The sequence below is a fragment of the Silurus meridionalis genome, chromosome 12 (genome assembly GCF_014805685.1).
Source record: "Silurus meridionalis isolate SWU-2019-XX chromosome 12, ASM1480568v1, whole genome shotgun sequence".
NCBI lineage: Eukaryota > Metazoa > Chordata > Actinopteri > Siluriformes > Siluridae > Silurus > Silurus meridionalis.
The window spans coordinates 6,141,569-6,285,747 of record NC_060895.1 but is presented as its reverse complement, the minus strand read 5'-3'; the positions used below and the strand labels follow the sequence as shown (position 1 = coordinate 6,285,747).

General features: G+C 37.5%; 3 protein-coding genes across 7 annotated transcripts in view; 2 read left to right on the top strand and 1 right to left on the bottom strand.

Annotated features, from left to right (window-relative positions):
- The window catches only part of tyw1 (tRNA-yW synthesizing protein 1 homolog (S. cerevisiae)), a 79,319-nt gene extending 38,453 nt beyond the window's left edge, over nucleotides 1-40,866 (top strand). The window contains exons 13-16 of the mRNA XM_046863107.1: nucleotides 6,306-6,441; nucleotides 23,483-23,593; nucleotides 30,749-30,916; nucleotides 39,803-40,866. Coding sequence (XP_046719063.1) covers nucleotides 6,306-6,441; nucleotides 23,483-23,593; nucleotides 30,749-30,916; nucleotides 39,803-40,024 — 637 coding nt within the window. The 3' untranslated portion in view covers nucleotides 40,025-40,866. The remainder of the gene's footprint in view (nucleotides 1-6,305; nucleotides 6,442-23,482; nucleotides 23,594-30,748; nucleotides 30,917-39,802) is intronic.
- Nucleotides 40,867-56,831: 15,965 nt separating this feature from the next.
- caln1 (calneuron 1) lies at nucleotides 56,832-118,562 on the top strand. Of its 5 annotated transcripts, none has more exons than XM_046863111.1 (8): nucleotides 56,832-56,934; nucleotides 57,053-57,184; nucleotides 59,134-59,444; nucleotides 63,765-63,889; nucleotides 74,211-74,354; nucleotides 81,152-81,264; nucleotides 112,735-112,891; nucleotides 117,317-118,562. In XM_046863111.1, the coding sequence occupies exons 4-8, from the start codon at nucleotides 63,772-63,774 to the stop codon at nucleotides 117,442-117,444; spliced, it is 660 nt and encodes a 219-aa protein (XP_046719067.1). In that variant the 5' UTR covers nucleotides 56,832-56,934; nucleotides 57,053-57,184; nucleotides 59,134-59,444; nucleotides 63,765-63,771; the 3' UTR covers nucleotides 117,445-118,562. The 5 variants fall into 5 exon arrangements, with proteins under 5 accessions (XP_046719067.1, XP_046719066.1, XP_046719068.1 ...); XM_046863110.1 differs by having other exon boundaries at nucleotides 59,131-59,444; XM_046863112.1 differs by having other exon boundaries at nucleotides 57,050-57,184; nucleotides 59,131-59,444.
- Nucleotides 118,563-123,504: 4,942 nt separating this feature from the next.
- Nucleotides 123,505-137,721, bottom strand: galnt17 (polypeptide N-acetylgalactosaminyltransferase 17). Its single transcript, XM_046862160.1, has 12 exons — nucleotides 137,171-137,721; nucleotides 136,817-137,063; nucleotides 136,544-136,724; nucleotides 135,544-135,710; nucleotides 133,141-133,315; nucleotides 132,562-132,759; nucleotides 129,768-129,885; nucleotides 129,460-129,645; nucleotides 129,211-129,348; nucleotides 128,883-128,978; nucleotides 127,403-127,564; nucleotides 123,505-124,541 (listed from the first exon to the last, which is right to left on the bottom strand). Exons 1-12 carry the CDS (start codon nucleotides 137,171-137,173, stop codon nucleotides 124,395-124,397), a joined length of 1,818 nt encoding a protein of 605 aa, XP_046718116.1. The 5' UTR covers nucleotides 137,174-137,721; the 3' UTR covers nucleotides 123,505-124,394.
- Nucleotides 137,722-144,179: the final 6,458 nt, after the last annotated feature.

The following is a 144,179-nucleotide window of genomic DNA, read 5'->3' as shown; positions in this document are numbered from 1 at the left end:
TGCCACACCGAAGGGGGCGTGGCCGGTGGATTCCTGACAGTTAACAAACATGTACTGTATGTATTTTTATAGCATGCTTTCATACATAAACGAAAATCAAAATGGCGGCAATATATTAACGTGCTTGAAATTTCTTTATCTCGATCATCGGTTATCTCGATGCTTTTTGGCAACCCCCTAGGACATCGACATAACCGGGTTCCACTGTGTGTATATACAGTGAGGAATATAAGTATTTGAACACCCTGCTATTTTGCAAGTTCTCCCACTTAGAAATCATGGAGGGGGTCTGAAATTGTCATCGTAGGTGCATGTCCACTGTGAGAGACATAATCTAAAAAAAAAAATCCAGAAATCACAATATATGATTTTTTTAACTATTTATTTGTATGATACAGCTGCAAATAAGTATTTGAACACCTGTCTATCAGCTAGAATTCTGACCCTCAAAGACCTGTTAGTCTGCCTTTAAAATGTCCACCTCCACTACATTTATTATCCTAAATTAGATGCACCTCTTTAAGGTCGTTAGCTGCATAAAGACACCTGTCCACCCCATACAATCAGTAAGAATCCAACTACTAACATGGCCAAGACCAAAGACAAAATTGTACACCTCCACAAGGCTGGAAAGGGCTACGGGGAAAAGTTTTTACGTCTTAAGTTTGCCAATGACCATTTGGATGATCCAGAGGAGTCATGGGAGAAAGTCATATGGTCAGATGAGACTAAAATAGAACTTTTGGGCCATAATTCCACTAAACGTGTTTGGAGGAAGAAGAATGATGAGAACCATCCCAAGAACACCATCCCTACTGTGAAGCATGGGGGTGGTAGCATCATGCTTTGGGGGTGTTTTTCTGCACATGGGACAGGGTGACGGCACTGTATTAAGGAGAGGATGACCGGGGCCATGTATTGCGAGATTTTGGGGAACAACCTCCTTCCCTCAGTTAGAGCATTGAAGATGGGTCGAGGCTGGGTCTTCCAACATGACAATGACACGAAGCACACAGCCAGGATAACCAAGGAGTGGCTCTGTAAGAAGCATATCAAGGTTCTGGCATGGCCTAGCCAGTCTCCAGACCTAAACCCAATAGAGAATCTTTGGAGGGAGCTCAAACTCCGTGTTTCTCAGTGACAGGCCAGAAACCTGACTGATCTAGAGAAGATCTGTGTGGAGGAGTGGGCCAAAATCCCTCCTGCAGTGTGTGAAAACCTGGTGAAAAACCACAGGAAACGTTTGACCTCTGTAATTGCAAACAAAGGCTACTGTACCAAATATTAACATTGACTTTCTCAGGTGTTCAAATACTTATTTGCAGCTGTATTACACATATAAATAGTTAAAAAATCATACATTGTGATTTCTGGATTTTTTTTTAGATTATGTCTCTCATAGTGGACATGCACCTACGATGACAATTTCAGACCCCTCCATGATTTCTAAGTGGGAGAACTTGCAAAATAGCAGGGTGTTCAAATACTTATTTTCCTCACTGTATATATAATATATATACACACACACACAAATACAACTTCTTTTGTTTCCTATCTATTTTCCTATCTGTTGAGATAAAACCAGTAAAAAGGTAAATTAAAAAACATAGGGCAATACAGTATAAATCTGATAAGAGTGAGATAGTTTACAAAGTTTCTCTTTGCTGTTTTGAAATTGAATTTCAGCCAGGCTCATCATGACCTTCTTTAAAATTTTAGCATTTTTTTAAACTAGTAATAAATCTTTTGTTTAACTATACTTTAAGTACAAATTCAAAAGTACTTAAACTTTTCACACACTTATATTTTATAAACATAAAATTATAAACATAAAAATGTGTATTAATATGAATAAAAAGGTGATACGGAATATTAACATGGAGAAAATACACAGACAGGATAATAATAAAATGCTAAACAAGTTAAGGGGAAAAAAAATCCAGTAGTCCCTTGAGTAGACTTGTAGTATGCCCTGAAACCAGCAGGAACAATTGTTGAATAGAAAACAGTAAGCAAATAACTACACCAGAACAACTGGCTTCAGTTGTGTAGGACCACATGCAAAAATCCCTCTGTTAAAATAAGTCTGAATTTATGTCTAAAATATGTGCACCAGCATTTAGATAAATCAGACCTCTTTTAAAATATGAGAAGACAGAAATAAAAGTCTTGGCAATAGTTTAACTCATTGTGTTTGAAGAAAGAAGGTAAATATGTTTACTAGATTCACATTAAAGCATGGTGGTGGAAGCATCCTGGTATGTTGCTGCTTTTCATATTATTGAAGGAGACTTAAAAATACACTTTATGGGCAAAAGTTTGTGGTCATACCTGACCATACAATCACCTCCACTCTTCTGGGAAGATGTTCAGTTAGATTATTGACACCTGACCATAAGGTTCATATGTGCTTTTTCAACATCCTGTTCCACATTTAGTCCCCATTTGCTGATATATTGTCCTCTTCTCTTCTGGAAAGATGTTCCACTGATATGTGCTCATTAATCCCCAGGGGTGTTGGTGAAGACAGCTAGTGATTTAGTGTGATGAGGAGGCTTGGGGTGGAGTCAGCATTTTAAGATGCAGTTTATGCATTTGAGAAAAGCCCTTAACCTTTAACTGCTCAGTTCAATGTATGAGATAATAGTTCTAGATTAGTCTGCAATCAAAAAACTATAAAACATGCTACAGTAGGGTTGTGGTCCAAGCGTCAAATCAGAACTTCCACTTTTTAACTCTAACCGATATAAACCATTTCTTCATTAAGTTATGTAGGGCATTGCCATGCTACATCAGGTATTGGTGAAGTGAAGGTCAAATTTAATGCTTTCACATTCTAAGACATCGTATACAACTATGTACCTCGAACAGTGCGTTAAGAGTTTGGGGAAGAACCATATTTGTATATTTGTCTCGATACGTTTGTTTATTTGTTTCCATATAGTGTATAATGAATACATATTTTCAAGTTTGTAAGTTAAGATATAGTAATAATTAAAAGTGTCACATTTTTTATTTTCCTTTAATATGTTGGTATATATTTGTATTGATTATGATTGTTGGATTGTACTCAGTAAGAACTGAAGTGCATACATAATGGAGTACTGCTTCATCACATGACTGCCTGGGCAGTGTCATGTGATCCAGTGCAAACTGTAGTTACTGTTATTATTGTGATACTGATTTATTTTGGCAGATATATATATATATATATATATATATATATATATATATATATATATATATTTTTTTTTTTTATACTTATAATACAGAAGTCTCACAGAAATACTGTACCTTTCCGAAGGAAAGTTGTTACTATTATAAGTGCATTAATATAAACCTTTAGATTTTTCTGCAACATTATTGTCTGTGCTGCTGTTGTAGACAATTCATTGTATTGTATAATATTATTATACAATTATACACATAAAGCACATGCACTTCTGTTTCCACTCTGTTGGTGCAGGAGCTGAATCATGTCTTCCAACTTAGGATGTGCTTTTTTTTTTTAAGCTTTACGCAGCCTGGGGCCGTGCTGATAAGTAACATTCAGGCGTGGAATTGCAAATCACTGCCCTCCCTCCAGTCTGCTTCTTTTTTCGTTAGCTCTGTGTGCATCACTCTCCTTCCACTTATTTACCTCATGGCCTCTTTTCACACAGCCTAATAAAAAATACATGCTCACTCCAGATTCCGCGTCCCTGTACTGTGCTCTGCCGTGGCGTGATGCGAATTGTGGTGCCGTACGCTTTATAGGGACTGATTCACAGAGATTTTGGAATACACGCTGGGGCACGCAGTTCTCCTACTGTACGTTGCAATCATCATTCAGCACGGCAGGGATACACGTGACAACACCCGTCATAGGAACAAAGTACTTGTGTTTTTTTTTACGCTGCCAAACAAAATCCCTGGAGTGCTCAGGATAAAAAAAAAAGAGATAAAGAATGAGTCGTCATACACCATCGCTTTTACGTTTTAACGATACATCACCAGCATATGAATTCCATTTATCTTACAGAAACCATTACGTTCTTTGTATCCATTGCTTCAGCAAGTTATATAAATGGTGTATCGAATGTTTTGAAATGCTTATCTACGTCTAATACCATCGTCTATCTGAATACTCGATTTCGACTGGATAGAAGGTGTTTGATCACGTTTCTAATTTAAATGCATATGAACAACTGTAATTGTAATGACATACAGATACAGTTGCAAGCAGAGTAAGATGGCTATTGTAAACATTTCTTACTGATTTTGCCAAGCATGTTTTTTGCATTTCGTTTAACCTACATGGCGCATATGGTGATTTAAATAAATGGGACAGCAAAAGCTGAATTTGACGAACTTGAGAAAACAAAGTTAAAATGAGAAACATAGGGGAAAACAGCACAAGGAATTAACACCAACAGCTTCATTGTTAGTAGAGATGTGGCACAGACTCACAGGATATTCCAAATGGATCCAGGCAGAGGTATCTGCTATGAGGCCTTCAGAAATCAGCATTGTGGGAAAATTTTACACATTAACACACAAAAATGTGTCTGTTGCTTTAACCAATATGTAGTGTAGCAAACTACACAAGCTTAAATATATCCGTTTGGATTCCATTCCACAAAGGCTGACAGAGGTGAGATCATTGATTTTGTCACAAGATATACAAGATGTTTTTTTGCAAGATGCACTTTTAAAGTAAAGTGGGACATTGTAAGAAATGGTCAGCACCATGGTCAGTGTAAAACAGTTAAGCTTTTTCATGAACTATTTATACATTGGCGTTTTTCTTTCCTGCACAAAAACATACAATTTGCCTTCATTTTAAATCTCCAGGACGAAACCATAATACAAAGAAAATATGCACAAAAAATGCGCAAAAACTCTGGGTCATTTTATGAGTTTAACATCGATGCTTCTGCTAGAGATGTATTCAGGTGGCGCAGCTGCGGCTGAGAGGAGACTCGTTGAATTGTGTTAATTGGGCTTCTTGCTTTAGTAGTGCCATTAATTCTTGGTGCAAGAGATACCTGTGTGTGATTCAGCACCCTGGTATACTGAGTTTCTTTATAATATTGATGGTTTCTACAGCCTTGGCTTTGTAAATGATCGTCTTATGAGGTGAATTGATTCAGGTTGGACACCACTTAAGGTCTTGGCATGAAATGTACAGGCTGCCACTTTATAACTTAAAGGGAAGTGTTTTGAACTGCATTTTGGTGAAGATGGTAAGAGAACGTCCATTTATAGCCATATATACCAACGCAAAAGTCGCAGCGGGAACATAAGTTTGTTTCTTGGTTATTTCACTATATTTACTGTAAATAAATGAATAAAAATTACACTTCTGCTATTAAAAACTGATAAATGTGGGTGAGGTTTTAACATAAGATATACCTTTATTCATTCTACAGTGGGGAAATTTGTGTTACAGCAAAGAAAAAGAAATGTCCAAATATGTAAAAAAAAAAAAAAGTAGAAACATAAAACAGTAATAATGTCTCCTCTTCTGCTTTTCCTCTATATACTTTATATACTCTAGTATATGATTAGAGTGTTTTATTTGTTACTTTAACAAATTAATGTAAAGGACTACAAAAAGAATGCCAGTACTTAGCATTTTTAAGGTCTGTAACGTTTTTTTTAAGTACTGGTTGTTTTTTTATTTTTTGTTGTTGTTTTCACTCATTTCAGAGATGCTGATGTTCCTCGTTGCCTCTGGTGATGTGAGAACAAGCATTTAAATCTTTAGTTTCTTGCTACTGAAATTCTGTGCTCACATCCATACATACACTGGACACAAAGTCCCATTCAAGATTTGCTCTTATTATAACCTCTACTCTTCTGAGATGTTGTTCCACTAGCTTATGGACTGTGCTTGTGGAGATTTGTGCTTATTCATCCACAAGGGTGTTGGTAAAGTCTGAGGGATACAGTCAGCGATTCAAATCATCCCAAAAGTGTTCAGTAGGTTGAGATCAGAGCTTTGAGGCAGGCCACTCAAAATGTTATACTCCAACTCATGTAAACCATATCTTAATAGAGGAATGATTTACTTATTGTAAGACAATGCCTTTATTTTCCCCCCTTAGTGAGGCAAAAAATAAATCTGCCTCACAACTTATGACTTCACACCTCATTTGGCAGCAGAAAAGCAAACAGCAAAAAAAAAGCCATTACAAGCTCAGCATACTGAACTGCATATATTTGAAGAATTGATGGACCATGTTTTTTTGTACATATACAATTTCCACCGTATTGACGTTTCTCTCATTTTATTTATTTTCTTCTCTCATCTCTCTCTACAGGAACCTGGTGCCAGTCACCCAGTTGTACGTGAGTGTGGACGCCAGCACCAAGGACAGCCTGAAGCGGATAGATCGTCCTCTATTCAAAGACTTCTGGCAGCGCTTCCTAGACAGTCTTAAAGCCCTTGGGGAGAAGGTGAGCACAGTGTACACTGCTAAAGTAAAGATTCGCTGATACACAATAAAGTCAGAATGCGTTCAGACCCCTTTGTGGTAGCAGCCTTATGATAAAATTCCTATTAGTCTTAAATTAAATTCATAATACATTTTCATATTTTATTTATTATAATGAATAATAATTAAAACTAATCTTTTTTTTTTTTTTATAATTTCTGCTCTTCATGCTTCATATTGACTTATCTGATAAAGGCTTCATTACTGAAGGGCAAGACAAAAGCCTCTCTTCAGTGCAATTAAAGTAATAAGTCTTGTGGTCATTCTGCCAAAAAAAAGCCCGGGTCAGTGGAGTGTTACAGTGATGGTTGACCTCCTGCAAGTTTCTCTCATCTCCACACATAATCTCTTGAGCTCATCAGACCTTTGGTCACGCCTCTTACCAAGTCCTTTCTCTCATGATTGCTCAGTTTGGCCAAGCAGCCGACTTTAGAAAGAGTTGTTCCAGTCTTCTATTTAAGAATTATGGAATTTGCTGTACTTTCGGAAATCTTCAATGCCTGAAGATTTTGCGTGAAATTTGTTTTTTTGCTTTGAATCTGTGCTTGGACTCAATTCAGTCTCTGAGCTTTCCAGTTTCTTTAACCTCACAGCTTGGTTTTTTCTTTAAGGTGCCTTTTCAGCTTTTAGTGTGGAATATATTCACTGATTTTAGAATTAAGGCCATTCATAATAGTAAATTATTCTATTCTTATGTATTTGGTTGTATTTGTTAAACCTTCTTGTTGGGAAAAGGACCTTGTCACTTTCCTTGTATAGGAGCAAGTTATTGATCATCTTTCAGGCGTTCATATACAGTGGAACCCGGTTATGTCGATGTCCTAGGGGGTCGCCAAAAAGCATCGAGATATGTGCATGCACGTGTTTTTGAAGGGGTTTTTACACAACAGCGTTGCTGCGATTTGTTTGATGAAGGCATGCTATAAAAATGTACATACGTTTGTTAACAACAAAAGGCATAAGTTCACCTTCTAACAGCAGAGATTCACCAGTATACAATACAAACCACCGTCCATTCTCCATACAAACCTTTATTATTTTCTCCAACATTATAAACACACAGATCGCTCAAAAAAAAAAAAAAAACAGCGGCTGCACAGTGCCGTCTCACATTTAGTCCACATGTGGAAAAAAAAGAAAAATAAACAGTAATTACGTTTCTGAAAACTTATGACCATCAGGCTGAAGTAATCCGCACAAACACACAAAGCAAAGTGTCCGAAAAAACTTACGTCCGCGATGCCGAGGGGGAGATAAGCCGAGAGAGAGAGAGAGAGAGAGAGAGAGAGAGATTGTGAATGGAAAAATAGGAAATTAAAAGTACGCGACCGGCGGCATGGCACGGCCGGAAAAACCCAAGATCCAAAACCGAACCGAAACCAAAAGCGAGGGATAGAAAAGTCGAAGGGCGAAGGCGTGGCAGGTGCTTTCGGCCGCTTTCTCTGAAGCTCGGCTTCAACTCCTTACCGAGAGCCGTGCTCCTTACCGGCGCGTCGCTCCTTACCGAGAGCCGTGCTCCTTACCCTGCTCGCGCCGGTAAGGAGTTGAAGCCGAGCGCCGCGCTCCGTTCATCGAATAACATTTAACAAAAAAATGCATATGTGCACTTACTAACAGCAGAGATTCACCAGTATACAATACAAACACCTGTAGTATCTGTAAGGTTTGATTTTTCCGCCACTTTCGCGAGTTCTTCTGCGGCTGCACAGTGCCGATCGACATAACTGACGTTAAAATTTCAAATTTTTCCCCTCTTGTGCTCGACATATTAGTGTTCGGCGACATAAAAAAAGTCGACATAACCGATAAAAAATGCTTAGAAAAAGCGAGAATTTGGCGGTTCCACTTCAAAAACGTCGACCTAATAGGGTTGTCGAGTTAACCGAGGGCGAGATAACCGGGTTCCACTGTATTATATATGGTAAAAATTCTCTCTGGAATCTGGTGAACAGCTGCAGTGCAAAACTGCATTCTGGAGTGGTGTTTGCAAAAGTTAATTGGCTTAATAAGGTCTGTCTGGATTTAAAACCTATAAGACTTCAGGGCATGTTATTCTTAATCAAGAAAAAAATCCGCAACATTTAACCCAACATAAACAGATGTCTCTCTTTCTAAATGATTCTTTCTGAATTTGCCAAAGCTAGACTCCAATCCAAGTGTAGAAACACTGATGAAGCAGGGAAATAGAATGCACCTGGACTAAATTGCAAGCGTCATCGCAAAGAGTCTGTGAATACTTAGGTCAGTGTTTTTTAAATTGGTTATCACATTGCACATTGAAGTGTTCAGTCTAAATTAGTATAGTATTCAGTTTTTTTCTAGAAAAAATAAAGGGATGTCGATACTTTCTGAATTTATTAGAAGGACAGCGCGTGTAGAACATTTTGGAGACAAAGTGAGGCAGGCACGATTGAGATGGTTTGGACATGTGCAGAGGAGGGATACATTGGTAGGAGAATGCTGAAAGGAAAAAGGAAAAGAGAAAGGCCAAGGAGGAAGTTTATGGATGTGGTGAAGGAAGACATGCAGGTAGTTGGTTTGAAAGAGGCAGATGTAAAGGAAATGGGGTTATGGAGACGGATGATCTGCTGTGGCGACCCCTAATGGGAGTAGAATGGGAGAAGAAGAATACTTTCTGAATCATAAGAAGCATAAATACAGCTCCTACTGTATATAACTACAGGTGTGATGAGTTAAAATGAAATATTGACATAGCCACAGCAGAAAGCAGGACCCCAACATCCAGGATATCCTGTACCTTAACCCTCTTATGTTTCTTCCTATGCCATTGCTGAGTTTGTTGGCAGTTTTAAATATATATTCCAGCTAGATTTATTACACATGGCAGGGAACTGTTTAGAAAGTGTGTGTGTGTGCCATGTACAATTCGACATCTGAACATTAGTGTGTGCATTAGGAAAGATGACAGAAGAAAGTTGTAAGTTTGAAAGCTAAGTGAAAGCAAGATTGCATGAATTTTATCTTACATGAATGTCAAACTAAAATAGTCCTGAGTGTTTCCAACCCCCTGAAGCCGCCTCGATCTTTTTTGTGTGTTGTACCCTATTTGTTTATGCGATGAGCTTTTAGAAAGTTGGAAACATGACCACATGTGATTACACTGCGAGTTTTGCGCTCCAACTTCAAACGATTTCCAGTTGCTCTTTTGCAAAACAAAGCCGAATGGTAGACCTTTTATTTGTTTGAACTTGAAACACAAGATTCCTCTAGATTATGGAGTGTTTGTGTGGAGATTTGTGCTTGCGCAGCCACAAGGACGTTATTCAAGTCACATATTGATGTAGGGTGAGGAGGTCTGGCATTCCAGTTCATCTCAGAGCTGTTCAATAGGGTTGAGTTCGGAACGCTATAGTAGGCCACTCAAGATCTTGCACTCCAACCCATGTAAACCATACCTTCAGGGTGTTCTCTTTGTGCACATTGCCATTGTCGTGCTGGGACAGGTTTGGGTCTCCTAGTTGAAGTGAAGGGGAAGTTAATGCTATCGCATCTGAAGGCATCCCATACGACTGTGTGCACCTTCATTGTTACAGGTCAAGGAAGAACCACGTATGGCTGGAAAATCTGGTGTCACCATACAGTATAGTGTACAGTGAGAGGGAATACACATTAAAGCATACTGCATTTTTTTAAAATTATTTTATATACTTATAGTTTCAATAAAAAATCTTCTGTATCCATGTCACATAATGTACAGTGCAACCTCGATATTCGCGGGGGTTCCGTTTTATGACCCCTCGCGAGTAAAAGAAAATCGCAAGGTTTTGACTCTCTCCTTTTGATGGTTGCTTTTTTTTACTCTTAGTCCGATTCCAAATAAGAAGTCGCGAACTATCTAGGTCGCGAGTATCGAGGTTCCACAGTACTTCAGTGCGAGTACGGTTTCTCCAAGCGTGACCAGCTGGAATATTGCCAATAACCAAGAATGTTGTTCTAATCCGACAGCATTTGCTCTGGACACCTGTAGACGTGATTCTTGAAGAGGTTGTTGAAGTGGAGATGATTGTTGTGCAGATCATTGCTTATTATACTCTGTTGTATATAATTACTGTGCCTGTTGCTTTCAGGTTGTTCTGCAACTCTATTTCTGGTACTACTGACCTCTCTATTTACTTCATCCTCATTCAGTGTGAGAATGTGCTATGGAATTAAGGATGGTTAGTTATGGCTCTGTGAGCTTTATATCCATATTTAATTGAATGGCATTGACCCAATGAAGTTTACAGTATGGTCTTAGAAATGGCTCCAGAACTTTGGCTGGTGAGAACTTTTTGTTTACACTGTTCTGCTCAGGGACGAGCTTGCGTTCCACTGAGAGAATGAGGGAATAGGGAGCTTCTTCCTGCAGGCTATTCAGGCCCTCAATCTGCCAACACCTAGGACTGGTTATACATAGACTATACAGTACAAATTGGATTTTTCTGCACAACACCCACACACCTAGTATTCCTGTGGATACATGGCATATCCTGTATTATAAATAATTATTTTCCACTTCAACTCCATGTAATGCACATAATATTGCACATATTTTAAATGCCACATACAGTTTTTGCCATCTGCCTTCACGGGTTAAAGAAGTAAGTCTGAAAATCTGTTGTATAATTAGACGTTTTATAGTAATGATAATAATGAAACTTTAAGGGGTTTAATGTGCACCCCACCAGCTTTCAGTATAAACTCCACCAGGGGCAGTGACAAAAAGGAATAAAAAGGTAAAGAAATGACTAATGTTTAAACTGACAGACTCAAGTGTCTCATGCCATAGAATGTATCCACCGTTTTAAATGTCTTAAACGTAAGAACGTATAACGTGTCAGCTAACAAACATGAGTTTATATCTCTGCAACACTTGGGTCCAATTGGCAAACACCTAAGTCAAGTTTATTTCTATAGAAAATGGACATTGTCTCAAAGCAGCTTGGCAGGATTTAAGAATTAATGTGAACAATGTGTGTTTATCCCTGATGAGCAGCCATGGCAACTGTGGCAAGGAAAAACTTCCTCAGATGGTATGAGGAAGAAACCTTGAGAGGAACCAGACTCAAAATGGGAACCCTTCTCATTTGGGTGACATCAAAAGTGTGATTATAAATCTTTAAAACAATACAAACACCGGAGAGTGAGAACTAACATGAGCACTGGAGTATAAGATTATAAGTAATGATCTTTCTACAGTCTTATACAGTCTATATGGTTATAAAACTAGGAGCTACTGAGCTCAACATTTGCGATCATCACAGATCCAACACCAGCTTCTCCATGCCGGAGTCTTTAAACACTCAAAGAGATCCAATATCCAAACTCCACACGAAGTGGAATCCAAATGGCGCTGGTACGTCTCTAGATGGTTCAGGATGTTTGCGAGTTCGGCATCTACTTCTTTAAAGGTTCATAATCTTCATGAGGTGGGACGTGACTGGAGCTGGTGCAACCTCAGGATGCCTTGGGATCCGTAGAGAAGCAGCGGAGAGGAATTAGCGTAGCTTCTGTTCATGATATTAACAAGCACAAGTTGATAATGTGCATGTGCTCAGAAGTTCTGGAACACAAGGTTATGGTGTGATGTGTGTTATGTGTAGCTTTACTAAAAAAGATACGCCTTTAATCTGCACTTAAAGTTTAGGAGCTAAATGTGAGAAACTCTACCGCCTTTAGTGGACTTTGCTATTCTAGGAACTACTAGAAGTCTGGAGTTTTGAGATCTCAAAGAGTGTGACGGATTGTAGCGTGTTAGAAGACTGGGTAGATACATGGACGCTAAACCATTTAGTGTTTTGTAAGTAAGTATCAATAGTTTGTATTTGCTTCGAAACTTAACAGGTAGCCATTGTAGGGATGGTAAGATTGGGGTTATATGGTCATATTTTCTTGACCTCGTGAGAACTCGTGAGTGACTGCTGCATCCTGAACTATCTGTAGCTTGTTTATTAATGATGCAGGACATCCACCTAGTAGTGCATTACAATAGTCTATTCTGGAGGTCATGGACAAGCTTCTCTGCATCAGATATAGACAACATGTTTCTTAGCTTAGCAATATTTCCAAGGTGAAAGAAGCCTGTTTTTGTAATATGGGTGATATGATTTTCAAAAGACAAGTTGCTGTCTAAAATAACTCCTTAGTGTGAAATATTAACGTGATCTGAGGATACATGAGCAGTTTCAGAACAGCACCACCTGCTAGTCAAGAGTTATTAATTATTTTATGTTTATGTATTCTGTTAATTTGTAGTGTCATGCATGAGGCATAGCAAGTTAAATCATAAAAAATGTTATTATTTCAGTAATATTAACTGTTGGCCATTTTGAATTGTGTGTTAAGACTATGTATTTTATAAACTCATTGCAGTAAAGTGATTGGACAATAGCACTTCAACATTAAAGAATTGCTAATAGTTGTAAATAATTTTTTTTTCATAAAAGTGCTATATAGCTACAACTAATTACGTGACTTGATTATTGCTAAAGTAAAAAGTTTGAAAGTTTTTTACTCATAAATTCAAAGCCGCACTGTAAATATCCCTCCCCCCTTTTTTCTAACCTGAAATGCCTCTGCTATCATGAAAGTTTCATTTCCCTGTTCAGCTCTATTTATTTTTTCTTTACTCATCTGTCAGCATCCTTAAGCCTCTTTGTCATTTGAGCTCTATATCATACAGTGGTGGGCGGTCAGGGCCAGCAAAGCCTTCTCTGCTGGCCTAAACACTATCAGAAGCACTGACCTACATTTACAACCTAAATTCTAATATTTGTTCTATGAAATTGTATTAATTTATTCCAACAGTTTCTTCTTTTCATTTCGTAGCGCTTCTCCTGGCTGCACTGCTTCCAGTAGGTGTATGTGGACATTAGATTTTTTTTGTCCAATCAGATTTCAGCCTCAATGTGCTGCCATGTCAATCTAATCTGCCCAGGGTCTTCAAACTCAGTACTGCTGGTGTTTTTACCATAGTCTCCTTAAGAAATAGCTGTTTCTTTAACCAATCAGATTTTATTCGCCTCACAGCTAGCTGGCCCAGAATAGCCTCAGCATTTTTCCGCCCTCCGATTGGTTGGTCCAAGGGGAAAATGTTACAGCTAAGTTCGACTGGCAAAACACGTATGTAGTTAATAGTGTATTACAACATTTGAGTTAGACTTTTTTATGCCTACGGAGGAAGAGAAATTGATTCGAACATACTTAAAAATACATTTTCAAGAAAAGCTAGACATTGTGAGGAGAAGTCGGCCAACCCCGAAGCTAGCTAGCTTGTCTCAGCCCAGGAAAGGGTTTGTTCACCACTTCCACTTTTACAGCCTCTGACGAGCGGTGCAAATTGAGTCTGCATCTCTGGTGAGTAAGTTGTATTTTATTTTATTTTTTTACGTTTTTGTTATGTTATTAGACAAATATTAATTCTGAACTGCTCCAGATGATGTACCTGGCACAGTTGCGGTTGTAGTGGAGAGGTTTGGAGCTTGCTTTAGTAAAATGGTTTTCACCCTCCATATGTGAAAATCCCTCTCTCTGTGTTCTCCAATCTTGTGAAATGTTATAGGAGGAGATTAAGTGCTGTCTTGTTGGCAAAAGGAGGTTGTACAAAGTATTAACATCAGGGGTGCCAATAATTGTGGCACACATGATTTCAAGTTTTTTTTTTTTCTAAATGTGTGATTTTTTTTTACCACCAAAGTAATGTACTTAAATAAAAGGTTGGATTTTTCTCTTTTTTTGCATTTGGGTTCTATGTTGTTTTAAAAAAAAAGGAGAATTTTTAGAAGTCCACGACCACATCTTAAACAGGGGTGCCAATAATTGTGGAGGGCACTGTATATATATAAATATAAAAGCTGTTTTTTGTTTTGAGATACTGACAAGGGAACAAATGTTTATAGCTTCTATACAGCAATTTGTTTTGCTGACGTTCCACAACATTAAGCATGATTATAAGCAGATAGAAAGAATGCGCGGCTTACACCTGTGACACAGTAGATCAGTCTGAGAGCTTTTGTTGTCGTCTTTCTTCACTTTCATGAACTTGGCTGCAGTTATTTTGAGCGAATTTAGCAGATATGTGGAAACTTGTGGAGCCAAAAATTAAAGTAATTTAAAAATTAAAGAAACTTAAAAGTTAAAGAAACTTGTGGAGCCAAAATTTTTCTTTAAGTAATACTATAGGATTGATTTGGAATGACACTTACATACAGAATAAAAACACAGAGAAGCTACTTTACCTGATGGTATACTGTATCTGACAAAAGTGAGTACACCTCTCAGATTTCAGCAACTATTTTAGTATCTATTTTAAGAATCAATATTATATAAATTAAACTTGGATATATTTTAGTCAGTGTGCAGCTTCTATAGCAGTACAGATTTATTGCCAACTAAAAATAACCCAACATATAGCCATTATTGTCTTAAAAAAAACTGTCGACAAAAGTAAATACACCGTGAGTTAACATGCCAAAGCTGTGTTCAGAGGTATTAATATTTTGTGAGCACCACTGTTGTCTAGCAGTGCCTTAATCCTCCTGGGCATGGAATTTAGGGGTCCTAGGGTCCTCTTCCACTCCTCCGTAATGACATCACGGAGCTGCCGGATGTTAGACACATTGTGCTTTTCCACCTTCCGCTTGTTGATGCCCCACAGGTTTTCAGTAGGTTTCATGTGATTAAAAGGATACTCTTGGACATGATTAAGAAAGGTAAAAGTTATTCTGCTGTAGGATGCCATTAAGGAATCAATGAATCTTCTGATTGCCACATAAAGAAGGACGAAAAGAATATAAGGAAGACTGCATTATTGGTTTTTACCAAGACTACAAAGGGGGTTGTAACTTCTCACAATAAGGCCATTGTAAGGATGGAGTCTGCATTAGCCCTGTGGATCAATGACTGCAGGAAGAAGAATATCTTGCTGGATACCAACACCATCCGCATTAAAGCAATGAATCTTTACAACAGTTTTGCTGAAAGCGGTAATATTCGCAGTAGTCATGATGACAACGGCGATGACGCAGAAGCAGGACCATCAAGTGCTTCTCCCAGCAGATCAACCGCATTCAAGGCCAGCAAGGGCTGATAAGTTTGATAAGTTTCAGAGACGCTTTGGGCTCAAGAGCATTTTTCTGCAGAGAGAAGCTGCCTCTGCGGATAAAGCAGGAACCGAGGAGTACGTGAACAACACATTCAAAACTACCATCGAGGAAGGGGGTTACAAGCCTGAACAAGTTTTTAATATGGATGAGACGGGCTTATTTTGGAAGCGGATGCCGTCTTTTACTCGTATTATGAAGGATGAAGCCAAAGCCCCTGGATTTAAGGCCCAAAAATATTGTGTAACTTTGATTATGTGTGGGAGGGCTGCAGGGCTTATTTATGAGTCAAAAATCCCAAGGGCCTTAAAAAACAAGAATAAGAATATGTTGCCTGTGTACTGGATGTCCAACCCTAAGGCCTGGATCATGTCCGATTGGTTCCACCAGTGCTTGATACCGGAGATCAAGCTTTATTTGACAGAGAAAAACCTTGAATTCAAAGTGCTTCTTATCATGGACAATACTGGAGGCCACGCTGCCGATCTGTCGTATGATGTTCAGCTAGATAGAGTGCAGATAGAGTTCTTGCCTCCGAACACCACATCGCTGATTCAGCTCATGGATCAAAGTGTTATTTGTGCTTTTAAGGCTCTCTATACATGAAACACCCTGCAAAATCTTGTTGAAGCTAGGTATTCGGATGAAAAGTTCTCACTAAAGTCGTACTGTCGTGACTACACAATTTGATCATGTCTCCTAAATATTTAGAGGGCTTTAAAGAAGATGAAGAGTAAAACATTGTGGCCAGAAGTGGTCCACGATTACAAGGGATCCATCACTTTGCGGTAGATAATGCAGTGAAGCTGGTGAAATGCAGATAATGCAGTGAAGATGGCTTCAATTATATGACTTCTGACAACGTTAATGATCTCATCAATGCCCAATTAAAACCGTTGGTAGACAAAGATAACGGAGATGACTAAGTCTTTAAGCGAAGAAAGGAACAAGAGGGAGTAGGGGTTGTTGAAGAGGAGGTTGGCCTAACACCCGAGCTCCTCGCAACACTTGTCAGACTGTCTAAAGAACTTTAACATCTTGCTCAAGTATGGGACCCCCATATTCTTCATTTGTTGTCGTTTTCAAATGCAATCGAGGGTAGCATGTCTTCTTATAAAAACCTTCTCACCCAGAAGAAAAGGCTGCGCCAGCAACTCCCTATAACTCTGTTCAGCACTCGGAAGAAGACACCAGTTACGCCTACACCTTTAGCGACAACAAAAGGTATGGACAAGGGAAGATACTGCACCACTGGATGAAGTGGTGCTTTCAGAAGAGCTGTAATGCTTTTTTTGGGTATGCAGTACATTCATTTCATCGCCATCATCATTAGTACAGCAACCTTAATTCATAATCATCTTCATTATTCAAGATGTATCTTCACTGGCGAGTATTCATATAGAATTTTTTTTTGTTAAAATTACGTAGATTTAAGAATATTGAAAAGTTTATAAGAGTTTCGGGACGGTTTATAAACCCTTCAGATATACGTGGGGTGGGGGGTCCGGAACATAACCCCCGCGAAAGGCGGGGGATTACTGTAGTTGCAATGTGTGGCATATTGTCTGAGCACTGACAAACAAACCTTCCGCTTCTGCAACCTCTAAAGCAATGCTGGCAGCACTCATGCATCTGTTCCTTGAAGCAGCTTCTGCACTTATCGAAAAGGCATGAGGATTAAACTTCTTTAAAGAACCCTTGTGAGGCCTGTTCCGATTGAAATTCGTCTTGGAAAATTTGCCTTAGACCCTGGCCACTGTACTGTAACTCAGTTTCATGGTGTTACCGATCTTCTTTTAACCTGGGCCATCTTTGTGTAGAGCAATAATTCTCATTCTTAAATCCTCTGAGAGTCTTTGCCATGAGGTGCCATGTTAAACATACAGTGGTCAGTATGAGGGAATTGTACTCAAAGCATCTAATTTTAACTGCTCTAATACAAGATACACAAATTAGTATGGTCCTGTTAAGCTAAAAAAGAACATGATGAATAGGACATTGTGGCTTTGCATTGTTAAAGTAAACAAAGTCTCAACAGCTGCGCTTTTGTTGCCTGCTATTTTGACAGTATGTTGAATTATTTTTAGAAGACAGTAAATCTGTACTGCTATATAAGTTGCACATTGACTACTCCTAAAATACAGTGGAACCCAGTTATCTCGCCCTCAGTTATCTCGACAACCCTATTAAGTCGACGTTTTTGAAGTGGAACCGCCAAATTCTCGCTTTTTCTAAGCATTTTTATCTGTTATGTCGACTTTTTTTATGTCGCCGAACCCTAATATCTCGAGCACAAGGGGGGAAAAATTTACCATTTAACATCGGTTATCTCGGTGCAGCCGCAGAAGAACTCACGGAAGTGGCGGAAAAATCAAGCCTTACAGATGCTACAGGTGTTGTATTGTATACTGGTGAATCTCTGCTGTTAGTTAGTGCTAGTGTTCGTAGTGTTAGTAGGGGCGCGGCGCGGCTTTGGGAAGAAAAGCGCAGCCGTTGAGAGAGTGCCGGTGGGAAGGCACGTACCGGGAAACGCATGAGTGATAACGACCGCCGTGAACCAACATATACCAACAATAACGGACGGTGAGTGTGTGGAAGTTTAAATAGGAGCTGGTGATGATGATAAACGAGCACCATATGTGCTCGATTGAAGCCGGGAGCTTCAGAGAAAGCGGCAGAGAAAGCACCTGACACGGTGAAGGGGGCCAAAAGGGGGCGTGGCAGGTGGATTCCTGACAGATAAACATGTACTGTATGTTTTTTTTATAGCATGCCTTCATCAAACAAATCGCGGCAACGCTGTTGTGTAAAAAACCCCTTCAAAAACACGTGCATGCACATTCTCATTTATTAACGCACATCATGTACATAAAGAAATTTCAAGCACGTTAATATATTGCCGCCAATTTGATTTTCGTTTATCTCGATCATCGGTTATCTCGATGCTTTTTGGCGACCCCCTAGGACATCGACATAACTGGGTTCCACTGTATATACAAGTTTCATTTCTATAGTTTTGTTCTTTGAGAAGATACTAAAATGGTTGCCAAAATGTGCTCGGTGTACTCACTTTTGTGAGATACTGTATAGTAGATAGTAAATAGCAGACCTGGGCATTTTACAGCCTGCGGGCCACATATGGCCCTTTGGGCATCCCTGTCCGGCCCGCTGTATGTCAGTCATAAACACAGATGAACCAGTATTTATGCTGTGCATGCAATACAACTGTGTTGCTTTTATTTTGAAAAACCATGACATATTATTTACGTTTGGCCGCGCGTATCTTCGTCCATCTGCGACAGGTGTTGCTAGCCAGCTACCCCTGCCCCCCCCAAACAATGTCGGCTCACATAAAAAAAAAAAACGTTGATTCCGAATGCCGCGTTTTCAACAAGACATGGACTGCTAAATATTTCTTTACAGAAGTCAAAGGTAAAGCCATGTGCTTAATTTGTGGTACACAAGTCGCTGTGTTTAAGGATTACAATTAGAATCGCCACTACATGACCAAACACGAGGAGAAATATAAATGCTTATCTGGCACGCGAAGGAGTCAGAGGCTTTGCTAGCCAATCTGCAAACTCAACAAACGCTTCTTACAAAACTTTGCAAATCCAGATACAGATCCTCTATAACTGATGATCACCTCTCAGCTGTCCTTCGCATAGCCACCTCAGACATTCAGCCAGATTTCAGTGCACTTGTTCAAGTCCAAGACAGACTGGATTTTTCTCACTGAGCAAGTAAATTAAACTGAAAACGTCAAAAGCATTTATTGCTTTTTGTATAAAGTTGTTCAGTTGCTTATCTTTAACATACTGCAAAACACCTTTTTAGTATTTGTGATGATTAACAAGTTAAAAATAAAATTAAAGTGATTTTTTTTTTGTTTTAAACTGTTTATTACTTGCTTCACTCACTGTATTACTTTACTTACTAGCAGCTTATCAAAATGTATAATTTACTGCTTTTTACAATGGGAGAAAATTAATATCGAGCAGAATTAATTTCAAGTTATCATTGGTTTGGCCCTCCAACACAGTTCAGATTTTTAATGTGGCCCCCTATAGAAATTAATTGCCCAGCCCTGGTATATAGTATACTCTATATACTCAGATTCCACTCCACCTGTGATTTAGACCTTATCTCTCAAACAAAAATCATACATTTTTATTTATATAGGCAAATTTGTTTAAGTATTTATACCACATGTTCTTTTTGGCCAGAATCTGATATTTGGAGTGATTTGTACCTAATCTTTGTATTTAATGAAGCATATTGTATAATATGGTGAATTTTTGTGAGAGGAGATCATTTGATTTGCATATATATTTATAGACAGAGATCAATAGTATTTGTATTTTGGAGGGTGGAAGATCTAAAAAAAAAAATGGACTTTTGGTGTCTCATAGCTGAAAATGGGTTTTCTTTTGAGTCTGGTTCCTCTCAATGTTTCTTCCTCATACCATTTCAGGAAGTCATTTTGAGCTCATTAGGGATAAACATATAGGGACTAACATTTGATGCTGGAATTTATATTTAAAATCTGTTATTTTTGTAAAGATGCTTTGGGACAAGGTCTATTGTTACAAGTGCTGTACAAATAACATTGAATTGAATTTCCCTGTAAAATGCTATTGACAAAGGGGAGGTTTTGGCAGTGATGACTGCATAAATAAATAACTACATATAAATAATGCATTTTTGAATAAGGTGTACTGTATCAACAATGTAAAACATTTTGCTAAATGATTATAGTAGTAATCATTAATATTAAACACTTCTAGGAAGTGAATTCATAGGACTGTTTTTCTGCAAATACTCTTTAGTGAAAGAGGCTTTTGGTTTATGTGCTGGGAGGGAAAACAGCATGGATAATTTGTTCTGCGTGATCCTCCTCAGCTTCGAACTCGTTGACTTTCAATCTGCAGCGTAAAAATGTGCAGTGTTGTTTATTAGCAAAGCTGTAGTTTATTCTAGTAAAAGTAAAAGAGCTCACCTTTCATTTGAGTAAAAGTGCAAAAATATTTGCCTTCAAATGTACTTAAGTATCCACAGTACTATGATTTTTTTTTTATTGCTAGGGGTTTAAATGTACATGTATTTGTACCGAAAGCAATCCTTTTTATGTGCGGAACATAGTTAAAATCTGAGTTCCCTCAGGAACATATCAAGTGGTGGACTGCAAGCATTTGAGTGCATTTTTATTATTATTAAACTTAAAAACATACACAATGCCGGAAGTATAAAAAAGAAACTAGAGTTAGCGCAGTGTCAATGTGGTTACTCGCTCTAAATAAGATTTGTTTTGCGCACGCATGAAAACTTAAAAGCATCCCCAGCCCCAATGTTAACTGCTAACCAGGAAGCGGCTAGTGGCTCAACCTAGCGCTATTAGTTCTTTAGGGATTCTAATTTTAGCACACTAATCTATTAATAGAATGACAGAGTCTAACACACATTAATATTTATTAAAATTATCGCTATCCCAAAACCTTAGTTTTTAACTACTTCAAAAAAATCGGCACGTATGTTGTGGCAAGTTAGAGCCAGGAGGGTTTTTTTTCATCGTTATTACTCTAAAAATGTTCTGCTTGTTGTTGAATTGACACTGAACTGCTAAGTAGACACCACCAAGCGGCAATCAAAACAGAGTGCGTGCTCCACCATGATTGGTGGCTTGTTTTGTGCTTGACCTCTTTTTAATTTATTTAAATTTTTTTTTTTTAATCTATCCACTCCAACAAGAAGAAACGACTGATTTCACAAAACGTAGTTGGTAAAAAGTACGATATTTGCCTTTAAAATGTGGTAAAGTTAAGTAAAGGTTTCCCCAAAAGTAAGTACTTCAGTAAAGTACAAATAAATTAAAAACCTTCATAAGTATAATAACGAATTACATTTTCTTTGTTGCTGTCCACCACTGGTACATGGTACATGTCTAGTTACATGATGTAAATGAAATTGTGATTTATCAGACAAGGCCTTCTTCCATTGTTCCTTGGTCTATTTTTGAAGTGACCATGTTGTGCTCATGTTCCCATTGTTGGTTCTACCAGACGTTCTACCCTTCTTGTATCTGTGCCAGAGCTGATACATGGACACTCCACAAAACCTGCTGCAACACAATTGTGAAAGTCCCTTAGATCCTTATTCTTGCCCATTTTTCCTGCTTTCAATACATCAGCTTTGAGAACTGACTACATACTTGCTGTGTAATGTCCCACTCCTCAACAAGTGCCACTGTAATATGTTATTTATTTCACCCATCATCTGTTTTAAAAGCACTTGCTGATCAGTTATATTCTAAGAAACCATGACAGAGAACTCTACTTTGAGTCAAGGTGCATCTAAAACTGTTTTTTTCACATTGACAGAACCCAAATTTATCGGATTTTGTTATGAAATCACCCTTCAGACTCTAAACGTTACATCCCCACACAGTATGTCCCTGGCTCGTTTGGTCTTCTGCATAAATGACCCATGTTCTTCCAGCTCGGAGAATCTTTACATGGCTTCTAATTTAGCTCACATTCCTTGACATCTTGGAAAGAGACCTTCAGGGCTATAATTTAGTTTTTGCTTTCAAACAGAACGCCAAGGTTTACGTTCAATTTAGGATGTAGTGTATCGTATCGGTAGAAATGTGGTAGCTCAGTGGTTAAGATCAGAAGGTCATGAGATCAAATCCCAGCATCACCAAGCTGCTACTGCTGTGGGTCCTTCAGCAAGGCCCTTCACCCTTAACTTTTGTGTGTATATACAAAATAACTTTAAGTTACAAATGGTGTAAATGATTTACAATGAAAAACCTTTTAGTAAATGTACGCTTAGAGCACTATTACTGGTATTCTCTTCTCTTTTCTTATACTTTTGTGTTCTGTGACAGTTGTGGATAATCGTTTCCTATATTTCTTACAGACAGTGAGAAGTAATTAATCTTGGACCATTGCTTTGTGTATTGAAACTGTATTTTAATGTTAGAAGGTTTGCACTTCACTGACTAAAGCTGGGTTGATGAATTAGCATTTTTGGCATTAGTATGCGCTATATATTATTCCCAGAATCTCTTTTTTAGCACAGTGGTGTAGCAGGTAGCGTCTCTGTCTTGCAACCCAAGAATCTGTATATACTGATATTACAGTCGATGTGGAGTTTGGTGGAAAAACATGCTAGTAGGTTGATTGGCTGTGATAAATTGTCTAGGGTTTGTGCAAAGGTGTGTGTGTTTGTGTGTGCATGGTACCTGGAGATGCAAATAGACACCCTATTCATAATGAGTCCTCGGATTAAACTCAGTTTTGTTGTTATACGCTCCTGATCCACTAGTGGGAAAAAGAAAACGTAAAAAAGTTTCATACTTCATCAAGGTTCTGTTCATTACACACTCAAGCAAAACTCTTTTTCTCCCCTGACATTTTCCTATAAATAAATTGGATTTTTTCCCTCTTTCTCTCCCCCTCTCTCATTCTTCCTCTCGATTTGTCCAGGGCATCATTGTTCAGCTAAGTTAATCTGACTGCTGATATGTAAATTTGCCACTTCTTTAACAGACCATTGCCATTTATTCTTAGAAATACTCAAGAGCATTATATATTCTTCACAATGATTGACAGGTGGAAATGAACAACTTTAGAAATGAAGAGTAGCCATTGTCATATCAACATATTGGCCTTCCTTTAGCGCTTCTGTCCTGGTGCATTCTGGTTAATGATAAGTGTAGGACTGTTTTTAGAGATAAGGTGAGATAAAAAGACTACGGTTATCTCTTTTCACTTAATTGAGTGAGGCATTATTAAAACCAGGCAGCCAGTAAGATTACAATGGTGCAGCTATTGTGCTGCATTTGTGGGATATAAGTTTTGCTGAAGGTTTCATTTGTTGTTGTTTTGGTCTTTTTAGCAACAGCGCACAGTATACCGTCTGACCCTGGTGAAGGCCTGGAACGTCGACGAGATGAAAGCCTACGCCGAGCTCATCGCCCTGGGCCAGCCAGACTTCATCGAGGTCAAGGTAAACTTCTTTCTGTTTTCTCAAGTTAATTTCCAAGTTCTCACGCTCAGATCAGTCACAGATGTTACCTTCTTAAGAAATGGTTCTTACAAATTTCTGTCAGACAGGACAAATCTGTGTTTTGCTCTTACAACTTATCAGATCATTCGAGACTACAGATTACTTGTCTTGAGTTTGAAGCTGGAATGGAGTAATAAGTGTGATTATTCCAGATCTACCAGTGCAGGTCCCTGGGGCTAAACTGAGAATCTGTTTTCTAGTTCATTAGTGAGGAAACCAGATAATGACTTGACTAATAAGTTTATTCCATGATTCGAGTTTAACAGCCAATTAATTTAATCTTTTGTAAGATGAATTACTTTGGATTATTCATGAATTACTTTGGCAGGAAAGAAAATTAATGTGCTGAGAAATTACTGGAAGTGCTCTAAACATCAAGTTGAGCTTGAATAATTCTAGTAAAATATTTGTTCAAAAGTCACAATACAAAGCGAGCATTGAACTAAAGTGCATATGGTGACTTATGAAACTTAGATGAAAAAAACAACAAATTATAAATGAATGGTTTTCTACAATCACTACTCCGCAGTGGAAAAAAAATAATAATACATTTGACATTTTATATCCACCTTTGTTCTGAGTGACTTACTGTACTACAAGTTCTCAACATCCTCATCTGGGTGGGAGGGTACAGTGATGGTGATCAGAAGCAAACTGTAGCTCCCGTTCTTACTCCGTAATTTCATGGAACCCCAGGGCATTGACGTGAAACCGTCCCCAGCTGCACAGAGTGGCCTCCAATCGAAGAGAACACCATCCAGAGGCAGGCCAGGATGAAGTGGGAAAATCCCAGGAGGGAAGAGGGGCAGGAACAGTGGTCACTGTAACCTTAGGAGCATGTTTAACTCGACTGAGAAAGAGAAAGAGAGAGAGAGAGAAGGATATGGATTATTATGTGTCCTTATTGTTGTATGAAATTTAAGGACACTGTGCAATTGTGGACTCCGGTGAGACTCGCTATGGCAGCATAACGAAAAAGGAAATTCAGAAGATAACACACAGGGATCTCTGGGATAAGAGACGACCCACCACACCACCGTCAACAAACCTGAGTGTAAAAGTGAGGGGACAACACCATACGAATATCCCAGTTAAATCTTCTGATCAAAGACTCGACTAAATAAATGTTTTCAGCCTGTTGAACTTGAACACTGAGACTGTGTCTGAGTCCCGAACACTGATTGGAAGGCTGTTCCATAACTGTGGGGCTTTATAAGAGAAAGATCTGCCCCCTGCTGCAGTCTTCATTATTTGAGATAACAACAAATAGCCTGCACCTTTTGATCTAAGTAGGTGTGGAGGATCATATTGGTACAGAAGTTCACTCAGATACTGCGGTGCGAGACCGTTAAGTGCTTTATACTTCAGTAATAGTACTTTTTAATCAATGCGAGACACGGTATCTTATTTCTAATTTTAGCAATATTTCTAAGGTGAAAGAAGGCGATCCTGGGAATATTATTTACGTGAACCACAAAGGAAAGACTAGGGTCAATAATCAAACCAAGGTATTTGACTGCTTTACACACAGATAGAAACACTATCCAGAGATGCTATGTAATCAGAAAGTTTACTTCTAGCTGCATGTGGTCCTAGTAAAAGTACTTCTGTCTTATCCGAGTTGAGCAGAAGGAAGTTATTAAGCATCCACTGTCTGACGTTTTTGCACACTCCTCAACATTGTTAAGCTGATCTCTCTCATCTGGCTTGCTGAAATATACAGCTGTGTATCATCAGCATAGCAATGGAAGCGAATACCGTGTTTATGTATAATTTCACCCAGAGGCAGCATATATAAAGAGAAAAGCAGTGGGCCTAAGACAGAGCCTTGCGGAACTCTAAACTTTACCTCAGAGAGTGTACTGAACTCACCATTTACATCAACAAACTGATAGCAATCAGTCAAATAAGATCTAAGCCAGTTCACAGATTTATGTGGGTGTTTCTGGTTTTCTGACCAGTATGGAACTTTTTCCTTAGATTGATGCACATATTTATAAATCTTGTAGTGCCGTCTGCCATTATATCCATTGCAGGAAACTTGCAGGACAGCAGTGATGGTCCTATTCCCATTTAGCTGCCATTTAAGTCCTCATGATCTGCTGCAACCAGGCTGAACACATTTCAATTCCAAAGTGAAACAGCCTTTAACTTTGACATGCTGTTTCCTAGCAACAATAATTAAGCAGTTTTGACGGACAGTGGGATGCGAGGATTTGTGTGACCGCTTCTCAATAAAACCCACAAAAGAATGTGAGCAATCATGTTGAATTCAGAGGTTTAACACTACCAGACTGCTTTTAATAAAGTGTTAACAGTATTTATGGGAGATTTTTTTAAATTAGTCAATAGTTTTCGAAACTGGAGGTTTAATTAAATCTTCAGGAACTCATTAGCTTTAATAACATCTTTGCTTTGATGACATTAATGGCAGTATACAAATTATGTACCTGCCTTCACAAGATGTCACCGGTCTTTGGAAGGAAAGAGTAATTATTTCTAATTATAATTTTTTGGGGGTCTAATATGCTAACTGAATGTTTAATTTGCTGATTTTCTGAAAGCAGACTTCTGTGTGTGTTTTAACTATTATATTTTAGCATATTTTAAAGCATGCTAGTTTCTCTCTAATGAAGAAAATTCTGCAGAAAGCAAGTCCAAAGCTGTAGAAAGAATTAGTAATTTGTAAAACTCAATCCAATGCATTTCTTTTTATATATAAAATTGATTTTTTTTTTTTCCCCCAATTTGATACAGGGCCTGTTAAAAGTTTTTTTTTTTTTTTTTTTTTTTGTTTTGTTTTTGAGGCACATAAATCTTTTGTTTATATGCAACAAACAATGTATTTTAATGGTATGAAGTTTACGTTGGCCAAAAATATATAAATGTACAGATGTGCCACTTTATTTTCATTGAAAAAATCCTCCCTTAGCTTGAATAACATATTTTCACACTTTTGGCATCCAGACAGTTTATGTCTCCAAAGATTCATCTGAAATACTTTGCAATGCCTCTTGTAAAACTTGCCAAAGACATTTTTCACTAGTTGGAGATTTCTTTCTGACCTTATGATCCAGTTCATCCCAGAGCAGTTAAATAGAATTTAGGTGCAGTAACTGGGCAGGTCGTTCCATATTAGATAACACACCAGCTGACTGTTTATTGTTTATTTATTTATTCTCTAAATAATACTTACAGAGCTTGGACGTTGGTTTCATTTAGCTGCAGTCCAGATGGAATGCATTGCATTGAAGTATGGAATGGTAGCCATGCTGGTTCAGGATTCCTTTCACCCGGAAACAAATCGGCAACCTTCTCTGCTCCAAAACAACCCCAAACCGTTAAACCTCCACCGCCATGTTTAACTGTGGATGTGAGGCAGTCTGTTAACATCTCTTCAGTTGTCCTTCTTACACAAGTTAGAGCCAATGTCAAATTTGGAACTCATCTGTCCATAGAACTTTTCATCCAGCCTTTCACTTCCATTCAGTTCAGTTTGTTGCAAATTAACAGTAGATAGATAGATAGATGGATAGATGGATAGATGGATGGATGGATGGATGGATAGATAGATTTGATTAGTTGATTATTTGCGACAAACTCTGTAAAAGGCACAAGAATTGAACAGTGAATGACTGGAAGAAAAGTTGTATCGACAGATGAGCTCTTAAATTGACATTTGTGACCTTTCTCACCTATTATAATCTTAAACTAGCCACATTTATCATCGCATATTATACACCATCATTGATAGCACTGCCATTTGATTAACTTTTTGAACATTGTAATCTACTGTAAATTAACATTAAATAAATGCCAAACTTTTCTTTTATAATGTCCAGCCATAGTCATTCTGTAATTTCTGACATCTAAATATGATTATAGTAAAGACCAAAAATATGCAGTATTAAATACAACACAGTCCACAATTTCCAGCATTGACTTTTTGAGCAGCAATGGCACTTGAAGAGCTTTCACTCACAATCTGGTTGATTTATCCGAGCTGTATGTCATTATTATCTGTCATAAGTTTTTAGTGTAAAATGATTGCTGGGGCTTTTGTTGGTTTTGACTGCATTGTTGTAAAAAGGTTTTAGGAAAAGGTACACCGATCAGTCATAAAAATCATGACAGGTAAAGTGAATAACATGTATTGCTTTGTAACATCATTACACTGGCACTTGTCAAAAAGTTAGTCATGAAGTGAACAGTCAGTTCTTAAAGTTAATGTGCTGGAAGCAGGATAAACAGGATAAACAAAGTGTTAGTATCTGAACGACTTTGACATGGCCAGATGTTTGGTTTCTAGATCATCAGGTCTTGTGGTTTGTTCTCAAGGCCCATTGTTGCTACTGGCTGGCCCCTGGTCACCCTTGTCCACCACCAAAACCTCCTCCAACAGGTTTATGATCATCAGAACTGGACCATGAATGAAGTTGGCCTGGTCTGATGAATCACTTTTTTTCATGTGGATTTATTAAAAGAGCTAAACAAACAATTCTGTTTTCACTTGCACTTTGTAGGACATAAAGGATCCTGGTGCTACATTTTTGTTGCACCTGGAGAACCTACATGATAATATACAGGCGAGTGTTATGGCAGATCAGATTATATCAGAATGTTCCACGTCTTTTAAAGGACCAGAAGTAGCCACGGTCAGTGGCAGCAATTTTTTTTGATGTGATTGCGAAGATAACCACACTAAAAGAACAAAAATAATATTCATAAGTAGATTCACAAGCAGCAATCTACTGGGTTCAAGGCTTCACAAATTTTCTCAAAGATAACACTTTATTGACCCAAAGGTTAATTAGAGTGTTCCAGCAGCATACATAAAAGATTAGGTAGAAAATACACATACATAATTAAATATTCTTTTATTCTGAATTAATTACTTATATATTTTTGCCTTGGCTTTTATCTATGAAGAGACTATGGATTTACATAATTTAATTCAATTCAATTCATTTTTCTTTGTATTGAGCTTTTAACAATGAACATTGTCTTAAAGCAGCTTTGCACAGATAATGTGGTGATAAAAAATGAATATTTTCTTTATAAGTGTAAGTTTGTCCCTGATGAGTGAGCCGGTGGCGACTATGGCAAAGAAAAACTCCCCGAGATGGCATAAGGAAGAAACCTTGAGAGAAACCAGACTCAAGAGGGAAACCCAATCCTCATCTGGGTTGCACCGAATGTCCATTTATAGCAGATCTATGATTTGGGGTGAATTTAGGGTTCTATGATGATCCTTGCTAATCCTTTCACATGTTTGCTGTTAAAGACAATTAATACCCTTTTTCAGATCATCAAAACCATGCAGTCTACCAAATTTCAGCTTGATCTGAGTAACAGTTCATTTCAAAAGTGTTCTGTTACACAATTTTTGTGATTAGTGTAAGTAGTTATACAGACAATTATCTACATATACACATCTCCGGTAAAAAAAAAAAAACTGCTGCACTGGCAGATTCTTTTGCCAATTTTGTCATTACCATAACTGTAGAGGGGAAATACAATTATTAGATCAATTTTCTCGTTGAGTATTTTGTAATCTCAGAGATTCTGTTTGGGTTCTTTATGTTTGAGAAACGGTGTGAGTGGTGTTCTGCAGTACGTTAGAGAAACATTTACGCTTGTAAAACTTATCCTTAACTTTGAGCTGAAATGTAGATGTTCCTCAGCAAGACTGTGGAAGTCTGTTTTTCCTCAACTGATTGATTGGAGAAGGATTTGGCCCTGATTTCATAAACTTTAATGAAACCTTTTTTGTAATTAGTTTGGCAGTTCACCATCAGTGGCAGTTCGATAAATTCGCTGCTGCCAAGAAGTGTTATTGACGTTACAGACTAATCCCGACAAAAGGGCTGTAGGTGAAGGGCCTGGAATACATTGTGTATTTTTTTATAGTGTAGAGTGAACTACGTGGCCGATTTATGGACTAATACTTTGACTTTGAATTTGAATACTTTGAATTTTTTCGAACTTAGTGTACGGACTTGTGGTACACCGCATGCATACAAATAGATTCAAATAACTGAATTAATCAGGCATTGTTGATATATAACACTCATGAGGCTCCTTTTGAATAAACTGAACAATATGCTCTCGCAATGTTTGGTCTGGTCTCTTGACGGCTGCTTCCACAGCTCATTTTTCCTAATCATTGCAGAATCTGTGAACGGAATATCGCCTAGGCTTATGCGATTGTTCACGTTGGATGAAATGATCCGGTTCTCTAGTGCTCAATTATCCATATAAGCAAATCAGCCTTTTCTGCACAGCTGCATGTGTTCGGCCTGCATATGTTTTTTCTTTTAATCAACCAGGCTGTTAACTTAGCAGCAAATCTTTCAGGAGCAATGTAGGAGTCAGTGGTGTGGTTTACTGTGTGGGGAAGAGCTACAGGATTATGGAAATTGACATGATATATCGCTAATACTTTCTCTCACCCTGGGCAAAGCAAAGCAGAAAGCAAATAGGAAGCCTGGTTTATTCACTTATTCAATCATTCATTTCATTAAAATTTGGGTGATTATTAGAGTTTTGTGTGAATGTTTTGAGAAACAATATTTTTACTGTATATATTGCATTATTTAATCGCCTGTTTTACTATTTTATGTCTGTACTTTCTCCTACACTGAAAGCTCCTGATGCCAAGTCAAATTCCTTGTGTGTGTACTTGGTAATATAGCTATTTCTGGTGTAAATAAGGGAGCAGAATAGGTTAAAAACATTAAAGTGTCATTGGAAACAACGTAGAGTAATAACAAGTATAAAAAAAGGGACAAAAGTGCATGTGTAGGTTGTGGAGCAACAACAATTAAATAAGTGAACTTCATTTAATAATATTATTAAACTAATGAATTGCCTGTAGCTTAAAGACTTTTTTTTCAAAGCCTTTGACAATTTCACAGCAGTTTTTAAATTACAAAATTTCCTAATAAAGCATTTATTCAATGGGTTACATGATGAGCTACAGCCTTTAGAAGCTAAATATTATTGTCAGACCTTGTTACGTTTCGCAGAATGTAGAGTGGAACAGTTCATTTTAGTTTTTGCTGCAGTTATACATTGTTCTCTCTTCCATTTTAGGGAGTAACCTACTGTGGTGAGAGCTCAGCCAGCAATCTGACCATGGCAAACGTGCCCTGGCATGAGGAGGTGGTCCACTTTGTGCAGCAGCTCGGCAACCTCCTGCCCGACTACGACATTGCCTGTGAACACGAGCACTCAAACTGCCTGTTACTAGCCCACCATAAGGTGATTTTCACACTCGCTTTCACATGTGCCCCATGTTTTCATGTTCATGTCATACAGTATGTGCAGGAAACAGATTGCTACAACATACATTGAAATTCTCTTTTTGAATTATATATACTGTATATATACTGTGTGTGTGTGTGTATGTATATATATATGACATAAGGAAAAAAAAAACACAAAAAAGACAAATGTATTTTTATGTAGCTGTACATGTAAATAAGATCAGTCATTTTCCGCATTTTTTTAATGTAAAATCCTATGATTTAATATACAGATTTCACAGAGATCACTTTTTAAACAATTTTTCAGTATTCCACAATTCCAAACATTTATGTACATGGTATTTGTTTAGGCACATTTTAGTTTCCTTAACGAGAAACTCCCAGAGAAGTATTTCCTGATACAGAAAATGCACAAATTGAAGCCTTATTATTATGCTACTGTTAGATTTGGGTTTTTCTCCTGTATTTTTCCATTACAATTTAAAAAAAAACTGAAAAAAACCTCTGCGAATGAGTTTGGCTCTGACGGCTGCTTCGTCCAATTCGATTCCTTTCACCTCATCTGCAATCTACACTAAACCATTTAGAGAAATGTAATGATGGATGCATCCAAGCGTCAGCTGTCATCCGTACCCCCCCCCCCACACACACGTTTCGTGCTGCTTTGGATTGATATATCTGTCTTCATGATGATCATCTCAGCTACAATAATATCGTACTCTCATATCCTAGCACCTCTCTAATGGTGTATTTTAAGCCACAAAGATAGTAACTCCAAATTGGATGGTGAGTCAATGAAAGAGAAGAGGAGCAAGCACTATTCACACCCACACAGCCAGGAGGATATGGGGGGAGAGAGAAAGAGGCTGTTATGAGCACCGTATGTACAGAATTAAGTGTGTGTGAGATCTACAAGAGACATTGACAGGACAATGTTATATATTAACACTGTTATCATGTCTAATGTGTGACTTTGGGATCTTTTTTTTTTGAGCAGCCAGAGTTCCTTCTGGTTCATCAGGTATGTTTATACGCAACCAAATAGTCTGTTAGTAATCAAATTCATGTAAAAACCTCAATGGATCGGATTGAAAGGGTTGGTATAGATCTAAAATGGTAACTAGGTGCAATTTAGCCATGTAAATGCTTTTTTTCTTTCAATTTTCAATTGGATTTAAAGACACTCTCCCAGTTAGCAGTTTGTACCTAACTTTTGCTTGGAATATATCTTATGCAGAATGTGTTGTAAGAAAAAATGATGAGGACAACGAAGATCGTAATGAAGAAGTTTATAATAGCGTAGCAGTGACAAAATACACGAAGCACTTTGGGTTCATCGGAGTCAGAAAGAACCCAGAGCAAACTCTGCCCAGATATTTTTTGTTCCTCCCTTTGAAGTATAGACCGGAGTTATCCTTTAAATGTAAATTAGATATAGGACATGCGTGAGGAAACAAAAGGATGGGGGATACCTTTCTCAGGGCGGAGGTCAGCAGGTGGTAATCACCGGTATTCACACCTTTGCTGGCGCCGCCCCCCCAGCAGGTCAGGAAGGGGTATTGTGTGAATGATAATCATGGTCTCAGATACCTTTTGTTTAGAGATAGTCCTTGGTGGCTTGCTGCTTCTCTCAGACTGATTAAATAAAGTCTATGATTCTTATTGATTCAAATGAAATTCTTCATTAGACTACATAACTACTTTTTATTAATTTGGAGCCGTTTTGCGGATGAGCTGAATTTGATATAGCCTGGGGTGGAATCTGGATTGAGGCAGTCTGTAATTCTTACAGTGTTTACAATATATGGAAATTTTGCGGACACCTGATCGTATGCAAGACTGGATTTTGGAGCATGGATGTGGCGCTTTGTGCTTATTCAGCCGAGTGTTAGTGTCAGGTACTGATGTAGAGTGAGGAGGCCTGGGGTTCAGTAAGGTTGAGGTCTTCAGTAAGGTTGAGGTAGGATCTCTATAAAAGGGCCACTCAAGCTCTTCCACTCCAACCCATGCAATCTTCATGCTGGCTTTGTGCACAGGGGCATAGTCATGCAGGTTTGGGTCTTCTATTTGATTGGAAAAATTCAATGCAACTGCTTCCAAAGACATCCAATACAAATGTGTGTTCTCTTGATTAAGTTCATTAGTTCTCTTGATAAAGATTGCTTTCTAGAACGGTCGGTTTGGGTCGAACTTGCTTTTCGAGTGGTGACCATCCTAATACTGTGTGTGAGCTTGAGGATCAGGTTCAGGTTCAAGTTTATTATAGCTTTTTTTACAATGGACATTGTCTCAACGCAGCTTTACAGGATTTAAGAGTTAAGGTGAATGATGTGTATGTATCCCTGATGAGCAGGGGTGACTGTGGCAAGAAACAACTCCCTAGGTTTTATAAGGAAGAAACTTTGAGAGGAACCAAACTCAAAAGGTGAACCCATCCTCATTCGGGTGATATCAAGAGTGTGATTATAAATCTTAAAAACGATACAAAACACCAGAAAATGAGAACTAACATGAGCACTTGAATGTAAGATTATAATTAATGTCCTTTCTACAGTCTTATACAGTCAGTTGACTTTGTGGAACCAGGAGCTACTGGAGCAACTCATAAAATAGCTCAACATTTAAGATCATCATAGATCCAACACAAGCTTCTCCTTTAAAAAATCTTAAAAATTTGAAGAGGTCCAATTCCAAACTCTACATGAAGTGGAATCGTACAGCTCTTCCTGTCCTGTACTTTAATGCATTAATAGTAATTGTAATTCAGGTTCAGGTAAAACTGGATCACGAGAGTCATAGTACCAACCCTAACCTCCACTCTCCTGCACTTCTCCTTTTCCTGCTGTCTCTGTAGACGTCTTCCTCCTCTCCTTCATCTCCTTCGGCCAACAGTAGCCCAATTTCCACCTGTACCCTGTTGGCTAACGATACCTGTGGCAGTTGTTAGTAACTTGGGCCTTGACCAATCCGGTATGAATTTCTGATTCGTGATCCGCATATTTGATTTGGCACATGTTTTAGCTGCATGACCTTCCTAACGCAACCCTCCCCATTTATCCAGGCTTTCGACCTTCACTAAGAGACTTGTGCAACCCTAATGGCTGGATTAGTTTTTCTAAAATATGTAATATTTAATATTTAAAATAGTTTTTCTAAAATATGTAACACAAAAAAAGAGGCAAATTATTAGTCTTTAACAGCACCCAGATGAAAAATAGACGTCGGGTTTCCTTTACCATTTATTTTCCAAATTCTTCTATCTGAGCCAGGGTCATCTTATTTAGGGGCCGTCCTGCCTCATTTAAAGCACCTTAAAATAGTCAGACACTTATAGCTGATTTTAAATGACTGTTGCCTGCATGTGCGGCTTTACATGGCGAAGCACTTGAATAAATTTGTTCGTTGTTTGTTCCCTGTGCAAGCGGCATGGCTTTGAAGTCGTATTATCGAGGGATTTAGGCTGTTCCAAGAACAAAATTAAAGTGAAATGGGGGGTGTGATGCTTTTGTTCCTCAGGCCCCTGAACTGTGGCTACTAAGAGGCTACTCGACGGTGGACTTTCTGATTTTCTGTGTTTTGTTTTTTCATTTTCTTGTAGGTTTTTTTTATTGTTGTTCCGAACTTTTTTTTTTTTGCACTTTTCAGTTTCTAAATGTGTAAACCTCAGCTACCAAGTAGTTTTCAGAGCAGCACTGCAGATTATGTAGCAGAACAGTTAGCTAATTTTATCATAATGCTAGCTGCACTCTGTGGATGAGAATTAGCGTAACGGTATAAAACATGCAGAGTCTTGAATTGTTGTCTAGCGAACTGCAGGTCCAGTGTTTTACCTCATAATGCATCTTCAGGTTTGAAGCTGATGCATTGTACATTAATCAGTGGTGGACAAAATACACAAAGCATTTACTTGTGTAAAAGTAGAGGATACAATAGGTAAAAGATTACACAGCAAATTAACACAGCAAAACCCATGTGATATACAGTTATTAGTGTATTTCATCAAATGCGTTAGCTTTTACTATGCTTATTACGAGATGAGTGAATGAGCTGCATACACACCTTTATCTTTTGTATGTTCCCCCCCCCTACTGCTTTTCTCTTTTTCTGAATTGGGCTCCTGAGGCTTTAGACCTTTTGTGTCATCCATAATTGTCATATGGATTCAGCTCTCTTTACTGACATGACGTCACTCCAGGTCTTGTCAATGCTCTTACTGGAAACCCTGAATGTTGTGGTGGCATCACCCAACCCCCGTCTCTCCTTTCTGAGTGTATGAGCGAGGGTACTTCTTCAAGCAGTGGGTGCGCACTTGGAGTCCCGACCAGGTTTGTTCTCCTTGACATGATATAATAATTGATGCAGGGTTTTTTTTCATGCCCTACCCTGGCAAGATGCCGCCCTGGTCGGCTGCCCATGTCTAAATCTGCCACTGCCAAGCGGCAATCAAAACAAGTTTAAAACAGAGCTTCTTGTGTTATTCTTCAACATCCCATTCCCATTTGCTGTTATAATAACCTCCACTCTTCTGGAAAGATGTTCCACTAGATTTTAGAGTGGTCACAAGGGTTTTAGTAAAGTCATTTAATGCAGTCAATGTTCTAATTCATCCCAAAGGTGTTCAATAGGGTTGTGGTCAAAGCTCTAGAGCAGGACACTCGAGATCTTCCACTCCGACCATATCTTCATGCTGGAACAGGTTTGGTTCTCCTAGTTCAAGTGAAGGGAATATTTGATGCTGCCATATAACAAGACATCCTATACAATTGTGTACCTCCACCTTCGTTTGGAGAAGAACCACATACGGCTGGAAAAGTCAGGTGTCCCAATACATTCTTGATTTTTAGATTTAAATGGTTCCTGTATTTCTATCAAATAAATGCATCACATTTGTGGCTTTTATATCGTCTTCCAAGTTTGTGTGTTGTGAAGTTTGTAAAATTTTGAATTGTGTTAAAGCCCAGGAAAAATTCCTGATCAGTTTGTATGCCATGCCTAGCATGTGCGTAATCCCATATATCCAACAATACCTCACCATGCGCCTTTAATGATTCCTGTTCTCATGAGTTCTCAAGTATTAAAATCAGGGATTCTGTATATGAGCATGTGCATGCACTAGAACTGATTAAAAGTCTGGAATCTCTCAGGAACCTTGGGGAGCTCTGAGCTTGACCAGCAGTGTTTTGTCACCTTTGGTTTGACTTGAATAAAAATGTCCTTCATTAGTTCCTAACTTCAGGCTTTTTAGTCATTCTCTAACTTCCACCTTCTGTCTACGGTTCATTTACATTGAGCAATGTATTTTTAATATTTCTTACTCAAAACAGCGGCATGCGGCAGCGGCATGCGGCCCATGATGCTTTAGTTTGCTGATATATAATACATTTTAGCATACACCTAAATAATTTCTCATACATCTGATTTAAAATTGAATTGAGTGTGCAGTCTTAAACATGCTTTTCTCAAACCTAGCACATTTTATGTGGTTTTTTTTTTGTTTTGTTTTTTTGTAGTGGTACAAAGGGCACTTATTTTTAGTTTGAATCTGGGCAGGTGGATTTGTATTTACCTTTACATTTCTGGCATTTGTCAGATGCCCTCATCCAGAGCAACATACATTTATCTCATTCATACAGCAGCTATGAGCATCCAGGTCCTTGCTTAGGGTCCCAAGAGTGACAGCCTGCCTGGTTGGGATTTGAACTCATGAGCTTCGGATCCCAAGCCCAATGCCTTAACCACTAAACTACAACCTCCTTGTGTTAAGGTTTATATATTGGATTTATAAAAAAAAGATTGATATACAAATGTTTTTATCTCCTCCAAATATCTTTTGATACACCTGGTGAATGTGCATTGGATATAATTTGACAGGTTTAAAGCGGAACGTTGGCTGAAGCCAAACAGGTTTACTCACACACGAGTCTTTAGAGGACACAGCTTATGTTAAGGATGACTCTTATTATGCTACTAATAGTTTGCATAACATAACTGCAAACAGAAATCTGTAGAGGGTTACTGTGAATATATTGGCTTTAAAACGTTATTGAAACAAGTGGGATCAGTATGTCCCTACCTCCTACATCTAGAACACTTATAAACGTTGCTTTCTCCCTCCCCTGCAGGTGTGTAAGTAGCTCCAGGTGCTAGGTATGAGATTACAGGAGAGGTGATAAGGTCACATCACTTGAACACTCATTTACTCGATGCAGGGTTTTTTTTTTTCAGTGACCCAAGGGGCACGAACAGGTACTTCAGTCGAGTAAATTACTCTGTAATGAAAACACAGGGCTTAAGGAGCCTTGCTCCATGAGGAGCTACTTTTAAAGACTTGCTAGACTCACCATGGAGACAGCATTTACAGCTGCCACAGGTGAGCGTGGAGGAAGAGATAACATGGCAGCGTAGCAAACCTCTTGGGGTCAGTATATTACTGAGAAGTAAAAAGAAGCTGTGTCATTTTTCTCTCAATCATGTTGTCGGAGTGAGACAAAAGGCTGTTTTCAGGAACATTGACAGCATGTGGCATTAATAATGCAAATCAAGTTGGGCTCTTGAAGACATCATTCTTTAATGCAGAACACGCGTCTTTGTAATGGAATAGTTCTATGTCGTTGTTGTTATTTAGGCATCCGTTCGTCTTGTTTGTTTAAGATACTTTCCTGTTTGCTGATGCCTGCTCGTTTCTCTCTTTGCTCATGATGACACCAGGTTTCAGACAAACAGCGTTCAGGAGAAAATTCCCTCTGGGAGCTTAGAGCGTTTTTTTTTTTTTTTTTTTTTTTGGAGCATGCAGCCAGAGATGTTTTTGACTCCCCATGATATAAAGAGATCTTTTATCTATAAAGATGACAGCAGTCATATTGTTCTAAGAGATGGTTTGAGGAAGCTAAAAGCAAAGCCTCGTTTACTGCAAAGCATTAGGCACAGCCTCTCAATGCCACCTGAACAACATGTTTTGCACTTAAGCCCACACTGTGCCTCTTGGCCACCTGCCACACAGCTTGTACAAATCCGTTTGAAGTAAGGGGTGTATAAGATATTGTGAAAAAGCCGTAGGAAAACTTGCTTCTGCTGAAGTCCCAGATGTTATGCATGTCTAGATTATTCTTTTTTTTTTTTTTTTTTTTTTGCCTCAATGGCTATATCCACAGCCGCAGTGCTTGATTTAGGAACTAGTAAGAATAAAAATAAGAAAATAAAGCATGTAAAATGCTTCACTAGTGTAAAATGTAAGCTAGCTCATGTAAAATGCATTACTAATAAAGCACTATAAAGATGTTCTCACCTTTTTAGAGACCACTGAATATATTTAAATATGCAATATGGATTATTTAGAATTGTTGATTAAATGCCTAAACTTTTAATATTGTATTGTTTTGATTATAAACTTTAAGTTGTAGAGGTCTTTATAGAGCAGATTGATTACTGTAATTTCCGGACTATAAAGCACACCCACTGAATTTAACAAATATTTTTATTTTGAACATAAATAAGCCACACCTGTCTATAAGTCTACACTGAAACTAATGAACTTTACATGCCACTGCATTTTTTTCCGGTATTACTGCATGTGTGCAAGACCGAGGAATATGTCCTTATTATTTTCTGATGCTCATTTCTAAGTTTCTTTGACTAACCCGTAACGCTGTTGCCAAGAAAAATAAAAAAGCACGAGTTTTGGAAACCTGTCTGTGCTTATATGATTTCTGTTGCAACTGGAGTTAGCGAGCTCTCCCTTCACCCAGACTCAACACGCTACAACGACTTGTATATAAACAGTAGCCGACCAAGAAAGTCATTGTTCACTGTCTTCCTCCTTCCTTTCACAACTATTTCTCTCGAAATTTTATCTTTTGGCATTGTCGTGCGTTTAAAAATCACCCGATGGTTTTTCTTCCAAAGCAGTGCAGCTCAGAACACAGGTGACGTCCGTTTTTTTTTTTTTTTTTTGGTTCCGTTCGGAAATTTCACTGGTCTAATGTTATGGGGCTCAGTTATTTGGCTTGAAGTTTGTGAAACCGGGAAAAGCCCAGGAAAAATTCATAAATTAGCCGCTTCGTTGTTTAAGCCACGGGGTTCAAAGCGTGGGAAAAAAGTAGTGGCTTATAGTCTGAAAAATACGGTATATGTTTTTATAAACACACACACACACACGTGCAACAAACTTGGTCATTTAACTGTATGAAGATTTACTTTGACCAAAGAAATATATAAATGCATGTGTAGAGAGCAGGGATGTGCTTCTCCATAACTGAGTTGAGAACAAATCACATCTCGATGTATTGCCAGAAATACGATACATTAAATATACATATGATAAATATAAAGCAGTTACCGATGCAATGCGATACGATTCACTTCTATTACGAGGCAGTGCGAACTGAATCGATTCAACACAATGCGATTCAATACTGTACAATGCAATTCAGTATGGTACAGATAGTTTGCTCTTATGTCTTTGGTTCAGACAGACAGCAAATTATAAATGTGCTTAAGTGCTTTTGATTACAAACGCATGGCCCTTTCACAAACAGGCCTTTGTAGTGTAGTTCCTGTTCTGTCTCGAGGAAAAAGCAACTCTACCTCTGCCATATTCTGTGTGACTCTCAGGACATGCCTCGGTCTCTGTAGCATTGTGATGCATCATTCATGTAGTAGCAGTGGTGCTGAGAGAACACGCTTCTTTAGCAAGAAGAAACCAATCTCCATATCAAATATTGGTCACAAATTATTGGTCACTTTTTAAATAATGAAAGTATCAGCGCATCTACTAATAATTCTATGCAGGTCTCATTAGTTGAAGATCAATTCTGTCAGATAGGAAAGTTCTCCTGTAGAAATTGTGTTTGTTTTATTTGACCTTTTTTCTATCTCCTCCCAGTTTAAAGTGGATGGTGAGTGGTGGACGTGGATCGACTACGAGCGCTTCCATGAGCTCATCCAGCAGTACAATGAGAGCAGCGGTACCAAGACCTTCACCGCTCTGGACTACATGGCCAAGACGCCCAGCTGGGCCGTGTTCGGAGCTCAGGAGAGAGGCTTCGATCCCTCAGACACGCGCTTCCTGAGAAAAAACAAGACCAAAGACATCTCCGGGTGCTAAAGTCAAACAGCTGCATCTTTTTAAGATCTAAATAAGTCAAATACATTTTACAAAGTCTTTATTTAAAAGGATCTGTGATTTGGAAGGTCTGTAGATATCAGCTTTCCTTACATGAGTTTTTAATTCTTAGATCATTGCTTTGTTTTCCAACACAAGTTCAGTGAGTCGACAGTATCTTTCTTCTGTGCTTGTGTTTTCTAGACCTATTGTGTGTAATGAGGAGTGATTTAACAATGCAGTCTCTCCATTTTTTCCCCCTCACCATTTTTGTATTCGCCTCAGTTTTCACTAACAGAGAGTCAGAGCGAGGTCTACAGCTTCATTCATTAACATACATAAAGTCTTGTTTCACTCTTAGGCAAAAATATTCCTTTATTTTCTTGTTTAATTAAAATGTCAGTCTACAGTCTAGTTCTTCAGTGTAAAGTTAGCATAAGGCCGACTGTGTCATGAGCTTTAGTTCTTGGAGTTCTTTAGAGAAGATGATATTGCTGGAACATTTTGCAGTGCAGGGTTTATTTTTTTCCTCAGTCTGTGTGCTTCCTTCAAAAATTTCGACTCCGAACATATACAGGTGTTACTTGATTTTCTGTTTTGTGTGAATTCACATTGTCATTTGTTCATTACGTTTTCATTATTTGGAGATTTTTATTTAGCTTTCTTTACAGTAGCATCTGGATTTCAGGTGCAGAATGTAAGTATATTGTGTGATTTGTCATCGGGGTAATTATCCATGTCCTGTTTTTTAGATCGTATAAAAGGTGCCTCGTTTGGGGACAGTTTGAAGTGGTATCCGAATTTGTAGTGCCTTATTGAATTCTAAATAAAATATATGATGACTATTGTGTGTTTTTTATTTTTTTTTTTGAGAGCACTAAATATTATGACCTGTGTAAGATTCTGGGGTAAGATTAGACAAGTAGCATGTAAATGTAATTTCAATTAATTCACTTTTATTTGTTTAGCTCTTTTTAAGATTATGGGGTTATAAAGTTGGAATGTAAATGCCTAAATGTAAGTTTCTACCTTATTAGTTTATCCCTAATGAGCTTTCCAGTAATGACTGCAGCAAGAAAAAACTCCCTGAGATAGTTTTTCCACTTCAGAGTAGCTCAATCTTGGATGTTTGCTATACAAGATAAAGAAAGAAACTGCTTTTTTGTTTGTACTTTAAAGCACATTAAATATCCCATCAATGTTAGGAAACTAGGCTCAGAGGGTTAAGGACCCTGCTCAAGGGACCCAAGAGTAGCATTGGCGATTCTAAGGCTTGAACCCCTAACCATCCAATCAGCAATCCAGAGCCATTACCAATGAGCTCTATAATCTCCCTTCTATGTAGATGTTCATTTAAACAACTGCAGATTTTACGTTTTTTTTTTTCTTCTTACCTATGACCCCTATGAAGTGCATTTCTGATTCCATCGTTTGCAAAAGTTCCTCCTTAGATGGAAAAACACAGGGTAGAGAAGACCAAATATACAATTCAGTTTTTTTTGCACAGCACTTTTAACAATGGCTGTTGTCCCAGAACAGCTTTACAGAGATTAAGAGGTTAGGAAGTTGGAATATATAAGTTTAGTGACTATAAGTTTATTCGCAACCTTCGAGGCAGTGGCGACTGTGAGGAGAGAAAAACTCCCGGATGACGAATGATGAGGAAACCTTGAAAGGAACTATACTCAAAAGGCAACTGTTCAGTAATGGACACTTAAATGCAAAAGTTCATGCCATCTGCGGTTCTAAGCAGGCGAGAAAAAGACAGATGTCTGTGCCAATAAAAAAACAATCAGCAGTGTATCAGCACCTGAAAAGGTCCATAACCAATGACTGAAAATCTCATTTAAATGATAAAGCAGAAAAAATATATCTTTACAATGCCCCTGTTATCAGACCCACCGGCAAACTGCTCTTCAGTTTCCTGGACGATGTGCTGGAAGTGTTGCTCAGCAGTAACAAAAGATGCCATGGAGAACAGAACTGATTTATAAGCAAGCTTTCAACCTATAAAAAAAAAGAAAGCATACTGGTCTTTAAACATCCTCAACCAGATCAAATTTATTTCACAGGGCAGCAGTTTTTCTGTCTTCATTTATAAAATACACGTACAACATGCAATGTTTTGTTCTTCGAAATGACAGGAATTTCACGAGTAACACCTTTTTGGTGTCAATGTTCTTACAAATTATTTTTGAATAAATCCCTTTTTATGAAGCTTGAACAATGAGGCACTCTTTTGGACCTTTGAAGCAAAGTCTTGAAGTCATTTTGTGAATATTTTTCTTTTTACACAGTCAAATAAATGGAGGGCTCAAGTGAAGAAGAAACAAAAGTACCAAAAATAATCATTATTCAGTAATAATATAAGGCTTTCCAATAAAACATGGTTTTGGGAGTTTGCTCATGCAGCCCTTAAAGCATTGAAGAGGTCAGACATGGTGTGTTGAAAGGTTGAGGTCTGGGCTATGTGCAGGATGTTTTTCTGCTCCATCTTTTGGGTGAGGAAGCGCTGAAATATTGGGGCAGATTTGAGCCTATTCTTCTACCATTTTCAAACCAGGCTCTTTGCTTTACTTTCAATCTGTTTGATGGCATGATCAATATTTTGTGTTCTCATTGAGCACCATTTTCAGCCCATCAGTAGGTTCCCTGGTGGTCTAGTGGTTAGGATGCGGCGCTCTCACCGCTGCAGCCCGGGTTCGATCCCCGGTCAGGGAACCAACCCCAGCCATTAGGGTTGCACAAGCCTTAGTGCCAGTCCCAAGCCCAGATAAATGGGGAGGGTTGCATTAGGAAGGGCATCCAGCGTAAAAACGTGCCAAATCAAACATGCGGATGATCCGCTGTGGCGACCCCTAATGGGAGAAACCAAAAGAAAGTTTAATCTATTTGTTGTTATTGCCCGGCTTTTTTAACTTACCATTGGTGTTAATTTCCTGGCTATCACGCACCACACCACAGACGTAGGCTAGCCTATGAAGCTAACAATGAGGCAGAAGGCAACAAGAAGTCTGGGGCCAACATGGATGAGATGGAGAAAGTCAATTAATGTGAACATGACTGAGAACAAAGACATTCCTGATCACCTGATCATCATCTTTGCTTTGCTTGTGTTTTATATGGTGGTTGTTCAGCTGGGACACATTCATTAGATACAACATTTAATATATTAACATGGTGTGGTCCAGTTACCAGCGTGACACTAAAACAGGCAGTAGTAATGGCTAATTTTTACTTAAATACATGTCAGAGCCCAAACTTCTTTACTTTAAATTTAGTAAGAAAGTGTAGTCAGATCTTCAATTTTTAAAACATGAGTATCTGTACTTTTCCTTAAATAAAGAATGTGTGCACTTTTTTTTCTTAAAAAAAAAAAAATTACCTGAACTGAACTGGGGGTCTGATAATTAGGTGTCCGCAAAACATTTGAAAATATAGATTTTACAAATCTATTTTCCACAAGAAATTTTAAATCAATCAACTATTTGACAAGCTATTTATTTATTTATTTTTTATTCAAGCTAATTATTTTCTTTTCTTAATATTTTATGATCTTTCCGAACGCTTATTTGTAAGAGGTTAGCATAGAACACATGCAACATAACCGGTTATATACATTATGTACATTATAAACTATTAGTGTTTATAATATACTGGGTGTTTTATGGAAATGTTAACATAATTGGACCAACATGATTGCGCATGGAATGAATAAATACTAATTCTTTCCAGCAGCACTCCTGTCTGCATCTACTCAAAATGCATGAGCACTTCATCTCATCATTATTTCATCAGTCATACCTGCAGTGTGTTTGTTTCACATTGGCACATGCAGATCACGGGCAGTCGCTACTAGACTACAGGAATGCCAAGAATACTAAATCATGAGAAGATGCTGATTAGCGACAATTTTAATATATTTGCACATTTACGTGGGCTGAATGAAAGGAGTCAGTGTGCGATATATATGCACTCATAATCAATATCTTCATTTCTTAGTTTTTTCTGTTGCAAACTAAAAGCTGTACATCATTTATTCTTGTGTATGAGACAAAATTTACATTTAAATGCAAGGGCTGCAAACACATACAAGACATATGGTTGTTTATATGCCCAGGATACATAATGGAAACATGCATAAGCATTTAAAAAAATACCTCTAAGTGCAGTTAAGCACTTAACGGTCTCGCGCCGCAGTATCTGAGTGAACTTCTGTACCATTATGAACCCCACTCCTATTTAGATCAAAAGGGTGCAGGATATTTGTTGGTACCTCAAATAATGAAGACTACACCAGGGGGCAGATCTTTCTTTTATAAAGCCCAACAGTTATGGACAAGCCTTCCATTTAGTGTTCAGAACTCAGACACAGTCTCAGTGTTGAAGTTGAGGCTGAAAAAATATTTTTTTAGTCAAGCCTTTAATCAGTAGATTTTCGGTAGATAAAGGAGCAGATCTGGAGGGATCATGGATATAGAGTGTTCAGTGAACTGGGATATTTGTATGCTGTCGTCCCCTCACTCTCACACGTTCACTCAAGTTTGTTAATGGAGGCTTGGTAGGTTGTCTCTTATCCCAGAGATCTCTTATGTCTGTGTTACCTTCTGGCTCTTCCTTTAAGTTCTGCTGCCATAGCGAGTCTTGCCGGAGTCCCCAACTGCACAGTGACATTAACTTTCATACAACAATAAGGGTACTTAATAATCCATATCCTTCTGTTCCTGTCATCCCTTCCATTCGGTGCAACCCAGATGAGGATGGGTTCCCTCTTGAGTCTGGTTCCTCTCAAAGTTTCTCCCTAATGCAATCTCAGGGAGTTTTTCCTTGCCACAGTCGCTACCCTCCTCGCTCATCAGGGACAAACTTACAGTTATAAAGAACATCTTATTCATTCTTTATCACCGCATTATCTGTGTAAAGCTGTTTTGAGACAATGTCCATTGTTAAAAGCGCTATACAAATAAAAATGAATTGAACTGAATTAAGGCCATTACAAAAAGTTATTTATGTCTGAATCAGTTGAAAATATGCCAGGAAATGGAAACGAACTGACACAGTAAATTTTAAACGTGTGGTTGTCAAACTCGACTGTTATATACCACTTTTATGACAATACGCTATTTGAAAATGTTGCAACTAAGAAGTTTCCTCCTGCAGAACTTTAGCTTTACAAAGCATAATTAGAACATTTTGGTTCACGCTCTTTGTGTGCTTGGTGCAAAAAGAAAAACACCTGATGCCTACAGCAAAATGTGGAGATGGATTTGGGGCTGCTTTGCTGCTAGTGGCTCAGGGACTCTTGTGAAAATTGATGGCTTTATGAATCATGCTGTGTACCAGGGCTGTCATTTATAAAAGTAGGTTTGAAACAAGTCAGAATTCTGTCTATAAACCTGCAGTGCACACCAGAAAATCAACGTTTTTCACACATGCTTATAGACAGTTGCACCCACCCAGTGCTGATCGATCTAACAAGTTCTAACTTGCTCTGTTTGTCCATGACTACACACATTTACATAATGAAAAGCATTAAAATAAATGGTTTTGCAATGACCCTAATTTGTAAATATAACTTATTGAGGCACAGGTGATATAAATGTATGAATATATATTGAACAAACGTTGGTAGACACCTGACCATAAGATTCATAGGTCAGAGCTCTATAGCAGGCCACTCAAGATCTTCCACTCCAACTGATGTAAACCACATGTTCTTTAAGCTCGATTTGTGCGAAGGGGCATTGTCAGGTTGGAATTTATGCGACTGCATCCAAAAACATTCCATACAATTGTGTGCCCCCAAATGTATTAACAGTTTAGAATAAAAACAACATAAGGCAGGTGTTCCAAAACTTTTGTCCATAGTTAAATGTGTTAATACTTGTCTGTAAAGTATAGTTCATATATTTGTTATCTTTAATTATTATTTTATTTTATTTTATAAGTTTTTTCTAGTTTTTTACATTTTTATAGCACCAGCACACCATGACAAATTACTTGTACATGCAACCCATGATGCTTGGCAATAAAGATGATTCTGATTCTGATTGTTATTTTTAGTTGACATGTACCCATGGTTAAAACCCTTAACCCTCTGAGATATAGCATTTTTGTCAGCTTTATCCGAAAGTCCCAAAAGTTGCTGACAGAAAACATTACAAATTACAATTAGCTAATAAAATATGATTTCAGGCCATATTTTACCTGTCACTTGTATGTAACCAGCACAATATTCACCAATCTATCTTTTAGTGATGCTGACAGGATTTACAGTTATTGGGATGGGAGCTCCTTATAATCAGTTTACCACTGATTTATCTTTTCTTCCACAGTGGGTTTCTGCATTTATGATTGAAAATGCAGTGGAATAACTAATAATAAATCTTATTAACTGTGTAGGAAATTTGTGTATACACAGCACAATGAAATGTTTTATCTGCATATTCAGCCAGGAAAAAAATCTAGAATCTACAGTATAAATTAAGTGATGATGAAAATGTAGGAAAAAAGTTGATCTTTTCTGCATGTCTTTTGAAGAAATACTGAACAATATTACAAACGTTTTTTTTACCTTCTGGCAGAACTGTGTCCCTCTTGATTTTTTTATCCTGTACTGAAACAGCAAGAGCTTCCAGCCTCATAAGCTTTTTATCTGCACTGCACTTCTGATGCACATACACTTCATGCCCCTTGAACATTGGAGAATTCCCAATTCATCCCGATCCACTCAAAGAGATTGCTGGATGACAGGTTAATTTGAAACAGGCTTTTTAGCATTTGACATTAGCATTTGACCACCGTCACCATTAGCTTGCTCATGGCAAATAAATGTAAACATTTCAAGTTAATGTCCATTATTTGTAATAAAGAATTATACAGATAATTCTTTATTACAAATAATGGACATAAACTTGTAATGTTTACATGTATTTGCCATGAGCAAGCTAATGGTGACGGTGGTCAAATGCTAATGTCTTTTCTATAGCTGTATCTTATATACTGTAGTCAAAACATGCTAACTATTTTGACAGGAACTTGAGTCATTTCTGAGTTCATTTTTGTTTCAGGTCTAACTTAAAGGTTAGACTTTGAAGGTTCAGAGAACAGTAGAAGTTAGTATGACTATTCCAAAAATCTTTCAAACGGGCTTCCTAAATAGGCTTGTGAGTATCATTACTATGAGGATGGATCAGTCCCTGTTATTATAGTATTCTTGTGGAGAGTACCATGTGTGCTATACCAGGGTTTGTGTGTGTATGTGTGTGTGTATGTGTGTGTGTGTGTGTGTGTGTGTGTGTGTGTGCGCATGTGTTTCTATGAGGATGAGTTTCTGGCATGTTTAGGTGGTGATCCTGCCATCAGAGTATTCACAGTATTTCTCTCCATCTGGTCTGTGCTAAGCTGAATTGTATGTGATGCTACTGTAAAGTTTAGCATACAGGCCAAGATCACAGACTTGTCTCATCTGTCACCTCATGTTTCAGCTGTGTGAACACAGGGGTCTGTTTTAGGTTCAACCACAAATACCAGACTTGTCAAATGCTGAAATACCCTCAGCACTCATATTTGTTGCCTCCTTGCAGTGAATTTTAAATCAGTTTTGGTAAAAACTACACCAAAATTGTAAAGTCCTACTAGCATGCCTGTCCTCTATGCTCACCAGGCAAACTTGTGGTTGATCCAGCTGGTCACAGCTCAACCACAAACAATTAGACATCTCCCCAGTGACCTCAGAGCACAAGACATAGTTAAGCTGAATGAAAGACTTTCACGTTTAGGCCCAAATAATACAAAAGGAAGATCACAAGCAAGTTTTGGTTACACAGCATAATAATGGATCAAGTTGAAGCACATTGTTGAACAGCCTCGTAACATAATGTGGATTAAGGTGCTTTTTTTTACTTGTTCCATAAACATTACAGCACAGAAATTCTTTCTTTGCATATCCCAGCAATGTTAGGAAACCAAGGACAATGGACCAAGAGTGGCAGCTTAGCAATACTCTGGCTTAAACCCCCAACCTTCTAATAAGTAATCCAGAGCCTTTACCGTTGACCAGTGTTGTGCTAGTTACTAAGAAATATTAACTAGTTACAGTTACTTCATTTAAAAAGCAACTCAATTACTTTGTTGATTACTTACACCAAAAAGTAATGCGTTACTGTTAAAAGTAACTTTTTAGTTACTTTTTTAAAGAAGCTTCTTTAATGTTTCCATTAATGCGCTTTTATGCATTATGGTGTATACAAACACAAAACTGACTTAAACACAAAGTCATTTTTAACAGTATTTTATGTCAGACCAACACAAACTGAATATATCACAAGGATATCTGAAATAAATAAAAAAACAAGCTGAATAATATATTCACAATCAAAAACTAAAGTGGCTTCTGCATCATAAAAGCTGTTGTGTTGAGCTCTTAAAAATGTTCCTTTCACAGCTTAAGTATGAAAACTATCAACAATGTAGAACAGAACACCGGGTTAGCTTCTAGCTTCGTCGAGGCATGGAGTTTCTGGAGGAGCTTCAACAGATTGAAGTTGCTGTTTATCGCAGTAGATACGAGCTTCGAACCAGAAAGACACAGCTTACATTTTACTAAATTTTTTGTCTTTATACTCAACTAAAGTGAAATAATGAGCATATTTTCACTTTGAGAAACTCGTCTTGCTCTCGCCTCGACTCGCCATTACTGCCGCACAGACCTGAATAAACGGAGACACGCCCACAGTGCATCTTCTTCTGCGTCTTCATCCACCAATCCTACAATGCGTCGCTGCTGTAAACAGGTTAGACTGTAGGCTAACGGACAACGCACCATACGGTAACGGTAACGGAGTTACTTTATTTAAAAAGTAATGCATTACAGTATTAGTTGCTGTCAAAAGTAACTGCGTTACTGCCCAACACTGCCGTTGAGCTACACCTAAACACCCCCTGGCTGGCATTGGAAATACATTATAGTTAAGGAAACTAAAACCAATTTGAAGCATATATGAAGCACTTATTATAGTATTACCAATTTAATTTATATCAATAAAATGCTGACAGTAGAATTCTTAAACATCAGAACTCCCATCCCAGGCATCCATTTACCAGGTCCCTCAAAAGCTCAAAAACCTTCACTTCTGAATATTTAGTTGTCATCCTTTGAACCTATGACACAATTTCAGTTGACTAATAGAAAGACTGAGTGTATAAGACACCTGAATACCACTTATGCAATCCTGAACCATTAGGTAGGTACCGATTACTTTGAAAAAATTCGTAGGCATAACTGTGGAGCCATCACAACCCAGGTTTCCAAGTATCTGTGGTCATAGTTGATGACAATGTACTTGAAAATGGCAGGACTCTCTGTATGGCTGAAAAACCACTAAAGAAGTGTCAACTACAGTTGCAGTATCCAGCTGTGCTTGCTGTATCCTAATATACTGCCTCAGTGTTGTAAACATTGCTTTCATGCATAGATCCAGTGTGATGCCTGCCTAATGCCTTAGTTAAATATCACCTGTATAAACAGGTGTCCTTGGAGTTCCAGCAAGTTTCTCTTCATCCACTCAGAAAAGCTTCTAAAAAACATTCCACAAAACACATCAGTGCTTTCAAAGCATTGCCCCATAAACTGCCCATAAATTAGGTATAGTACAAGTTAACTATTCTATATTACTTCCATTTGAGATATAAATTCATGTGAATACGCTTCTCCTTTGAAAAACGGTTGCTGTTGCCCAGAATACAACTGTAGCATAAATAAAAGTGAAATGTCATCAACATCGGTTTTGGCCTCCCGTCCAAATATACGGACCGAGAAATAGTTTGCTGTGTGAGACATGTATCTAACCTCCAGTGATCTACAAGCCTCCATTACCCACTCAAGAGTACATTTATCAGAAAACTGTCAACACCTTTGCTGTTTTGGGATATAAACCTTAAGTTCAGGGAAAAAACCTCATATGGTGCAAAGAAGTTCTCATTCTAAAACCAGTAGCCCCTTTTGACAACTGCTAACAATTTTTTATTATTAAGTTACATGTGTTACATGCATTAGTTCCATATCAAACCACTTCTTTGTTTAATTGAGAAGTCACGTGTTGACTTTAAACAAAGAAAACGTGTCACATGTACATGATTCTAACAATTACTTGTCAACCTGGTCTTACATCTTTGCATTTTATAAACTAAATTTCGAGGTTATACTGTTTTATTTAGACAGTGTCAAAAGGAAATCGCTCTGCATCTCAGGATCAAATCAGTTGGTAATGGGCATTAAGTAGCAATCTTTTAAAAACAGAGATACAAACTGTAGATAATGCGGATGGAAAGGGTGAATTATATATATTACATGATAGGGGCATAGATAAGTTCCATAACACTTTTTTTTTTACTGTACAAAGGTATTTCAGAGAAAAAAAAGATGGGAATGTTATTCTTTATTATACACTTTATATCATTAAGTAATATAAAACGGTTCTCAGTTGAAAGCTTATAACTTCAAATCATTTCTAAAACTGATTTATATGTGAGAAAACTCTAATGTCTACCATCCTGTTATCTGCATAATATTGTACAATTATAAAGCTACATATTTGAATATTTAATGGTTTAATTTTAATTTTAATTGTAAGGTGTTGGCAGGGGACAGTGTAGCTAGACAGCATAGGATGGTGGTCTGTAGGATGGTTTTGGAGGCGAGGATGAAGAGGAGGAGAGTGAGGACTGAAAGAAGAATAAGATGGTGGAAACTGAAGGAGGAAGAGTGTAGTGTGAGGTTCAGGGAAGAGGTCAGAGAGAGGCTCAGTGGTGTTAAGGAGGTGTTGGATGATTGGGCAACTACTGCAGGAGTGATGAGGGAGGCAGCTAGAAAAGTACTTGGTGTGACATCTGGAAATAGAAAGGAAGACAAGGAGACGTGGTGGTGGAATGAGGAAGTGCAGGAGAGCATAAGGAGAAAGAGGTTGGCAAAACAGAAGTGGGATAGACAGAGTGATGAGAAAAGTAGGCAGGAGTACAAGGAGATGCGGCAGCAGGTTAAGAGGATGTGGCGAAAGCCAAGGAAAAGGCATATGAGGAGCTGTATGAGAGGTTGGACACTAAGGAAGGAGAAAAGGATTTGTACCGATTGGCCAGGCAGAGGGACCGAGCTGGAAAGGATGTACTGCAAGTTAGAGCAGTAAAGGATGGAGAGGAAATGTGTTGACTAGTGAGGAGAGTGTGTTGAGAAGGTGGAGGGAGTATTTTGAGCAGCTGATGAATGAGGAAAATCAGAGAGAGAGAAGGTTGGATGATGTGGAGATGGTGAAGCAGGATGTAGATAAGATTAGTAAGGAGGAAGTGAGAGCAGCGATTAAGAGGATGAAGAGTGGAAAGTCGGTTGGACCAGATGACATACCGTGGAAGCGTGAGATGTTTAGGAGAGATGGCAGTGGGGTTTTGACCAGATTGTTTAACAGGATTTTGGAAGGTGAGAAGATGCCTGAGGAATGGAGAAAGAGTGTGCTGGTACCGATCTTTAAGCATAAAGGAGATGTGCAGACCTGCAGTAACTACAGGGGTATTAAGTTGATCAGTCACACCATGAAGTTATGGGAAAGAGTAGTGGAAGCCAGGCTGAGAGAAGAGGTGACCATCTGTGAGCAACAGTATGGTTTCATGCCGAGGAAGAGCACCACAGATGCCATATTTGCTTTGAGAATGTTGATGGAGAAGTATAGAGAAGGACAGAAGGAATTGCATTGTGTATTTGTGGATTTAGAGAAGGCGACGACAGGGTGCCAAGAGAGGAGTTGTGGTACTGTATGAGGAAGTCAGGTGTGTCGGAGAAGTATGTAAGGGTGGTGCAGGACATGTATGAGGACAGTGTGACGGCAGTGAAGTGTGCAGCAGGTACGACAGACTGGTTTAGAGTGAAGGTTGGACTGCATCAAGGATCGGCCCTGAGCCCTTTCCTGTTTGCAGTGGTGATGGACAGGTTGACGGACGAGGTCAGACAGGAGTCTCCTGGACTATGATGTTTGCGGATGATATTGTGATTTGTTGTGAGAGTAGGGAGCAGGTTGAGAAGAGCCTGGAGAGGTGGAGATATGCACTGGAGAGAAGGGGAATGAAACTCAGTAGGAGTAAGACAGAGTACATGTGTGTGAATGAGAGGGAGGGCAGTGGAGTGGTGCGGTTGCAGGAGAAGAGCTTCAGAAGGTGGAGGAATTCAGGTACCTGGGTTCAACAGTGCAAAGTAATGGAGAGTGTGTTAGAGAAGTGAAGAAAAGAGTGCAGGCAGGGTGGAGTGGGTGGAGAAGAGTGACAGGAGTGATTTGTGATAGTAGGGTATCTGCAAAATTGAAAGGGAAAGTTTATAGGACTGTGGTGAGACCTGCGATGTTGTATGGTTTAGAGACAGTGGCATTGAGTAAAAGACAGGAGGTGGAGCTGGAGGTAGCAGAGCTAAAGATGTTGAGGTTTTCGTTGGGAGTGACGAGGATGGATAAGATTAGAAATGAGTTTATTAGAGGACAGCGCATGTAGGATGTTTTGGTGACAAGGTGAGGAGGCGAGATTGAGATGGTTTGGACATGTGCAGAGGAGGGACATAAATTATATTGGTAGAAGAATGCTGAGGATGGAGCCACCAGGTAGGAGGAAAAGAGGAAGGCCAAAAAGGAGGTTCATGGATGTGGTGAGGGAAGACATGCAGGTAGTTGGTGTAAAAGAGGCAGATGTAGAGGACAGGGTGGTATGGAGACGGATGATCCGCTGTGGCGACCCCTAATGGGAGCAGCCGAAAGAAGAAGAAGAAGAATGGTTTAATTTTAATGAAACAGCTCTTACTTATGGACTTAAACTGTTTGGAAATAATACTGAAGAACTAAATTTTTCAGGTTTTTTTTACACTCTATCAATCCAGAATGTCAATAAAATAATTTATTTAAATTTTTTGACAGGAAGGATCAGAGCCCAACCTGTTTTTTTTGCACAGGTTGTAATTCTCAGGGAGACAGTATTTTGATTGGCTAAATCAAGAGCTCGACATTGGCAACATATAATGCATGACACTGCACCTGTCAATCATTTGTGTCTTGTCTTTTGTCCAACGAATACGATAAAACCTGTAGGTGCTTCTCCATTTCTTTTCATCATTCTGCATTATCTTGGATCACAATACCTTTGTTTTACAGAATGCCTGTTGAATGGTTCACCAGATTCTCCTAATTCGACAAACAGTGCTGCATGGTGAGCTGTGATAATTATAGTTTAATGGTTTGTTAAGTAGTGTGTAAAAGAAGCGACTCTAATAATAATAATAATAATAATAATAATAATAAAAAATACGAATAAATAAATCCTCCTTTTTCGTCCATTTATTCACTCCAGCAGTCATGCACTATATACCGCTTTAATAATCAGAGTGCAAATCTTGGGTCTCGGATTCACCACATTTACTGAGTTCACATTCTTTTTTTTTTTCAAGACAGAACTAAAATATATTCCATAGGGTTCAATAACTAAATAAATTGGTGAACAATTGGTGTAAAGTAATGCATTAATGCAAATAGATCACCTTTCCATACATATGATAAGACATTTCTAATGGGACTAGTCTCTTCCAGGATCACCCCACACTCATGTAGAGAGCAAAATGGACCTCTAAAAATGTTCTCAAAGATCTCAACGTAACTGCTTCTACTTACTTTTCTTGCTGCTGTTATGGATTCCCTTCGTCCCATAAATAGCATAATATTCACCCTTAGATATGATCTAATGCAAATGGTAGCACATAGAAACCATGAAGATACATGTGGATGTTCTTCCTTGCATAGCCTTTGGACTGCTTTTATTAAGCAAAGGGTTATTTGCACTCAAGTCTTTTTCATTTGACAGTCTTTTTCAATTTCTATTAAATGCAGAAATGACTCTGATGCTCATACTCATATGCCTGCTAGCAAAATTACCACAGTTTGATTAGATTAGACATCTGCTGTGGTGAAGGTGTTCAATGGCAGGTAGTTGGGTGCCAATGATGCATTGGGTGGGTTAGACCACCCTTTGCAACCATGATGGAGTTGGTCAGATGATGCAATGGTAAAAACTCGTTAAATGTCCCTGGGGACATTTGGACTTTTTTAAGACTTTAAGGCAAAAATTATAGATGCTGCTGCACCTTCCTAACCAAAGCTGAAGTGGGCTGGTGCCAGGACAGCTCCTCAGTGATGTGGACTCAAGAAGTTGGAGACCCGCTCTACTTCAGTTTCGTTGATGTAAACAGGGGAGTGTTTCCGGCTGTTTAGTTCCTCCCCAATGAGGATGGGTTTCTTTTGGAGTTTGGTTCCTCTCAAAGCTTCTTTATCATATCTTTTTCTAGCTTCTTTGTTTCTTTGTTGCCACTAGCTTGCTCATTATGGACAAATTGAAATATTTCAAATGAATGTTTACTTTCTGTGCTATTGTCTATAGATAACGGCTCTTTATAATAAAAAGTAATTGAATTGAATTGAGCCAAATGAGATTTTAGAATGAGCTCTTATGATTTCAAAACACCAGCTGAATGAATATGTTTTGGATGAATGATTTTAGAATTGATGCCTCTAAAGCGTTTCCAGTGATTTCACCAATTCACACTGACTCTGGCCCAACACCTTGCAAAGACACATTATGTTGTTTCTTAATTATTTTCCATTTGTCTACATGCAACATACATATTTAAAAACAACGATACTTAACACCATTAAGTCTCCAATAGAGTCATTCTGATTAGATGAAGGCAATACAATAGCAATAACTAGGAAAGACGTACCCTAATGTGCAATGTTACTTAATGAATGAATGAATAATTATCATTATTAATTAGCAGTTCTCACAAGATTTTAATTTCAAGGTCAGCTAATTCTGTTTATTTTTGATTGAAGATCTTTGAAGAGAAAATTGGGTACATCTGAATGCGGGTACCAGTGAGTGAGTGAGCAAGTGAGTCAGCTGGTGGAAGGGTTTAGAAGACACTGTGGCTGAGAAGTGAGGGGGATTCTAATTATCACATCATATCATCGCATTGCTGTTCTGTGCGCTTCTGTGACTATTAGTGATTGAGAGAATTGTTCTTTGCACATTGCTGTGCGTCTACCGAAATGCTCCTAATGTTCACTCCATGTTTTTGCTTTGCTTTCGCTAATTAGTGTAACATCTTCATATTATCTGTTACAAAACGCATTTCGAATGACAGATAGTACAACAAATTTCATTTCGATGATCTAATTAGGCTAAATAAATGAATAATCCATCTTAGGGATGCATAAAAGAGTCTGGTGATTTATACTCCTTTATCCAATGAACAGTGTTTTTTGGAATGAATTAGCACTAAGAAGAGAAATTGTTCTTTAGATGGTGATGCATGGGGCCAGTGTATTTCTCATTTAGCAGTGATTAATGAATACATGCTGACCCACATTCAGCTTTCAATGAGGTCTGAGGAATACTAAAACTGCTGGAATAAAGTGGGTATTAGGTGTTTCTTAATTACTTTCCTTTTCTGGATGAATTTTAATCTTTAGATTACCCCCTCTCTCTCTCTTTCTCTCTCTCTCCCTCTCTTATTCTCTTTATGGCTGAGACACGCTCAATCGAGACTTGCCTAGTCTACAAGCCGCTAATGTGTACTTATAGCATTATGGATAATGATCACAGATTAACATTGTTGTAATTATTTAAAAACAAAAATAAGCATAATTAAATATACTATTACTTTTGCATGTTCACTTCTTGTGAATGCAATTTTTGCTTTTTGAAAAAAAAAAAAAGGCAAAAAAAGTGCTTCATTCACGGATAAAAATAAATCTGAAACAGGAATAATTCCTAGGAGATCACGGAGCATCACGGACTCAAATAAATACATTTACACAAACATTCCCACTTACAGGTAACTTAGAGAAGCCATAGATACTGGCATGTGTAAACTGTGATGCAACACCACTTGCCACCACGATTTCTATATCGTGAGCGATAACCCCAGATTTTATGGCACTCATTTAGTTTACTACTGTTACATTACATTACAAAAACATTTGTTTGCTACTATATTGCCTTACTCTATAGTTTATGCAACAGTGGCTCTCTCTAGACAGTAAATTCTCCTCCATTGTTTCCACCAGTACAGGGCTATTTTACCATGTGGTAGCATGCTATTTCATATCTGTATGCATACTATTTAGTAGGCCGGCACTAAGGGCTAAGTATTTTACAACCTGTGGACACATAGACAACTACCCAAGTAGCAAAGACTTCTGGAGCTGAATTTGGAATGAAGCCGGCACAGTTGGCATTCAGTTGGCACTGGCATGAGGCATGTGAACACAACATGGCCTGTTTATGGTGGAGATGGAACCGTCTTCAAGGCAGCAAAAAAGATATGGGCCAGTCATTATGTGTATTATTTCGCTCAGACGAAAATTATAGAACTGTGGGCCACATACGTGTGGACAGTCGTATCCCACAGTTAAAATGTAATTTTAGATAGTAAAGTAAAGTAATAATATTTTCAAACACACAGCTGTTTCCCCGATTCCTGCATGCAACAAGGTTCCATCAAACAAAAAATGAAAATGATTTAGGAAGAAAAATGTATGGTAATTTAATTATAAAACCCTTTATATTCTATAATAATATTAAACATATTTCAATTTTTCTCTAAACCTTTTTAATGCATAAGGCCAAGTTTTTACATATAATTCTTCTCTCTTAAAATGTCTATTATGGCAAATGAATAAATAAATAAGTCAATAAATAAGTAGATTCTCTACCAATCTAATCTAAATCTACCAATCAGGTCAGATCTAGAACAGCGGACGCTAATGCGCTCTTGAGGCAGCACTTCACCAACCATCGTGGACTTCTCTACTCTGGAGCAAAACACACAAAGTTTGGTAAGTGATAACTGGCCTTTTTTTTTATATAGTTAGTATGTGTTGCTGTTTTTGGATTGTAGAGTTAGTATGAGTTAACATCATCGGAAAGTTAAATGTTACATGTATGTTTTAGCAGCTGTGAGGCGTAACCACCTGACGTCTGTGGCCACATAAAAGAAAATCGATTCCTGGCTATATGTGTCCCCGGATAGGGAAGGGGGCAGGAGAGAGAGGATTAAGAGAAAAGAGCATCAGGAGAGTACAACAGGTTAAGTTGTGTGCACAATGCCACTTGTTCATGAACTTAATCATAGATGTTTAAAGCTTTTTGAAACATCACATTGACATTAAAGGCTTGTATTTTGTTGGTTAAAATATCAAATCTTTTGTTTAAATGCTAAGGACCGAGTTCTGGCAACCAGACCTGGTCCAGTCATGTACCATAATTCATTGCTGTATTTGGGCCAATTAAAAGTTGGTTGTGTGGTCCATCACTGGGTCAAACCAATTTTGCTCTGTGGGTAATTACTGTAAATTAGCTTTGCTATTTATTAGTTTAAATGTAACATAAGATTGTAGTAAATATATAGTATTCTACTGTATAGACATGTTTCTTCACCTGATTATCATACGCATGTGGGTTCATTAAAAAAACAAAAAACAGTAGAATTACAGACCCCCGTGCACAAGGTATGATCTACAAAGGCATGGTTTGCCAAGGTTGGAATGGAAGAACTGGCACAGAGCCATATATATTTTCATAATTAACAGTATTTCCCAGACACCATTACCCAAAGTGACTTACAGAAGTGAAAAGGCACCACATTTTATATTTATCTCATTCATACAGCTGAGCAGTTTCAAGTTAAGGACCTTGCTTAAGGGCCCAGTGTGATGATGCTAAGATTTGAACTCACAATATTCTGTCTTAATGCCACTCCTCCTCACCAAACAAATCATCACAACCATTCTCAAAAATCTAGAAGAAAGCGAGAAGACTGGAGGTTATGAAATTAGATGTTTAATGAGCAGTTTTTTGCCTATAACTTATATGTAGTGTGGTATCAGTATGTGGGAGTGTATTTTTAACACATTTTTGGGCAGTACTGACTGAGGGGTGTAGCTTTGATTATAGGTGAATGCCACAATGGTACACTGCCACAAGATGCTAGACCAGGGGTCACCAACATGGTGCCCAGGTCACCCGCAAGGACCACATGAGTCAGGGCCTTTTCTAAAAATAGCTCACCATAGCGCCATTTATGTGAGCTGCATCTAATATTTTGTTGCTTTTTTAATTTTTTTTATTCACACTTTCATTGTTGTGAATTTGATGACAATATTAAAATATAGATAACTAGATATAGATAAATATCATGAATTATTAATAATAAAATATAATTAAAGGGAAATTGAGCAAATTTGTTATTTGTTATTGAAGGGTCAAAAGGTTGGTGACCCCTGTGCTAGACACTATTTAGTACACTAATGGGGTCTTGCACCTTTGGCATGAGAACATCTCCATCTAAATACTTTTCTCCTTTGCTTCACGTTTCTTTTGCATATTTTGGTTTCCTCTCTCAGTCCAAAAACCTACATTGTAGTCTGATTGGAATTTTTGATTAGTTTGTATTGTATAAATCAGTGTATATGTGCACAATCGTGCCCTATAATGGGTTGGCGACCCCACCCAGGGTGTCTGTTGCCTTGTGCCCCAAGTTCTCCACAACTCCAGGCTTCCTCATGACCCTGTGTGGTATTTAGAAAACGAATTTAATGGATAATACAAGTGTGTATACAGTAAGCATATGGTATAAATAATGTATCTTGATCTTTGAATTGATATCTTTACATTTATTTATCTTTGAGGGCAAAGTGTAGTCATTAGTATTCATTAGTAGACAACTCGTGTGGTCTTCTTCTCTGGTTCCTGGTTGTATAGTGTTGTGTAAGAGCCTGTGGTGGCGTAGTGCTTCCACATCATCATGTAGCAGGCAGTGTGGAAGGCATGCACGGGTTAATGCTGTGAAGGTAACCGTGGGAAAGCGGCAGAGCAGCTCGCACATCACTACACAAACAATTCGAGCTGGACCCCTGCTCTTTCCGAGATGGTCCTTGATCGCTTCTGTGCCAGTTGTTTCCCCTCCACACACTGTTATCGGTCACCTCTTTGGTGAGCAGTACTTTCCTCATTACTCATTTGGATGTCCACAGCAGAGAGCTGTCACTTAAGGAGGAGGGGTACCGAAGCCCACCCGAGCCGCGTGTGTTTCCGAGGCGGATGTGGAGATGATGGAAAGCTGTCGCTTTTGACTGGATTTCGATCTTCTGGATCTGGGACGCGATCTGGACTCATGCCACGCATTCTACTTCCGCGGAACAGACATTAAACCCACGACCAGTTTCCTATTTATTTATTTATTTATTTATTTATTTATTTATCCCTCTATCCCTGATCCAATGGATCGGATGTCGGATCGGATCTGACTGCGCGCGTGACTTCCAAACACTGGATCTTACTTTTCAAGGTGAGCCTTCCAAAAAGTTTGACATTAAAAAATATGCGGAATAAAAGTAATTACATGGTAAAAAAAAATGGCGAAATCTTTCGACGGATCGCTTCTGAGCTGTTTTGCACCTGTTGTCTGATTCATTCTAATCTGAAATCAGACTGAAATCAAAATCATAGCGCTCTCTCTCTCTCTCTCTCTCTCTCTCTCTCACACACACACACACACACACACACACACACACACACACACACACACACACACACACACACACACACACACACACACTTGTTCATACCGCAGGTTTTGCATGCCATCTGATTTGGTTTCATTCCAAAGAGAAACTGCAAAATATATATATATATATATATATATATATATATATATATATATATATATATATATATATATATAAATAAATAAAATAAAATAAATAAAATAAAATAAAATAAATACAAATCAAACACATAAGAATGTATTTAAATGATTAAATAATAGAGCAATAATATATCTACTAATACTACTACTACTGATAATAATAATAATAATAATAATAATAATAATAATAATATTGAAATGATCATATCATCATCATCATCATCATCTATTTATTGAATGTCCTCGACAAGACTTTGCTGGTGGATGGATGTGTTTGAATTTAATGATCTGATGGGAATACAATTAATGAATAAATCAGTAGAGCATTGCTAATAGAATACACACCAGTATCGATTTCAGCACAGCTCACAAATCAGATTGCTGATGAGTGCTGCCATTTATACACTTCTGCAATCCAGAGTAAATAAAATCACCAAATTACAAAATCACAAAGCACAGGCTTGTTTTGACATTACGCTTGTAGGACTGTTTTCAGCAAATGTTACTGAAAGTGTGTGTTTTCTACTTAAAGATCAATCATCACCCATCTCTAAAAGACACCGTTTCAGGTTCAGTTTCCAGACCTAACATTCAAACCAGTAAAAAACCCATCACTTAAATCCTTCATCCAGTTGACAATGTGTCTTCAGCCTCACTGGTGATTACAGTTGATGCTGATTCCCTTGAGAGCCGGTAAGTGCGTCTGTCTGAAATAGTAATAGTGACTCAAGAGGCACTGTGTGCTGCGTAAGTGCTTTAAGGGAGCGCCTTCGCTCACAAATCACTATGGAGCAGCCAGTCTTGAGACACTGCTGCAACTACACTCTGAACCGCAGAGTATGATCTGCTACTCTAATCATCCAGCTCCTGTAATGAACTTGCAGCAAGTGCGTTTTCATTTGACGGACTGTGGATGCGAACAAGTGACTACCTGCTGAAGAGATCGCCCTGGGATTTAACTCTTGCTCCATGCTCCTTCGGGAGAGGAGCCGAGACAGGAGGTGGTCGGGCTGAGCTGCCCGGTGCCTGCTTCTTTTCTTTCTGATGGAGGATACCGATCCGAAGAGGGGGACAAAGGAGGGAATTTGGGACGGTGATGAAGAGGATGGGACACTGCAGTACCCCGAGGAATGCCGCCAGAATGGGTAAGATGAAGCAGAATGCCAGGGCTGAGCCTGAAGGATACTTTTTCTACCAAGGTGTTTAGAGGAGGTGGTAGAAGGTTACTTGACTTTGTGCTTATGTTGTGCTGCTTTTATTGTACGATGTATTGATTTTCTTTTCTTTTTAGAGCTATTATATATATATATATATATATATTTAATAAATAAATATAATATAAATATTAGTTTTTCTTCATTTTAATAGGGTTTTCAGTTTTATTTTAGCAAATATACTAGCAAATATTGACATTTGATTCTTCTAAGTGTTTATTATTAAGTTTTGCCATTTACAAGTAGCTTATACTTGATATTGTTTATATTTTTATTTTACCATACTGAATAAGTTCCTTTCTTCTTGTCACTCTTCAAAATATATATATATATATATATATATATATATAAAAGGGCAGTTTCTTCGGTCTGTTATTTGTAAGAAGTTAGGAAGGGTTTTAAAAAAAAAAAGTCAACACTGTTATCTGTTAAAGTTTAGTCCCTAGTCGGACAAAATGCTTGTAATCAATGTCTCTCTCTCTCTCTCTCTCTCTCTCTCTCTCTCTCTCTCTCAAACACACACCATCGCTTTTTCTTTCTCCTGTTGTCTCTTGCCACTTTTTCCACCTAGTCACAATGTGTTTCAGCAGTGCTGGGTTTTATTTTAATGTGGAAGGTGTTCTCACTGACCTTTTGTGCTTTTGCACAAAAAGAAATGTGATTTGAAAGGCTTTGCTCTTTAGTGGAACAGCAGTTGGATTAGTCATCCTCTTCTCGGCTCCAAGGTGTTCTCAAGACACCGCATGGGGGCTTCGCTTCAGTCTCCTCCTGTTTATTAAAATACGTAAAGAAATGGTCAAGCAGTCCCAAAGTACATTGCACATCATATTAAAATCGAGTATTTACCCAATTCTTTTCAGGATTTGGTTTATACCGAAGGATAACAGTGATGACAGCAAATGCTTTGGAGTTGCTTGTGATCTCAAATACTCTATTATTCACCAGTTATGATCTACAGCCGAAACAAATTCAATTGCAATCCCCTGGACAACTAGAGACATCGAGATAATTAGCTTAATTAAATGTGCCACACTGGACTGCTCAGCTGGGGCTGTGATAATTCCAGTACTGTGATTTATTCTGTCCTTTAGCTCTATTTGGATAAGATGTGCACAGTGTGTTTATTGAAATTCACATTGGAAAAAAAAAAAAACTTGGATGCTTTCAATGTAAAGGTTTTTCATGTGAAAAATATGGACAGACTGGATAATTTAACGGCCTGAAGCTTTAGTCGGTGCCAAAAAAAAACTGTTATGACCAGCCAAGCACTAGGCACCTCAAAGTGTACGTTTAAAAAGGATTGTTGAATTGTTATTGAAAACCGTATTCATGCTGCCACTTTGTTATTTGCTGATTACATCCAGTAAGTGGCGATTAAATTAATAGGTTGTAAATGAGTTGAAATGCACTCATTAATGAAACAGTACAAGCAGCTGGAAAATAGGCCGTCATAATCCATGTCCATATTACTGCGTCATTAATAATAGAATAATATTGAAATAGTATGCAGACCCCGATGATGAGAGCTTACTGGAAGGAATAGTCGGTTTTCTCACCTCAGTGGAAAAATACCCGATCACACTGAGCTGATTTCATTTCACTCGCTGATTTACAATCACCCATTTCATTATGGTTCACTTGGCTTGCTGTTGGGTTCACGACTGCTGGTCCCCCAGCAGCATCCATCTTTTACAGTCAGCAGCATGCAATCAGCTGAACGACCTTCAGTGGGCTGCACTTTAAATCTGGCCTGCTTGTATTAGCTCTGGTTTTCTTTACTCTTTTACAGCTGACTGTGACCCAGGCTCAGGCTGTGTATTCACACCGTGTATGGGCTCCGATCCCAAAGCGCAGAATGTCTGCTGAACTGGGGGAAATTCCATGCTGGGTGTCCTGGTGGTCCATGAAAATGTTACTGTGCCTTATGCATTAGCTTTAGAGTTGGCCAGGTTTTGTGCTAGGAAGTGAAATCATTTAGATGACTCGAAAACTGAGAACTGATTCAAGCAAAATAAATTTGGATGGATTTTTGCTGCTCATAGAGGGTTTTTAGCTCTGGTAATACGGGTAAAGAATTGACGCATTGTACAATTTTTAATAATATTTTATGGGTTTAAAATATTTATTAGCTCTTTGGTGATACTGCAGCCTGTGTTTCATTTATATAAAAGTAAAGACTCTCTGAATTACTTTTGTTATTATTACACAGTATTATTGTCACAGTATGTCTTACACTGGCTGTGTTTATGCCAACTTTAACTCAGGGACATGATACACATTGAAATTATCAGCCTGATATGAATTTTGTACATAAAATGAATTTGTACTGAAAGAATGAATGGAATTTCTCTGTTTTAAAGATTAGACTCAATCTTTGGTCAATTCATCTTTTAAAATGTAAGGAAATTTAAATGTAATTATATCAAAGTCTGTATAGTGATTTCCAAAATATCTGCAATTCCTTTTGCAGAATGAATTGTAATTTTAACACCTAATTGCATAATTTTCACAAAATAATAACTACATTGAAATTGTAACAAAACACTAGGCAACAAAGGAATTTCCAGTTTTCTCCTTATTCAGTGCAACACACTACGAATGCTAATGAGCACTGGATGTGGCATGGTTTTTTGGAATGAATAAATGTTGGCACATTTATATCTCTTGTTTGTTTCCGGATTCTACTGAGAGTTTGCTGCAAGCAGAATTGCTAACTTTCAGTCTATTGTTTTCCATTGTTGTTTAGGGAGAAGATGCCCTTCCATCATGTGACGGCAGGGCTGCTGTATAAAGGCAACTATCTGAGCCGCTCTCTGTCTGAACGCAGCGATAGCGACCAGCTGGCTAGTATCTCTGCAGAGGAACTAGATGGTGAGTGAAAATCAGCTCTCTCCGAAGCACATATACACATGCAAGCAATGCTCTCATTTACTGCTGGAGTGTTCAATGATTTTATGAAATAATCTATAAATAAAGATTTTGGCAGTTCTGTATGATCTACTGATCAAATAATTGAATATATATTATACTCAGTCACCCCAGATAATGACTTTTGTCAATTCAGAGAGGAAATGAAATAAGCCTGGCAAGCCTGAACGATTAATGCATGTATAGACCACTAAATCTGGTAGGACCTCTGCAGTGTTGAGCTTTCACAATTTGTTTTAAATTAGCAGCATGCAGAGTTCTTGTACTATCCTAATAGCCAAAAGTATATAGATTCCTGAGTACTGAACATCCCATTAGACAACCATGGATGGTGTAGGTCTTCCCTTTTCTGCTATAATTATCTTCACACTCTGAGTAGACTTTCCACTAGATTTTGATAATATTTCACATGCAGACACGTTAAAAGTTATTTGGATTTGAGTGAGCAGCCGTCACAAAGTCCACAGTTTCAAACCATCCCATAAGTTTCACTGGTATTGAATTCAGGTCTTTCACACCAAACTTGGCCAATCATTTCTTCATGGAGTTTATAGGAGTGTTTCATGTTGGAATGGTGTTTGGGCCTCTTGGTTCCAGTGGAGGGAAATTGTAATGCTACAGCATACAAATATATATGCAGTTTGGGAAGAAAAAAAACACTCTGTGGGTGTGGTGCTCAGGAGTCCACAAACATTTTACCTTATACTATATATTTGTATATCAAAATTGTAAAAATATGTCTTTAGTTAAGTCAGTTGTGTGTTAAATACAAATGTGCTAATGGAAGAGAAAATAGATACAGTAGATAGAAAATGTCACATTATGTTATTACATATGATCACTGTGGATACACAGTTCCATGTTTCCAACTCTAAAAAACACTGAAATATAATCTTTTTGTATTTTTTTTAAATTTCGATTTAAATATACTGTGTGAATTTACATATAAGGAATTGTTTGACACATTGTATGTGCTTTAAAAAAAAAATCCCATTCCACATGTAGTCCCCATTCGCAGTAATAATAATCTCTGGGATAATGTTCCATAAAGCTTTGGAGTGTGCTTGTGGAAATCTGTGCTCTTTTAGCTACAAGGGTGTTAGTAAAGGCAGATATTAAAGTAGGTCCTGGGTGCGCTTAGCGTTCCAATTCATTGTAAAGGTGTTCAATAGGGTTAAAGTCAGAACTCTATAGCAGGCCACTCAAGATCTTCTTCCACTCCAACTCATGTAAACCATGCAGTATGTTCATGGAGCTTGATTTGTGTACAGGATCATTACTTCCTGGAAAAGGTTTATCTCCTAGTTTGAATGAAAGGAAAATTTTATGCTACTGCACCCAAATACATCCTACACAACTGTGTGCCACTGACTGTGTTAACATGGCTGGGAAAGTCAGGTGCCCCAGTTTTTTGCCCATATAGTGTATTTCTAAAGATTTATTTCTAAGGCTGAAGTCGTCCTGGATATTTTTTTGCAGATAATTTCCCTTCTTTCTAAATATTAAAGGCTTGAAATGTGAAAATCATTTCTTCATAGAGCAGGACGTTTTTAACCTTATATTGTTTATGTTTTAATAATAATTTGTCTGAGCATATGAACAAGTAATATTACATTTATTTTTACTAGAATTTGCAACTATTAACATTCAGTATTCATATTCAGATGATTTGCCACTTTACTCCAATGTTTTTACACTGTTTACCCTTTTACAATGTTTAGGCTTTGAGAATGTTTGCATGGCCCTGCCATTTACAATCCCATTGCATGACCACATCTATATCTATCTGTCTGTCTGTCTGTCTGTCTGTCTGTCTGCCTGTCTGTCTGTCTGTCTGCCTGCCTGCCTGCCTTACTTGCAAAGATGAATATTTAATCAGTGAAGTAGAGCTCTCCTAGCTCATAAATCCGAATTTTAACCCCAGCATACATAAACAGAATATATTTTAAAAATTCATGAAATAAAAAATTTAGGAATGTACTTCAAGAATAAATATTCAGAGATTGTACACCTTGAATCTTCAGAAAAGGCGTTTTTAAATGATTTATGAAATGTTTCATACACTGGTGTTGTTTTTCATGTCCACAGATGAAATCATCCCATATGAGCATGTTGGTTTTTCTGCTAATATAACAAACGTGATTATTTGCAGAAGACAAACTGATTTATAAAGCGTCATATGAAATCATCTTTTTCTCTTATTTACTTATACTGATCTGAATCTACTGGAGTTCCAACTGCACTTGGGGCATTTCTGTACTTTATTCATTAGTCTCTTTTTCATTTTATAGAAATGTGCAGCATCAGCCTGATGTCACATCACAGCTCAGCATTCAGATCTTATAAATCAGCCATTATGGAGGAGCTGCATTTGTCAAAATGAGAGTTGTGTTCAGATCAGCCTTGGATGCAGAGAGACACTCAATAGCCTGACTCATCGGTGGCACTTATATATTTATGAGTAGATATGCACAAAAATAAGTTGAATGTCTTAGTGGAGACACACTTGTCTGAACAGTAATGCACAGAATATTTAACTGGTCAGCTATAATCACTGGTTTTCTATCAGAGGATTCTGAGGTTTGCTGTGAAGTTGAATTCAATTATATTTCAAGTGCTTGTGATGATGCAGGATAATCAATATAACTCAGGGTGTTGCTATAAATAAGACACTTCACATTTGGTAATGGTCTTAAAAGCTGTGTGGATAATTGTTTTTGTTTTGTTTTTTACATTTCCCACTGAACTGAGTAGTGTGTTAGATATATACTTACAGTAAAACTCAACCCTGATTCAGATTACAGACATTTATGGTGAAGTAGATGTGTTTACAAATCCTGGTGCGAATTTTGTTGACATTGTTGTGTTCGATAGAAAGAAATAGCATGTAGAGTAGCATGTTGGAAAGATCCTTCTTATTAATCTATAAAGTTATTACACTAATGTTGAGTATACATAATGTTGAGGTGGAAACACCTATTACTTTATAGTTTTTGAGAGACACACACTTTTTCCTTTTATATGCAACAAACTAAGTAATTTATTGGTATGAAGCTTTACTTTGAACAAAAACAAATATATACAGTATCTCATGAAAGTGAGTACACCCCTCTTTTTTAGCAACCATTTTTGTATATCTTCTAAGCAACAATACTATAGAAATGAAACTTGGATATGTTTTAGAGGAGTCAATGTGAAGCTTGTATAGCAGTACAGATTTACTGTCCTCTAAAAAAAACATATAGAACATACAGCCATTAATGTCAAAATAACTAAAAAAATGTGAGTACACCCTAAGTAATAACAGCTGTACGTTGCTTAACCATGCAAAGTCACTTGTCCTATTCATCATGTTCATGTTTTTGTCTGCTTGACAGGACCATACAAATTTGTGTCTCTTGTATTAGAGCAATTAAAATTTGGTGCTTTGAGTACAATTCTCTCATACTGACCACTGGATTTAAAAAAATGGCACCTCATCGCAAAGAACTTTCTGAGGATTTGAGAATTAGAATTGTTGCTCTCCACAAAGATGCCCAGGCTATAAGAAGATCAGTAACACCCTGAAACTGAGTTACAGTACAGTGGCCAGGGTCATACAGAGGTTTTCCAAGACAGGTTTCACTCGGAACAGCCGGCACAAGGATCAAAAGGTCAAGTCCTTGTGCTGTGCGTCCACTGCAGAAGCTGCTTCAAAAAACATTTGATGAGTGCTGCAGCATTGCTTTAGAGGTTGCAGAAGCTGAAGGTCCATTTGTCAGTGGAAGCTGGCTCACATGAAAGCCTGCAAACAGTTGGCTGTAGTAAACCTGTCCAAGAGTATGAAATACTAAAACCATGTCTTGTGCTCTAAACTAAGATAAACTTGTTTGGCTCAGAGGGCTTAAATTGTGTCTTGCCTACAGTTAAGCGTGGTGGTGGTAGCATCATGGTCCGGGGCTGCATGAGCGCTGCTGGTACTGGGAAGCTGCGGTTCATTGAGGGAATCATGGATTCCAACATGTACTGTGACATTCTGAAGCAGAACACAAGGCGCTCCCTTCAGATACTGAACTGAACTGAACGCCAGTTTTCCAACATTATAACAACCCCAAACACACCACCAAGATGACAACTGCCTTGCTGAGGAAGCAGAAGGTTGAAGGTGATGGAGTGGCCAAGTATGTTTTCAGACCTGAACCCTATTGAGCACCTGTCGAGCATCCTCAAGGGGAAGGTGGAGAAGCGCCATGTCTCTAAAATCCGGAAGCTCCCTGATGTCATTATAGAGGAGTGGAAGAGGATCCCAGCAACAACCTGTGCAGCTCTGGTGAATTCCATGCCCAGGAGGATTAAGGCAATGCTGGATAACAGTGGTGCTCTCACAAAATATTATACTTTGGACACGTTCAGTTAGGGTGTACTAAATTTTGTTGGCAGTTATTCAGGCACATTGACTACTCTAAAATATATCTATCCTTCATTTCTATAGTATTGTCCCCCTTCGAAGATATACTAAAAAATGTGAGGGGTGTACTCACTTTTGTGAGATACTGTAAATGGGTAGATGTTAATATTTATTTTACTTTAAAAATCCTGCCTTAACATAAGTAAGAGCTTTATATGGACAGTTATTTTCTTCAAACATTCAACTGAAATACTTTGCCATACCTCTTGTAAAACCTGCCAAAGGTGTTCTTCAATAGTTGGATATTTCTTTCTGACCTTGTGATCCAGATCATCCCAGAGTAATTTAATAGGATTTAGGTGCAGTGACTCGGCAGGCATTTCATGATATATAACACTCCAGCTGACTGTTGTCTATTTTTATAATGTTTACAGAGCTTGGACATTGTTGGTTACAGTTAGCTGCAGTATAGATGGAATTAAGTGGTGTTGACATATGGAATGGTTGCCATGTTGGTTCAGTATTCCTCTTACCTGGGATAAGTCTCCAACCTTCCCTGCTCCAAAACAACATCAATCCTTTAAGATTCCACCTCCATGTTTAACATGTCCTCTCCTGTCTGTCGTACATAAGTTTCTCTGTTAGAGCCGGAAATGTCAAATTTGGACTTGTCTGTCTACAGAACTTTGTCCAGTCATTCACTGTCCAATTCTTCTGTGTTTCTGCCTTTTACCCACTTTGTTGTATACAAAAACAAAAGAATTTGTTTTAAAAACATAAAAGACAAGGTGTTTTCAAGTCAGTGGATATTTGGGACCAAGTTTACGGTGAGACATTGAATAAAACGCACATTAACAATTCATACAGAAATAAAATAATAGCTTTTTTGCAACATACAGTAAAATCATGAAGAACAAGTAGACTCAGAGGTTAGATGCCTCTTCATCCAAATATAAATTCCATAATTAATTTAGTATGGTTAATGGAGATTTCAGTTGGGCAATGGATGTTGTTCCAAAGCAGCTTTACATAAATGAATATATTTCTAAAGAACATACATCTTCTTAATTAATAATTATATCTCTTCCTAAATGATATTAATGTCAATAATGACTTACTGTGAATAGTCTTCCATTCACCACAGGCGCCTATCTGTTTTCTTTTGGAACTACCTAAAATCAAATATGTACAAAATGTGAACAGCAGAATACAGAATAAAATATGTAAGTATGCCATGCGATTAGCACACCTTCGAGCTGCGCACTTAATGTGTGTGTGCTGCAGTTTGCCGTCATCCTGTAGTGTTCAGAGTCATTCATTATATGCTTTTGACCTTAAAATAAAGGAAGCGTTGGTGTTTTGAACGGTATAATTTTAAACCCACTCAGTCAAGCCATTTCATCTGCCTTTTTTAAAAATGCATTTCGCATCATTCAACAAGATTTTTCTAGCTAACCAGTTAGAAACATTAAAGACAAAACAAAAAGCATTTTGACCTTTTAAAAGACTAATGAATTTCCAAAGAAATGCTAATGGTTATCATTATTTGCTAATGACTGACTTAGTAGTTCATAATAGATTGAATATTAAGTTGACAAATACAAATGAAATTTAAGTTTATATATATATATATATATATATATATATATATATATATATATATATATATATATATATATATATATATAATTGATTAATTGACATTGTCTGTTTCATTGCCAGTCTGTTCAGAAATAATTATGTACGTGAATCAAAAAGTGGTGAAATTGGTAATAATGCCACATTAATTCTTGTATTAGATTTACAGCACTTGGCAGACTCATTCATACAACTTGAGCAGTTAAGGGTTAAGGGCCTTGCCCAAGGGTACAGCACTAGCACTTGGTGTTGCTGGCATTTGAACTCATGACCTTCAGAACACAAGTCCAACACTTTAACCACTCAGCTGCTACTTTTCCCTTTTTAATGTTGCATTAATGCTTGTGAGAATACCAAACACACTTACATACTGCGTACAGACTGACGGACTATATTTGAAGATGGTGTCCTTGATCCCAATACAGTGGTCCCCAACCCTCGGTCCGTGGGTCAATTGGTACCGGGCCAATCACAAAAAGAATACATAACTTTATTTTAGTTTTATTTATTATCTGATTCTGAACAATGTTTTATTTAGGAAAATTACCGGATTCTCTACGCCACATCTGTCTATGACTCACCCTTGATGCATGTCATGATGCCTCTGTCACATGTCTCACCTCCATCCGCTACCTTCTTAAAGGGGCTGCTCCGGCCGCTAACTCATAATACATTACCGCTAAATTGAAACCTCCAAGCTAGCAAAATGAACAAAAACACAACACAGTGAGGTCATGTTTATTATTATATTTAAATCATTGTATAATTTTATTTTGTTGTATTTATCAGCCACTCCTTAAAGGCCGGTCCGTGAAAATATTGTCTGACATTAAACCCAAAAATATTGGGGACCGCTGTCCCAATAGACTTATTAAATCGACACATCAAGTGACTTTTTTGTCATTTGAACCATATACAGCTCCTGGGGAGGTGGTAGCTCATGGATCAGTAGGTTATAAGTTCAAATTCCATCACTGTTAAGCTACAATTGCTGGGTCCTTGAGCCTTACCACTTAACTGCTCAGTTGAAAGTCGGATAAAGGCGTCTGCCATATCAAGTCAAGTCAAGTCAAGAGTCAAGAAGCTTTTATTGTCATTTCAACCATATATAGCTGATGCAGTACACAGTGAAATGAAACAACGTTCCTCCAGAACCCCGATGCTACATAAAACAACATAAAACAACAGTCACAGAAACAGAAAAACACAGGGCCAAGAACTAGTAGAAAGATCCCCGCCACATAAAGTGCATGTGTGCAACCTGGTGCAAAAAGACAACACAAGACAGTGCAAGACAACACAGGACATTGCAAGACAATACACAAAACACAAAATAGCTCTGCCAGTAAACCTGTCCTAACAAAATAAGGTGAACAGTAGCAGAAAAATGTAAACAGAATATTGTGCAAATAAACAAATAGCAGCAATCAAGATAAAGTGAACAGTGTCAAAAAAATGTGGACAGAATATTGTGCGAAAGAACAAATAGCAGCAATCCCGGAAGATGTGCAAAAACGACATGTAAACATTTTGCGGTAATGATTAGTGTGAGTGGTTCTGAATCATGGGTGTGCGAAGTGTATGATGTGTGTTGAGTCCAGCTTGTACAGATCAGTCACACAGAGTGTGTGTGTGAGAGTTCAGTTCAGTTGTTTGTTTAGTAGCCTGATGGCTTGAGGGAAGAAACTGTTGCACAGTCTGGATGTGGCCGCCCGAATGCGAACCGCTTCCCTGATGGCGGGAGGGTAAAAAGTGTGTGTGTGACGGGTGAGTGGGGTCGTCCAAAATGCTGTTAGCTTTGCGGATGCAGCGTGTGGTGTAAATGTCCATATTAGAGGTGAGAGAGACTCAGATGATCTTTTCAGCTGTCCTCACTATCCTCTGTAGGGTCTTGCGGGAGGGAGATAAGGGAGGGAGATGAGCTTTCCTCAGCCTTCTCAGGAAGTAGAGACGCTGCTGGGCTTTTTTGGTGATGGAGCTGGTGTTAAGTGACCAGGTGAGGTTATCCGCCAAGTGAACACCAAGGAATTTGGTGCTCTTGACAATCTCCACTGAGGATTCATTGATGATCAGTGGAGAATGGTCACTCTGTGTTTTCCTGAAGTCAACAACCATCTCTTTGGTTTTGTCCACGTTCAGAGACAGGTTGTTGGCTCCACACCAGGCTGTTAACCGTTGCACCTCCTCTCTGTATGCTGACTCGTTGTTCTTGCTGATGAGACCCACTACGGTCGTGTCGTCGGCAAACTTGATGATATGATTTGAGCTTCACAATCGTGAGTCAGCAGAGTGAACAGCAGTGGGCTGAGCCCTGAGGGGCTTCAGCGCTCAGTGTGGTGGTGTTGGAGATGCTGTTTCCGATCCGGACTGGCTGAGGTCTCCCAGTCAGGAAGTCCAGGGAGGTGTTCAGGCCCAGTAGGCTCAGCTTCTCAATCAGGTGCTGAGAGACGATTGTGTTAAATGCTGAACTGAAGTCTATGAACAGCCTCCTTACATAAGAGTCTTTGTTGTCTAGGTGGGTGAGGGCCAGATGAAGGATTGTGGAGATAGCATTGTCCGTGGAGCGGTTTGGACGGTATGCACACTGCATCGGGTTCAGTGCGGGTGGAAGCTGGGTCTTGATGTGCCTCATGACGAGCCTCTCGAAGCATTTTATCACGATGGGTATATGCCATATGCCATAATTGTAAAGTCCTGCAAACTGTGCAACTATGACACCCTTTCAAACAAATAAAATAAAATAAGAGATAGGCACAGTGTGAAGCAGTGCAGAGGTGCATTCTTGGCATTGCAATTTTTTTTTTCTTATTTATGCTGCTGGCATTTTTGCTTACAAGTATGCACTTGCTGTACACTGAGATGAGAAAATGCCACACAAATGGCAGATTTATGCCTGGACCTGGAGTTCTGATCTGTTTTATTTTTTATTTTGGTTTTAGTTTTGACATTTACAGTTTGTAAGTGTTTGTGTTGATATGTGGGAGCCACTTTTCTGAATGCTGCATCAGCTGAAAACAGGAAATTCTACTGATTACCTACTGAAAGTCCCTCCTGATTACCACTTCAGCGATGTTAATGAGGTATTTTGCATTTAAAGGTGGTATTTAACAAGTCATGCGATTAGTAGAGTGAATAGATTTGACTTCACAACCTTCCGATTCGAAGTCCAACATCTTAACCACTGAGCTACCGCTACCCAAAAAAACATGGTGTGAAATCAAGTGAGAAATTCCATATATTTTCTAAGACAGTAAAATATAAGAGAAAAGATAAAAAATTATCTGAACTGTCCATTTTATAAAGGTTTGTTTGTTCCCTTCAGCCTATATTTTAAGCCTGTGTGCCAGTTTTGAGCTCCTGCTGTGTTTGTGGATTACTCTTCCTGTTTATCAAACTTCACTTTGTACCTGATGTCTTGAATTGTTTACTTTGACTTGCATGAGCTCTTTATCCTGACTAGTATAAATTTAATCTCATCTCTGCTATTCTGTGCATGTATGACAGAAACTTAATTCTACTGATTCCAGCTCTATAGTTACCATATCAGCACTGAACTTCTGAGATCCTGAGAACAATATTACTGATCGTCCACTAAACACTGGTTTATAAGAATTTTTTCAGCTGGGACATATCCTAGGCCTTTAATGCTGGATGAAAATTACTTTGAAAATAGTTTCTTCATTATTGATGCCCATAAATGTTTATGATGTGTCCTGAGACAATGCTTAGTGTAGATAAGTGCACATAAAAAACTGGCAAAACATTAAGGGTCTTTGCTGCATCCTCATTGAGTGTTTTTTATTTATTTATTGGGATTATATCAGATATTTTTTTATTATTATTTGTGAATTGTTTTGTGTATTTGTGTGTTTAGAATTTATATATATATATATATATATATATATATATATATATATATATATATATTCATTGCTCTGTGCTTGAGTCTACTGTTCCTTTTTTCTGTTGGCCCCTATTTTTTACACATATACATACACAAGTACACAAACACACACACAGTCAGAGTGTTAAACAGAAATAAACATTGGCCACGGAGGGCTGGTGGAGGCTTTGAGGTGCGAAACAGCAGCTGCAGCAGAAATGGTTGAATTGATTTTGTTAACTTGAGTCTGTGCCACTCTGTGTACTAATCAGAGGCTGGGATAAGCTGTGAAGGATGAAAGGTTCAATGGCGGGAGAGTACGGAGTGTTGAGTTGTCTGTTTGTTTGTTTTGGCAGAAATCCGTGAGGCCTTTAGGGTGCTGGATCGCGACGGCAACGGCTTCATCTCCAAACAGGAGCTCGGCATGGCCATGCGCTCACTCGGGTACATGCCCAGTGAAGTGGAGCTGGCCATCATCATGCAGAGACTGGACATGGATGGTGAGTTACGAATTCAGATGCACATACAGTGAAACCTTGGATTGTGATCTTAATTCGTTCAGGAAAAGTGCTTGCAATGCAATTTATTCGTAATGCAAAGCGAATTTTCCCAAAGGAAACGATGTAAACTCAGATAATCCGTTCCACACACCCAAAAATATTCATATAAACATGATTTTTAATGGTATTTTATGTACAAATTATTGTCCCTAATGTATCTGAAACAAATCACATTCTATGAGAAAACACGTAGTCACTATAGTAAATAGTACAATCACGTGGATGCTGCCTGTACAAGGCATACATGCCGAATTAGGACGAATACGCAGGAAGCTGATCTGAGCTCCCACTGTTTAACGCAGCGATAGAGAGAAAAAAACATCGTCTCAGTTGAGCGTGAGCCGTTCACCTGATGCTCGATGTTCGCAATGCAAATTAAATCTGAATACACAATTTGCACGTCCTACAAAGCGTTCATAACGCAAGTTACTCGCTATCCAGGGTTTTACTGTATTATGTTTGGCCTTTATTGTCTAGATTTCTGGATTGCAAAATACTCTTTCACCCAAAAGCTAGTGAATTAACAATTTACCAGTGGTGGACAAAGTATACAAAGGCATGTACTTGAGTAGAGATACAGTAGGTAAAATATGCTATGCAAGCTAAAAGAAATATTGTTGCTCTATAAATAAAAGCATAGCAGGCAACACAGCATAACCGAATTGATATACAGTTAGCATTCATTAAATGCATTAGCCTTTACTATCCTCATAACGAGATGAGTGATAAAGCTGCATACACACCTTTATCTTTTGCATGTTTCCCCCCTACTTTTTTCCTCTTTCTTTCTGAATTGGGCTCCTGAGGGTTTAGACCTTTTTTTTGTCATCCATAATTTTAATTTGGATTCAGCTCTTCTTACTGACGTGACGTCACTCCAGGTCTTATCAGTTCTTCCACTGGAAACCCTGAAGACTGAGGTGACGTCACCCAACCCCCGCCTCTCCTTTCTGAGTGTATGAGTGAGGGAACTTCTCCGGGCGGTGGGTGCACACTCCGTGTCCCGACCAGGTACATTCACCGTGACATGATATGATAATTAACGCGACCGTGCAAATGAGCTGCCCTGGGTCCGCCACTGCCAGGCGGCAATCGAAACAAGTTTTAAACAGAGCGTGCGCTCGTCCCTGATTGGTGGATTGCTGTGTGCTTGACCAATTAAACGTTTTTCCCACTCGTAAATAAGATATTTGACAAATGGAAATACATCGGTACAGATACGCAAAAAAACTACTTACGTTACTGTCCACCACTGCAATTTACAAAATAAACTATTGAGTAGTCCCCCGGAACTCCGCATCCCCACAGCCCCTATGGTACCTTAAGTGAATTAATCTAGTCATTGTCACTTTAATACCAAAATGTTATTCCTAACGCTCCTGAACATTCAGTCCCGCTGCGGATTCCTGCGAATTTTAAGATAATTCTCAACTTGATGTTAGTTAGGTTTCAAATGAAAGCACACCTATTTGCTTATGGGGTTAAGTTAGATCTCTGCAAACCATGACTTCGTAAAGCTTGCTTTGTGTTCAGGAACAATGTCATGCTGGAATAGTTTTGGTTTCTAGTGTTGTTTATGTGGAAAATTGTAGATTTTCATTTTTGAATGGCAACAGTTAAGCAAAAAATAAATTAGACATTAAAGAGAAAACATGTCAAAAGTGAGAAATAGAGACTGAATAACACAATTCACACACCAAGAGAACCCTTGACAAAGGCTTCCTGCTATAAACACAATAAAATACATACTTTTATATTTATATAACAAGAGCTACATGCCATGGTTTAGACTTGCAGTTATTACAGCATACAGTACAAACCATATTTAATCATTTGTTTCTGAGGCTCGGTAAATGCTCATGTAGTGCTTTTATTAGTGCAATTGAATGCACATATTTCATTGTTTACTATTTACAGTACAGACCAAAAGTTGGACACACCTTCTCATTCAAAGAGTTTTCTTTATTTTCATGACTATGAAAATTGTAGATTCACACTGAAGGCATCAAAACTATGAATTAACACATGTGGAATTATATATGGAATTATATACATAACAAAAAAGATGTGAAACAACTGAAAAATGTCATATTCTAGGTTTTTCAAAGTAGCCACCTTTTGCTTTGATTACTGCTTTGCACACTCTTGGCATTCTCTTGATGAGCTTCAAGAGGTAGTCACCTGAAATGGTCTTCCAACAGTCTTGAAGGAGTTCCCCGAGAGATGCTTGGCACTTGTTGGCCCTTTTGCCTTCACTCTGCGGTCCAGCTCACCCCTAAACCATCTCGATTGGGTTCAGGTCCGGTGACTGTGGAGTCCAGGTCATCTGGCGCAGCACCCCATCACTCTCCTTCTTGGTCAAATAGCCCTTGATGCCTTCAGTGTGACTCTACAATTTTCATAGTCATGAAAATAAAGAAAACTCTTTGAATGAGAAGGTGTGTCCTAACTTTTGGTCTGTACTGTATGTATGATTGCATTACAGCCAAACTTGATAGGTTGAATAACTTTGTTAGTTTCTTAGTAAACAGTTTTACCCGGCTTGTTCTCGCTCCATATGGTTGTAGAATTCAATGTTTGTTTCTGAGAGCTTTTGAGATAATGTGCTTAATACCAGCTCCAACACTGAAAAACAATTCTGCAGTGTTTTTATAGGATACGATAGCGTGTGTAATGTTACTAAACATTTCAGTCATGTTCAAATCTTCTTTTGAGGTTGAGCCAGGTATCAAAAGAAGGTCATATTAGAAGTGCTAGCCTCAGAAAGTCTTTCCACTGTTACAACAATTTATCCACAACTGACATGTGGATTACAGATAAAATACAAATAGTAAACAACTCCAATAATTAATGTAAGTCATGAAAATATAATTTCATCCTTGAATTGGAACTAAAGGGCTAGTCTCACAAAAGGGCTGGAAATAGCAAACCAACCAAAACAGCAACATGCATTCTTCAGGCCACAAGTTATACCGAAATGCAAAATCTCTAAGCCACTGATTTATGCTTATGTCTTAGTTTCTCTGGCTTCCAGAGTGATGAACCCACTATTTTTAATTCTATTAAAATAATACAAGGTTGTCCCATGGTCATAGTAAATGATGCCAATGCAGTTATTGGACTGTAATTTCACATGCATTTGTTTGATCTCTTAATTTCTCTAGAGCAGAGGAGACCAAACTTTCCTAAGAAGGAAATGTAATATTAACAAAATGAAAAATGCAATGGTTCCCCCTCATTTATAATTTCATAATGTTTATAAATAAATAAATTTAAAACATTGTAAGGCTGTAATTTGCTTAACTGGTTCAGTTTTACAGATTACTGAAACTTAGAGTACAATAAAAACAGAAACAATCCCATCTATAGTACATTAGAGTGTCTATTACAGCTATTCAAGCTATAAACAATACAGCTACATGTTTGTAATATCAGTGGCCTCTAATAAAAGACATGTAGCTGGTCCTTTTTAAAAAAAAAAAATTAATTAGGATAAGACAAATTCACTAATATACTCTACACTTAATTTCAATGTATATTTTTTAAATAAAAATAAATAAAACAATAAAACATGTAAAATTATAAGTAAAGATCTGTGCCAATATTGTATCCATGCTGTTTACATGTAAGTAAAAAAGTAATGGTTGATGATTTCAAGCTATTTGTCATATAGTGAGGAACTAATACAGTATATGTGTAATAGTTGAAGTTGAAGTAAGCTGGACTGGCTAAAAAGAAAAGATTTGATTGGTCAATATAGACCATAATAGAGCTTGCAAGTGATTCTAAAACTAAATTATGGACAGACAAGATTTGTGTTTAAAATGGAGCGTAAACTTTGGTTCTTCGGATCTTTCTTTTCATATTCATTTAACCCAGTCAACAAATCATTATGTCTAGTGATGGTCTCATCTTTATTTTGATAACATTCTATGTATGTAAGTGCAATCAAAATAAAATCATTCTCATTCTCACGCACACACACACACACACACACACACACACACACACACACACACACTCAACTGTGTTACTGATCTGTACAACCCGGATTTAAACACTCTCATACTGATTTCACACATCCATGTATTTATTTTCACCCATATTATATTACTTCATTATTACAAACTGTTTACATGCTGTTTACATGCTGTTTTTGCACATCCTTCTTTACTGCTGCTATTGCTGTTTTGCAAAATCCTTTTGTTTACATTTGTTTACTTACAAGTAGACTCCTGTACTCAGTTCTCTCTGAACACTGTACTGTATAAAATACAGTCGGTTTACTGGTGGCACTTTTTTGTGTTTTGTTTATTTGTTCTACTCTGTCTTGCACTGATTGCACCAGGTTGCACAGGATGCACTATATGTGGTGAGGACACTTACTAGTCCTTAGCTCTGTGTTTTCTGTTATGTAGCTTTATGTTGTTTATTGTAGCACCAGGGTTCTGGAGGAACGTTGTCTCATTTGACTGTGTGCTGCTTTGGCTATATATGGTTGAAATGACAATAAATAGCTTCTTGGCTTGACTTGACCTCTTGACTTCTATAGGTGTGTGAGAACCTAAACTACATTCACATTTATGGCATTTGGCAGATGCCCTTATGCAGCGTGATGAATTACAATTGATTATTTACTTAGCAGTTGAGGGTTAAGGGCCTTACCTAATGGCCAAACCAAGGGGGTTTGAACTCACAACGCTCTGATCCAACATCTTACCCATTACCACTTTCATAAATTAAAAAAACTAATAATTAATAAATTGCTAGATGAATCTGAATGACAAATATCAGAACTATATGATGGACTGCTTTCTCATCGATGTTGTCTATCACTGTAGATTGTCAGGGATCCTGCTGTTCTCAACTTTATATTTTTCATTGCATCCCTCCGTCCAACCAAATCTGCCATTTTTACCTTCAGTACATTGCCCTTGTTCTTTCCAAAATATCATAAGCCATATGAAATAATGCATTTGTGATTTCATTTGCTATTTATTTTGTAATACTTTTTTATTGGTCTCCAAGCTAAAGTCATAACAAACATCAATACAAAACATATCTGCTCATATCACACCTGTGCTGTAATTAATACATTGGTTTCTATGTCTTCCTAAAACCAATATAACCTGCTTTTTAATATTTTCGAAGCCCTCCATCGTTTTGCTCCAGATTTTTTTAGCTTCTTTATTCTTATCCTCCACCCAGACCCGCAGCAGGCTTTCCGTCATAACTGGAGATTCTTCAATGTTGTGGGACTGTGGGATAGATAAACCCAGTCTATCAGTAACCATGCTTCTAATGCTTCTTGAAAATCTCAGCTGCCAAACTTTTTCCTGACATGTGACTTTGCTCGGAATGAACTCGTTCAAATGTAATATTCATACTCTTCTCATTAGTGATTCTCCTGAACACCAAATAAAAATAAGCTGTTTCTGTAGGAGTTTCCTGACATCATCACTTTAGTTTTATCCATTTTCTGAAACCATTGTCCATTAACATCTAACTAAGCAGGTACAAGAACTAACTGTCCAAAAATCAAGATGCACTTGAACTTGAGTTCTGTTGCTATATCACAACAAAGATGAAATAAATGGTATGTCATGATGTATTTAAATTGTATTTTTTATGTCAAAACAAAGTGTGTTTACTTTTTATATCCAATGTGTGACAAGAATGACGAATCACTAAAGTAAAAAATAAATAGGTAGGTAGAATGATAGATGGATGAATGGATCCGTTTTGGGTACCCATTTAAATTCATACCAGAGTGTGTATACATTTTATTGTCCATTGAACAAAAATAATTAAACAAATTATACAGTCAATAAAAAGATGGAAAAATGGATAGATGGATGACTGAATAGATGGACGGATGTGCTAGTTTGTTTATCTCCCAAACTCCTAGCTTAGTAATAATTAAAAGACATATGATCTTCAGTCAATCAGTGCAGTGAAATGGCTGAGTATCTCAGTGCCTGTGGAATTGAGTACAGTATAGGAATGAGACCAATTTAACTGCAGTTGACTCAACTCTTAGGAAGCGAGAGCTGTGATTAGGCACTTGCGGCACAGCAAGTTTGGTTTGAAAAGGTCTGCATTAGAAGAGAAAGATGCTTTACTGGCATTTAAAGAAAACACCTCACATTTGTGTCTTTTTCAATTTATAGACTTTTCTGCTGATGATTCATCCGAATGACACACTAAAGATGCATAAAGTCTGGGGCAGAGGTTTAAGTGACTGAAAGAAAAATTTGGTTTTTAGTCATTTTTGTCTCTATGTGTGTTTATATACACTTTCATGCATGTGACTATAAACTTTATACAATGTAAGACTCTGCCTAATTTTATTGCATAGCTACATGTTTTGCTTTTTAAATATTAAGAATTAATCGCTCTCAAAATTATTAGGAATGGTGTTTTGTCATATGAGACCAAAACCCTCACATTTTTTGACAAAACACACTGCTAATTTAGAAGAAATGACTCTCGACACCTGCTGGAACATATACTGGTAAGTCGCTGAAGTTTTGATGGTGATAAGATTCTCATATGCAGATTGTGGTTAAGACTCAAGACCAGAACAAATGCCCAGATTGATACAGAAATGGTTGCTGGATTTGAAAACCTTATCTTTTTTTTTTTTATCTACAATCAGTATATACCTAACATGCTTAGTTTGCTATTTATCAAATAATCGTGTGGGAAATGCAACTTATTGTGCGTTTTTTTTGCAGGGGACGGACAGGTGGATTTTGATGAGTTTATGACGATACTGGGCCCCAAACTTCTCTCGTCTGAAACACGGGAAGGCTTTCTTGGGAACACAATAGACAGCATATTTTGGCAGGTATGTACCCATTGCTACTTCCTGCAAAAGGATTTCACTTGCTCTTGTATATAATTGTTATCCATGAAAGTATCCAATATCTGAATCTTACATGTACTTGATAAATCAACATTGAGCCATTATATAGTTCAATTTCAGTACTTACTGCTGATACATGGTATGTGTAGCATAGACAGGCTTAGTAATGGATGTGTTAAGATGAAGAATGCTGGGATAGCAAACATGCAGATGATTACTCATGCAATGTAAAAATATAAAGTGCTCATGTGACCTTGGCTGGTTGCAAATGCAGATCTGCAAGGTCATGACCTCCTTCACACTTTTCTGTGACGAAACCCAGTTATTGTATGTTACTTATTGAGCAAATCCTGATCAGCCATTCAAAGGTAACAATTTCAGCATTTTAATTAGTAAATTAATATCTGCTGTGGTTTTGCAAAAGAAAAGTGCCAGAAAGTCACATGGAACCCAATGATTTCCACTGCGTCTAAGTGCTGCGATTGACTCTCCTCTTTGTGCTTCCTGTGAAGGGCATCTGACTCATCCAGTCCTGGTGTTAATGGGCAATAGGGTGTACTGTGACAAATTTTCTCCTCCATTTGAGCGCTGACTACTTCACTATTCAATGTGCATTCTTTAGTCATGGTGAGAACTTAAAGACATGTCCCAAAACAGAAAAGGTCCGTTTCTGGTGTCTGCTTTTACTTACACCAGGGCCAGTCTTCAAAGACAGTGCAGTACATTCTTAAACACAGGAGATTGCTGAAGCTGATTATCCTCTCTCTTGTTTAAGAAAAAGGGTACGTTCCCTTTCGCTTATCTCACACAAGATATGCTAAGGTAGGTACAAACAAACCTACCTTACATAAATAATAGAGATGACAGAACAGGCTAAAAATTAAATAAGCTCCTCTTTAATGAGTGACAATTGTTCGTACAGACACTTTTTTTCATATATATATATATATATATATATATATATATATATATATATATATATATATATATATATATATATTAGAATACATCACCTTATATAAAGTAATGATATAATTTTTCATTTCGGCACAGTGATGACTTCATAACTCTACACGAGTCTGTGACGGGTTTAATTATGGTTTATGAATGAATCCCTGAGTTTCTTGGAGGACGTGACTGTTAAGTATTTATATCCTCTGCTGTACTGCATATCAAGTCTGTTCTTTGTTTCCCATGCTGATCTTATAGCTTGTGAGTTGCCACACCACTGTGATTTAATGCACACTATGTTTTTAGTCTATGTTCCACTTTACCTGTTCTTGCTGTCCTATAAGATTTCTGCTTATCATATCATATCATATCATATCATATCATATCATATCATATCATATCATATCATATCATATCATACAGCATGTAGCAGCAAAGTTTTTCCAAGTCTAGAGCTCCAGGTCAGTCTAAAAACCAAATCATTGAAACCAAACATTTTTTTCTTCATTGGTGCAAATAAGGTGCACATATATACTTTATATACTGTAGTTATGTGGTAAATAAATTAATGGTTGAAAAAAAATTCTAGATGTGTACAAAAGTAAATATCATGTGTAAGCATTATCTACTAGTTTTAATCTGATTTCAACCCGACCAGGCATAACCTTATGATATTATAACATTTTGACCGGTGAAATGAATAACACTTATTATCTCTTTATTATTTATCATCATGGAAACTTTTAGTGGGTGGGATATTTTAGGCAGCAAGTGAACATCTTGTCCTCAAAGTTGATGTGCTATAAGCAGGAAAAATGGGTGAGCGTAAGGATCGAGCGAGTTTGAAAAGGACCAAATTGTGATGTCTAGACGACTGGGTCCAAGCATCTTCAAAACTGCAGCTCTTGTTGGCTGTTCCCAGTCTGCTGTGGTCAGTATCTATCAAAAGTGGTCCAAGGAAGGAACAGTGGTGAACATGGCTTATTTATGCATGTGGGGCGCGAAGGCTGGCTCTTGTGGTCCGATCCAACAGACGAGCTTCTGTAGCTCAAAATGAATGAGCTGAAGAAATTAATGCTGTTAATGCTCAATGGGTCAGGACTGTTTTGGCAGCAAAAGGGGGACCAACACAATATCGATCACTGATCGGTGGCCATAATGTTATGCCTGATCGGTGGCCATAATGTTATGCCTGGTCGGTTTACCTTATACTGTTTGTCAATTCAGAACCCCCACATTCTAACACGACACCCCCATTCATTGAGATTTAAGACCTTTGTAAGACACCCTTTCCAGAACAAAGTTAAGAGTCTTGCTCCAGGGCCCAGCTGTAGCAGCTTCTCAGTATTGGGATTTGAACTCACAACCCTCCAATCGAAAGTCCAATGTATTTACCATTGGGCTACCATTTCTCAATGTTTTGTATTAAACAATGTCATATTCCTATTTTCTTGAGGCTTAAAAACCCATTTTTTTTTACAATCCTTAAACAGCAGAAGAACAGACTTTTGAACAAATTCCTTTCTTACACATGACAGAAGGCCTCATTCTGAAAGTCACATCTGTTGTGCTACTCGACAAAAGCCTGAATAAGAACTTCTGTGACACAGTTCACACCAGAATTATTGGCACCCTATATTTATGAAAATAAATGAAAGTGAATATTTAAAAAGAAACACAGGGAAAAAGGGAACATTTTTTATATATTTTTATATTTAATATACAGTATAAGGATGCTGTATAATTGAATGTTTTTATAGTATATATTATATATAGTGCAATTTTTTTATTAAATAAAGAATTCTAAAATTAGCTGTATCACAGGTTTTCATAGGGTTTAAATTCAGCAACCATTTCTGTGTTAATTTGGGCATTTGTTCTGGTCTTGAGTTTTAACCGCAATCTGCATATGAGAATCTTATCACCATCAAAACATCTGTGACTTACCAGTATATTTTCCAGCGGGTGTCGAGAGTCATTTCTTCTCTATAAGCAGTGTTTTATTGGTTTTGGTCTCATATGATAAAACACCATTCCTAATCATTTTAAGAGTGATTCATTCTGAAGCTGAAATCATCATTCAACAGGTTTGTCTTTTCGACAATACAGCTGCACCAATCCAACATGTATCCCATCACTCTTTGCTTTCTTAATCTTCCAGCATTCTACCTATTGAAGATTTAGATATCTGCCAAGGTACAAAGAGTAAATCTAAGTTTATATTATAGAACTATGACACATTTATGTAATTTTAGTTACAGCATGCCAGGCTTATAAATTGCTCCCATAGGGAGAGACCATGCCTAGACTGTATAATAAGTAACTGCAACTATTTGGTTGCAGTGGGTTCAATGGAAGATAATTATGTCTCTTACTGAACTGTGATGAGGAAATATAGCACACAACAAAGAGAACATTGTCTGCATTTTTTCACTAGCAAGAAAATGGCCAGTGTGTGCATCAGCAAACTTCTAACTATGTGACAGGTGTATCTCGTCTCATTTGCACGTCACTTCCGATGAAAGCATTATCCAAATAAAGTAAATGTCAAACAGATAAACATAAGTATATTATCACTTTGTAAACATAGTTTGTCTTGCTGTATCTTTCAGAAGGAATGGGATGTGTACTTTTTTACATGAGTCTAAATCCTTTCAAAATCATACTTTTCAATCTTGGTCTTGGAGGAAAAGACACAGTCTTACTACAAAGTGCTTAATATGTTTGTGCTGAATATATAATTTGTTGTTATGAGCCCACAGGGGCTCGGGCCTAATGGGTGTTCAGGAAAAATAATTAGGGATGGTAAGGGTCATCGATCTGTATCGGTGCATCAGCATAAAAGCTAACATTATGATGCATCGATTTAAAAAGTGTGCATTGGTTACATGTTGCCATTTGTATTGTGATGCATCGTTTTGAACGTATTTCCATTGGTAAAAAACTATTTATTAATATACAATTATTAGTAGATGCACTATGCTTTTATTATTTAGAAATTTACTAATAATTTGTGACCATTGATTTATATGTAGATCGATAAACTCGCTAAATTGTTTTTTGAGCGGGTTCTCTCAGCATCACTGCTGCTACGTGAATATGAAGCGTTATAACACTACAGAAACCGAGAGTCATATAGAACATACATTAACATGGCAGAGGAAGAGCGGCATCTTCCTAGAAATAGAACTGGAAAAAAATGTCTGTTTTTTACTTACATTTATAATTTGCTGTCTGACTTGAAATAAAAGTATCTATGGTACGAACTATCTGTACCATATTGAATTGCATAGCATCATATTTGATCTATTGCATTATATTGTATTGAATTGTGTTGAATCAGTTGAAATCAGATTATACAGTATCGTAATGGGTTGAATCGTATCGCGTTGCATAATGCAAAATGCGCCTCAGCCTCAGTTCTGAAGATGCATATCCCAAATTTAAATGTTACAACTTGTTTGCATAAAAATGATAGAAATAACTAATAGGATAAGAAGTTAGAGGTATTTTTATTGCATTTAATGTTAAAGTTAGAAAATGAATGACACATTGACACATAACACTTATTTTCCTTCAAAACTGATTTGCTGGTTTTCTATTAAAAGTACAAACAGTGATACTGTATATAGTATAATATAGTATTCATTTTGAGAATTTAGATTTAGAGATCCTCTTTGTGATGTAAACCCAGTTTTGTTGATCTGACTACAGGAATAAATAAAACTTAGTACTGATTATAGGTACTAATTAGGAGCCTAAATCTTTGGATAGCAGCAGGTGTGGCAGATCATAACAACACCAAAAGTTTACTCAAGCACTGTAGTGCAAGCTCTAAACTAGGCATATAAGATAGGGATGATATGATCAAATCTTCTGGATCTATATGAACTCTGCATGCCACATTTTGGACTGACTAGAATTTTGTATGCACCTACTAGGGACATCCAGATAGCAGGGCAGGAGGTCAACCTATTAGTAACAAAAGTAAAAAAAATTAATAAAAATAAATAATTGAATTCGTTACTGCATTATATGTTGTGACTTTTGATATTTGACAGTATTACCTTTTCTATAGTTATAACTATATAATAATAATTAAAAAATTCTGTTGTCAAGGTACTTTAATTATTTTTATTTTATTCCTCTTTTTATCTTTAATATAGTGGAGGCTGCTCTAAAGGTGCTCTCTGAGGGTGTTGTGAATTATCACAAAATACTATAGTTTTCAACAGTTTTCCAAAAGAAATCAATAAAACCATGTGAAAATTCAAACGCCAATGTGGAATTTCTGTAAATAGTATTAAGTAGAAACAACTGAGTACACTTATTTTTTGCTATGTACAGTACTGTGTAATTATAAAGAAATTGTTTCAATTTTTGTTTAATGCCAATATTAATATACATTACAGTACTTCTCTTTCTTTATTTAATGCTACATACTTATTCGGCCTAATCCACATTTCTGGTAAACACGTTTATTTACCAGTGATAGTTTAATTTACACTAAGCATTTAGAATTTAACTGTCTTATCTTGACCTCTGTGAATTTGATATATACTACATTTATATAGATAACTTTTTACATAGCTCAGAAACAGGCACAGACTTATATGTTTGAATCTGAGAGACATTTACTAACTTTTATAGGATCTCTATAGGATCTAATCAATCTATTTGGCAGCTGACTCCACCAAGCAATTACATGCAGCATTCTATTTAGTCAGCATCTTTACAGTTTTTCTCAGCTGCTTTGGAGCGTTTCTCACTTCAGAAATTAAATTCTCAAAACTACTTGTACCTCCATATCATGTAGTCACTTTTGCATATGATAAAAGCAATTCTAGTTGCTTTGATCAAGTTGTGAATGCTTTGGGACATTAATTCTTTTGATTGTTTACAATTGTCTGCTGTGTCTTGCCTTATCATTTGTTGATCTAAATATATTATACTTGTTTCACCTAAAGAGTTTTAACCTCCAAAACATCTCGGCATCAGTTCATTGCATAAATCAATGAATGCAAAATGGTTAAACCAGTTGTCACTATCTGTCATCTAAAATTTCGATTAAACTTTTTTTGTAAATTTGTTGAATTGATGAATTGTGCAGATGAATCTTGAATGTCACTAATGAAGGCAAGTGAACGGCATCAGATCAACCAATAATCAACTAGTTCTCTAAAACAGGTCAAAGGTGAATCTTGTGAACATTCAATTGGAGAGTGTTTACAGACAGAGCAAAACAAAGAATTATAAATTCTGAAAATGGATGAACAACTAATGAACACTTGTATAGTACAGTAAAAGTGTCAATCCTATATTGTCTCTTGCAATCAATATAAATCAAATATGCAATCAAATAAATGATTTGTGCTGCTGAAATTCATAGATGCCACACAGAAGGGAGTCAAATTTTGTGCATTTTCAGTGACTGTGATCCAAACCATAGTTTATAGCAAGAAATCCTGAAACTGTGCAGTGTCATACTGACAACATGACTAAAAATGTTGATTTTGTTTGTGAACAATGAAAAAGGGACATTTCATTCTGATTGGATTGAGATGTTCATTGACCCAGTTACTTACTTTGAAGGAATGAACTACTGTAAGAAATTTGAGAAAAAAATAGGCTTTTGCCAGAAATCTAATGTTTTGCGCTGTTTGAACAAATTGTTTTGAGAAATGCATTTACTGGTCTCATCCACGTTAGCAATTTTTGTTGCCTTCTGCCGTGCTTGTTCTTCTATCTTCATGATCTAGCCTACGTCTGTGGTGTGTGATAGCCAGAAAGGGTACACCAGGGGTATTGTAGGTTGAAAAGACAAAAAAATAGGTTGATTGGCTTAAATTATGGTATGTAAATGTAAGTAGAAAGATATTTGTGTAAGGAATGTAAAGAGTTAAAGTTAAAAGAAGTAAAGTACTGATACCAGAAAAATCTACTTACGAATTAATGAAGTATTTGTACTTCATTACTTCCCAACTGGTTGTAATCTAAACCCTAGTTTTTTATCAGGAAATACTGAAACTGTGCACTGTCATACTGACAGCATGACTAATCATATTTTGATTGTCAGGATTATGAACAATGACAAAAGGGCTTGTCATTCTGTTGGCAATGATATGTTCATTGACGCTAATACTTACTTTTGAGAGAGGAATGAAGGATTTTAGAAAATTACAGACTTTTGCAAGAAATCCAATGTGTTGTGCTGTTTGTACAAATTGTTTTGATAAAGCACTACTGGTTTGCAAATTTTAAAGATGAATTGCAAAATGCTCTTAAGCAGCAGAAAAAAAAACTCGAATACTGCTGGTAATATATATTGTTGCTGTGTGGCAAGGATGCCAAGTAGCCAGTGGACATTTAGGCAGAAGGACTGATGAGAACCTGCTAAAGAGATTGAGACAAAATGTTAAAAGACAAATTTTTAGCATGTTACTACTCTCACATTCATACTCTCAAATATAATAATAATAATAATAATAATAATAATAATCTTTATTTTATATAATGCCTTTTTAAAATTATTCTGCACATTAATATGTAATAAATTAATAATATTAAATATTAAATTATCAATATTAATATTAAATATTCTGTACATTAAACACTCCTATCCCTGTATATATAGTCTTCGTACCCTATTTATCACACTGCTATTTATTGTAAATAGGCCACTTATTTACTTCTGTTTGGATGCTAACTGCATTTTTTTAGCTCTGTACTTGTACCTTGCACAATGACGATAAAGGTAATAAATGTAATCTAAAAGTAGCATCTCAAAGCACTTTCCAAGCAAAGACTCTGCCTGTCTAATCTCAGTTGGGAGAGAATTCCACAGCTTTGGTGCATGTAAGGGAAAAGCCAGATCAGATGTAAATATATGTACAGCAAATAAAGAAAAAGGCTATAGCATTAAAAAATGCGCAGACACTGTTGCGAAAGTTTAACAAGTAAATAGTTATAAGGGGAAGATTTGTGCAAAAGCTGAGTACACTAAGTATATATACTGTATATATACATGTGTAAAATATTAGTGCAGATGTGGCACAATACGTGGAGAGAATTAGGAGTATGTATATAAATTTGCAATATGTACATTGTATGTATAACTGTACAGACGTTATATACAGTGTTAACACAGTGTTCTAACATTCTAGCATATATTTAGTGATTGTTTGTCTGTTTCCAGTTTAACTTGTTTCCAGATTGAATGTTTATGCGTTTCATTGAGCTTGAATTTCACCAAAATACTTGATACCCCTTTTTCTACAGTGTAGAGTAGCACTGACAAACACGTCTACTATCTACTATCATATGTGTTATTTCTGTTATTTCATACAATTTGAAATCTTGACACCAATTGAAAGTCCTTGGAAAAAAAAGATTTTCTGATATGAGTGCTTAAATATCTGTCTCAGCAACTCATTATATTACTTTTGGTATTTTATCTTTTGGTCATTCTTAATATCTAGAACTATCGTAGCTTAGCAATTCTATTATCTAGCCTCAGGGTGTGAAGATGAATAGAAGGTTTTGACTGAAAGAGCTGCTGCGGTGTTGATGCGTGGCTTTCAACTTGCTTTATGTCATAACTCTCTTTAAAACTGTTTGGAAGTGATAATAATGGACATTTGAAGTGAAGCGTTTAAGGCATTTCAGCAGATTAAATAATGGGTGATTTGATGCTTACAGTTCTTCCCATAGCTCTTATACCTGTTGGGCCTCTATTTACTAAGATTTTAAATATCACAAACTGATTTGTGCATGGGCATTAATTACATGTACAAAACGTAAGAGTGCTGCTAATATATAATTAATCATTTGTAAACATTATAATTGTGATATCTAAATTAGATTTTTGTGAGCGTGTTGTTATAGCCATGCCAAGTTTAAAGCTCCCAAAGACTCAAAGAATCTCTCAAATCTCTGTTGTTGAATTTAAATCTAAACTAAGCCGTATGCACACTGTTGTGTTTAACGTAATGTGAGCCATTATCCCTAATAACCAAACAAACTTTATATAATTTCTAAAATATGTTTAAAACATATTTACTATTTGTTTCATAAAAATGTATTTAGTTTTTTGTTAATGAGGAAGTAACCTTCATTTAATAGGAGGAATTCAACTAAATGCAGAAAAGCCTATTTATTGGTTTTAATTGCCTCGTTTAAGAATCCTACAACCATAACCTTGATGAAGAGCATAGAGATATAGAAGGTATAGAAAGATTTTATGTAATGTGCAGTTCTATAAAAAAAACCTCAACATCTACACTATATGGACAAATCATCCCATTTCACATTTACACCCATTTGTTGTTATAACAGCCTTTACTCTTTTGGGAAGATGTTTCACTAGACTTTGGAGTGTGGTTATGGAGATTTGCGCTTATTCAGCCACAAGGATCTTAGTAAAGTCAGGTACTTATGTAGGGTAAAGCGGCCTGAGGTGCAGTCGGCGTTCCAATTCATCCCATGGTGTTTATTAGGGTTAAGCTCTATAGCTGGCCACTCAAGATTCTCCATGCCAACCCATGTAAAACACATGTTCATGAAGCTCACTTTGCACTCAGGGGCATTGTCACGCTGGAACAGATTTGTGTTTCCTAGTTCAAGTGAAAGGAAAATGTAATACTACCATATCCGAAGACATCCTACACAAATGTGTGTTTAGGGAAGTTTGAGGAAGGATCCAATATGGCTGGAAATGTCAGGTTTCCAAATACTTCTAGTTATAAATAGTTACTGTAAACATGGTGACCTTGTCAAGATCTAATATAGGCTATAAAAGAAAAAAAAAAACTAGGGTTGTCAAATTGAATGCATAAAAAACGCTTTAACGCAAATGTATTTTAACGGCACTAATTTTTATTAACGTGCAATTAATGCAGCGTGCGTTTCTGTTTGACCATTTTTATTAAAAATAAAAATAAATAAATATTAAAGAGGCAAAATGAAAACCAATGCAACAACACAAAAAAATAACTCCACAAAAAAAATGGTGCGGCAAGTCTCAAATTAAGCATCAAAATCCACCATGATGGACACCTCCGGCTATTAAACCCGTCCGTGTGGAAACATACTGTAGCAAAAGTTCTGTTGTGTCCTGGTGGTTTCCTAAAATTAATCATAAAAACACCATAATTACTTTAAAACATTTACAAGAATATTTTGTCTTTATGCTCTATGTTGAGAGATTAAAAACTTGGAAAGTATTCATTTAAAATGTGATTAAGTTGTGAGTAATCACGAGTTAACTCATGACAAAAATATATTTTTATATAAATATGGAAATATATTTAAATCAATTGACAGCCTTAAAAAAGTTATCTTTGATATTTTAAATGAAAATACAGGAATAAATGTAGTAGATTTTAAATGTTAAAAGATTTTAACATTTAAAAGGATAAAAGCAAATTAAAAAAGAAAAAAGAATGACACCCCTAATCAGAAAAATGTTGCAGTAGAACAGCGCATAAACTTATGAAGATACAAATCAAGAGCTTGTTAATTTTTAATTATACATACTGCTCTATAAAATTTTTAATGCTGCTTTTCTTACACTGAGCTTCCTTCTGTTTATTAATGTTTAACTAATAAAAGCAATATTACATAACAGTTATGTAAATCTTACCCTCCTCAAATTACTGTAGTTTCATTTAATGTTCACACCAAAAGATTCCAATTTATACACGCAGTATAGTGAAAATGTGATCTCAATGACTTTCACTGTGGCAATAGGTTGTTGGTGCCAGAAGGGCTGGTTTGAGTATTTTCTCAAAACTTCTAATCTCCAGAAATGTTCATGCAGAGCAGTCTCAAAGTTTACACAGATTAGACTAGAAAACATTCCATGAACAATGTCAGAAACACCTTGATGAGCTGACCTTGAGGACTACTCATTGCAGTCATAAGCAGAAAAGTATCTTACAAAACACAACACATAAGACTTTGGGGTGGTTGGGATGCAACAGCAGGAGACCACATCAGGTGCCAGCCTGTCAGCTTCCTTTTAGCCAAGCGATCTATCTATCTATTTGTCTGTCTGTCTGTCTGTCTGTCTGTCTGTCTGTCTGTCTGTCTATCTATCTATCTATCTATCTATCTATCTATCTATCTATCTATCTATCTATCTATCTATCTATCTATCTATCTATCTATCTATCTATCTATCTATCTATCTATCTATCTATCTATCTATCTATCTATCTATCTATCTATCTATCATGATCTGTGATGTGGTAAACTAGTGTAAACCAGGGCTTGGGTGAGCCATCTGAAAGTTCTGCAATTATTCATATTTTTGTGTGTGTAGGCTGCAAATACACAAGCACTCTCTGGCAAATGGCGCACACACACACACACACACACACACACACACACACACACACACACACACACTAGTTTACTGTAGCCTACAACTACCTATGACTGATTGATGGAACCTGTGAATTATTAAGAAACAAGTCATAGCCTTACTGGCTACTATCTCACCAGGTTTGCTGAGCTTACTTTTCATAAAAGGCTGAGGAGCTCTCCTGGTCAACTCCTTGTAGAGCCGTATGAGGTATATCCCACTGGAGGGAGACCACAGGGAGGACAAAAGACCCCCTCTGAAGTGATTATATATCCCAGCTGAATTAGGACATCCCCAGGCGGAGCTAAACTCTGTGGCTAGGGATGAAGAAGTCTCGAATGACCTTTGCAGCCTGTTGCAGATTTTACACTAGAAAAAATCCAAAGGAAAATTACTGAATGAAGAACAACATACAATTATCTGCCTTTTTGTAAAACTGAGAAGTTGAGGCTTTAGGAGGTTGGCGGTATTTCATCCCACTGTCTCATCATCGCACTGATGAGATGGCAAAAAAGATATTGGGCCCCTGAAAAAGAAAATTGTTATGGAAACTATTTAATAAAATAAATCATGTTTTAGAAGCCAAAAAACAAAGACAGTCAAATATTTCGAAATACACATTGTGTACCTTTAGTAAACCCAGAAAGGGTGAACTCTAAGAGCAACAGTCATTTGGTGGCCAATTTGTTTTCTGCTTGTACAATCGTTTCACTGATTAAGTAAGACAGTTATAGACTCCTGGTATTGTAGCTAAGATGCTCTAACAACATCCTTGTGTAATTAGTTTATTCCTATACAACAATTACGATTGATTCATATAAATAATGGTCTATAAATGTTTTCATCCAGTTCCCTTCCACTGAGCTTCCTCTATCCACTATCCATTTGATTCTACCTTCTGCTACTGCTTGAGGATGTTTGGTTTTATTTTTCATATTTTAGCTGGGAGAAGCTGAACAACAGGCAGGACAGTCCTGCATTTATAATAGTATTATTCAGAAGAAATAATTACTATACCATATGCTGTGTCTGAGTTCTGTCAATGCGTGGGCCAGCTTTTGTCCAACTTTTCCAGTTTTTCCGAGTGTATATAGTCAAAAAATACTCATTAGTTTGATCTTTGTAATAAAGTCTCCTTATGCTTCAAAATTATGGTCCTTGCAATCTCCATTCTGTTCTTGGACTTTGACCAGTGATTCTCAGTAATGAATTTGGTTTGAAGGGAACCTTTCATGGTCATATGCTTTGGTTGCCAATGACACATTTAAAAATATTTGCTGTTTTGCCTTGTTTTTTTTTGCTGTCTTACTTAGCATATGATTTTTTGATTTTCATTTAGACAGCAAGTTCTGAAGTGTCGAATTGCCTTACAATTTCTTGCCTTTCAAAAATTCCTGGCTTTTAGCAGTAACAGCATTTTATGTAACAGCCATCAAAACTCTGACAGTGGCAGCATGGTGACGGTAAACGCTAACACTGCAGCTGATCAGAATTCATATATCTCTGGCTGGACCAGCATGACTACCTTGGCATCTGCTAGATTACAACTGAACACGGTGACATGGCATAGCAGTATGCTTGTATTTGTGATTTTTGTGTTGAATAAGACATGTCTGTAGATTGGACTATTAAAATGGCTGAAGGATGCAGTGACTCACTTTCTCTATAAAGACTGCAGTCTCAGTGGGCACACACCGACATGCAATGACTGACACCTCACTCTCCAGCTCATGACAGAAGAGGCCTAATTGTGCTATGGGGGCGGTTTGGGGGGAAAAAAAGAATAGAATGAAAAAAAAAATCTTTGTAAAATATGCCCTGAATATGAATGTAAAACATCACTGTAGAAGCTGGCTAATGATGCAGACTGCTGCTGCCTTCTTTAATACAGTTTAATCCACTTCAGACAATCAAATCAGATGAGTCTTGATGATTCCAGATTCCAAGTTGGATCAGTTTGAAAACAATATCCGACTGGTGGTTTTTTGTAACTACTCTACAAGGCGGAGGCTGCGAAGCCAAGGCATTTTCTTTCCCTAATGAAGCATTAAGATGATTGGCAAACTGTTTTTCTGCTGCTGAATTAATTTAATGCAGGGCTCAAAATCACATGCGCTGGGACTGTCACTCTTTTTAAAAACAGCCAGAACAGAAATGCCAAAGAGTATTTTAACATACAAAATATACAGTGTGAACCTGGTGTCTGCAATATGTGTGCTACAGGGTGAAGCAATAAAGGTAAAATATTACACATGTACACTACATATCTTTATTAACCTTAGTTGTTAGCTGGAGTATTAAAGGATTTTATCTGCTTTTCAAAGCCTATCCTTTCAAGGTTTTGAATTTCGAGTTGCTTATTTGAGTTATTATAACCATCCTGTCATCTTAAACCAGTGTGTCCATTCTCCTCTGACCTCAACAAGACTTTTAAGCTTTTGAAATTGCCACCTGATGGATTTTCCAAAACCGACTGACTAGTAAACAATAGTAAAATATGAGAAGTAAAAAGTGTGTATGAATATCCTAGCAGATAATTTCAAATTAATTAATCATAAATGTACTGAATTCACTAACATGGCAGCTTCTGCTTAATTTTGTTTGCTTTTATTTGTGTTTACCTGTCTGCAAGATACAATACATCATGTGGTATTTTTGAGCATTGCTTCTGCAGGTTCTCAGAAATTAACAGGGTCCATGTGATGCAATATAAACGAATAGTGAGGACAATATTGCACCTATGATACTATGTCCACATCCATTATTGATAACAGCATTGTGTCTGGATCTGGAAAAGCAAAAAATCAAATACTTATTGCCAAGGTTTTGAACCGAGCGTTCAGCCTTGCATACACAGCAGTGCTGTAGCCTACTCTCCATCTGTCCATGAGATGGACTACAGATGAGGAGGTATAAATTTGCATGTGCCGGATGGTAATGTGCACTGTCTTTAGTGTGTTAGGAGAGAATAGTGTGCATAAAATGAAATTAGACACCAAACGAATTCCAATGTATTTTTTTTTTATTTCTGATGTAAAAATACACCAATGCAAAACGTCTTTCAAGCACTTTCCTCAGTTTGACTAATAAACATTAAATGACAGGACTACTTTAGTTTACAACTGTTTAGTGGTTTAGTGCAGATTCAGTAAATACCATGTCAGATTTTAAGTACACATAGAATTTTGTAATAATACAGTTTGTAGCTGAAGATTTAGTAGTTTAATAATAAAGTCTTTAAAGCACTAGTTTCTGAAACAATAGAAATTTGTTTTACATATGCTTATTGATTTAAATAGGATGTGCAACTAGCCCATGAAATCCATGGCAGCGAGTAGTCTTGTAGTTTTCAGTGCACAAAGCAGACCTGCTTTCTATTATAGAAAGCGGTACATTGGAAAGGTCACATTGATTTGCAGTCTGGTGGGTACTGCTTCACGCGATGGAGGTCCTCTGTATGTGCGAAATAAAGCAAAATTCAAAGAAAAGGTCAGACGAGCATGGAGAGAGTGAGCCAGAGGAAACCATTCAAGTGCTCATCCTGACAAACACATCTGGGGTCTATTTGATATGACATCTATGTCAGTTTGTAAAGCACTGACACAATCCATCTGGCTGCTTGAGTTCCACAACACAGTCATTGGTCTGGTGTGCACCATGGATACGGTGAGAGCTGATATCCGGTCCAAATAAGTTTGCCAATCCTCCTGATTGTTCCAGGGCCATTTCTGTTTGTTATTTAAAGCATTTTTCTTCACTTTTATTTGGAAATTTAAACTCTTGGTGCAATTAAAGGGTGTTTATCAGTCCTGGTGAATTTCCTTAGGCAGAGTTAAGGGACTGAGTAAACTTAAGTGTAAACTTAAGGAGAAGAGGAAATGCTCACAGAATGTTTCTGTAAAAAAAGTTCATTATCTATGATTAAATTGTATATTTCTTACATATTTACGTTTAAACTGGTTTTCATATAAAGCCATTTGCTCTGTACTTGACAACTTTGTTCTATTGTTTTCAAAAGTAGTTGGCAAGCTTATTGAAGATAGAACAACCCAATAGTGTATTGTAGTTTGGTTGAAACCCATGACTGTATGTACTGTGTGGAACATTCTGCTTTTGACTTTGATTGAGCAGGTTTGAAGCCTGCAATTAGGCAAATAATTGGTAAAGAGCATTCAGTCAAAACTGGATAATTGTCTACCCTTTGTAGCAAGACTCTACACTTTTTTCAAGATTTGACAGTCTGACACTGGCGCTAAGTTACCAATCTGAGTGCTTTGTACATATAAACAGGAACGACTGTCTAACCTTACCAAGCTATTTCAGGAAATAGTTAATTTCCAATATCTCTACAATGATCACTATTGAATATAGTTTACATGCTGAAAGGATTATTTATAGTTAAAAAGGTTTAAACTTTGCTACTATTCTCTAGCATTTAACTGGTACACACGCTAGTGTAGGCATCCCCATGAGCCACATACCAAAGACCTCTCTGCTGAGTGCCTGTAAAAAAAAAAAATGTAGATCTGTAAATCTTTGGTATAAAGTGTAAAAGATGACATCATACTCTGATGTATTCTGTGCCATAAACACGTGGGATGTACAGAAACACTGAACGGTAAGCGCACACCCCCATGCTTCTGATCTTATGGATCATTTTCAGTCATTCTAGAAGTTTATGTTTATTGAACCAGATGGTTCTATTTTTGATATACAGGGTGTCTGAAAAAATCTTAACCAATGAGACTAAAATTAGTGTACATATATACGATTTCAGAACCAAAATTAGACTACTTTATTGATCCCACAAGAAAACTGTTAGGTTGCAGTTGCTCACACTACAATTAAAGTAAAATATATAAAAATAAACGGAAAGAAATTCCAATTTAATTAGTATTTGCTATTTCTTTTCATCGTTTCTGACTTTAAAAACAAGCTGTAGTTTGACATAGTTAGATTTTAAATAATACCTAAAAAGGACACTTTCAATGGAGGAAACACTGCTTTTCAATGTGCTTGTTTATTGAAAAGTCCTACTATAGTCCTCGTCCTTATACAGAATTTTAGAAATGTAAAAGGAAGAACTGTTTAAATGTAGAGCTAAGAGAACAGAACATTTTTCTTAAATACGAGAAATGTAGCCATGCTACATTTCACTGAATCACATTCTGAGGTGTGCAGTGGCATATAGTCAATCTGTTGCATATTAATGTGTAATATATTGTACTCCATTTAGAATATACAGTCTATTTCTTAGACTTATTGTGACAACATGGTATGACATTTATTTTATAATGGTAAAAAGGTACATTTAAAAACTCTTGAACCATAGGGAGATAGGTGCACAGTGCTGTTGCATAATGAGTAAGCTGTTGTAAGATTGTGATCAATATTGTAGAGAGCTGCTGTTTTACCAATATAAATATATATATATGTTTTTTTTTCTCAGTCAGGGGTAATAAGAGCTTAGCCAGGCAGAATGGCACATTATAACTCATGCACTTATGGATGTTTTTCAGTGGGCTTTGTCAGATTGAAGTACTTCACATACTGTACATTAATTTGTGTCTCACAAAAGTGACTACACCTCTCACATTTCAACCATATTATTATATAGTATATCTTTTGAAAGGACAATACTATAAAAATGAAACTTGGATATATTTTACAGTAGTCAATGTGCAGCTTGTATAACAGTACAGATTTACTGTCCTCTGAAAGTAACTCAACATACAGCCATTGTTGTCCAAATAACTGGCAACAAAAGTGAGTACACCATAAGTTATAACAGTTGTACCTCATGTAACCATGCAAAGCCAAATGTCATATTTATCATGCTTAAAAATTGTTTTGTGTGTCTTGTAATAGAGTCTTTTTGGTCTATTTGGTCCTTTAAGTACTTTAAGTTCTCTCATACTGACCACTGTTGAGGCAATAAAAAGATCGGTAACACCCTGAAACTGAGTTACAGTTCAGTGACCAGGGTCATTCAGAGGTTTTCCAAGATGGGTTCCACTCGAACAGTTGGGTCTTCATGCTGTGCGTCAGGTGCAGAAGCTGCTTCAAAAAACATTCGATGAGTGCTGCAGCACTGCTTTAGATGTTGCAGAAGCAGTAGGTCCGCTTGTCAGTGCTCAGACTGTACACCACACACTGCAGCAAGTCTGTTTGCATGGATGTCGTCACAGAAGGAAGCCTCTTCTGAAGCTGGATCACAAGAAAGCCTGCAAACAGTTTGCTGAAGACGTCCTGTCCAAGAGCATGAATTACTGGAACCATGTCCTGTAGTCTGATGAGACTAAGATGGACTTGTTTGGCTCAGATGGTGTCCAGCATGTGTGTCAATGCCCTAGTGAGGAGCACAAAAAAAAACTGTGTCTTGCCTACAGTTATGTTGTTATGGTGGTGGTAGCATAATGGTCTGGGGCTGTTTGAGTGCTGCTGGCACTAGGGAGCTGCAGTTCTTTGAGAGAAACATGGATTCCAACATGTGACATTCTGAAGCAGAACATTCTGATGCCCCCTTCAGAAACTGGGCTGAACAGCAGTTTTCCAACATAATAACAACCCCAATATAATATAACAAAAAAGTGTATTGCATTAATTTGATTTATTCCATTTTTCTTTTATCAAATATTATAAAATATGACTTTCTATATTATTTATCCAAGCAGGCATTTTATTTAAAATTGTTAGAAAAATGTAACTCAAATCTTGATGATGATAAATGTTTATTATTATTATCATTATAATAAAATGCGTTATTTAAAAAACTACAAATAATTTGATCTTTTGCATTTCTTCAACCCGACTGTACCGAAATTGAACTGAACCGTGATTTAGAAACCGAGGTACCTACTGAACCGTGAATTTTGTGTACTGTTACGCCTCTTATATATATACACATATAAGAGGTGTTGTAAGGATCAGTAATCTAAATCATTAAAGTTATGAAACAACTGATTTGGGTAATTTTCTAGGCAGTCCAAAGATGATGGTGTTTTAAAATAAAAGCCAATTCTGAAATAACCATGTTTAGAATAGATTTTGTTTTTACTTTGAGTTATTTACACCACATAATGTCCACTAGATTGTCTGTGATCTCTGAACATGTTGCTGTAGTTTGCATCATATTATTTATCATTTACACAAATGGCTCAAGGTGAGTCTTAAATTCACTTTGACTTCCAGACCAAGGACTGGATGTTAGATTGGAAATATTGTGCACTTTTGGTTATTGATTGTATTGTGAATTGTGAGATTTGGATTACTACATGTTGTGTGATAAATAAATAATTTTGTCTGTTTTTGTGTGTGCTCAAAAGCAATAAAAAAATCTTTTCTCATTCATTTGGTTTCAATATGAAATCAAAAAAGAAATTAAGGTATTTTGTTTTTTCAATTGCAAATTAAATAGTTCTTTTTATGGGTCAAAACCGGTGCACTGTCCATTACTTAGCCATTATAGACTGGTTTATTATAGTTAGAATATTACATTTACAGCATTTGGCAGACAACCTTATCTATAGCAACTTACAACTGAACAGTTGAGGGCCCTTGGCAGCTCTGGGATTTGAACTTGTGAACTTTCCAAGCCAAAGATCAATGTCTTAACCACTAAGCTATCACACATATACAGTATGTAGTTCAACGATATATTACATACTCAATCCACCTCATTTGTGTGGCCCTCCTGTCTTTTTCTATAAAACTGGAGGGAAACCTTAAATGGTGCAACTAGAACCTTAAAACTGACTGATCCTTTATCAGAGAGCTTTGGGTGTAAACCTTTTAAATCAAGCTGTAAAGACTAAAAAACCTTCCACTTAATATATTTTGGTTTGTTGTTTTCAGAGCTTGAGGATCATTAGTAGCTAAGCTGTGTAGTGTAGTGTTGAACCTCTATGAAATAGGAGAATCCACTTTTGTTTTATGACATTCAAAGGAAACTAGAAATTCAAAGAGTTATCATAAAGGTTTAAACTCAGAAATATACCTAGGTATTTTTTATCATGGGTGTTGAAATAAAATTGGTTCTTACTAGTACATAGTAAGAGGTGTAAAACAATTTGTATAGTATGTTCATTTCATTGTGTTTCTGCTCTAGTGATATATTGTACCCGTTCCCATACTTTCTGGAAATGAAAAGTCCTGGAGTCTCAGAGCTCCTCTAAGTCAGTGAATGATTGAGTAGGTGTGTTCCTCAGGTGCTCATCACTGTTTTGTCAGCATTTTTGCTTTAAGACATCACTCACTAAGTGATGCCGAGTCATTGGTCACTATAGTAAAGATCTTGGCAGTCTTGGAAATATCTGGAAACAAGGCAGTTTCTCTTCCATTACATATACATAATGTAGCAATTGCACTTTTTCTGAAGGCCTTTAAAGTTGATATAATGCTACAGTCAGCAAAATCAGAGATCCTCTATATGCTGGGCATTTCTGACTGAAGCAATGTTATTAAGGCTTGCTTATTGTAACCCTCTGAGTTATTAAAGTAAAACAAAAAGTGTAGGTGTCCCTGCTGATATTCCTATTTTTCTCTGTGTGGTTTGAGGTATTTTAGAATGAAATAAAAGAAAGAAAAAATGATCTGTCAGCTAAAAATAGATGAAGAAAATCACACTGTTGGCTGGTAAATGGTGCTGCAGCCACAGAAAAAAAGATGCAAGGGCAGTAAAATGAAATTTAAACCTGTAGGGATATTAATAAGACAGCAGAATGCCATTTGAGTATGACTGTTTAGTATTAATTTGTGTAATAAGCAATAATGTACCTTAATGTAAATCGATAAAAATGAAATTGGATTACAAATGGCAGTAATTGTTAGGTCAATGATTTTAATGAGGGAATCATTCACTTGTTCAGTGTTTTTCTCTCTCTCTCTCGCTCTCTCTCTCGCTTTCTCTTTCTCGCTCTCTCTTGATCTCACTGTTTCTCTTTTTCACTTACTCACCCACACACACATCATTTGGAGAGTAGCCACAGCTTTATTGCACTATAGTGACAGAAGAGATCCGGGTGGTATGCTGGTAGGTTGGTAAATAGACCAATGCACTGCATGAGGCATATCTATCGATAAACCTTTGACTGTTTCACGGGGACAACTCAATGTGAGGCCAATATGAATGGCCGTAATCCCATTAAGATCAGCATTCAAAACAGTCAATAATGTGCTATCACAGAGCATTAGTTCCAGAGTTAGACACCAAAACCTCGATGTTACATTTTGGGCTATCCAGTCAAGCCACTGACTGCTACATTTGCTGTTGTTTATCACACTGACTTGCGGTATGTACAGAATATAACATTATAGAATCCTAATTATTTTATATTATATATCCGTTTATGCTGGGATTCAAATCCAGTGATTTCTTCTACCAAGAAGACAAGCAACAGACTTTTAGAATTTTTTACTTTGCATTTTCTATTTGTAGCATTAAAATTGGAAATATCAAAAAAATTAAAAGAAAGTCTAAAGAATAATAGGAGGTGGAACTGCAGGTGTTTCAATGTAATAGATGAAGATGGGTGTGTGTAGGCATGCAGGCACACACTAGTCATCCACAAAAGCATTGTAATTCTGGTGTAGTGCTCAAGGACTGATAGATTTTTCTCTTTGATTTACACACTCTCATTTTTTTTTTTAAGTATGAGGCTGAGGAAGTGCAGTGAAAACCACTGAATAGGGTGATTATGTGGAAGGTTCAGTCCAGCTGTGTGTATTGTACTTTAGAGATTATAATAAACAGTGAGAACAGATAATAGTCCAGCGTGTCTCTCTACCGACAGCTGTAGTCATCCTGTAGACACAATGTCATTAAGCCATAGAAGGTCACACTGACATATATTTTGGTGCCCCATGTATTTCCCTAAAAGCAAGAAAGCTGACATTTTTTTTTTTAAATGTTGGTTTCCTACTCTGCAGTGGAAGAGATGTTGCCGAGTAATGATATTTCTCCAGCTGAAGGTCACATGCAATCAAGGTTTATTTTCTCTGAATGTTCATCAGGAAGCCATCTGAAAAAAACAGTCTTGCTATTCATATCCTGGATCTAGAAAAAGAGAGGAAATAAACATAAAGCACAAGAGCAGTAAACCAGAAGGCAAACTTCTATTACAGGGCTAATTCTTCTAATTTACTCTTTTTTAAAGCTGCTTTCTAAGGTAGGTCCAAGAATAAACAGTATAGACCTTTTACTAGATGGCTTTTTATCATACTGCTGAGAACATTGCTACTTTTCTTATCTGCTTGTTTAGTGAAAATATTAAACAGTGAATCGGTATATATGCAGAGGCTAACCTCAAAGTGTTCGCAAGTCTAATAAATTAGAGTTGGAGAGGGCTGGTCAAACTCATAACTCAAACTAGTGGTATAAACCTTTTAATATCAAACAATATATCATTGAAGAGTAATAAAATAATAACAGTCTCAGCATGCATACTCTGGCTATAATAATTTATTTGCTTGCCACCTCATGTAATACCTATTGAGCCCCATAAATAGGATGGTTGGCCTGAAATCCATTTTCACATTGAGTAAGCTGGACTATTTTACGATATTGAAAACTTATTTTTTAAAGATTGGCTTGTGTCGATTTAATGATGCAATGTTCGCAACTGGCTTTCTATTAATGCACAGCTACTGGCTGGTGTTAATGTTTTTTTTTCAAGTTACCAAACAGATATCTGTGGTCGGAACTTCTAATAAACACTCAGTAAAATATTAAAAACAGCTGCAAGCTGTGAGTTCCATGATGAACCCTCTACCGTGCAGGCTCCAACTTTCCATTATTTAGTCTGGTAAATATTGTTTTATGATTCAGTATAGAAGTATGAGCTGAATAACTGCACATTTGGTGAAAGCTCTAAAATAATAATAATAATAATAATAATAATAATAATAATAATAATAATGTTAATAATAATAATAATAATAATAATAATAATAATATTATCGTAAGCTGAGACATGAAATAGCCTACCCAGGAGTCTTGAAGAATGGTGATCAGTATGGGGTTGTATACTGTAATGTGTTATTAATTTAACAAATGTTGCAAAACAACTGTTATAGTACTGTACTGTATAAACTATACAGTATATATGTATGAAGCTTTCAGTATATATGTATGTATGTCAGATGCCTCCAGCAGGGACAATTTTTGTTAACAGATCTGATATGAGATGTCAGACCAAAAAAAAGGCAAAATTCACTTGAGAGACTGACAATGGAATAACTAGATGACACTAGTTTAAGACTAAACATTCATTTTACAACTAAAATTATGTGGACATCTGGCTATCACATCGAAGTGTGAGCCCTTTCCAAGCTGTTGCTGCAAAGTTTGTGAGGCAGTGGGGCAAAAAAGTATCTAGTCAGCCACCAATTGTGCAAGTTCTCCCACTTAAAAATATGAGAGAGGCCTGTAATTTTAATCATAGGTACACTTCAACTATGAGAGACAAAATGAGGAAAAAAAATTCAGAAAATCACATTGTCTGATTTTTAAAGAATTTATTTGCAAATTATGGTGGAAAATAAGTATTTACTGTACAGACTGTACGGCCCGCCACACATCCGTCAACAAACCTGAGTAAACGTGTGTGAGTGAGGAGACGACAGCATACAAATATCCCAGTTCACCAAATACTTTATATCCATGATCCCTCCAGATCCTTTACCTAAGAAAAATCTACCGATCAAAGGCTTGACTTAAAATATGTTTTTAGCCTCGACTTGAACACTGAGACAGTGAGACCACAGTGCCGGCGCCGAGACCGTAAATGGAGGGGGGTCTTTGGGGCATCAGGGCTAGGCTAAGGCTAAATCCTTGCCAATGTATGGTCTCTCTCAAACAAAATGGATGAACTGCTGCTCTGGATAACATCACACAAGCGGATTAAGGAATATAATGTCATGATTTTTACGGAAACATGGCTCCACTACTTACACTTTCCCAGCAGTGCCATTAAGCTCAGGGGTCGCAGTGTTTTCCGGGTGGACAGGACGGCAATGGACTCTGGTCAGCGCAGAGGTGGAGGTCTGTGCATTTATGTTAACAAATCATGGTGCACGGACTGTACTGTTACTGAAAGTCATTGCTCTGTTCATTTAGAGTATTTGATGATTGAGTGCAGACCCTTTTATTTACCGAGAGAATTCTCAGCCATTGTTGTGACTGCGGTGTACTTTCCTCCGGACGCTAACGCTAAACTAGCTGTGGAGGAACTTCACATAGCTATCAGCAAACAACAGTCTGCACATCCCGAAGGACTATTGTTGTTGTTGGGGATTTCAACCACTCCAACCTGAGATCTGTTCTACCAAAATTTCACCATAATGTCTCCTGCTCTACCAGAGGGGACAAAACACTGGACCAGGTATAGACAAATATATCTGGGGCATACATGGCCATTCCCCTCCCCCACTTGGGTCAGTCTGATCACCTCTCTTTGTTCATGCTACCCAAATACACACCACTGATCAAACCTGGTAAAACCAGCTGTGAGGACAGTAAAGGTATGGCCAGAGGGAGCCATTTCCTCTCTACAGCAACAATTTCAGGATACTGACTGAAACATGTTTGCCTCACAGGCCACACTGAACTCTCACACAGACATGGACATTTACACATCATCTGTTTTGGACTATATTAACACATGCATTGACAATGTCACTAACATCAAGCACGTAAAATGCTTTCCTAATCAGAAGCCGTGGATGAACTCTGAAGTCTGTCTCCTGTTGAAAGCAAGAGATGCTGCTTTTAAATCTGGCAACGTAGAGGACTACGACAGAGCCAGGTCCAACCTGAAAAGAGGCATCAGGATAGATAGAAGAGCACTTCCACAACTCTGACCCCAGACGCATGTGGAAAGGCATCCGAACCATCAGGACTACAAATCTACAGCTCAACCAACCAGCAGTGCCTTCCAAATGGACGAACTCAATCACTTTTTTGCTTGTTTCAATCAAGGCATAGGACATTTTACCTCAACCACAGACTCTTCTAATGCTTACAGCTCACTTTCACTCTCAACAACGGGCATCTATTCAGCGTTTAGCAGAGTGGATGGACGCAAGGCAGCTGGCCCGGACGGCATACCGGGACGTGTTCTCAGAGCATGCGCTGGACAACTGGCACAGGTTTTCACTGACATTTTCAACCTGTCACTGGTTCACACAGGTATCAACCATCATACCTGTGCCTAAGCACTCAGCTGCCGAATGCCTGAATGACTTTCGCCCTGTTGCACTCACCCCTATTGCTATGAAGTGCTTTTAGAAACTGGTCCTGAATCACCTCACTGCGAGCCAATCACCTACACTGGACCCACACCAATCATTCAGCCCTCACCCACCTGGATAAAAGCAACACCTACATCAGAATGCTGTTTATTGACTTTAGCTAACAGACCTCAATCTGTTAGGTTGGGCAACCAGGTATCCTCAACCATCATTCTGAACACGGGCATCCCGCAGGGCTGTGTTCTGAGTCCACTACTCTACTCCCTGTTCACCCACGACTGTGCTCCTCTGCATAACTCCAACATCTTCATTAAGTATGCAGATGACACCACCGACGCCTGACAGCATGGTGTGCCACCAACAACCTGACCCTCAACGCCTCGAAGACTAAAGAGTATATATATATATATATATATATATATATATATATATATATATATATATATATATATATATATATTGTACTTGTTTATTCAGCTTGCACATTTCTTAAAAGCCATAATCTTATAACCTTCCACTTCTGCACATTTCCTCTTTAATGTCATAGCCTTAGAACATCTATCTGTACTTCCTGTACTACTGTCCACACATCTCTGCACTGCTATAGCCTTCATATTTATTCACTGTACATATGCTTACATATGCTTACATATCTATCTATCTATCTATCTATCTATCTATCTATCTATCTATCTATCTATCTATCTATCTATCTATCTATCTATTTATCTATCTATCTATTACGTCGCAATTATAGAAGCCATCAATACTTTACAAAAAATGCAATATAACAACTCGTGGCATTACAGAGAGAGAGGCATTTTGCATATGGAAGGTGAACAGCATTTTACTAAAGCAAGCTCCAAACCTCTACACTACAACCGCAACTGCCACCTACATCATCTGGAGCAGTTCAAAATCAATATTTGTTTAATAACATGACAAAAACATAAAAAAATGTAAATTAAATACAACCTACTACAACCTATAACCATAGTCATAATTTGCACCACTCCTCAGAGGCTGTAAGCCAGTGATACCGCTCTTAGGAACTGGTTTGGAAGTGGTGAGCAAACCCTTTCCCGCTGAGACAAGCTAGCTAGCTTCAGGGTTGGCCGACCTCTCTTCATGATGACTAGCTTTTCTAGAAAAGTCCGCCATGAAATGGATTTTTAAGTATTCCCGGAACCAAATCAATTTCTCTTCCTCCGTCAGCCATCTGTACTCAGATGTATTAATGTGTGCAGAGGGCGCTCAGACGTGTTTTGCTAGTTGATCTTGGCTGTAACTGTTTCCCTTTGAACAACCAATCAGAGGACAGAAGGTAGATCTAGTAAGGACTCTTGCTGCTGCATTCTGGACTAACTGAAGTTTATTTATGCACTTACTTGTACACTCAGTAAAGCATTACAGCAGTCTAAATTAGATGTAACAAAATAAAAAAACTAGTTTTCCTGAGTCCTGTAACGACTTCATATTTTTAATTTTAGCAATATTGCAAGGTGAAAGAAGGTGATACTGGTAATGTTATTCACATGAGCCTCAAAGGACCGACTATATGGTCAATAACCACACCAAGGTTTTTAAATGCTGTACACACTGAAAGACCATCCAGAGATGCTACGTAATCGAAATGCTACGTAATCGAAAAGTTTACTTCTAAATGCATGTAGCCCCAGTGAAAGTACTTCCGTCTTATCTGAGTTGAGCAGAAGAAAGCTATCAAACATCCACTGTTTAATGTATTTTACACACTCCTCAACATTGTTAAGCTGATCTCTCTCATCTGGTTTTGCTGGAATATACAGCTGTGTATCATCAGCATAGAAATGGAAGCAAAGAACATGTTTATGTTTATGTATAATTTCACCCAGAGGCAGCATATATAAGAGAAAACCAGTGGGCCTAAGACAGATCCTTGTGGAACACCAAACCCTCAAAGATTGTGGAGAACTCAACAAACTGATTGTGATCAGTCAGATAATACCTTAGCCAGTAGAGAGCTGTTTCCTTTATTTTAACAACATTTTCTAGTCTAGCAAGTAGGATAGTATGATCAATGGTGTCAAAAGCTGCACTAAGGTCGAGCAAAACAAGTAAAGACACAAAACCCTGATTAGAGGCCAACAACAGGTCATTTACCACTTTAACTGTCTCTGTGCTATGATGAGGCCTAAATCCTGACTGATACATTTACAAAAATCTATTCCTAAGTAGGTCTGAGCATAACCTTTTCTAAAATCTTAGAGATAATAGTGAGGTTTGATATTGTCTTATAGTTGGACAGCTGACAATGGCACGGTCAGGTTTCTTTATTAGGGGGTTGATAACAGGCAATTTGAAGGATTTAGGTACATAACTAGAGCTGATGGAAGATTTTATTATTTTTAGAACTGGTTCAATTACTTCTGGAATTATCTGTTTGAGGAATCTTGCAGGCAAGGGATCAAGAATGCAAGTTAATGATTTTGATAAGGAAATAAATGAAATTAAGTCATTCTCTTGAATTGGAGTAAAACATTATAATTGATAGTGTGTTATAATTACATTGCTGTCTACATGGTTATTTATAATATAGTTTGGATTTATATTGATCGTCTGGATTTTTTGGCTGATGTTTTCAACTTTACTATTGAAAAGGTTCATGAAATTATTGCATGTTAGTGCAGCGCTTTTATTTCCTGTAAATTTTACTACTGTACTGAATAAAAATCTAGGAGTGTGCTTGTTATTTTCTATGAGGGTGGAGAAATATGCTGATCTAGCAGCACTAAGAGCTTTTCTGTAACTCGGGAGACTTTCCTTTCATGCTTTTTGAAATACTGTCAATTTGGTTTGACGCCATTTACGTTACAATTTCTAAGTGGTCTGTTTGAAGGTGCGTTTATGATCATTATACCACAGTGCTATTTTTTCTCCCTGATCCCTGATATTTTTAAGGGGAGCTACATGTGTCCACCACTATGAGTAGGTCCTATAACATTCTGATTTATTTCTAATTAATCTAAAATGGACACATCTGCTGTTCTTAAGAGGTCTTCCTGATTATCAAAATTAATATTAAAGTCGCCAACAAATAATGCTTTGTATAAAGATGTTGCTAGATTTTTGATGAAATCTGCAAATTCTACGAGAAAATCAGAGTAGGGCCCTGGGGGTCTATAAATAATAACTAATGGAATTGACTCACTAGACTTGCTTTTAGACACTAAATATTTTATGTTGGTGTTAAGAACTTTAAATGTGTTACATTTGTGTTTAGTTTTTTGTGTGATGCTTAGATTATTATTATAAATAGCTGCGACACCGCCCCCTTGCCATTTAGACTGGGCTGGTATATGTAACTACTCAGGAGTACTAACCTCATTTAATGCTAGATATTCATTCAGTTTAAATCACGTTTTTATCAAACACATTACAATAAACTCCTGGTCGGTAATAATTTTGTTTATATTCAGAATTTTGATGTGAGAGATTTAATATTCAACAATCCTATCTTTAGATCAATGTTAATTAATTAATTAATGTTAATCAGGTTACCGTATTTTCCGGACTATAAGCCGCTACTTTTTTCCTACGCTTTGAACCCCGCGGCTTAAACAATGAAGCGGCGAATTTATGGATTTTTCCGGGGTTTTTCCCGGTTTCACAAGCTTCAATCCAAAAAACTGAGCCCCATAACATTAGACCAATGAAATTGCCGAACGGGTTAAGGTGAACCAATGAAATTCTTTATATTAAATCAGATGCGCTCCCACTGAATCGGGCCGCACCACATCATAAATATGGATAAGGTTCCTCTGACGTTTGACCTGCCGCTCACTCGGACTGTTAACAGGAAATGCGAATCATTCATCAGGCTGGAAACAACCGGGCATGAAAAAATTCACTTTACTTGTGTTCTGAGCTGCACGGCATCGGGAGAAAAGCTTCATTTTTAAAACTTGATTTTTAAACGCACGACGATGCCAAAAGAAAAACTCTCGAGAGTGAAAGGAAGGAGGAAGACAGTGAACAATGACTTTCTTGATAGGCTACTGTTTAGATACAAGCCGTGTAACAGACACTGTCTTTCATTAAAGCCTGTGTAAAGTTAATTAGTTTGAATGTAGGCTTATAGACAGTGGCGGCGTATTTATGTTCAAAATAAAAATCTTGGGTACGGGGAACGGCTTATATTTGGGTGCGCTTAATAGTCTGTAAATTACGGTACTTAAACATTTTGGTTTCGCTCGGGGGACAGACACAGCCTCAATTTGGTGAACCCTGAGTGACGACTTCGTGCTCATTTTAGTCTGTTTGTCTGCTGCCTAGCCTTGGCTCTGGATAGTCACTGGTTATCAAGTGCTGTTCTGAGACTATGACCTATACTGCAAGAAAAGAGAGCAGTACCTTCCTGAGTGGGATGGATACCATCCCACCCTAACAGGCCAGCCTTGCCCTCAAAATTGCTTCAATTATCTATGAAGCCCACATTGTTTTTGGAGCACCACTCTGACATCCAGCAGTTCAGCGAACCATAACCTGCTGTAGATATGGATTGCCTGGGTTGAAGATCCTGAGTGGCTGCTGTAGAGCTTTGACTTCAACCCTGTTGAACACCTTTAGGATGAATGCTGACTGCACCTCAGGCCTACTTACCAAACATCAGTACCTGACTTTATGAATGCCTTTGTGGGTGAATGAGCACAAATCTTCACATGCGCCCTAAAAAATCTAGTAAAACACCAGCAAGAGAAAGTGAAGGCAAATGATTTATTATAAAAGCAAATGATGAGTAAATGTGACCTCATGGCTTGATTATTGCTCTGATATAGTATGTCAGCTGTGAGGCCTGCTATAGAGAGGTGGGTGTGTCTTTCCAAATCATGTCCAATCAATGAACTTTTCCACAGGTAGACACCAATCAAGGTGTAGAAACATCTCAACAACAATCAAGAGAACTAAGAAGGCACCTAAGCTAATTAAAAAGTGTTGTTACAAAGGGCCTTTCCAGACTTTTCTTGAATTCTGTTTTCACTTTGTCATTATGGGGTACTGAGTGTAGATTAATAAGAAAAGAAATAATTTAGCATTGGACAAAGTTTGAAGAAGAAATCGAAGACAACTGTGTAAATCAGCAATATATGGGTAAAGTGATCATAGTCAAGAACAATGACATTTCATATATGTAATGTTAATAAAAGAGTGTAATGTTGTTTTTTTTCAGGATATAGATTAGTTTACAAAACTGAAGATGAGAAAAACTACTAGTGCACTTTCTAGAGGCACTAATATGCTAATTCACTGGATATTTATATGTTATGATAATTGAATTGCAAGCTAGTTCACTTAATCAATGGCGTGCAAAACTAAATCATAAAACTGGAATACAGCCTCTGAGTAAATATACCCATTTCTCATATCAAGTTATAGTATAATTATCCTGATGATGAATGCTGATGACAAAGTCCAAGGCTGCCATTCACTTAAAAAATGGGTCACACAGAATATGTAATCATAACCATGAGAGATGTTCTAGCAAACCAAACTGCCTTCAGGGTAGAAAATGCAATATGAGAAAACATATTGGTCTTATGGCTCTAATGACAATTTGTGACATATTTATCTGTTATGGTCTTTTTATTCCAAACTTTGTTTTAAGTTTGCTTAAAGTCTCCCTGTTACATTTTAATGTAATTCTTTTGCAATTTTGCCAATTGCCTTATCCTTTATATGTCCCACTAAACCTTTTCACACTGTTTTCACCTCTAGCTAAGCAGCAGAGTGCCGAAATGAAATGGGTGCAAGGTTCAGTCAGAATCATTGTAATAAAATGTCCTTCTATGTTGCTTGCAATAGCATAGCAGAGTGGTCTTGAATTCCTTGTGAACGGTTGAATGTGCATATTATACTTTCAGCACAAGCCAATTTTTCAGCCAAGGACACATTTTAGTGAGACTCATAACGGTGTGTAATAGTGATGTTTCTGTGGGGGAAAACTGTATTGTAAGGCTAATTTCAGAAAACCATATTCAAAAGCAGTAAAAATTCTGTTCAGGAGATTTAAATAAGCTTCATAGTCATAGCATAAGATGATAAAGTACTACTCTGTTCTTCATTTAATCTCTTTTCAATTAGCATCTCAATGCAGAGGTTACATTAGCATGATGCACATGATAAATTAAACATACCTATAAAGCAGCTACTGATACGGTTGCAATGCAGTGTGATCCGAATTTTGATTTCATTCAACACAATGTGATTCAATGTAATACGGTGCAATGGAAAAATATGATGCTTTGCAATTCAGTATTGTGAAGACGGTCAGACAGATAGGCAGCAAACCATAAGTTTACTTAGGTGCCTTCTGACTTCTTACGCATGGCCCTTTCACAAACAAGCCTTTGTAGTGCAAAATAAAACAACAAAAACTATTAAATAAAACCAGATGTTCTTTTCCTGTTCTGTCTCCAGCAAGATGCAGCTCCACCTCTGCCATATTAATGTATATTTTACATGACTCTAGCAATGCCTCGGTCTCCGTAGTGTTATGTGATATGTCATATTCAAGTTGCATCAGTGGTGCTGAGAGAACGCATTCGAGAAACAGTTTGGGAAGGAGAAACAAATCTACATATCAAATATTGGTCACAAATATTTGGTCATTTTCTGAATAACAAAAGTATAGTGCAGCTACTAATAATTATATATAACTAAATAGTTTTTTACTGGTGCAAATATTTAAAAAACGATGCATCGTGATCCAAATACCAACTGTTACTTTTATGACGACACACAGATATGAATCGTTGAATGTTACCATTGCTATATATACTGTATGGTGAGTGGTAAATTCAAGGTTGTACAAGGTTTTCCTGATGTTGTTTTCTGTCTGTTTTTTTTTCCAGTTTGACATGCAGCGAATAACATTGGAGGAACTCAAGCACATCCTATTCCATGCCTTCCGGGATCACCTCACAATGAAGGACATCGAGAACATTATCATTAACGAGGAGGAGAGCCTGAACGAGAATTCAGGGAACTGCCATGCAGAGTTTGAGGGAGGTGAGGCGAATCCCCTTGTCACATCATGTTTCTGATTAAAACGTGTTTTTGTGCGTGTGTGCATACGTAGTTGTTGCAACATATTATTATATCATTATTATGAGTTATCAGGAAAGTAGTTATAGAGCATTATAAGAATGTATGGAATGCTTACAAGGAATCATTTCCAACTTGAAAATTCAGGTGAATTTTTTAAATAATGAAATGATGCTGGTAGCACGTGATAGAGCTTCCAGCTCTTGCAGGGCGGTTGGGGTTCATGGGTCAGTCCTATGTCCCAGGTGCCCACAGTATTTAAAAAATGATCCAAGAGCATACAGTGAAAGGCCCACAGAGTAAGAGTTTTTCAGGACCATTTCCAGAAATGCAGCAATGCAGCAAACGAGGAGCAAAACACACATTCACAGAACTTGGATACTGTCGTGTTATCCAAATGCTTCTGGCACTGTGGATTTTGCCAGTTCCTGTGCTCAGAAGAACCATACTTAAGGGCAGTCTTTAAAGTCTTAGTGTATGGCTTTAGTTCAAAATTTTGATGTGTGATGTCAGAAGCATGCTGACCAGCACCCTCTTTAACGTTTGTAGTTAGTGCCCTGATTAAGTTATTACCACACAGCTTGTGGGTTCCAGGACATCTACTTTATTATTATAATACTATGTGTTCAGGCTGAATGCAAGGTGGCCTGCTGGAATCATAAGCCTTGGGTTCTTAAACTAAAAGGGGTGAGCAGTGTCTGAGTCTGTGTAGCTGTAGCCAGTAGGAGCTAGCTGGATTCCAGGTAGCCATATGGAGCTAATGTGGTAAATGTGGTCTGTGGTATGATCCTTCCTATCGTGTGAACCTGAACAAAACTGTGGTGTTGAAAATGCTACTCAGTGAAGATGCAAATGGAGGCACAATGAAAGCACACCCACACCTGGGTTAGATCTGCTTCTATCTGCTTCTAAAACTTGAGCAACTGAGCAGAAATGCAGGTGATGGCTCAATGGTAATGAAGAGACACACCTGCTCTTTCTCTGGAATTTTAGGTTGGTGTATGGTAATTGGAGGGATAAACATCTGTGTCCTCTGATCCAGAGTAAAGCCGTTTTTCACTATGTGGTTGGTTGGGCAAAGATGTGGTCAGGAGAATGAGGGCAGTGGAGGGGCAAACACACCCTGGCCCAACAGATGGACACACACAGCCCAATCTCATGATCCAGTTATATTACTGTTATGTAAAGAAAGTGCGTTATCCGAAGTTTGGGTATGTTTCTGCGGGAAAGTTAATTTTAACCTCTAAAATTAGGTCTCATGCTTGATTAGCAACTGTAATTCATTGTATTTCAACAATGTTTTCATTGCTACAAACATTATCTTTCCTCTTTCTTTCCTCTTTCCACATCTCGATGGAAAAGTTTTAGAAAGTTCCTCGGTGTATTATATTAGTATTAGTATAGTAAAACAGTAAAAATGCAGTAAAAACTTTTTCGTTTAAATATACATTATCAGCACAACAGACATTTATTTCCATATTCTTAGTTAAATGTTTTTTTGTTTCTGCCATTCTACACTCCTAAAATTTACTGCTCCATGTTTTTTCACTACAGATACCAAAGAATCAGTCAATTAGTCATCCAGTCCATCATTCAGTGAGTGAAAATAGCTTTTTAGGCTGAACAAAAATAGCACAAAATAAAACCAAAGTAAATAAACAAATGTCAAGTCACTACTGGATGCAAACTTTTCCATCAAACACGTGTCCTGTTCAACTCCCAACACACACTCCCACTCACAATCAACCTTATACTGATTAATCACACCTGTTTCCAATTACACACTAAATACCACTATAGGACAGGATTTGCATTCGCTCAGCCCATGGGAAAATATTATGCTCGGTTGATTTTGTTCTCTGCTGTATACTAAGCTTTTGTTTTTATTTCTCACTTTTGTGACTCACGTTTACGATATTTGGATTTTGGACATCCTGTTTATCTGTAATTGCATCTGCCATCTTTACATCGTTACATGACAACTTTTTATTGCACTATTCTATTGTTGTACAACTTTATGAAACTGCAGAATGAAAAGAAACTCAGCTTGAGGCTGAACATTCTGGCGCTTTTCCCAGGTCATTAAAACACAAGAATACAAATTAAAGAGTTGGACTTCTTTAGGCAGAACGCTAAGGATTTTTCCCCCTCGTGTCACACCGAAGGTCTCTCTAGCCAAAAGTCATAAAAATATCATTTCAACACATAAGGCTGCCTGAAGCAGTTATGAAATTGTGCTTTCCGGTTCTGCAACACTTCACATATACAACTCTTACCTTAAGCATAATTGTGAAGGCAAACTTTTTAGTTCTTTCTTTTACAATGTGCATGGTGTAGATTAGCGGTCCCCAACCTTTTTTGGGCCACGGACCGGTTTAATGTCAGACAATATTTTCACGGACCAGCATTTAATGTGTGGCGGATAAATACAACAAAATAAAATGATATGACCATAAAAACTTGTATTTTCTAAATATAATAATAAACGTGAATCACTGTGTTGTTTGTTGTTCATTTTGCTCACTTGGGGGTTTGAATTTAGCAGTAATGTATTATGAGTTAGCGGCCGGAGCGCCTTTAAGAAGGTAGCGGATGGAGGTAAGACGTGTGACCGAGGCATCATGACATGCTTTAAGAGTGAGTCATAGACAGATGTGGCGGAGAGAATTAGGTAATTTTCCAAAATAAAACATTGTTCATAATCAGATAAAAAATAATACAGAAATAATGTAAATTGTGTATTCTTTCTGTGCGGCTTGGTACCAATTGACCCACGACCCGGGGGATGATTTAGCTCACAGCTTCCAGATACAGCATGTGTTCTCCATATTATAAAATCTGCATCCAGAAGAATGCAGCGTGGACAAATGTGCATAAACATAATTAATTATTTTATTGTTAATGAACCCTATGTCCTCATATAATCTACTCACATGATACACAGCATGCATTGCTCATTACATGGTCATGCATACACATGTTAACATTCATGTTCATATATCTTTTAATGATCATATATTATGCTACTTAAAACAACATTCTGATCTTTCAATCTTTTGCCATCTGATTATATTTGACATATTTGAGCATTACACAATAATGCAGCTTGTTCTAATAATTTCAGGGAAATTGATGAGAGAAGTGATCAGTTACATACACCACACATGAGGATTTCATTATATTTATGCCTTTTGAATTCTTGAGTCTGATTGGTCAGAAATGAACGATTCTTTTCCAGTGTAAATTGCCAGCTGAAACGTGTACAGTATAGTGGACACGGCGCGTAATCAAAGCCTGATAAAAAAAACCTGGTTTGAAATAATGTGATATTTTCATTGAGGATATTTTTGTTGAGTATTTATGGAAACTCTGTCACTGTTTTCTATCAGTCAGATGAAAGGCTCTTCCTTTATGTTTTCCACGAAGACAACGGCAAAAGAAAAACTATTCTGCTGCGTGCCCTTATTGCCTTAAAGAGACTGTGAGGATATAACTGTTCATAACTGCTGTAAAATGGGTGATACTATCGAGTGAATTTAACTCGAGTAAATAGAGGTATTAATGGAAAATCTATGCCACTTTTAAGTAAATAAAACTTGTATTTGTAGCTAAATTGCTGTGTTAAAAATGCACTAAGCACTTTGGGATGTGCAGTTATAAGAAGGATCAGTTTTGGGAGTGATTTTCTTGTGATAAACTTATGTTTTATTCTGTTATTCCATCTATAATTTATTGCGCTGTAAAACGGTTAATAACCTATAAATCAGTAATTGTTCTATCAAAGGGTTGAAAATAAAACAGAAAATCAAAAGGATTTGTATGATTAGTCTCCCACACACATATGCACACATTAACAGCAATCAGGCCATCACAGTAATCAGGCCACAAATTGCCTAAAGGCAGAGATACAGAGGAGGAAGGGGCTGATTATGGGGTGAAATGCCTTTTAGTCTATATACAAAAAAATCATTTTCAACCTGACACAATCATGTAGCCATTGTTGAAAATGTCTTATCATCATTACAGTGGAACCTCGGGTTACGAATTTAATTGGTTCCGGTACTTTATTCGTAACCTAAAAAGTTCGTATCCCGATACGCGTGGATAGAGCATGGGTGGCGATAAGAAAAGAACCGACTTGCCTGTGATTTTTTGGTCAGCGACGTTCATATCCCGAAATTTTGTTCGTAACCAGGGGCAAAAAGTTTGATGAACTGCGATTCGTAACCTGAATTATACGTATGCCGGGGCGTTCGTAACCCGAGGTTCCACTGTATTCCCAACCCTGCCATCTTTCTAGTTATACTGACCAGAGAAGAGTCTTTGGTTTGTTTGTGGCCATTGGAAATGTTTGACTGAGTCAATTTCTCTTTTTTTTGTTCATTCCAGTCCATCCAACAAAGAAGAACCGACAGACGTGTGTGCGCAAGAGCCTGATCTGCGCCTTTGCCATGGCCTTCATCATTAGTGTTATGCTTATCGCGGCCAATCAGATGCTGCGTAATGGAATGGAATAGCGACGCCACTGTGAGCAGGGGTGTGTGGGCGGAACCTGCATGTGCATGTCCGTCAAAGACGTCATTCCCTTCTGCCTGAACACAAAATAAGCCTTCGACCTGCATCATTCGGACTAATTAAACCAAACACCTCGTCATAAGAATGGTGGAGTGATTTTTTTTCTGTCAGAAACGGCAGCCAGCAGGGGGCCATGCTTTACTCAAAACCCCTCTCCACCTCACTGGCAGGGACTTTAAAGGGCTGACATGTTCTATCGTTTTTTCCCCTTTTTCTCTTCCCATGCCGCCTCTCTTTCCTCAGTGCAATAACCTCTAGAAGCCTCTCCGACATCTCATTTTCGTCTCCCATTTTCATCAAGGATGTGCTGAAGAGCTGCTTCCAGGCACAGACATACTTGGCAAATGGAACCTGTCCCCAAGTTATCAGTATTAGCCACTTGTCTCAATACTTTTTCTTTACAGCTTTGAGAGTCTGTAGGGCGAATCTTCTGTTTGTAATTGATGAGGTCTCCTGCTTGATTATTCTTGATCCTATTTAAAAACCAGAGCAGGGTTGTTTGGCTCAGGCCACGTTGTTCGTCCTTGCTGGAAGATCTCTGATGATTAGCTTATCTTTTATGGCATTATCACACTTCGCCCAAACACTTTGACCTGTACCCGGGATTAATTCTGGACATGTTTGGTGGAAGGTGACACACGGGGAGTTATTTCCAAAAAGAAAAGTGCAGAGAAATTGTACATATTGTACACATAAATCTGGTGCAATAAAAGTATCTGCATCAGACCATTTACTGACCTGAAAACTGGCTTTGGATTTGATATATTTTCCATTACAATCCACTGATGCAGTGAATCTATTCCGATTTGCCTCTACTATAAATGCGAAAAGAATCATTGTCAGCGTCATTGACTCCTGATTGGGTATTGACTCCTGGATTTACCATGTAGTCTGATTTATTCCATTTCCAAATTTTATGGGCGGTTACATTTAACCCGCCTGAGCTGCCTTAAGACCTACAGAGACATGATTTCTCATCAAATTCGACCCCAAACCCCATCTAAGCATTATGAATGTCCTTTTCACGATTGTCAGGATTATTCACAGAAGCTCAGGAACATCAAATTATACATATATATATATATATATATATATATATATATATATATATATATATATATATATATATATATATATATATATATATATATATATATATATATATATATATATTATATCCCATACACTGTAGCTTTGATGTATTATTTATGAAAGACTTCTGTTTCTTTTACTCTTTAAATATTATTAATCATTTTTATGGGTCATTTGGTTTAGTGAGGTTTTTCTTTTTTTACCTATCAGAAACTTTTCAGTCTAATCTATAAACCAAGGCATGTCTTTCCCCATCATTCACACTGTAGGACAACCAGCCACAAGAGCAAATCACTTTCAGACTGCGCAGCCTGTTCATGCGAACAACAGATGACCATGGACACGTCTGCTAGTTCATACACTAGTTCAAACCAAAAGTCAAAACAGTGCAAAAATGTCCCAGTCTACATCCTGTGTTGGTGTTTGACAGTGATTTAATGCATCCAGATCAAAGCTGTTCTCTGAACTTCTCCTTTCACTGAAATTAACCATCAGTAACTACTATAGTGATGTTTCATTGCAGAAACATCATCTCAACTGAATATAAAGTAGGATTCATTTCTTTTGTCTCACACATTCTAAAGCCATTCTAACAGATTTTTTAAATTCTTTTTTTAAATTCTTCTTTGTTTTTAATAGCCGTGTATGTTTGACTGTATGTTCTTGGAACATCTAATTGCAGAACGCTACTGTGGATTCCGTGGACATTTGTGGACCTTCTGAAATGTCATCCATAATCACAGCCATTTTTTTTTCGGCAATGAATGGCGAATTTGCTTGGTTTTGACAAGCCGGCTTGTTCTGTGCCTGATGCAGCTCATTTTATGTGTAATCTTTTTTAAGTTGTTGTTTGTTTCATGAAAACACCAGACTTCTGTATGTGCAAGTAGCGTTTGTCTTTTTTTATAGGACTTCGCTTCATAATGCATGTGATCGTGTAAAGCTGTGTGCACAAATGTCTCATGTAGTCACCCGTGTTATAAGTGATATAAGTGTATGCATGACTGTGGACAGGTCAGTACTATTTGCACAGACAGCGTCAGTGGGCACAGAGGGGGCGGTTGAACCCAATACCAATGCGCCAGCTCTCAGCTCCTCCAATAACCACTGACTAAAGCCATATTAGTCTGCACAGATGTACTGGGAAAACACGCGTGCTTTTTCTACTCCTTTAACACAGAGAACTGCTGATGTTTGTGTGAAGAAACACCATCACTCTTTTGCACGGAAATGGTCACCCTCAAACGAAGAATTTTTTTTTTTTTTTTTTTTTGGAAGTCAAACATGTTATAATTGCTCCATCTGGTGGTTCATGTGTGAACTACTTCCTTAGCAGTATTACAAGAGTATTGTGTTTTGTGTTTAATGTCTCGGTTGGATAACAACATTGTTGTATTGTAGCATTTGACTATAGAAAGAAGAAACAGGACACTTTAACATATGTGTTTACACAAGTAGATTATTTTTTATTACTACTGTTATGGAGTAAGGTGTGCAGAACTAGAGCTATAAGCTGTTTTCAGAAGGAAAAGTGCTCCATGTGCATTATAATTTACACTGATTGTTTGCATTATTCATAATGGGTTTTTTACCCCAGACATTTAAACAGTCTTACACTGGAGTTTGTTCTTTTGTGTGGATAAAAAGAAAATTGAACATGAACAACTTGATGGAGCCAATGATTTAGAATTATTATTATTATTATTATTATTATTATTATTATTATTATTATTATTATTAGTCTGTAAAAGTAATAATGCTAAGAATGAAGAAGATTAGAATTTTTCGTTAAGAATAGAAATAGGTCAGTGGATTAGTGCATCGGTTCAATGGCTTGCCAGCTGTAAAAGTTGATGTGTCGATTTGTTACTGGTTCTGGTTACTGGTTCTTCTCTCTACTTCTCTCTGCTCTAATTGATGCCTCCTCGCATATTCTATTAAAACTGCCATCTTTAAGGACCTGCTAATTCTGTAAACCTGCTCAGAGACATTGTAGAGATTGAGAAAGCTTCAAGAGCGAACAGACACTCAGATATCGATGTGGATTTTAGATCATGATGCACGTCTAGAGTATATGTTCTCCACTTCGACTTTTACATACAGCATGTAAGTGCGCTTTTATCATGCACTTGAATACACGCTGAAAAAATCCCAATATTTAAATTTGTAATAGCAATAGAAGGTGCATTCTATGTATATCTGATTGACAAACACCTACCCATCAATTGAAAATACAATTGTAATGGCATACATGTCAGCATTTAAGCATGGCCTGTGTGTGTGTGTGTGTGTGTGTGTGTGTGTGTGTGTGTGTGTGTGTGTGTGTGAGATCGCACCATGTTGTGTACAGTGCATCATCAATGATTGTCATCACTTTTCAGCAAACGCGTCATTAACAAAGGACATCTCATTAGGAAAATATTTTTACCATCGATTCCTCTGTCGACACATTCCAACCCTGCATCCTTTCCTCATTTCCTCACCAAGAGGAGCCAAGATGCGAGGAAGGGAAGCGAGGAACGGAAACGAGGAAGCACAATTAGAAATGAGAAGAGCCCTGTATCTATCTCAGAATCACACACACACACACACACACACACACACACACAGACAAGCCAAATACGCATGCAGAATACATAGAACATATATAGCCTAGGAATTGTTATAAGATTCTCTAGATAATATTGTAAATAGGAAAGTCTGTATAGAATAAACGCATAGCAATGATGCAATAAAAATGTTTTATAGAATTTTAATTGTCATTGTTTCTTTTTTACTTTTTATTTTGACTCATCAATGTATGCTGGCTGTAAACCTCTGAAGCTTTGAAAGATCATGAAAGTGTTCAATTTGGGAGCATCCTGCATTAAGAGCAATCCTGATCAAACAGACTAAATGGACATTTATTTTATTTCAACCTTAATGTTTCTAAGATCTCATCAGCCTCCCTGCTTCCATATCTACTTTTCAAATTCACATCCAGCCCAAAGCTTATATCAACTCTAATCAAAAACACGAATCAGTCTCATTATTTACTTTCTAGACATTTTCTATGAATTTTATTTTTAGTACTTTATTTAAAATAAGGCTAATGTACATTAACATCATTAGTGTTTTTATTTGTTTTTTATTTATTGTATATTCTGTATTTTCTAAGTGTGTTTGCCTTAGACTGCTAAATCGGCATAATGCACATTCCCGCTCCTCAAATTTCTCAAATGCCCACTTGGTGGCGCTACAACAGGATCCAGTTTAACCCCCTTAAACTGATGGGTGCACTGTTTTTAAACACTAATTCCAAGTGTAAAGAGATCAGACAGTGGATTTTGATTGAATGTTTATAACTTTTTATTTAAGCATTTAACCCTCAACAGCTCAGTTTGTAGAAATAAGTTGCTCTGGATAAGGATGTGTGCCAAATTCCTCCAATGTACAGAAATGATTGATATAATTGTTTGTGATAGTTTACTGACCAATCACAAGTAACATCATATTAGTTTCTATTGTTACCCAAAAACATTTTGAAGTGGAGGAGATTTTGGTGTTTAGGGTGGACATGACCATGTTTGACTGAAATTTAAATAACAGGTGTCAGAATGTGTTTGGCCTCGTCTCAGTGCCGTCCTTATTAGCATGCACAGTCCATGGCCTTTGCAGCTAGGTCTTATTTTAGTGTCACTGAAGGAAGACTTGGGGCTGAAAATGTACGCTTCTGTGAATTCTGTGAAACGCAGCATCCAATGATCGCTCTGTAACTTTTTCACACAGTTTATTAACAATTATAGTTATATAAACTATATTACAGATTGCTGTCCGATTCGATTTGCATCTCATTGAATAGCCAACGATACGATACATTAAAGATATGAAGCAGGTACCGATGCGATAGGATTCACTTCTATTACGATGCAGTGCGATACGATTTTGATTTGATTCAACACAATGTGATTGAACGCAATACCACGCAATGAAAAAAATATAACGCTATCCAATTCAGTATTGTACAGATAGTTTGATTTAATTTCTTTAGTTCAGACAAAGTCATTAATTTACTTAAGTAACATCTGACTTGTAACGGAGGGCCCTCTCACAAACAGGCCTTGGTAGTGCAAAAAAAAAAAAAAAAAGATAAAAGTAAAAAGATTCAATATAAACAGATGTTCTTTTCCTGTTCTGTCTCCAGGAAGTTACAGCTCTACCTCTGCCATGTTAATCTGTATTCTATGTGACTCTCAGGACACGCCTCGGCCCCCGTAGTGTCATACTTTATATTCACGTAGCTGCAGTGGTCGAGAAATCAATTTACATATCAAATATTGCTCACAAATTACTTTTTACTTCTTAAATAATAAAAGTATAGCGCATCTACTAATAATTATATATTAATAAATAGGTTTTTACCGATGCAAAATCTATCAAACGATGCATCGAGATACAAATGGCAACTTTTATTCGATTCACTATTTTTAATCGATGCGTCACTTCGTTAACTTTCATGCAATTCCCCAGGACAGACCTAACAGCTTCATGTCGTCTTTTGAATTAATGCATAATATCTTTTTGTCAATAGGTCATATGGAGAGAAAGAGGGGCATCTGGTGGTGGTAGATTGGTGGTTAAAATGTTGGCCTTCTGATAAGAAGGTCTTGAGTTTGAATCCCAGCGCTGCCACTGCAGGGCTCTTGAGCAAGGCGATTAACTTCCAACTACTCAGTTGTATGAATGAGATAAACGTAAGTCTCTCTGGAAAAGACTGCCTTTTAAATGCTGTAAATGTATTTTGTTCATTTTTAAAATGTCAAAAATGTACGCATTGTAATTTACTTATAATTTGGTTGTGTTAATGATTATCTTCAGGGTTATTATTTGTTTGGCAAAGATAATGAAACTTACACAAGCAGAGAAGTTCATGGTTTTATTTCAAATTTTATTTGAATTTTATGGAAGACAGTATGGTAGAATTGCCATCACCAAACCATTTGGCCATGACCACCAGCAGTAGTCACATACTCATTTACACTCACTGGAAAGTTAAAAAATATCTTACCTAATATACTGTATCTTAATATACCTACACTCATTGTACTGCACTGTAAAGGTATTTCCTATTTGCATATTAAAATATCATGCTACTGAGTGTTTAAGTCACCTAACAGATTCAGTTACCTTCCTAAAAATGTCTTATTAATGTGGTTGAAGCTGTAAAAGATTGAAATCATACACACACACACACACACACACACACACACACACACACACACACACACACACAATATCCAGAAGAAATAATACAACTCAAGCAAGTGAGCTTGTACACCTACCATCGAATTTTCCACTGGGGTAATAAATGTGTTCCAGACAAATCAACAGAAATACAGAAGTCCATGTTTTCCATAAATGCCAAAAAAAGCCCACTTAAAATGCAAAAAAAGAACAAAATGTAGTTTGTAGCACCCTGAAGAAAAGGTTTTACTTAATATGGAATGCTGTTATTATAACTTCTGTATTCTTCCATAGCATGTCTCTTACAAAATCTTTTTTGGCCTTGTTATATGTTATTAAAGTATGACGGAGATGGCCACTCTGTTTGAGGAATACACACATTTTATTAAAACCTCTTCTTCTGTAAAGGTTCTGAGGGCTGAGTTTCTCTCGCATGTATTGCACACTCCTATACTGACAGCAGTTCACAAAATCAACTTCGATGAAGTCAGAGCACAAAGATGAAAGCAGTCCTAGTTCCTTTCAAGAATTCTGACTTCTTGTCTTGTTCCAGTCTTATTTTAAGAGTCTGGCTCATTCAAAGTTCCTGCTGCTGCCTCATCGTGTTTTTGATGTTCCACCTCTGGCCAGTGCAGGCCTGCAGAATCAGCGCATAGCCGAAGGACATGTTGGACTTTACCACCTCTAGACAGCGACCTGTGGCTCGGTTCATGATTGCTTCATTCTGTAAGTACAATTAAAACATGTTTATGGTAATAGAAGAAGAGTCTTTATTTGTCACATATACATTACAGCACAGTGAAATTCTTTTCTTTCCATATCTCAGCAATTTTGAGGAAGTTAGGGTCAGAGCACCAGGTCAGCCATGATACAGCACCCCTAGAGCACATAGGGTTAAGGGCCTTGCTCAAGAGCCCAAGAGTGGCATCTGGGATCTACCCAGGCTTGAAGACCCAACCTTCTTATCAGTAACCTAGAGCTTAAGGTGGTTTTGGGCTGTGAGTTGAGAATGAATATATTTTCAGCTATTAAATAAGTCATAAATTAGCACTATGTAGTATAATAATGCCTTTTCCTACTGCCCATGTACAACATGTTCTTACCTACCAAAGTAGGATGTCAGTATCCTGAATAAATAAAATTGCAATCCCGCAATTATTATTTGGTAAAGCCTGGACACCTGAACTGAACATAAAAATTAGACGCTTAGACCATTAAACCTCAACCCCAAAGAACACCTTCGAAATGAACTGGAGCATGGACTGCATTCCAGGGCTCCACACCTGAAATCAGTGCCTGATCTCACGAATGCTCTTGTAGCCGAATGATCACAGCCATGTTCCAAAAATCTATTGGAAATCCTTTTAGGCGAATGGAGCTTATTATAACAGTAAAGAGGGACAACATCTGGAATGGGATGTTCAGCAAGGATGCATGGGTGTGATGATCCATGAAGCTTCAAGTGTCTGTTAAGCATGTAATATATTTTTTGTTGTAAGTTTTTATGTAAGGAATATATGTTTGTTCCTTATAATTGTAGGTTTGTCCCTAATGAGCGAGCCAGCGTCAACTGTGGCAAGGAAAAACTCCCTGAGATGGCATGAGCAAGAAACCTTGAGAGGAACCAGACTCAAAAGGGAACCAATCCTCATCTGGGTGCCAAGGAATGTCCATTCAATATAACCATAGGATCTTGTACCAATTCCTAGTATACAGTACAGACCAAAAGTTTGGACACACCTTCTCATTCAAAGAGTTTTCTTTATTTTCATGACTATGAAAATTGTAGATTCACACTGAAGGCATCAAGGGCTATTTGACCAAGAAGGAGAGTGATGGGGTGCTGTGCCAGATGACCTGGACTCCACAGTCACCGGACCTGAACCCAATCGAGATGGTTTAGGGGTGAGCTGGACCGCAGAGTGAAGGCAAAAGGGCCAACAAGTGCCAAGCATCTCTCGGGAAACTCCTTCAAGACTGTTGGAAGACCATTTCAGGTGACTACCTCTTGAAGCTCATCAAGAGAATGCCAAGAGTGTGCAAAGCAGTAATCAAGGCAAAAGGTGGCTACTTTGAAGAACCTAGAATATGACATTTTTCACTTGTTTCACACTTTTTTGTTATGTATATAATTCCATATATAATTCCACATGTGTTCATTCATAGTTTTGATGCCTTCAGTGTGAATCTACAATTTTCATAGTCATGAAAATAAAGAAAACTCTTTGAATGAGAAGGTGTGTGCAAACTTTTGGTCTGTACTGTATATCACTTCCATTTCCTAATCAATCTCCATTATACTCTTAGTCTAGTGTTGGACATGTAGACTTTAATTTCAGACCACAAAGACTGGGATGTTGAAGTGGTAGCTCAGTGGTTAAGGCTCTGAGTTACTGGTCAGAAGGTTGGGGGTTTAAGCACCAGTATTACCAAGTTACCACCCTTGGGGCCCTTGAGCAATCCCTTAAGGGGTGCTGTATCATAGCTAAAGCTTTGTTTTGAGTCCAGTTTACTAACATTGCTGCGACATGCATAAAAGAATTTTACTGCGCTGCAATGTAGATGTGACAACTAAAAAAGCTCCTTTACCTTTCACTTGTATAAATATCTCCTGTTTAGCACTAACAGAGATGTCCTTTTTGAAGATGTGCTCACATGGAGATTAACCCATTCATTCACCAAATATAATAGACTTAATATTTGCCTAACTGCAGTTCATGTTTATCCTCCCTAGAGAACATTATCAACACTTTGGTTATTTCTATCCTTAGTAAAACAGTGACCACTGTTCCTGCCCCTCTTTTCTCTGTGGATCTTCCCACTTCGTCCAGGCCTGCCTCTGGATAGTGTTCTCTTCTATTGGAGGCCGCTCTGTGCAGCTGGGGACGGTTGCTCATCAACGCCTTGGGTGGTTCCATGAAATTCCAGAGTAAGAACGGGCGCTTTGAGGATGGATTTGGACTGTAGTTAATGTACACAGTCTGCTACACTGACTCAGGACTACATTTTGCCTCTAATCACCATCACTGTACCCCGCAACATCGTATATCTGCAATAAATGGACATCTATTACGGATTCGGTGCAACCCAGATGAGGATGGGTTCCCTCTTGAGTCTGGTTTCTCTCAAGGTTTCTTCCTTATGCCACCTGAGTTTTTCCTTGCCACAGTCGCCACCGGCTCGCTCATCAGAGACAAACTTACTTATAAAGAACATATTTATTTTGTTATCACCATATTATCTGTGTAAAGCTGCTTTGAGGCAATGTTCATTGTAAAAGCGCTATACAAATAAAAATCGGACTTTTTCGAATTTTGTTTTCTATTTTTTTTGTTTGACGGTGTATGTGTACTAATGTATCAACCCTTGTGCAGCTTTCACCAGAAGAAGGCCACTCTTGAAGTCTGTTTTTTTATGTAACTTGGTTCAACAACTAAGTAGAGGAGCACCAGACAACCTTAACCAACACTTAATGGTATCTTAATGTAAATGTTTAATCTCTACAAATTTAAGTGCTTATTTTCCTGAAGCCTGGCATTCATTTGGTAATTGATGGTAAAATTTAAATATTTGACAAGGCTTTACCTGTACAAAGTTCCATGTCTTCTGGCCTATATTGGACACTTTGTCACAGTTGACAAGCTGAGGGGTGCTGCTGATAATGTCATCAATCACACAGGAAGTGTCATCTCCAGTGCTTCCCAAAGGACCCACAAACAGATATCCCTCCTGGGTATAGCGGCCAAGCTGCCAAACACAAACACAGAGGTCTGTATATTGCATGTATTGCTTTATAGTGCATTCGGAAAGTATTCACTTTTTCCGCATTTTGTTATGTTACAGCCTCATTTCAAAATAGATTAATTAGAGTAAATTCATTATTTACCTCAAAATGTACTCAATAAGTATTTACAGCCTTTGCAATGACACTCAAAATTGAGCTCAGGTTTGGGGGAGAAGGGCCTTAGTCAGAGAGGTGACCAAGAACCCGATGTTCACCCTAAAAGAGTTCCAGCATTTCTCTGTGGAGAGAGGGGAACCTTCCAGAAGAACAACCATCTCTGCAGCACTCCACAGTGCAGGCCTGTATGGTAGAGTGAGCACACAGCCAAAGATAAAGATAATGAAGTGACTATGGGACGACTCTGTGCATGTCCTTGAGTTTCCCAGCCAGAGCCCAGACTTGAACCCAATTGAACATCTCTGGAGAGATCTAAAAATGGCTTTGCACCAACACACCTATCCTACCTGATGGAGCTTTAGAGGTTCTGCAAAGAAGAATGGGAGAAACTGCCAAAAAAAATAGGTGTGTAGAGCTTGTAGCATCAAACTCAGTAAGACTTGAGGCTGTAATTGGTGCCAAAGGTACTTAAACAAAGTATTGAAAAAAGACTGTGTGAATACTTCTGTACATGTGATTCTTTTATATATATATATATATATATATATATATATATATATATATATATATATATATATATATATATATATATAAATTTGCAAAGATTTCAAACAAACCTCTTTCATGTGGACATTATGGGGAATTGTTTGTAAAATTTTGAGGTAAATAATGAATTTATTCCAATTTGAAATAGGGCTGTACCATAACAAAATGCGGAAAAAATGAAGCTCTGTGAATACTTTCTGGATGCACTGTATTTTCCTGAACACACATCATTTAAAAAAAAAAAATATATATATATATATATATATATATATATATATATATATATATATATATATATATATTACAATTATTACTATATATTACAATTAGCAACTATCAGGAAGAAGTTTATTTAATAAGAGAAAAACGTTATATTACATATGTTTCTCAATAATATTCAGTAGTAAAATTCCATTCTATGAAGCCCTGTCTATTTCTTTTTTTCACTGCTGAACTGATACCACTGCTGAACTGCTTCAGATGAAACAGAATATGTTAAAAAGTGTGTCAAGTGAAAAAAAAAAAAAACTCCACAGATGTAACCCATTTTCAGACTGCAGTCAGTGGAGGTGTGTTTTAGGTCAGATTTGTTTTTCAGCACTACAGCAGGAACTCTACCTGTGGGTTCCAACCATGGCAAGGGTGAAGGGTTGCGGTGTGGTTTTCTTTCACACCCTGATCCACACACAGATGGGTCACGTTGGAGTTGCGAATCTGCCATCCAAACAGAGACACACAAATGCAAAAAAACTAGGAAATAAATTACTGTATGGTGTTATGACTCTCCTAATTCTTTTAACCTTTTACCCTGCCATATGGCGTTGGGTGTTGGGTAGAGGCAAACAATAACACGTCTAAAATCCTTGCTCACATCAACGTTTGCTCTCAATCCTGAAGTGGCAGCTTCATAATTATGGAATTATACTCACTCTCATGTTTTACTCACTTCTCCGTAAAACAGAGTGTTGTTGTATCGCCTCATCTCTGGGTAGATATTATCAAGGTACCACTCGAAGTTTTTACACTGCAATCTTTTCCTCAGTGCCACACGCTCTGATATGTCCCCATAATCAATGCCGTGATTCTACATACAGAGAAAGTGTATTCCCAAGTATCCAAAAAAAGCATGTAGAATACTACTGCAATATTGATTTCTAAAATTATTTGAAAAGACTTTTGTGAACCACTTCCTTACCTCCATTGGAAGGTTCCAGGCCAGGTAGACGTTAGACTTGTACTCGTCCAACCATACTTCGGCCACCCGCAGTGCATTGCGCCTGGTGTGAAAAGCAATGTTGTTGTGGTACGGTTTCTTTGTCCTGGCAACGTGAGCCACCCGAGAGCACGGCAAGACCTCCATACTGCCCCCACACAGCCAAACCTTGATCCGCCCACAAACATAACGGCTTTTATCTTAAATTTTTATGCTCTGCATAACTGATCAAATCTAAAAGCCATTATTTAGTGCTCTATGCAAAACATGGAACATTTTGAGATACTGACCCTTATTCCGAGCTCTATATTTTCTCCACCATAGACGTCCATGCCGGAGTCTAGCAGACCCAGCTCTCCAAAGTAGAGCCGGTTTGCCACAAATGAACAGCCAATCATTGCAGGCGTCCTGAAAGGAATTTTTTTTTTAATATTATATATTTGATCTAGTACATTTTGTAACCATAAACAGTAGATTCACTATTTTTAATTTTTTTCACGTTGCAGCCTGATACTACAACCGTTTGAATAACTTTTTTTCTCATTAATCTACACTCAGTACCCCATAATGACGAACTGAAAAAAAAAGAAATATCACATGTACATCAGTGATTACATTACATGTGAAATATCACAAGTATTTAGACCACAACAACACTTGAAAGTTAGTGCAGGTGTCTCTCCATTCTCTGGATCATTCCTGAAATGTTTCTACACATTGATTAGAGTCTACCTGTGAAAAAGTTTATTGATTGGACATGATTTAGAAAGGCACACAACTCTCTCTAAAAGGCTTCACAGCTGACGGCGCATATCAGAGCAAAAACTAAGCCATGAGGTAAAAATAAACCTGCCTGAAGAGCTCAAAAACAGGACTGTTGCAAGGCAAAGATCTGGGGATAATAATAATTATCGAATAGAAGGCGTGTGGCATAATCAGGATTCTTCAAAGGGTTGGTCACCCGGCATTGGGGAAGAAAGGCCTTAGTAAGGCCTTGAGGTGGTCAAGAACCCGGTGGTCACTCTGACTGAGCTCCGGAGATCCTGTGTGGAGATGGGACAAAGTTCCAAAAGAACAATCATCACTAGCAGAGTGGCTATGTGTGAAAGCAAAACCCACTGAAGGACTCTTAGACTGTGTGGAAAAAGATTCTTTGGTGTGATGAAACCAAGATTGAACCGTTGGCCTTTTAAACTCTTTGGCCTGAAGGACAAGTGTCATGTCTGGAGGAAACCAGGCACCGTTCATCACCTGCCTAAAACCATCTCAACACTGAATCATGATGGTGGCAGCATCATGCTGTGTTGGTGTTTTTCTGCAGCAGGGACTAAGCAACTGGTCAGGGTTTAGGAAAAGGTGAATAGAGCAAAGTACAGATATCCTTAATAAACACCTGTTCCACAGACCTCAGACTGGTTTAATTTTCCCCATGACAACAACCCTAAGCACACGTCAACCTAAGCCAAGTCAACACAAGATTGGCTCTGACTGTGACTAACTCTGAGAATGTCCTAGAGTGGCTCAGTCAGGGCTCTGAATCCTATTGAGCGTCTCTGGAGAGACCTGGAAATGGTTGTCCACCAACAGTCTCCATGAAGAAAAGCTTGTTGTATTATACACAAAAAGAGGCTGTAATGCCAAAGGTGCTTCAACTAAGTACCGAGTAAAGTGAATACGTATATATATGTGATATAACATTTTTGTATTGTTATTTACAAAAACATTCAAAATTTTTAAATTGCTGTTTTCATTTAGTGTAAGAATTCTGTTAAAAAATTTATTATAGGTACTGAGTGTAGATTAATCAGAAAAAAACGAATTATTATGAATGATTGAAGTATCAGGCTGTAGCATAACAAAATTTTTAAAAAGTGAAGGGGGTCTGAATTCTTTCTGAATGACCTTTATATGAATTTTGGTTTTTTTGTAAATAAATTGGCTTTCATAATTTGGGCCTATATTATGAGCCTTAAAAATTATAAGGTTAAGCGGCAATAAAAACAAGCCTGATTGGTGGCTTGTTGCATGCTTGACCAAGTTTTTTTCACTTATAAATAAAAAGGAATGACTTCTTCTTTAGCTTCTTTTTGCTTCTCCCATTAAGGGTCTCCACAGCAGATCATCCATCTCCATACCCCCCTGTCCTCTACATCTGCCTCTTTCACACCAACTACCTGCATGTTTTCCCTCACCACATCCATAAACCTCCTGCTTGGCCTTCCTTTTTTCCTCCTTTCCTGGTGGCTCCACCCTCAGCATTCTCCTACCGATATACCCCATGTCCCTCCTCTGCACATGTCCAAACCATCTCATTCGGGCCTTTCTCGCATTGTCCTCAAAGCGTCCTACATGCGCTGTCCCTATAATAAGCTCGTTTCTAAAAAGGCAATCCATTTTTGAATATAGATTAATATAAGACAACCGATTAGAATTGCTGAAGTCAGCTCCTGAATTTTATTTAGGTAATAAGAACATTCTGATTTTGTGAAGTTTAGGCCAGGCTACTACCACATCTCCTTTCATGTGTTGTTTTTTGGGGGGTTTCTTCCTTCACTCTCCTTTTCAGAAAGTGAGATGTACATTTTGGATCATAAGCAGATCCTTTCTTTCTCCACACTTTGGCCTTTTCATTGTTTTGATAGCAGAGAATATTTCAAAAGCTTTGTAGCTTATATCTATATATATTTTTGTGAAGAGAGTCTGGACTTTTAATCCTTCTTGCTAAATGTTTTTTCTGCATCCTGGGCCTCAATATTTCCGTCTTCTTCTAATGGGTAGATTTTGATCAATTTAGCGCTGACTTGTGGAGGTTGTTGGTGCGTTAACTGACAATGTCGTTTTTTCCCTTGCCAAATTGTTTGATGTCTGGTTGTTAGTACACCAGTGTTTTCTTCTTCCATTATTGCCATTACATGCCTGAAGAGGTCTGATTTTAGTCTGGTTTTCTCCATTTCTTCAGCTTCAAAATTACTTGCTATTTTTTCCCCACAGGCAAATACTAGTTTCTAATTCTCTAATTTGTTGTCAAGATAATGGAAACATAAATATAAAACAAAAAATATCAATTTACACCTGATCACACACCTGATGGGTGCAGAGGCGTCTCCCAAATCCCACCATTGCTTTGGAGGACTGATGTACATGCACCACAGCTCCCAGTTAAAACCATGGCCAGAGTTCTCGTAGCGCTCCAGGCCGAATGATTTATGTTTAATGTTGTCAATTGAGGGTAGGATGATCCTCTTGGGGTCCTGCTTTATTCTGGACAGAACTGGTTCAGCCCTAATATGAGGAATAGAAACAATGCCGTCATTAATATCTGAGCTAGATTTTCTCGCTTCTCAAAATCTAGACCAGCAATTCTCAATGTTTTATTAAATTTTTATCTGAGACTCCTTTTACAGGATAATAAGTGTCTTTGTGCCCCCTTACTCATTGCTGATCTCTACAGCTATTACTATAAGCTATGAGATTTTTTCTGATTTAGCAGTACTCTGGTATGTTTAATGGTAAAAAAAAAAAATATATATATATATATATATATATATATATATATATATATATATATATATATATATATATAGATTTCGTCACTAGGACAAGATTCGTTAACTTTGCTGATTAATAAAAAAACTAAGAGCTTTATAGATAAAACATATTTACCAAGCGGGAGTAAATTCAACGTGGGCATCGAAAAAGCCTGTCACCTCCCCTGTAGCTATTTTCCAACCCTCAATGCGAGCACGGATGAGGCCCTCTCGCTTCTGATTGCGAACGATTTTGACAAGGCCTGGGTATCGTTTGTTGACATATTCCTCAAGTGGACCTTTCAGTTGCTCTGTCACAAACACATGCACATAGAAACACAATAAAAATTAGCATAAGAGAAACGGTTTTCTTGAACTACAGTGGTATGAAAAAGTGTTTTTCCAGATTTCTTATTTTTTTGCATGTTTGTTACACTTTAATGTTTCAGATCATCAAACTAATTTAAATATTAGTAAAAGATAACACAAGTGAACACAACATGCAGTTTTTGAATCCAAAACTACATGGCCCTGTGTGAAAAAGTGTTTGCCCCTGCTGTTAAAACTGTGGTTTATCACACCTGAGTTAAATTTTTCTAGCCACACCTGTTCACAATCAAGAAATCTCTTAAATAGGACCTGCCTGACAAAGTGAAGTAGACCAAAAGATCCTCAAAAGATAGACAGCATGCTGAGATCCAAAGAAATTCAGAAACAAAAGAAGAAATAGAAAGTAATTGAGATCTATCAGTCTGGAAAAGGTTATGACGCCATTTCTAAAGCTTTGGGACTCCAGCAAACCACAGTAAGAGCCATTATTCACAAATGGCAAAAACATGGAACAGTGGAGAACCTTCCCAGGAGTGGCCAGTCGACCAATATTACCCCAAGAGCACAGCGAAAACTCATTCAAGAGGTCACAAAAGACCCCACAACAACATCCAAAGAACTGCAGGCCTCACTTGCCTCAGTTAAGGTCAGTGTTCATGACTCCACCATAAGAACGAGACTGGGCAAAAATGGTCTGCATGACGAAAACTGCTGCTGAGCAAAAAGAACATAAAGGTTCGTCTCAGTTTTGCCAGAAAACATCTTGATGATCCTCAAGACTTTTAGGAAAATACTTGTGGACTGACGAGACAAAAGTTTTAGCTTTTTGGAAGGTGTGTGTCCCATTACATCTGGTGTAAAAATAACACTGCATTTCAGAAAAAGAACATCATACCAACAGTAAAATATGGTGGTGGTAGTGTGATGGTCTGGGGCTGTTTTGCTGCTTCAGGACCTGGAAGACTTGCTGTGATAAATGGAACCATGAATTCTGCTGTTTACCAAAAAATCCTGAAGAAGAATGTCCGGCCATCTGTTCGTGACCTCAAGCTGAAGCAAACTTGGGTTCTGCAGCAGGACAATGATTCAAAACACACCAGCAAGTCCACCTCTGAATGGCTGAAGAAAAACAAAATTAAGGCTTTGGAGTGGCCTAGTCAACTTCCTGACCTGAATCCTACTGAGATGATGTGAAATGACCTTAAAAAGGCGGTTCATGCTGGAAAAACCTCCAATGTGGCTGAATTACAACAATTCTGCATAAAAATTGAATTGTAAAAAATGTAAAAAAATCTTCTTGTGTTACCTTTAACTAATATTTAAATTAGTTTGATGATCTGAAACATGAAAGTGTGACAAACATGCAAGAAAAAAAGAAATCAGGAAGGGGGGCAAACACTTTTTCACACCACTATATGCTTGTCCTTTGCTTTGGTGTGTGTTTGAACAATATATACTTCTTCCACTACAAAAAAAAAAAAAAGAACAGCAACTTTGAATTAAGTTGTCATCTACATAGATAGTGCTAGATATCCTACATCACTATCATACATCACAATGGGAAAGGTACAGAGGGGTGGTCTACTTGTTTGCCCTCCTCATCATCTGAACAAAAAAGATTCTCTAGCCGTCACTTTTGATAGATTGCTGGCCCTCTGCCACTGGCCCATGCCTGGAGTGTTCTGGAAATAGAACTGTCTCCTGAAGAAAGACTAGCACTTGTAGAATGATGGATCAGACACGGGCGTCGTTGTTCACAACATGAGCAAGGAGCACTGTGAACGTATGTCCTAGTTTATCAGGGATGACCTTCTAAGTCAGAAATAAGCTGTAGGACTGTTTTCACTGAAACTGATTAACCTCGCATTCTAAAAGTTCTTAAATCTGCATTCTATACCAATGTAAAACCAGGACCTGAACTCTTCCTCTTCTGCACTGTTCATTCTGATTTCAGCTGATTATCATTAAAGATCATGAACAGTTGGATTCAGTGTGAGATCATAAAAATCAATACTTTTCTGAATTTGTTTAGTCCACAGTGTCTTCTATTTTAGGCAGAAACCTTACAGAATAAAAAGGAAGGTACTTTATAACCAAGCAACATATTAATTTCTTCTAAAACTGTTCAATTTGTGCTTGTGACAGCAAATACCGATTTTGTTTACACAGTTACATGGAGATACTCATGATCCATCGCTTAGTTTCTCACCATCATCACTGTTATCGTCTACTAAGATGATCTCCTTCAGCAGGTGAGGTGGGGTGTGGTTGACGGCCGAGTGCACAGATCGCAAGATCACCGACAGCGCCTCATTCACAAAGATGAAGATAAGTGAAATCTGAGGCAGGTCTTTAGGATAGAATATGTTTTTGCACCTTGAGAAAAAAAACAAGAAAATCAATCTGGCATTGTTGCGTATAGAAATAAAGTAAAAGATGCAAAGATTTTTATTTCTCACAAATAAAGTTATATACGGAATACAACCTGCATTGAAATGCTGCTGCTCGGACATTTGTGCATTAGATAAAAGCGACTATACATACAAATTTGAGAAAATTATGAGAAAATGTGAGAAATTAAAATAAAGAAAATGAATTTTTTTATATAATCCTGCAGTTTTTTTTCCTCCTACAGTTTTGGTTTGCACACTTTCCAGTCCCAGAACTTGTGGGAGTGATGTGAAATCTATTTATAGTGTCTGCTTGGAGAGAGCTTGTTTTGGACTATGGTGTTGGTGTGCATGGCTGACTGTCTGTTGTGATTTGCATTTCCGCTCTCAGCCCGCCGATGAGGTTTAGAAAGGCATGTCAGCGATGCTGCACAAGTTGTCTGCATAATATATCAGGAAATATTCAAAGGTATCCGGGGAGACAGAGTGGCCTTTTGAGTTATAAAATTGGCAATTAATAAGAAACGTTTACTGTAAAAAAAAAAAAAAATATGTTGAGATTAGATTTTGATCATGATCAGGACCCTGATATTATAACTGCCAATGAGAAATATCTCATTTGGACAATTTCGTCCATTTAAGTCACATTATACTGAGATTTGCTCAAATTCAGGCAGTAAATCTTACAGTTAATGAGTTGCAATGTAATCTGGCACAATGTCAACCCAGTATTAATAATCTCAGATCCTGACCTAAATAAACGTACATACAGAACATCCAGCTGGATCTGGTACAGGTACAGAGAAGAGCCTCGCTTACTTGCTGGGCCGAAAGTCTGGAATGGACCTGTCCAGGGAAATCCTGTCACTCAGGAACGCATTGTAGCCGTACTTCTCCTGTAAGTGTTTGGTTTGCTTTTCCTCCCCAGGAGTCAGTGTGCCAGAGCCACCTTTGCCCTGGCCTCTGAAGCCCTCAATAAGCCCAAGAGATTTGGACAAACCTGTTGATCAAGAAAAGAGCTCGATATTCTTAACATCTTGCTCCTCACTAAAGACAGAGGAATACACAATAAATACAGAGGAAATAATTGACCATTTAGCTGTCTGTAGACCACATCTTCCAACGAGCCGAGCCTCTTGAGCAGGACCTCATGACTGACACTCGAGTCTGAATAAGATCCATTAAGACGAGCGTGACCGTTAACGACCTTGCTCGGCCGGACGTCGCACTTGCCCCAAAAAGTGAAGAAGCCCGCCACTGCGAACGCATTCAGTACCACCAACACCTTCCATCTTCTCATCATAAAAGCCATTAAGGACAGCAGCGACCTTAATCGAATCTTGAAGAAAGTATGGCAGATACATAACCTGGCACACTTTGAAAGAATCTCAGAAACATCTGGATCAGTTGAATTCGTGTGTCATCTAGTGCTGAGGTATGGCTTACCATTTCGCCCTGATGAGATGCATCTTGGTCCTTGAACTAGACGAGTTTCTCCAGGTTCATCCAGAGATTGAGATGAGAGCTGTCAGATCCCATGGGTCAATCAAAAGAAAATCAGTAAAGGATTTCTGCACATCTATGGGAATGAAACTGGTCCTAATGAAGGATCTGGTAAAAGAGTTGAAGAAGGGTCAGGCACGCGAGCTCCACCTGAGGTTATGATGTTAATGAGGATGTTGATGATGAGGAGGATCAGGAGGATCAAAAGCTTCCGACCGGTGAAGTAAGGACCTGAGAGACGTGTTCCTCTCCTCTGGGTTGAGAGCATCGGGGTGAAAATCGCTGAGAGAACAAACGCGGAGCTCGGAACAAATAATCCACTCCGAAACGCGTCTCCATCATCTCGCCACGTCTTTAAAACATCCGCGTGTTAAGGACTAATAATCCGATTTTTTTTTGCCTCGAACTGCTCTCGGTTACACGGAGGAACCTGCAGCGTCCGATTGCATGGCTCCGTCCCAATCCGCATACTGCCCTCCTAAATAGTGTGTCAATATTGTGCGACTCCTAGTGTAACTATGGAAACCCCTGGTGCTGTAGTGTAGTGTAGGGAAGAGTAGTGTAGTGTAGTGTAGTGTAGGGCAGGGTAGGGCTGAGTAGTGTAGTGTAGGCTGCTAATCTGAAATAGCATACCATTTAGAGTGAAGTGTGTAATGTGCACGTTCCCTGAAGTGAAAATGACTCATTAATTACCCTCGATCAGATTTTCTGAAAATGAGCAAAAATAAATGCAGAGTATAATTTTTTATTATATGACAAGGTGTGCAGGATATTTCTCAAATAGCACACATTCACACTTTAGTCTACGAAATCAGGACTAAAACTCTTTTTTTTCAAGTACCACATGTACAACATTCACCAAGCTCATTTATTGTGTGTTTTATTATATTGTTTTTCCTTCAAATTTCTATTCAAATACTAAGCTAAGTAGTAAAATTGTCTTCCATAGACTTGACAGATCTGGATTTATGTCTGATCCAAATATATTCACATTTTCATCCATCTCTTGTGTCAAACATCTGTATATAGGATGGAATAGAATAGAATAGAATAGAATAGAATAGATAGATAGATAGATAGATAGATAGATAGATAGATAGATAGATAGATAGATAGATAGATAGATAGATAGATAGATTCAAGATTAAAAAGTAAGCAACATTTCATGCTGTTGAACATTATCTTAAGAACCAGTAGGAGCAAAGACTGCTCCTGTGTGTATATACCTATACATATAAAATTACTATGATTTTAGCATTTTATATTCAATTCATTTTTATTTGTATAGCGCTTTCAACAATGAACATTGTCTCAAAGCAGCTTTACACAGAAAATGTGGTGAGTAAAAGAGAATATGTTCTTTATAAGTAAGTTTGTCCCTGATGAGCGAGCCGGTGGCGACTGTGGCAAAGGAAAAACTTCCCGAGATGGCATAAGGAAGAAACCTTGAGAGGAATCAGACACAAGAGGGAACCGATCCTCATCTGGGTATATCACTCAACTGCTCCTCATCTTTGTACCACCTGGCTTGTGGGAAAAATTTAAAACCACTGGTGATGGATGACAAACTGTACATATTTGCATTTGGTCTAAACCACGATTGTCTCCACATTTTAAGCCCAGCCTTGCCCTTAACACTCAGGCAATGTTGTTTTCAGAGAATCACTTTGACATCCAGCAGTTATTAACGGCTATAAGCTCCATAGCCATGCAGCATTGGTGTAGCACCCAAGCATACTGCATTGGCCACTGCCTTCACCTCCTTAATAATGTTAGACTTAGTAACCTCTATAGATGAAGGTATTTATCATTATCTTCCAATGTGAGAAAAACCTATGTTTACCTTAAAAAGGATTGTTTCTCTATAAAGATGCTTTGTGACCAAAACATTGTTAAAAGTGCTGACCAAATCAAATTGAATTGAGCTGAATTTAATTCAGATCTTAAGCTTACCTGGTACTCTGCCTCTAAGTATATCGCTAGCTAAAGCTGTGCTCCGAAACATCTAGCTTGTTACCACTAGCTTGCTCATTAGGGAATCTACATTCTAAAAATCACTGCTTAAACACCCAGGACTCAACACCAAGGTCCAGCAACATGACCACAGTTGAGCTGTAAGTGTATTGTAGTTAGAATGATATAAGTTTTATATGGTTAGATTGTGTTGCATAACAGTTAGGAAGCATTTGAGGAGATGATTTTAAATGCAGCACTTCGGTTGATCCTAGAAACCCAAACTCGTTCCAGCAAACCCTGTGCACAAAATGAGCTCTCTCTCTATTTTCTCTCTCTCTCTCTCTCTCTCTCTCTCTCTCTCTCTCTCTCTCTCTCTAAAACTTAAACGAATGGATATTCAGTGCCACCCAGATGAAGATGGGTTTCCCTTTTGAGTCTGGTTCCTCTTCTTCCTCATGCCATCTCAGGGAGTTTTTTCCTTGCCACTGTCACCACTGACCCGCTCATTAGGGATAGACATAAACTTATAGGCACTAACATGAATACAAATTTTTAGAACCTATTTATCTGCTTTGAGACTATGCTTATTGTTAAACGTGCCATACAAATAAAACTGAACTGAACTGAACTGACCCATACTGAAATCTGATATAGCAATATATATGCAAAGTACATATGTTGCATACATGTTCATGTTTGGATTTCACAGATATAGAAATACACTGTATGTCAGATACTTGTACATATATGCCACATATATTTCAAAATATTACAAACATTACTGTTTTTATAAATGTAACACATATATGTGCCCAAATAATGTCAAATATTTATGATATCCATGTAGCCACATCTACTTCTATCAAGACTCAGCTTTCGCCCTGCTGCAGACTTGCTTTTATTTGGAAACAGAAAAAATGTCTTAATTTATGATTGGCTGCAAAATAATTGTAATGATAAGACAAGAAAGAACGTATGTATGGTATAGACAAAGCATTGGAAGAGTAACAAGCTAACCTTTGGCAACAAGTAAAATCCTGTTTTTTGTTGTTGTTGATTGGTTGCTGGGAACAGAAAGACGTTTTTCTGAATACAATCAAAGACAAGCAGGAAATACAGAATTGTGCTTAAAAACAGACAACTGATAAACTTATCAGTAGATGTGATAGTCAGGTGTCTACATACACTATATTTCCAAAAGTATTGGATCACCTCACCTTTTCTGTTATATGTGGTTCTTTTCCAAACTGTTATCACAAAGCTGGAGGCACTTAATTGTCTTGAGATGGGCTATAATAAAATTTTGCATTCACTTGAACTTAGAAACCAAAACCTGTTCCAGCATGGCAATGCCCCTGTGCATAAAGTGAGCTCCTTTATCTGGTTTACATGCTTTGGAGAGGAGGATCTTGAGTGGTTTGCTATAGAGCTCTGACCTCATCCCCACTGGACACCTTTGGGATGACTGCACCCTAGGTCTCCTCACCTACATCAGTACCTGCCTTTCATAATACCCTAGTGGCTGATAAACACAATTCTCTATAAGCACACTCCAAAGTCTAGTGGAACATCTTCCCAGAAGAGTGGAGGAAATTATAAGTGCAAATTGGGACTAAATGTGAAATGCAATGCTCAAAGATCACACACACCATACTTATGACCAGGTGACCCAATACTTTTGGAAATGTAGTGTTTTTCTGGCCAGTACTTCAGTTTCGTTCCACCAATTATAAAACATACATGCCAATAAGTCTAAGTTAAAGTGCTAAGCAAAAGAATGTGTTGCATAATGATTATGTAAGAATGGCTGACCTATATGACAGTGTTTGTGCTGTGTGGTGGTACAGGCTGGGTTCTGCCTATAATTACTTTCTGTCCGGGGTTCAACTAGGATTATGATTTTCATACTGTAGACTAGTTCTTGAATGTGTGCGAAGCTAAAAATAGAATTTACCTTGAGCACACAGTGATGCAGTTATAAGGAGATACATCAACTCACATGATGCATTAAACTAAGAGCATTAAACACCAAGCTAATACACTGCAAACAAAACAGTTGTGCCACAGTGACAGTGTATTATTACCCACATCTAAGAGAGTCCTGATTGCAAACATAAACAGGAAATTACCACAATGGAGCCATATAGACTCAGCAAAGCGGATAATCAGAAGTTGATAGTGTTAAAACATAATTTTCTTAAAATAGGTACTATGTGGGACAAACACACCCAAAGAACACACTTATCACTTCATTTTAGGAGATAAAAGCAGACGTGCAGGAAATTATGTGGTTTCACAGTCTTTGATTTATAAAACAGCACTAAAATCTTTTTTTTTTACAAAATCTGTGATTTCTTCTATCTAGTATAAAGGACTCTAAATGACCCAATGACTCAGTAGCATTTCCTTCATTAGTTATTAAGCATCCAGCATTGTTGGTCTTATAAGATCTGTGCAGTAAAATTTCAAAATCTTTGAACCCACTACATTTTTACATTTAGATCTGTCTCTAATCTTCTCCCACGACTTCTCCAAACTGCTCTAAAACATAAGAGAATAAGAGAAATACATGTCAGAAAGCTATTGGTAGATTATATTAGATTATACTGGTGACTAGAATCATTCCTGCCAAACTGGTCATCAAGATTACTGTTCTTTATATTGATTCTTTCATTAGAAATCAGATTCTGGATCGCTTTAATCGGTAAACCATAATTTAAATAGGCAATATTTTCTACTTTTATTTTCAATAATTGGATAATGTCACGTGAACAAACAACATAGAATTTCAGTAAACAAAAAACATAATACCACATAAAAGTCATACTTGTTGTTTCAGATATTATCTGCTTAATTTCTCAGTTTTGTGAGAAATGTGCTTGTGCTGCACTTACGTTGTGAGTGTGACAAAAACCATTTGATTAAGATAACCTTTATTTAACCAATCAGACAAAAGTTTTTTTTTAAAAATCAAGTCAGTTTACTGGTAAAAAGTAATAAATATATATATTTAAAAAAAAAATATATATATATATATATATATATATATATATATATATATATATATATATATATATATATATATATTTTTTTTTTTTTTTTTTAAAGAAAAGAAAATAGGCAGATTAACCTTAAAATATGCAGATAAATGTCAAACACTATAGGGCAAAAAAGCAGGAATAAAATGTAACCATTACCTATATGGGGTCTGGAACATGGAAAGCAATCTAAAGCTCAAAATTGCACATACATGCAACAAACTGTACGGTTTGCAGTGACTCCAGTTTTACATGCACTCAAAATAAAGAAACTAATACGGATAAACGTGCCTTGCTATCCTTATGGGGTTCGGCATCTTGTCTTTAAGGGTCTGAAATCTTCATGAGGTGTCAGATAACTGGAGCTGGTCCAATTACTAGGCAATTATTATAAGTCCAGAGTTTTGAGATCTCAAAGAGCATGACAGATCGTAGGTTGATAAAAGACTGGATAGATACATGGGAGCTCTACCAAACTTTATTGTTGGCGTAATGCTCTCTTATAGGTGTTCTCCTGCTCCATCTGCCTCTTTGCCCTGTTAATGCCTTTAAACATTCCAACCCAACCTTATCCACTGAGGACTTTGATATTTTTCCTGCTTTGCTCAGAACATTGTTCTACCTCCCTGCAAATAGATGGCTCCACCAAATCCTGTGCTTTTGAGAGTGTTGCTCTGCCTCTCTGTTCTGCTGAGAACCTTCTTTCCCTGTTCCCACTTTGCTCCAACCCCTGCCTTGTTTAAGATCCTGCTCAGCTGAAGATCCCTGCTCAGCTGAAGATGTCACTTCGACATTCCTGCCAAGCTGATGATCTCCCCCTATACCCTGCACAGATGACAATGCTGCTCTGCCTGCCTGCTAAGCTGAAGACACTGCTCCAGCCCTCTGGTCTCACCGTGGTTGTTGCAACTCATCATCTTCAACATTGTTAAATAGATTTGTTTGCACAAAAAAGGTTCCCTGTAACATCACATGACAATTCTTCTTGTCTATGTATTGTTATGTGTTTGCTTTTATGCACCTGTTAATAAAAGGTGGTGCTGAAACTATTATTAAATCAATTATTCAATCACTCACTAATTTAGAGGCATCAGGTTCAGGCTGCTTACCCTCAAGGAGGTCGAGACTCAAATCCGAGGACTGGTTCGTCACGATAGATCTGATCCTCCACGACCTCCACGAACCTGAGCCTCATAAGTGAGCGGCTCAAGGAGCGAAGATCTAGAATGGGACGTCCCAAAGCGTTACAACGCAGCGTCTCGTTCCCTCGGGGAACTAGGGTTACATTCGTAATCCCGTTTTCCGGGAAATGTGTGTGCTGTTATTTTACAAGCTTTAATCTAAAGTTAATTTTAGTGCTGTTAAAAGTTTCTACACACATGCAAAGCTACATACTATAGTTACAGTAAAGACATGGGGAGAGTTTTGAGAAAACTGATCCTCTGTTTTCACTTGTGGACAGAATCATCTGTATTGAAGGTAAGGATGTTTAAGATGACAGAGATTTTGTAATAATGTCTTTGTAGACTTTTGCTAAATTCCACCTGTATTTTCTATATATTTCTGTAGAAATCTAAAGTTTACAGACCATCACATTATTTTTGGAAATTTGAGGTGGTATAAAAAGGTTTTGAGACTAGCTCTGTTTACAACAAATGACCTTTATTATGTTTACATGCTATCACCTTCAAAATAATCACCTTGCACAGCAATACAGTGCTTTCAGTGTTTCTGCCACTTCTGGAATATGTCCTGAAATTCCTCTTCCAACATCGACCTCAACATCGTTTAGCTGTAATAAATGGACATTCGGTGCCACCCAGATGAGGATGGGTTCACTCTTGAGAAGGTTTCATCCTTCTCAGGGAGTTTTTGCTTGCCACATTCGCCACCGGCTTGCTCATTGAGGACAAACTTACACTAATGAAAAACAATCTTATCGATTCTTTCTTACCACA

Bases quoted from the DNA above. Each gene is read 5' to 3' on its own strand.
- caln1 (XM_046863108.1), top strand. From the start codon at position 60,849: ATGGAGGATACCGATCCGAAGAGGGGGACAAAGGAGGGAATTTGGGAC. The intron at 63,890-74,210 runs GTGAGTGAAAAT...TTGTTTTGGCAG, and splicing joins CTCTGCAGAGGAACTAGATG to AAATCCGTGAGGCCTTTAGG. The intron at 74,355-81,151 runs GTGAGTTACGAA...TTTTTTTTGCAG, and splicing joins GCAGAGACTGGACATGGATG to GGGACGGACAGGTGGATTTT.
- galnt17 (XM_046862160.1), bottom strand. The intron at 136,725-136,816 runs GTCAATTATTTC...CTTGATCAACAG, and splicing joins GGTCTACAGACAGCTAAATG to GTTTGTCCAAATCTCTTGGG. The intron at 124,542-127,402 runs GTAAAGCCTTGT...TTGTACTTACAG, and splicing joins AGACATGGAACTTTGTACAG to AATGAAGCAATCATGAACCG.